This window comes from Thamnophis sirtalis, unplaced genomic scaffold (genome assembly GCF_051295495.1).
Source record: "Thamnophis sirtalis isolate CommonGarterSnake01/CBP01778 unplaced genomic scaffold, rThaSir2_p1.2 scaffold_3, whole genome shotgun sequence".
NCBI lineage: Eukaryota > Metazoa > Chordata > Lepidosauria > Squamata > Natricidae > Thamnophis > Thamnophis sirtalis.
Window position 1 is genome coordinate 134,969,689 of NW_028261383.1, and position 144,179 is coordinate 135,113,867.

A 144,179-nucleotide genomic window follows, 5' to 3' on the forward strand; every position below is an offset into this window, starting at 1 on the left:
TACCTTCCCTTCCATTTGGATCTTATTAAATAGTTCCTTAAGGGGTTCTACCATTTCTAATTTAAATTTTTTAATAAGCCACTGTCAAACCGTCTGTACCCGGTGCTTTCCCTACCTTTAGCTGTTTAATTACCTGGAGAATTTCCCCCGAAGTTACTGGTTGATTCAATCTCTCCCTCTGCTCATCTTTAACTATGGGTATTTTTTCTTTATCCATGTATCTATCTATATCTAAACCTTGTATTTTGTCATTCATGTACAATCCTGTGAAAAATTCATGAAAGACCTTTTGAATCTCATCCTGTTGGTACACTTCCTTCCCTTTATAATGTAATTTCGATATATTGCGAGATTTCTGTTTCTTCCTAATCAGATATGCTAACCATCTACCAGATTTGTTTGCATTACAAAAAGTATTATATTTTACATATAACAAATTAGTAGCCACCTGGTTTGACATCAGCATATTAAATTGCACTCTTAATAAAGTAATTGCTTCTTTAATCTTCTTATCTCCTGGGTTTAATATTAACTCCTGTTCCCTCTTCCTGATTTCTTCCTCTAGTTCAGTTCTTTTCTCCCCCTGTTTATAACTATGTAACCTATTTAAATTTATTAGGACTCCTTGCATGTACGCTTTACTTGCATCCCAGACCATTTCCATAGATGTGCCCTTATTCATATTAAAAACAAAATATTCTCTTAACAATTTACATTCATTAATATTTTTCTCATATCTAAATACATTTTCATTTAATCTCCAAGTCCTTCTTGCTTCCATCCCAAATTCCAGCTCCATCCAAACCGGATTAGGATCTGATGAAGCTCTGGAACATATCTTCATCTTCTTTACCCTAGAAAGCAAATCATTTGTTGTTAGTATAAAGTCAATCCTAGAAAAGGATTGATGTCTATCAGAGAAAAATGTAAAGTCATATTCGTCTGCATTCCTTTCTCGTCAAATGTCTCTCAGTTCAAAATCATCCATCATATCGAAAAAGGACTTGGGTAGTTTTGCTCGCGTTTGGATATTTTGCAGAAGACCCTTCTTATCTTTCTTGGTATCCATAACACCGTTCCAGTCACCCAATAATATGCAAGATCTATAGTCCCAATGTATTAACTTAGTATGAAGCGTTTTGTAAAATTTGTCTTGTTGTTGATTGGGAACATATATTCCCATTAGAAGTATCTTTTTCCCTTCTAATACCAGTTCTATTGCAATATATCTTTCTTGAGAATCTGCTTCAATTAATTCGGCTTTCATGTCCTTTCTTAAGTAAATAACTATACCATTTTTCTTCTCAGGAGCAGAAGCTACAAAGTGTTGTCCAAGTCTTGTATTGATCAAATATTTCTGGTCAGTTGATCTAATATGAATCTCTTGCAGGCAAATTATGTCATTCTTAAATTGTTTCAAATAATGATTGATTTATTTTATTCCTTTTCTGTGGGGAGTTTAAACCATTAACGTTCCAGGTTAAGAACTTAGTTGTCATCTTTAGCTCCCTGAAGCTTTTTAAGAGCCATCTGGAAATCCTGTAGTTTGGCTTTCGGCCTGGCTCCTCCCACTGCTTCTGAGCTAAAACCTGTGAATTCTTGGATGGTAACGTGTGTTTGTTGTAAAGCTTGTTGCTTTTTTAACTCTTGTTCCATTCACCTAGTAATCATGCGGGTTTGTCTTTGCTCCTTCGCTCCTTCTAGTTCTGAGAGAGGAAGTTGATCCAGCCTTGGTGATCCTTGGGTAGCTTTCTGTCTATCCTGTCCTTCTTGTTCTCTTTCTCTAGGTCCTGGAGGGGGGGGGGATGTCCAGCCTTCAATATATTATTGTAAAACTCTTGAGCCTTCCATACTGAGTTAAGATGAAATCTTTGCCCCTGGTAGGTAACTACTAACCGGGCTGGGGCCTCCCATCTGAACTGTAGCTGGTGATTTCTGAGCTCATAGACTAAGAAAGCATAGTCTTTCCTCGATCTCAACATTTTGGGTGGTATTTCCTTCAAAACAGTCACCTCCTGACCCCCAATTTGAAGCTTAGTTTTGTAAGACTCTTGCAATATCGAATTCCTCATATCTCTCATAGCAAAATACACCACAATGTCTCTTGGGAGTTGCTTTTGTCTAGCGAGCCAGGAATTAACATGATATATTTTATCAATCTGCCAATCAAAAATCCCTCCTGACCATCCCATCAATTGATCAAAAGCTTCTGAGAAAATCTGCTTCAAATTTTCTTGATTTTTCTCTTTGAGGCTTCTTATCCTTAAGGTAAATGCCATCTGCCTATACTGCAACATTATAATTTCATTTTCTGCATCACCAGCCTTTTGTTGAATCACATCCATTTTCGTTACCAGGTTAATATTGGATTCATTAAGATCTTCCAATTTATCTTTAATTCCAGATACATAACCAGATAGGCACTTAAAAGCCTCTAAAATATTGTCTCTAATTTGTTGGTTACGAATCTGGACTGAATTCATAACTTCTTCTGACAATTCCTTATGGGCAGCAGATATCTTTTCCTGTATTTTAATTTCCATCGCAGCTGCATGATTTTTTAAGGCCTCAGCTAAGGCCACACTTAGTTCTTTTTGCAGTATTTCTCGAGTCAAAGGCTCCCCTGCAGGGGTAGGAGGGGGTTGGGGGGGAGTAGTGACTGTAATTTAGTTCCCAGAGCAGGTGAATTACCAGCGGTCTTCGAGGTATTTATCTTTTGCTGCTTAGAGGCCATTTCACATTTAATCTTCTCTACCCAATTACTAAATCCAAGAAAGCTGCTTGTCCAGCAATTACTATTTAGCTTAGTAATAAATCACTACTGATTTAATGATCTTTAAATGTTCTGAGCTCCGTAAAAATCTGTAGTATCAGAGCCTGACCCCGCCTACAAAGCTGTTGGGCACCATTTTCTTTTTGTTTCTAGCAAGTAGTTTATCAGAAGGAATTCTTTAAAAAATGGAGTTAGTCTTGATACATACAATTAGACGTTCTCCAGTACTAGTCTGCCTGTGTTGGAATCAGTAATAAATCAATCCTTGAGCTGAGGGTGGACGTATGCCTTCGTTCTGCAAAAAGGCAGAAGTCCTTGACGCGGAGAATTCACTGGGTTACAGGGCTGCTCACACCTTCCACCCCCAAATTTATGTTCTGGGGGGGGGGTGTTAAATGGAGTGCTACCCAAACACAGCTTTCTCACCTCCTCTGCTATGCCCGGAGAAGAGATAATCAAACTGTCAAACAGTTGATAGATACTGTTTAGACAGCTTAATGCAGCCAAGGATCCGGAGCTGTTAAAAACAAGAACCCCTCTCAGACCACGCCCATCTGGAAGTCCCCGGTGACATGCCATTCTTGCTGACATGTGAGGCATCTGGATCCTCCAAACATTTTGCAAGTATTCTTAAGCAGTTTCAGGAGACTCCAGAGGTCTGGGCACTTTGCAAGTTGCACAAGAGGGCCCTGCTTTTGTCAGGCTTATGAGGCATCCAGATATTGCACAACCATTCTCATGCAGGAGCCTTTTGCACAATGTCCAGAGGAGAGTTTGGAGATGCCTCTTTTGCCAGAGTGTGGTGTGTGAGACCCACCAGCAGGGCACACCAGCAAAATCAAGGAAGGCATTTTTTGAATTTTTGACAAGCAAAAGGTTCACTATCACTTGTCTATGATGACTAGTCTCTATCTCTCTTTCCCTCCTTCCCTCCCTCCCTCCTTCCTTTTTTTCTGCACACAGACTATACAATTTGGCATGAACACCCTTTGAATGATGTGGGAGTAGGAATGGATTTCCGGAGGAAAATGGCAGACTACAGGAACCAGGAGCACTACTGAGGTGACCCTGAGGACACAGAAAAACCTCCAAGTGCTTCAACCACCCTCTAAAAGGATGCAAATGACAAGCCGTCTGCAAGGAAAATAAATCCTGCCATTCCTCACCATCCTGTCAGAGCTGAAGAAGCTACTTGGATCAGAGGCAAAACTTCTTCAAAGAAAAAACAAGAAAGTCCAGTTGCCTTTTGTCAAAACGAGGAAAAAATGACAGAGAGATAGATTAGGGAGAAGAGCAGAAAGAAAGATTTATAATATTGGTGTGCAGCTGGTCAATATTAAATTTAAGAGGAATTTGTTTTCCAAGGGGAGAATGGAATGCTTGGATTGATGAAATACCAACACTTCTAGAAGGATTAAGGTGGCAAATGAATTTCAATCCTAAAGATATTATGAGGTTCTGTATCATCAGAAAGATTTATGAATTATGCAGTAGATGAAACATGTGACCTGGACACCAAACTTCTGGAAAAGTTCGTCCTGATGTGTCACATGGATGCATTTAATTTACCCAATGAATCAAGTGATTTCCCTGAGAGTGGACATAAAGCTGTCACCATTCACAACTATTTCCCTCCCTAACACAACTATCCCAATCCTGCTGTCATTTGGCCTCCAAATCTTTCTAATGTGGCAAAATTAGCACTGAAACAAACAGCTCCATGAAATTCAAGATCTGACAAATTACATTTGCAATTGCCAGATTCAATGAATAAATGAATACACACACACACACACACACACACACACACACCACACTGTAGGTATGCTGGTCTTGTTGTATTCAGGTCTTTTCCCATGTAAGATTGAGATTGCAGGGCAGATTTTGCATGGTATTTCATAGACTCCTTGGTTTTCTAGCTGGATTTTGTCTTTGGGGTTTAAGATGTTGGCTATTTTTTGGTCAGTGTTGAAGGCTGTCTTGATATTGTGTTTGTGGAGAATTTTGCTGATTTTATCTGTAAAATGTAAGGGAGGAGGGTGGTGCTGTTGTCCTGTTCTGTGTCTCAGTTCTTGGGGGGAGTCTCCCTTTGGATTAGGTTGGTAATTGTTTTTCTTTGGAATCCATTGGAGATTAATATGTTTGTGAGAGTGTGTAATTCAGTTTTCAGGTTACAGATTTGATCTGTGCAGGGTGGTGATGGGATTGTGTGTTTAAGTAGTGGTTGGTGTGTGTTTTTTTCCGGTAGATGGTGTATCCTTGGGACACATTGTGTTTTTTGTAGATTAGGACATGAGCTCGGGTGCAAATTTTAGGAAAGAGCCAGACTAATGGACATTTAAACACAATGAGTTGTGTTTTTATGTGATTGTTTAAAAAGCAAGCAAATCAGCAGTTATCCTGAAGTTTGTGTGGGTGGAGGAAATTTAGCTGCAGCTGTAATGTCAGAATCATTTTTAAATATATTTCCTCTTATGAAATCTATAGATCAAAGCGAAAAGAAAAATAGGCACATTTTCAAGCTTTGATTCAATTTACCTAACTGTTAAAATATAAAATCTCCTTCAAGTTGAATTGACTCCTGGTGACTTGACGTACCACTTCTTGGCATCAATACTGCCTGGATTTTCTAGAAGTAAATGTAATATACAATGATGATCCATCCTAAAGCTACAGAATTACCATGCTATCATATATCTGTCTAGTGACAAGTTAATATCATACTGTTTAACAGGATTTACCTCTAGATAAAGTTTTTGGCCTTAAAATATATTACTAAATTGTTTCAATGTGTATTCTACCTCCCTCCCCACCTTTTATTCAGTCATAGCCAGTTTTCCGAGACTGCCAAGACTGGTTGGTCAAGTAAACTGCCATGCAGTTTGTTTTGGCAAGGTTTTTCAGAAGTGGGTTTGCCATTGCCTTCTTCCTTTTGTTGTTTTTAGTTGCAAAGTCATGTCCAACCCATCGTGATCCCATGGACAACATTGCTCCAGGCCTTCTTGTCTTCTACCATCCTCTGCAGTCCATTTAAGCTCATGTCTACTGCTTTGGTGACTCCATCCAGCCACCTCATTCTCTGTTGTCCCCTTCTTCTTTTGCCCTCCATCTTTCCCAGCATTAGGCTCTTCTCCAGTGAGTCCTTCCTTCTCATTAGGTGGCCAAAGTATTTGAGTTTCATCTTCAGGATCTGGCCTTCTAAAGAGCAATCAGGGTTGATCTCCTCTAAGGACTGACCGGTTTGATTGCTTTGCAGTCCAAAGGACTTGCAGGAGTCTTCTCCCGCACCATAGTTCAAAGGCCTCAATTCTTTGGCACTCACCCTTTCTTACGGTCCAACATTCACAGCCAAACACTGCAACTAGGAAAAGCATAGCCTTGACTATATGCACTTTTGTTGGCAGGATGATGTCTCTGAGAAGAAAGTAACTAGTCCAAAGTCACCCAGGACAAGAACTCAATATCTTGGTTTTTAGGCTAATGCTTAACCACTTGGCAAAATCTGCTACTTCTAGTCTGGGAAATTGGAATGTTCCACCAAACTAGAATTTAATAATATAATAATATAATATAAACCACAAAGAACCAGTTTAGTCTCAGTATTTTATCATTAGTATCTCATAGTATATAATATAATGGAATAGACTTAATATGTAGCTTTATACCATATACTTGTATGTATGCGTGTATGTGTGTGCATGTATGTCAGTGTGTATGTATGTATGTATATATATATATGTATGTATGTATTTATATGAGGAAAATATGATGGTGATTCTAGTCTATTTGAATATATGTGGGCTGTTGAAGAATATCAGAAAAGGGGTTCTAAGAAGACATAATGAGAGGAAGTTCTCAAATCATGAGATGGTTCTCATGTCAGCTAAATACGGTCATGATGCACAACTTGAAGAATATTTGGAATCATGAGAAGAGTTCCAAGCTGAATGAGTCTTGTTGGAAGTTATAAAAGTTGTAAAAGAGAACAATAGTACTTGGGAACTTTGACACAGAATGAGTATCATATATGGTAGCTATCCTACTTTGATTGTTCTGGAACTTAAAGCTAGCCTAGAATTGAGTAAGTATGCACATATATGCAAGTTTTTGAGCTTTTAGTTCAGAAAGTGAACAATGCATCCTAAATTATTGGATTTGTAGTACTGGGAGTGTCATAAAGACCCTCTATATAACTCCATGTGACAATGCTATTTAATGCTCCACATGCGCACACACATTTTCAGACTTTACTTTGACTTCAAATGCCAGAGTACACCAATATTCTTTTCAATTTATGTGAAGTTTAAATCAATCCTTCCATACTACCACTGCCATCAAAATAATTCTTAGAGAGTCTAGAAAGATTGATTTATGCTGTATAGTCTGCAATCTGTTCAAAGGCATCCACACCTTGCAGTGGCACTCAAAATTAAATAATTCCTTGACAGGAAACCATTTAGTCACTCACAAAATCTGTTCTAAGGTACAGCTGTCACTGAACTTTACTTTCAGTCAAAATTAAACCAAATATTCCCAGGCTTAGTTTTACTAGAATAGAATAGAATAGAATAGAATAGAATAGAATAGAATAGAATAGAATAGAATAGAATAGAATTATTTATTGGTCAAGTGTGATTGGACACACAAGGGATTTGTCTTTGGTGCATATGCTCTCAGTGTACATAAAAAGATAAGATCAATATAATGCAATATTAGGTGGCATGTAATAATTAGGCAATATGTAAAACTTCTGACTTCAGTAGAATGTCCTGTACTCTCAGCTATCTCTTTAGAATTGTAAATTTTAATCGTGTCACCTGCTATCACTTACAAAATGGTAGAATTAAACAAATACCATTTGGTTAAGACTTTTTTTCTAGCTCCACGTCTGTGTTCGAAAATCATTAGTTTTGGAAATAAAAAGAAAGAATTCTGTCATTTTTAGAAAATGCAATTTTGTATTACATTTGTATTTCAAAGGTAGTATAATGGCTAAGTAGCCAAGTTGCCTCCGTTCATCTTTGTCACTAACTCAAAGTGTGAGTGAGGAATTGAGTAGATCAGTACCTTCTAACCTAGTTTTCCCTGTCAGATGAGTCCACTTAAATATTTGTATATAAGTTCTAGAGTTCTCCCAAAGTTGCATCCAATTTTCAATTTTTAATGTAACAGAAAAGGGGAGGTGGGTATTTAATACATTCAGGAAAAACTGTGCTTAATAAATTTAATTTAACTTTAATTAGACTTAAATTCAATCAAATGGTGTAACAAACTCAATATAGTAATCCCATGGCTCTACATTTAAAACTGAAGTGTGAAACAGAAGCAGCAAAGAGAGCAGGAACCTTCAGTAGTCTATCCACCCTTCATGCCTGCCAGAATTATGTCATCCTGTAGCTCACATCCCCTCAGACAGCTGGGGCTTCTTTTTAAAGTCCCTGGAGATTTTGCTTGAGCCTTGGCAATCTGGTGATCTGTATAAAACACAACTTTACACAGGGACCTTTGAAGACCCTCCAAGGATATGAGCAGATGGGTACTCTTTAATTGAAAATGCTTCCATAGACCCACTCCCACTTCAGGGTGAGACAGGAAAAGCATCTTTGCCAGACTGTTTATTCTTCTTTCTTCTTTGTTGTTAGAGTACTATATCTGAGAATGGAGAAATGGCAAAAGAAGAGAATATATGTAGCTTAGGGATGAACTGTCCAATCCTTTGTGCTCTGAACTTGGCCAGTTTGCAGACATTTCATTTAAAAAAACGTCTGCAAGCAAACAGCCAACTTCAAAGAGTGTCAAGGACTTTATGCTCAGAGGTTTCAGGACCATGGACAGCCACCAAGACAGCCCTATCAGCAGGGCTATTTTCAACTTAGCCACTTGAGAAGCCATTGAACCTTGATAGAGCTCCAGAATTTCCCTCTGTTATGCATATGTATTGTTTTTCCTATACATTCTGAATAATGAATTTTTAGACAATTAGCATTAAATGACAAAATGTAGTTCAATATAAGCAATCAAACCCCAAATAAAGAACTATCAACTCAGACGAAGAAGCTAACTGTAAGCAACAGCCAATCAAGGACCTACCAAGACCTATCCCACTAACATTGACAGGGCAAGCCACTAGTAAATAAAATTAGAGCAAACCCTACTTCCTACTAGCACTGATGATGTTACCTAGTTTGATAATGAAATATCTGGGGAAAAAACCAAGCTCAGAGAGCAACAAGGATAAAAAAAAAACATTGAATGGAAAAAAAGGACCCCACAGTTCAACCCCGAGCTACAAATACTCTCTTCTATTGGTACAATAGAATAGTAAAATGTGGGATTTAGTGGCTGAGACACTGATCTTGTCAATCAGAAAGGTCAACAGTTCAGTGGTTTGAATCCCTAGCGCCGTGTAACAGAGTGAGTTCTCGTTACTTGTCCCAGCATCTGCCAACCTTGCAGTTCCAAAGCATTAAAAATGGAAGTAGAACAATAGGAGCCACCTTTGGTGGGAAGATAACAGCATTCCGTGCACCTTTGGCATTTAGTCATGCCGGCCACATACGTCTTCAGACAGTGCTGGCTCTTCGGCTTTGAAACAGAGATGAGCACCACCCCCTAGAGTCAGGAATGACTAGCACATATGTGCAAGGGGAACCTTTACCTTTTTATTGGTACAATATAAGCAAGATATGGAGGGAAAATTATATTTACTCTGTTAGAATCTGAGCTGGCCAGAAAAGAGAGTTGTGTTATATAATTCAAAATAAATATGTATCCAATCTGCAGTTGTTTAGAAGTAGTAACTTAGATGTTATGGTTTATTTAGAAAAAAATTGTTGAGAACATTTGCCTTTACTTAAAAACAGAAACAAAAGCAAATGATGATTTTGAGCAGGGTGACTCAGAAAACATACTACTGAGCTGGATATGTTTCATAAAAAGGCAATCAAATAATCAAGGAGAAATTTTCCATAAGAAAAAATAATGCTATGGACTCTTTTGCTCAGGGAATAAAATGAGTAAAGAGATATGACAGAGATAGATAACGCAATGCATGATGCATGAAAAAATTTCTGCCTCTCTTTGATAATGTTAGAATCCAATCATTACCCAATGAATGTATAGTAGGATACTCAGAGGGGAGGCAAAAAGAAGAATCCCCACATAGTTCATAGTAAAACCGGAAATCACTATAATTGGGATCCACCTATTTTAATGGCTTTTCAAAGAGATTAAATAAATTCATAGAAGACAAGGCAATTGCTTGTTATTAGTCATAATGACCTCTTGTTACTTCTGGAATACTAGTGAAGTAATAAGATACTACCTCCGTCTTTCCTATTGATTAAATTTCATGCCAAATTAACCAGATATCACATTAATACATTTAAAAAATATTTAATAAAAATATCACTGATTGTATGGGAAATGCCATTTTAGATTTGTGTCTTTTTCACGAACCCATCTTTTATCAGATGGTACCTGCTGTGACACATGCATGCATTAACTAAAACCAACAGAAAATATCATTAAAGCATTTGCTCTCTTCATATTCCTTTAATATAACATTCTTTGGGAGGTTCTTAGATTGACTGGCTAAAAAAGTCAGTTAATTGACATCTAAAGAAATCTAATTCCATCCTGTTTAACCGGCCAACCAGAAAGGTGGCAACTTAACTTGGCTAGTTGTCAATGAATCATGTCTTTCCAGACAAAGAGGACTCTTTGAAATTGCAGAATGCCAGCGGAGAAGCAACAGTCAACAGGGGCCAGTAGTCAAAGGTTTAGTGCTTGTTGCTCTTTTGTAGGTATAATCAAGAGAAGGAAATACATTGAAAATTCTGCCAACCTTGCCTAAGAGACACTTAGAAGCCGTCTTAAGCAGCAGGCACAAATGAGTCTGTCTCTTTGCTAACGAGGACATCAAATGCCCCATTAAGTTCCACAAGCAATGAGCTACAAGGGTAGACAAAGTGCTCATACCCAGAATTTTCAACTTCTATTGAGACCTCCTTGTTTTGGAGGACAGGACATTTCCCCCCCTCTAAAATCTAAATCTGACCCATATATGCCTATGCCTATAATCTCTACATATACATATACATATACATATACATATACATATACATATACATATACATATACATATACATATACATATACATATACATATACATATACATATACATATACATATACATATACATATACATACACATACACATACACATACACATACACATACACATACACATACACATACACATGCCTATGCCTATGTGCTCTCTCTCTCTCTCTCTCTCTCTCTCTCTCACACACACACACACACACACACACACACACACACACACAGAGTTTTTGTCAAGCTAAAGGATACCTCGGAATATCAAATAAATATTGCAAAGCTTTATTTGTCCCCCTTTGCATTAATATTCAGAAGCATTCTTTAATACCAGTTGAGTACCTGAGGAAAAGATACCAATTTTTATAAGCTACAATATCTGATTTGAACCCATTGTCCCAACTCCACAGGTTCAAAAGGTGGTTGGAAGAATCTTTGAATCACTTTCAACTGCATACTGAGATGTTTAGAATAATCCTGAAGAATGTGGGAATGTAGACACAGGTCCATGGGCACCGACAGATGAGAACATTTGAACTATGGGGACATTGAACTATGGGGATCTTGGTGTCTCTGAGCTTGGTGGAAACATCCTTGCTGATGTTTCATTACCAAATTAGATAACACCATCACTGCTCCTGACAATGTTATCTAATTTGGTAATGAAACATCGGCAAGAAAACCACCAAGTTCAGAGAGCTTCAAGCAACCTACAGGTGCATGAGTTTATTACAGGAGAGAGCTATAGCTTGATGACAGAACATGTGCTTTTTGATAGTAGAAAATCTTAAATTCAGTTCATTTACACCTTCCTTAAAGATCAGGGAGCAAATGATGGGAAATCTGTCTCTTGGAAACTGCCAGATGGAGAATGACTTGATTTGATAGAAACTAGCTCTGAGGGAGAGAGACAGTGCCATGCATGCACTTATGTGCCATGGCAAAATTATCTCCCTTGCATATATGACACCCTTGGATGAGGGATGAAATACTGTAGTACCCCTGTCATGCCTTGATCTTGCATACATGAAACAGTACAGCAGTCCTAGATTTCTATGAACTTTGTGTTATGTTAAAGAAAAATCAAGGTAACTATTTTAAAAAAAAGAATCAAAGAAAGACGGGTTTTATTTTTAAAAGGCACATTCTGTAGTAATACTTCCCCACCACTCATCATGCACTGTTTCCACCCACCCCTCTCCCAAGTGTGCACTTCTGCCCTGAAGTGTGTACAATGCAATTAGTGCGAGCTTTGAGTGAATATTTGAAATGGTCCTTATCATCCATTTGTAATGCACGGCACCACATTTCTGGCTCTCTTTTGGAAACAAACTCATAAAACCGCTTTTAAAGGCACAAGTGAAATTAGCTTTAATTTGAAGCTTAGCTTTAATAGAATAAGCATTCCATTGCTTTCTCCAAATAGCAAAGGTACAATTTCTTCCCACAGTTTGATCAGAAGAACTGGAACATGAGATGGCTCTCGGCATACAGAACTTGGCATGGAGTTGGCTTCACAACGGGAACATTGATAGCCTCATTACACCAGAGGCAACACGTTGTACGTAACTAGCTTCAGGCATGGAGCTTGCGACCAGCCAATTATATTATTATTGATTCAATCACTAGAATTCTTTCAAACATTGCCTTACAATGTTTCCACTCCATTACTTGGACTTCAGTTTGATGCAATGTGTATAGCAATAGCACTTAGACTTATAAGTCACTTCATTGTGCTTTACAGTGTTCTCTAAGCAGTTTACAGAGTCAGCACATTTCCCCTAATAATCTGGGTCCTCATTTTACTGCCCTCTCACCACTGCACCACCATTGTATCCCCTACCATGGCATGCTGTGCCATATGGTTTAAATAGGTATGCATCAGTAATAATAGACTGATAACATGGGATTTTTTTCAAACAACCGTTTATCAATATTGTTCAGTCAGGTTCTGTTGGACAAAACTAAGACATGGCCTTTAGAATAAGAAAATGGGAAGACCCTTACTAGAATCAGAGTAAAAGGTCATTTGTCACATCACCTGTATGCCACTTTGCCCAATAGGGGATTTCTAGGAAATTGACCACCTGGAGTTTGAAGCCAATAGCTGTCTCCCAATACTAATCTTCAATCAACACAATGTATCTGAGCAAACAAGCTTTGTTTTAGTCATTAGAGCTCATGGCCATTAGGCCTCTTCAGTGGTGTTTTCATTTTTAATGCTGTCTAACCCAGTATCCCCTTCACATGTAGTGGCAGCCAGTCTTCAGAACTTAGGAATGTGCAGTGTGCCATCTAGGGATGTCAGAATTTTTTTGATAAGTTCTATATTTTTAAATAGACTAATCATAGCATCCATGAATAACCCCACTGCCACCAAAATGACAAAATCTACGTCATGATGTCACAATGCAAGTATTACATGATTGAAGCTGAAATTACTCAGCTTCCAAAAACTCATGCTTTTTCACTTCCCCAACCTCCTGTTTTGCTTTTAAATATGAAAATTGGTCTTTTTTCATTCTTCCCAGACTTTGATAGTGATCAGAAGATAGTTTTCATTCAAATGTCATACTACTTGTGATGATGTGATATGCCTTTCAAAGCTTGCATAAAATGTGTAATAAGGAAAATTCTGGTCAAAAATCTAAAAATAAGATAAGAATGCATTCAGAAGTATGTGTGTGTACCCACACATGCACACACACCCAGTGGTAGTTTGGTATGCAACTGCTTTGAAACATATCAAATTTGATACTCAATGAATTTTGATGCGGAAATTTTGTCCCAGTACTCATCATTTGTCTGGTACTCGATGCACAAGTTGGAACGTGTTTGTATTGACTGTCTTGTGATTCACTGTATTAGATATGGATATGGATATGGATATGGATATGGAGATAGAGATAGAGATAGAGATAGAGATAGAGATAGAGATAGAGATAGAGATAGAGATAGAGATAGAGATAGAGATAGAGATAGAGATAGAGATAGAGATAGAGATAGAGATAGAGATAGAGATAGAGATAGAGATAGAGATAGAGATATGTTTGTATGAAGAGAGAGAGAGAGAAAGAGAGAGAGAGATATATGAAAGAGATAGATAGATAGACAGACAGACAGACAGATAGATATGGAGATGGAGACAGAGACAGAGATACAGACATTCTGTTTCCTTGAAAATAAGACCTCCCCAGATAATAAGTCCAATCGGGCTTTTGAGTGAATGTGCTAAAATAAGCTCTCCCCAAAAATAAGCCCTCTCTAAAAATATTGCAACATAGCAGCAGCCATGAGGTGACCATGCTTGCCTCCTCCTGCACTTCAAAAATAATAAGATGTCCCTGTAAATAAGGCCAAGTACTTATTCCAGAGGTAAAAAAATAAGACCCTGTCTTATTTTTGGGGAAACATGGTAGAGATAGAGATGAGATAGATAGAGATAGACATAGGCATAGGCATAGGCATAGAGATAGAAAGAGAGAAAGAGAGAGAGAGAGAGAGAGAGAGAGAGAGAGAGAGAGAGAGAGAGAGAGAGAGAGAGAGAGAGAGAGAGAGAGAGAGAGAGAGAGAGAGAGATGTAGTGGTATCGATGATATAGATATAAATAAATATAGATAGATAGAGTACTCTACAAAGCCACCATTGCTGAAATCCTAAGATCCACCAAAGGGAAACAAAGTGATACTGAAAGCTGAAACTCTTTGATGCCAACCAGTAGCCATCTGGTAGCCCTGGAAGACTAACAAAGACAGAGACATCAGGGTCCGTGCAGCCCTTTTGAGAGCATATAAAAGGATTTGGTTCTCACTGGACTTGCTACCCCCTCCAGCCAAGCTGTGATTTAGTTTTAAGACCTGCTGGGGGTGGGGAATGCTCTTTCTGGTGCCAAGTGCTGAACATTTCAGCCTTCTACATTGCCATTAGTTTAATTGCAGTAGTGTGAAGGGCTTGACAACTGCAGCTCCTGTTTGTCAGAGATCTGAGTGGGGAAAAGTTCTCTCAGAGGATTCTGCCTGATCAAACACTTCTGCTCTAATGCTATTGTTAGGAACTGGCTGAAATGTGAATGCATGACCCTTGGGGGCAGCTCTTCTTTCCTGGCTTCCATTCTTCCAGTTATCTCTGAATCACTTGGAAGGGGGGAAAAGGTAAATGGGGAACAAAAGAGGCGAGGAGAAATATGAAGTTAGAGGTGTAAGAATTTGTGAATGTTTCTCATTATGTGCAATGTTTAATAAGGGTGAATTGGCGAAGACACATATGCCACCTGGAAGACCAGCATATTTATGATGACATTAAAACTGTACAGTTCTTCACAATAAAATCTGATAGCCCCCGAGGTGTCACAAGACACTTTATTATATTTGCTGCTACAGATTAACACTCCTGAATGTTTTCATAAGTTGAGCTCATGTGGTACATGGAATCAAATTAATTAGGTCCCCTAGCTGATAATGTGCTCCAAGTGACAATTAAAGGAGCCCACTTACTTATCAGGTAATCCTCTAATAACAACTATTTGACAAAGCTTTCTTTAGGAAAAAAATTGCAAATTTTTTTGTGCAAAGTGACATTGCGATGGTATGAAGTTCACTGAAATATTCTAAGAGTACAGATTTTTATTCTGTTTCATACTATTTGTAAGAGTCTGCATTATAAGGTAAAGATAAAGGCTCCCCTCGCACATATGTGCTAGTCGTTCCTGACTCTAGAGGGTGGTGCTCATCTCCATTTCAAAGCTGAAGAGCAAGTGTTGTCCGAAGATGTCTCTGTGATCATGTGGCCGGCATGGTTAAACACCGAAGGTTTGAAAGAGGAATCTTTCAAACAGACTCTGTCAACCCTGAAGCCATTTTACAGCATCTTCAGGGCTGCCACAATAAGGTTGGTTGGAGCTGTGGGAATGGGAGGGGAGAGTAGTGATTGCTGGGGACTTGTAGCCAAAATAAAATCCTTTCTCCTGGGAATCAAGGACGTTCCCACCAAGTGCTGGGGATGCATGGACTGAAACCAACCAGAGTTGGGACTGTGACCACATGTGATGGACATGTGGACCGGGGGAAGAACTTTGATTTTTAATTTGGGTGGGGAAAACCTCAGGACCTTCAGAGTCAGGTTTTCACAGCTGTGCCAATATGGAATGCCTAATAAATTTGGACTTTAAGGAGCACCTTGGCCTTGGAGTTTTGATTACATTGGGTCTGTTACTTCCCTCACTATCACCACTACTTCTGTTTATTGCACTAATTCCTCTCTCAACAATACTAAACAAGTTGTGGTGGCTATCAAACCTCAAAAACATTCACCAGGCTATCCCACCTCCTTTATAAGGATGATCTGAAGCTGCATGAGAAGATACCATCTGAAATAGAATCGCTGCTCAACACTGTCCCTATATATACACATGATGGAATTACCATCCAGGCAATAAACACCTGGACAATTCCAGTTATTAGATACACAGTTGGAATAATGGATTGGTCTCAAGCAGAACTAAAAGCTCTGGATAGGAAGATTAGAAAAATAATGACAATGAATCTTGCCTTTCATCCATGCAACAATGTTCACAGACACTACTTAGTAAGGAAAAAGGACATTGGAAGAATATCTGAAGGACCGTGAAGCAGATACACTGAAGCTAGCATTTTGGGAAAGACTCAATAGATGGATAAAAATGGCAAATCCTGACTAAACATCTGGCTGACAGTGTGACCAATCATCATCATCATCTCATAATTTTGTCAATTCCAAAAGGCCACATTGCTTGGATACACACATATTCTACACTGATACATTATGATACCCTCAATTCATTGGAAGAATTCAATCCGTATGAAGGCCAATAACGAAGAATTGGCAACTGTGATTTCACATTGTTGCATATATAATAATATCTTTAGTTGCTAAATGAATTAACTTGCTGAATAAATACATTTGCATACATTTAAATAAATGAATTCATAAAGTCCACGTTATGCTCTTAAATTACTCATATGAACAACATTGTCTTTTTACTGCTCTTGGCTATATGCATTATACTTGCAGGTGAACAGAAATACCTCACTATAGGAAGACATATGCTCAATGGGATTCTAAGAAATGTGATGACAAAGACTTTTTCAAAACTGGTTTTCTCAGCACAAAAAACTACGACAAATAGATTAAATGGAAGGCATGTCTGGAGCAATGTAAGGGCTACTAAGTTCCCTGTAGCTGATTCTCTTGAGCAGGGCCTATAAAAAGATTCAGAAATCTGAATGTTTGTTCTAAGAAAGAACACGATCAAAAGAGGAGAATTGCTGGCTTTAAAGAAAAGGGAATGAGCTAGGTGGGGAGAAAGGAGCTTAGAATAACCCTAAAGCAATGAAATGAGTGAAATCTTGAGATATGTTTTCCAGAAATGGGCTGTAGGCAAAGAAGTCAAAACTAGCAGAAGGAAAATGAGAACTAGGAGTGTCTCAAAGACCATTCTGCTTCTGTTTCACCTGACAGCTAGAAAGGAAATATTTCCTTTTGTATGTTCAAGGGTAAGCAAGAATTATTGAGGATGAAAATAGCAACACCCACAGGTGGAATGGGACAACTCACCATGGCCAACTCACTGCAGCCAACTTATCATAGCCAACTTACCATCACCAACTTTCTGCAGCCAATTCACCCAGGCCAACTCACTCTGGCCAACTCGCTTCAGTCAACTCACCATGGCCAACTCACCATGGCCAACTCACTGCAGCCAACTTATCATAGCCAACTTACCATGGGCAACTTTCTGCAGCCAATTTACCAAGGCCAACTCACCCTGGCCAACTCCCCTGGCCAACTCACTATGGCCAACTCACCATGGCCAACTCGCTTCAGTCAACTCACCATGGCCAACTCACCATGGGACAACTTGCTACCAGGCAATTTAACAATTCAATTTAATTTTTTAAAACAAATTTTAAAATATTTTGATTTTTGTCATGGACATTTCATTTTTCCCTGTTTTTGTATCCCTTCTTTAATGATTCTATGCCACCATTTATTTGATAGTAAGTCTTGCCCTGCAGCGAGTTGTCCTGTGGCGAGTTGGCCATGGCAACTTGGGTGTGGTGAGCATATCACAGGAGCAGGTAGGGTCCGAAAAGTTGAGGACGCAGTTGCAGCAGCATGATTAAGTCCCACCTTAATCAAAATTGCGCATGCACCGAACCGGCGGTAATTTCGGCAGCAACCCACCCCGGGCCATACCATATGTTGCTGAATCATCCTCATTGCATCAGCTTTCAGATTACAACTTTACATCAGCTGGCAGCTGTTAAATCCTCAGGACCTGACAACTTGGAACCCTGACAGCAGTATTAAATTCTAACCACTCTGTGCCACCACAGCTCTAAAACCATTAGCATGCTAAAAACCATTAGGAAAAAAATGTTGTGCAAACACAAACATAATCATCAGCAGAGTAAAAATCATTTATTTCAACCATTGAACAGGCTTCACATCACAACTGGATCCCCTATCCTACCTTGATGGCAAACCCATGTCTTTAGAGGGCAAGTAGAGTTGGGGGTCAGCCTGATTTCTGGGTGGATAGTATGCCAAAGAATGGGTGCCACATCAGGAAAGACTCTCTTCCTGAGCCCCATCAGAGGGCACTCCTTAATGGATGTAATCCATAAGTGGGTCTCCTGCCTGATCTGATTGGATAGGTAGATGCAGTGGTGAAATTCATTTTTTTTTTACTACCGGTTCTATGGACGTGCTTGGTGGCAGGGGAAGGATACTGCAAAATCCCCATTCTCACCCTATTCCAGGGGAAGAATACTGCAAAATTCCCATTCTCACCCTGTTCCAGGGGAAGGATACTGCAAAATCCTCATTCTCTCTGCACTTCTGGGGGAAGGATATTGCAAAATCTCCATTTCCACCCCACTCTGGGGTCAGCCTGAGGTGGTATTTGCCGCTTCTCCAAACTACTCAAAATTTCCGCTACCGGTTCTCAAGAACCTGTCAGAACCTACTGAATTTCACCCCTGAGTAGATGTAACCATGGAGAAGTAATCCCTCAAATAACATTTTTAGAAAAAATTAAAGTGTCACAAAAACCTTCTCTACTTATCTCTGCTTGACAGTAGAGTTTATTTCAAAAGATATTGACTTGAGTAGCACTGACCCCAAAACACCTGAACGAATTTGCAAAATACTTTTCAAACATAAGAGATCAAAGATGTTTCACAAAACAATTTGTCTGAAATGTGTTTCAATATTAGTAGATTGGGTTGGTAGTTAGACATTTGATTTGAGTGCCAAGCTTGGCAATTTGGTTGCAAACAATTCTTCACCATTCGAAGAGACAACTCAAAACAAACTGACAATGTCTCCACAAATGGTGATAAAACATTTGTAACCAAATTGCCAAGCTCGGGCTCAAACCAACAGCCTAACAACTTTGTCTACTACAGGTAATCCTCAACTTACAACAATTTGTTTATTCACTTATAACGGCACTGAAAAAAGTGACTTAAGACCGTTTTTCACAGTTACGATCTTTGTAACCTCCTCATCATCATGTGATCAAAATTCAGATGCTTGTCAACTGATTCATATTTATGATCGTTGCTGTGTCCCAAAGTCATTGGATTGATCCCTTTTGTGACCTTCTCACAAGCAAAGTCAATGGGGAAGCCAGGTTCATTTAACAACCAGGTTACTAGCTTATCAACTGCAGTGATTCACTTAACAACTGTGGCAAGAAAAGTCCTAAAATAGGGCAAAACTCACTTCACAAGCTTCTCACTTAACAACAAAAATTGTGGGCTCAATTGTGTTCAAAAGCTGAGGTCTACCTGTATACAAAAGACAGACTTAGTCATAGTTTTTTTGCTCATAGGTAAATATAAAGGTTCCCCATGCACATATGTGCTAGTCATTCCCAATTCTAGGGGGCGGTGCTCATCTCTGTTTCAAAGCCGAAGAGCCAGTGCTGTCCAAAGATGTCTCTGTGGTCATGTGGCCGGCATGACTAAACAGCAAAGGCGCACGGAACGCTGTTACCTTCCCACCAAAAATGCTTCCTATTTTTCTACTTGCATTTTTATGTGCTTTTGAACTGCTAGGTTGGAAAAAGCTGGGACAAGTAACAGGAGCTCACTCCATTACATGACACTAGGGATTCGAACTGCCGACCTTTATGATCACCAAGCTCAGCGTCTTAGCCACTGAGCCACCATGTCCCTGTAATTCTATCATAGGACATCATAAAAGCAAGCACCCATAAACAGTAAGGACCAACATCTCTATCCCCCAAACTTCCTCTTTTTCCTTTCACGCTGTGTTCTTCCTTAAGCTACTGTGGTGCAATAGAAAAGCCACGCTGCTTCAGAGCCAAAGATCTATATAGCCCACTATTAGATGGCCAATTAAATGCCTCTGAAAAGCTGTTACTTGGTAATAAGCTCAATATTAGCCTCTTTTTATTTCAATTTTGAGAGATTCTGTTCCTAGAACCAGTGGAGAGGCATCATTACCCATGGTTGCCATTCTCTCCTGTTGTTTCGATCTACTTACCCCCTTCTCTCATCCCTCTGCTTTTGTTCCTATACTTTTATCCTTTTTTGGGGGAAAAAATGTCCTGGAATTTTACATTAAAAAGAAAGTATGTCACTTGAGAAATGAATTTAATTTTAACCCCCCCCCCCAAAAAAAAACCTCAACCAAAGAACTTTGCCCATTATCTGGAGGACTGCTGTGTTTTACAATTAACTTCCTCCTTTGGGAATGCTTTGAAGGAGTACTTCAAATCTATAGGTAGACAATGTGGAAGAAATAAAGGCAGTGACCTCTCTAATTTGCAAACTGTTTTCCCTCTCTCTCTCCCTCTGTCTCCAGCTTTGAGTGCTTTTAAAGTAACAAAGCAGGATAGATTTGTCATTTCCATTTACCTCATAAGCTAAGTTGTTATGCAAATACATCCTATCCAGGAGTTTTGAGAATCAACATGATTTTGAAGCTGGGGAGGAATCTTCTACAAGTAATAAGTTGAATCAGTGTCTTCAAGCTTTAATAACTGGGTGATGCAGAGGTGATATTCAGCAGGTTCCAAGCAGTTCTGGAGAACCAGTAGCGGAAATTTTGAGTAGTTTGGAGAACAGGTAAATACCACCTCTGACTGGCCCCGCCCCTATCTATTCTATGCCTCCCGAGTCCCAGCTGATCGGGAAGAAATGGAGATTTTGCAGTAACCTTTCCCTGTCACACCCACCAAGCCACACCATGTCCATCACGCCATGCCCACAGAACTAGTAGTAAAATTATACCATGTATGTATGTATGTATGTATGTATGTATGTGGTATGTATATACATACATACATACATACATACATACATACATACATACATACATACATACATACATAGATACCACTTCATATATACCACTTTATAATGCCTTGGTAAGGCCACACACAATGTAGAAAAGATGTGGAGACTCTAGAAAGAGTGCAGAGAACAGCAACAAAGATAATTAGGGGACTGGAGAGTAAAACATATGAAGAACAATTGCAGGAACTGGGTATGTCTAGTTTAATGAAACGAAGGACTAGGGGAGACATGATAGCAGTGTTCCAATATCTCAGGGGTTGCCACAAAGAAGAGGGACTCAAACTATTCTCCAAGGCACCTGAGTGCAGAACAAGAAACAATGAGTGGAAATCAAGGAGAGAAGCGACTTAGAACTGAGGAGAAATTTCCTGACAGTTAGAACAATTAATCAGTGGAACAACCTGCCTCCAGAAGTTGTGAATGCCCCAACACTGGAAGTCTTTAAGAAGATGTTGAATAGCCATTTGTCTGAAATGGTATAGGGTTTCCTGCCTAGGCAGGGGGTTGGACTAGAAGACCTCCAAGGTCCCTTATAACTCTGCTATTGTATTCTGTTGTAAAACTTTTTGAATCCCACCACTGGGGTGATGGTTAACTTTTCAGTCTCGAAGTGTCCAAAATTCAGAAAATGCCTACCTTGATTCTGCTGGCATATTACCACTCTCCCCCGGACAAATGAGAAACAACTTATAACCAAGAGTAATCAACTAAATGAAATTATTTAAATTTATTTTTTAATAAATCAATTAATTAATATTTAAGCATTGTAAATATATTTTTTAAATGTTTACCCAGGGCAGTTTCAGGTCACATGAGATCTGGAAACTTTGGAGAATGTTCTTCTGTGGTCTTGCAGCCTCTGAAAACAGCAGGAAAGCATGCCCAATTCTCACACAATTTTTCACACAGGTTTTGGAGGCCTCAGAGGCTGTATGACAACAGGCCCCTCCTATATGACATTCAGAGTGTCCAGAGGCCTGGTCTGTCACCAGAAATGGTGTGGTGCAGAGGTGGTGTTCAGCCAGTTCTGACATGTTCTGGAGAACCGGTAGCGGAAAATTTGAGTAGTTCAGAGAACCAGCAAATAGTCTGCCTCTGCTGCCTCCCAGCCTCCCAGCTGATCTTCTTTTGTTGCCCTGAACAGAAAAAAGAAGCTGGAAAGCAGGTTAGTGCGGTGGAAGGGAATGGGGATTTTGCAGTAAAACTTCCCCTGCCACACCCACAAAGCCATGCCCACAAAGCCACACCCACAGAACCAGTAGTAAAAAAAATTGAATCCCACAACTGGTGTGGTGTGTTACCTATGACATGTTTGTCATAGGTTCCCCATCACTGCCATAACATGTCTGACCAATGCAACCTTTTCCAACCAAGTGGTAGACAGGCAGAAGTCATATGCCATCTACCAATCTTTGCCATTGGCCACGTTAACTAGGACTGTTGGGAGTGAATATCCGCAATATTTCCAAGTTGTTTACCTCTCTGTTATAGGTCATAACAGATCATTAGATGATTACAGTAATACCGTTTAAGCTACTCGTATGAGGTGAGAATTAGAAGGTAACAAATACAGGATCAAAGCCCAGTTTTGCTCAAACTCAAGACTCAAATGTCACTTCAATTATAGTAAAAAATAAATGAAAATAAAAATCTCTTGTCTTTATTTTATTTATGGTGTTTATACAAGTAATTCAATTACTCTGTTCTTTGGAAGGCTCACAACATTAAATAATAAAAAACAAAATCATAAAATAATAACTGTAGCATAAAAAATTCCTGCGGAGACCAATACAATTATTTTTCAGCATATCTAAAAGCTATACACTGGTTTTTTTTTAAAAAAAGGACTCCAAAACATTATAAAGTCTGCTGTCAAAAAATAATATAAAGAAAATCCCAGGTGAACTACTCTGGGGAGGACACACTGTGCAGGCTACTCATCAAGATGGTCTTCTCTGTAATACTTACAAATAGTTCTCAAGTAACGATGGTATACGGGACTGGAATTTCCATCGCTAAGGTCGCAGTCATAAAGAATGATGTCATGTAACCACATCACTTTGTGCCACCAATCCCTACAGATCCTGTCATTAAGCAAGATCATAGATTGTTAAAGCAAGAACTTGATGGGCACAATACAGAATACAGAATAACAAAATTGGAAGGGACCTTAGAGGTCTTCTAGTCCAACCTCCTACTCAGGCAAGAAACTCTACACCATTTCAGACAAATGGTTGTCCAAACTCTTCCAGTGTTGGAGCATTCACAACTTCTGGAGGTAAGCTGTTCCACCCAGGGGTGGTATTCACTTAGGTTCGCTACCAATTCGCAAATGTGAGTGTGCATGCACTTTTGGCAAAAAAAAGGGCCTAAATGGGATGCCATATAGCCGGGGCGGGTGGGTAGAGCCATTACCTGTTTGGGTGAACTGGTCCGAACCAGTAGAATACTGCCTCTGGTAAACTTTAGCTGTTGGAAGATGGCAGTAAGCTGCAAAGAAGCTGCAAAAAGACTTTGCAGCTTAGTGCCAGCTTCCAACAGCTAAAGTCAGTGGGGAAGGCAGCCGGAAGTTGCAAGCCTTGGGTGGCCTACAAACTGGGAGGCAGGTAGGAAGATAACTGCTGCTGAATGAGAGAGGGAGCAAGGGGTGCATTAGTGGCCAAGGAGGGTTCCTTGGGTTAACTGTTGCTGAGTGGGAGAGTGTGTGCATGAGGGTGGTCAAGTGGCAAGAGAGGTGCAGTCTGAGTGGAGTGGGGCCAGCGGTGGCTGCTGTTGCATGTGCAAAGATGCTTAAGGGTGTTTTAGTGACTGGAGAAGTATGATGTCAACGCAATGAGGCTCAGGGAACGTACCCAGGTGGGAGAGACTTACCCAAGCAATTTGCCATCTTTCCCGCAGGCTTTGCTTGTGGGAAGCTGGCAGGGAAGATCTCAAATCACAATCACATGACTGTGGGATGCTGCCATCATCATAACTGCAAGCTGGTGGCCAAGTGCCTAGATCATAACCACATGGCCATGGGGATGCTGCAATGGCTGGAATTTCAGGGATTGGACATAACCACCATTCATTCAGTGCTGTCATGCTTTTGAACGGTCACTGATGCATTAATCATAAGTCATTAACCAAGGACTGACTACCTGTGCCTTTCTGATATACCCCATTAGGATTCTTGGGAATGAAGTCTCTAATCAGGATTTTAGTGCTCAGGTTTGTAAATCTGAAAGAAGCTGTTTAAGCTGGGTTTGGAAAGGATAAAAAAGCTGAAACAGTAAATAGGACATTGGCATATGTTTTTTTTTTAAATGGGACCTGGTGGCTCAGTGACTAAGACACTGAGCTTGTCGATCAGAAAGGTCGGCAGTTTGGCAGTTCGAATCCCTAGCGCCACATAATGGAGTGAGCTCCCTTTACTTGTATCAGCTTCTGCCAACCTGGGAGTTCGAAAGCATGTAAAAATGCGAGGAGAAAAATACGCACCACCTTTGGTGGGAAGATAACAGTATTCCGTGTATCTTTGGCATTTAGTCATGCTGGCCATATGACCACGGAAACATCTTCAGATAGCGCTGACTCTTTGGCTTTGAAACGGAGATGAACACCGCCCCCTAGAGTCAGGAACGACTAGCATATATGTGTGAGGGGAACCTTTACCTTTATCTTTATATGTTTTAATCATCCAGTGAACCATCTTGTACTTCTATATAAGACAAATAGCAGGTCCCCAAAGGGTTCATAAACTGAATGAGGAGTGATCAGAACTAGATACATCTGGCTAGACCTTTTTTACCCAGATATGGTCATCTATTTGTATCAGTAAAATCTCATGATAATTCATTTAGGGCAGGGCTGTCAAGCTCGCGGACCATGGGATCCATCACGGGCTGGCCGCACCTCTGCCCAGTTTAGCGAAGGCAGAAAACATCATGATAAGTCACATGATGTCACAGTGATGATGCAAGTTTGACACCCCTGATCTAGGGAAACCACTTGGTTGATTAGTTACAATCTGGTATAGCAGGTCCTTTGAAACTGCAGCCGTTTTTTTAGTGGAAGTATTCTATAGTGGGAAGTCAAGTGATGCAGTTTCCTGAGCAACTGAACAAGGTGAGGCTGATGGTAAACAAAACAGAGCTGGCAGCTGGCAAGGTGAGAGTGATGTTACGCTGAAACACCTGGCAAGGCAAAACACAAGGCAGCTGGTGGCAACCCTTGATATCAACTGATATTCTGTGATATATTCTTCTGGTCCTCTGCCCCCCATTTCCCAGGTTTTTTGTTTGGGTGGATGAAAATATGGACTTGGACTACTGAGATGCTCTTTGCCTGGGAGTGGGGAACTTGTAGAGAAGCCCTGAAAGAGAACAGAAGGGAGATAGCAATAGCAATAGCACTTAGACTTATATACCACTTCACAGTGCTTTACAGCCCTCTCTAAGTGGTTTACAAAGTTAGCATATTGGCCACAACAATCTGGGTCCTCATTTTACCCACCTCAGAAGGGTGGAAGGCTGTCAACCTTGAGCCTGGTGAGATTCAGACAGCCAAATTGCAGGCAGCCAGCAGTCAGCAGAAATAGCCTGCAGTACTGCACTCTAACCACTGCACCATCATGGCTCAGAATAGAATGATATCATAGTACTAAGTTGAGCTCTTTATTTAATTGGAGCACCATTTCTATATCTTGACAACTTTCAGATCTGTGGACTTCAACTCCCAGAATTCGCCAGCCAGCATGCTGTTCTAGAGGCCTCCACGAAGATTGGGAGGTTTTCAACACTCCTGGCTCTTTGTCTTCTGTGCATCCATTGGGACCTGTCTCCCAGATTTGGGGGTTGGCACCCTTGTTATCCACCCAACTATTTATGATGACAATATTTTGCTTACTTGGATGGATAGAAATATGTGTGGTTTGAGTGGGCTGTATAAAGCTAATCATGAGTCAGATGGCCTCTAAATTTAAATATTTCAAATGAAAGTAATATACAGGTAGTCTTTGACTTAGTTGCTTAACGACTATTCAGAGTTACTGTTCTGACCTAGGCTTCTAAAGAGCATGAAGCAAACTCCTGACAAAAAAACATTTTACTAATTGACTGTGAATTCTGGTCATTCACATACAGCAAGTCTTTCAAGGGAAGATTTACAGTCACAGACCTTATCTGGCTTGGAGAGCTGCCAGGCCAATATCTGCAAAACTTGGCAAGGAGTCTCGGAGAGTCACAAACTAATTAAGTAAACTAATTGTCTCCTGCAACTCCACTCCCTTTTTGCTCCCCTTTTATTTCCTCTGGGAGAGGTAATTCATTGTCCACCTGTGGCCTTACTCCCAAGTCGACCCCTGTTCTTTAGCTGCTCCCTTTGTCTGGAAACTCTGCATATGCACACACTGGGAACAGGCTCCAGCTATTCGTCTGCCTCACGCTGTCTGACTCTGAAAACATCTGATAACTGGCATATGGCTCTGGCCTCCTCTCTGCTTCCAACACAGAGCCCTCATCAGAGCCTTCCCCAGACTCCAGGAATGGCCCATGTTCCTCCTCAACCTCATCACTGTCTGAATCTGCTGCCAGCTCTGCTGGCCACTGTTGGACTACAACCCTTACAAGGGATCCTGAAAAAGGTACTTATAACTTGTATGTGATGTTCTGATGGGCATGCCCCCTTCCTCATAATCATGTGACTGCATTTTGGGTGGCTGGTAACCAATCCAGATTTATGTCTGTTTGCAAAATCCTGTGGTCAAATGTAAATCACATGATTTACATTTTTGCCAGAATCCAGTGTTCATTTCCAGTTTCTAGTAAAAGATGCCCCACAGTGAAACATGGATTTGCTTAATGACTGCGGTGTTCATTTTATGACCACGCAAAAAAGTTGATAAAATTGGTCATAATCACATGGTTACTTGCTCAGCAACTGTCATGACTTACGGTGTGGTATCAATTATGATAATACGTCAAGGACTATGCCTGTACTGTCCCAATTGACATAGACATTCTAGTGCCAAGTATAAGATGATATGCTTATAGTAAACATTCTTGAGTTTTTGAAGCCAAAATGAAAAATTGAAAGCGTCTTATATTTTCATCTTAAACCAAATTTTATTTTCATAATTGAAACTGAATGTTTTTATATCAGGAATACATGCCAATAAACTGTGAATAACATTATACGGTTTAACCTGGAGCTATTAACAACTGTTAGTGAAATGAAAACCTGCAGTTGGGGGGGAAAATCAGCATGCTCATCTTGCAGGCATTCAATTAGAATTGCTCCCGCAATTCCAAGTTAAAATCTATCTTTGTCAGTTAAATTTCTGCCTATCTGTCGATTGAATGCAAAACAGCATGGTGACCTATTTGGTAAATTGCCTAATCCATTCTATTCTTCCCCAGTAGTCCTTCTGTCTCTTACTCTAGGTTTGCTACCACACCACTAGGCAAACTCCTAGCCTTCTCCTTTGATCTAGATAGGAATTTATCTGTAAAACATGGCCAATTGAATTTTTGCCTGCTATGCTCTTTCCCTCATTGCTCAGCTCTTCTTGTTGTTTATGGCTCCTCCAGGATGAAGCTGGCTGCAGGTTTAAATGCACTCTGCCCATCAGTGGAGGGATGTAATTTTTTTTTAGTACCGGTTGTGTGGGCATGGCTTGGTGGGCATGGCATGGCTTGGTGGACATGGCATGGCTTGGTGGACATGGCATGGCTTGGTGGGAGTGGCAGGGGAAGGATACTATAAAATCTCCATTCCCTCCCCACTCCAGGAAAGGTTACTGCAAAATCCCCATTTCCTCCTGATCAGCTGGGACTCAGGAGGCAGAGAAAAAATGGGGCGGGGCCAATCAGAGGTGGTATTTACCAGTTCTCTGATACTGGTTTTCCATAACTGGTAATAAGGAGGAATTTTCTGACTGTGAGAGGATTAAGCAGTGGAACAGTTTGGCTCCTGAAGTAGTGAGTGATCCATTCTTGGAGATTTTCAAGCACAGATTAACAATTGTTGAGATGATATGAGGATCCCTGAATTGGGTAAGGGGTTGGATTGCTGGACTTCCAATACTTTGATTCTCTGATTCATTGAAAATAGTCATCACTCAAAATGGGATTCCCATTATACCATCTCCCTAATAACAGAACAACCTCTTCTCCTAATTTACCCCATACAATAAAGCAATTTTTTTTATTCCTTGTACATTGCATTCAACATCCTCAGAAATTGAATTAAAACACCCAAACTTTCAAAAGAGATTTACTCCAAGTGAGCCACCACGCTCATATCTTAGTTTATTTCAGAGCAAGCAAAGAAAGATTGATGGATGGATGGATTTGGAGACACAAAACTCTTGGCTTCCTGATATTATATTCATTTATTTTTATGGGCAGGCCACTAGGGATGAATTAAACATTTACATTTGAAAGGAAGGAGGGAGAGATAAGGAAGAAACTTGTATTTTATGGCTACTGTCCAATGCCAAAATATATGGAAGTAGGCCTTGCTGAAATTATAAAGAGGCTTGCTTGGCATATTTCATCCCATTCTATATCTCTGGGTTTTCTTTCCCTTACCCCTGCACTTTGATCAAAATTATAGTAAGAATTCAGACAGACAAGCATCTGCCACACAACATCCCAGACTTAACAACTATTGATGAAAACCTCTCTCTCTCTCTCTCTCTCACACACACACACAAAAGACGTATAGTAGGTGCTCTACAGAGATTCTCAGTCATCCAGGTCATGGTTGTCCCAAAGATGCCTTTTTTTTTCCAGGAGGTGACTGGACATTCTTGTTTTTTCTTTGAAGACGTTTTTCTTCTCATCCAAGAAGTTTTTTCAGCTCTGACTGGATGGTGGAGAATGGAAGGATATCTCTATAGGCTTTTAGCCATGCACTTCAGGTTGAAAACACTTCAAATGGTGTGGGAGGATGAATGGATTTTATAGTAAAATTGCAGATTACAGGAACCATTTGCACTTCAGTTTGAGATGCAGAGAACACAGGCTCATCCCCAACAGCCTGTGTTTGTCTTCAACAGGAAAGGGACACAGGGCAGAAAGCATCCTGCAGCCAAGAAGGCTCCACACCAGAGGTGAGTTCCTACCAGTTTGGACCAGTTCAGCCAAACCGCTAGTGGTGTGCTGGCCTGGGTCGCAGAACCGGCAGCAACCCAGGCTGAGCACACCTCTGAATCGGTTCCCTGGTTGCTGCCATCACCGCCTCCATCTCTTTTTTAGTTCTGTGTATGCGCAGAACAATTTTAATTGAACTGTTCATGTATGCAAAGCGTACGCACGAACCGGTCAGAACCTACCCCTGCTCCACACCCATTTGCAGTAGTCAGGTGATCCTGAAGACACAGATAAACCTCCAAGTGCTTCAATGGCCCTCTAAAAGGATGTAAATGGCCAGCTGTCTGCAAGAAGTATAAATCCTTCCATTTCTTACCATCCAATCAGAGCTGAAGAAGCTTCTTGGATGAGAAGCAAAACATCTTCTAAGAAAAAACAAACAAACTCCAGTTGCCTCCTAAAAAAGGACCTTTGGGATATATAATAGATATTACAATGGCTGGAGACAGCAGAAGAGAAAAAACTGGAAAAAAATAACAAAATTCTAAGATCTGCAAATAGAAATAGAACAACTGTGGCAAAAGATGGCAAATGGAATACCAATAATAATAGATCCCTTGGGTGCAATTTCAAAACATCTGGAGTCCCACTTGAACAACATTGACAAAATTACCACCAGTCAATTGCAAAAAGTAATTTTACTTTGAATGGCTTACATTCATGATGGCAAACCTATGGCACGTGTGCCACAGGTGGAACGCAGAGCCATATTTGCCGGCACACCAGCTCTCATCTCCAGCGTATATGTGTGTGCTGGCCAACTGATTTTCGGCCTTCCGGAAGGCCAGAGGAGGATGTTTTTGCCCTCCCCAGGCTTCAGGAAAGCCTCCGGAGCCTGGAGAGGGCGAAAAACAGACCCAACAGGCCAACTGGAAGTTCCTTCCTGAACTTCCAGTTGGGCTATTTTTCACCCTCCCCAGGCTCTGGAGGCTTTCCTAAAGCCTGGGGAGGGCGAAAAATGGGCCCAACATGCTAACCGGAAGTTCAGAAACAATCAGTTTCTGCCTTCTGGAAGGCCTCGGGGGGGGGGGGGAGGTCATTTTCCCCCTCCCCAGGCTTTCAGGAAAGCCTCTTGAGCCTGGGGAGGGTGAAAAGTCTCCCCCCACACACAGGGGGGTCACATGCACATGCACGGGGGGGGGGAGGAGTGTTCATGTACACATGCACAGGGGGTTGAGGTGCATTCCATTGTGGGTCTAGGTATGTGCACACAATTTTGACATGCTTTTACAAAAAGGTTAGCCATCACTGGCTTGCATCCTGCAATGGTATCTTGAGCACCATCAAATAACAACATTTGCCTATCCCAGATTTTGGGAAAGACTCAATAGGTGGATAAAAATGCCAGATCCAGTCTAAACATCTGGCTGACAATACAACCAACCATAATATAATCATTGCCTTCCTTTTCTGCCTTAACCTCATACTGTCTTCCTCCATCCAATAGAAGTCATACATGGAGATCTGAGTATAATATGGGGAATGCTGTTGTACTAAACAGTGTTTCAAGTGCAGATCTCTCTTGGAAAACAGCTGTCACTTATGCTAACAAGAACTGGTAACTTTCCAGCCATTTCCTTGTGCAATTATGTTTTGCCCTCACTTCACACTGTGAGAGGTCTTTGCTTTCCAAAGACTGGACATACCACAACATAGCAAATCTATACAATACAACAACAGGCTCTGGGACAACTCCACCTTTCTAGCCTTTGCAAAGTGAGGATGCCACACAAATATATATTTAATACCCAGTATTAATACATATTATTTTAATGCTCATTCCACTCACATTCAGCAAACAGTCTTTCAAAGGAATATTTATGACTACAGAGTACAGACCTTATCTATCTTGGAAAGCTGCCATGTAAATATTTTCCAAATGGGGTGCTGTGCAAGGAAAGACTTGGCACAGAGTTTCTGAGATTCATGGACATTCACTCTCCTGAAACGAACGAACAAATTGTTTCCTGCAAAAGCCCACTCCCCTTTCGCTCCTCTTTTATTTCCTATGGGAGGGGCCAATCACCTTCCACCTGTGACTTTACTGCCAAGTCTACCCTGATTTCTGAGTTGTTCTTTTCTTCTGACAGCTCTGCACATGCGCAACCTGGGAACAGGCTCTAGCTGTTCCTCTGCCCCACTGCTGTCTAGCTCCGAAGGCACCTGATCACTGCCAGACAGCCTCAGCCTGGTCTCTGCCTCCAACACAGAGCCCTCATCCGAGCCTTCCCCAGCCTCATGCTCCTCCCCAACCTCCTCACTGTCCAACTCTGCTGCCAACTCTGCTGGCCGCTGGCGGGCCACAACACTAAGGGGAAGGGTGGAAAGACATGTCTGCATGACTGCAGCTACTTTGGAAAAGAGCAAATAACTCCCCCAACTTCACTCCCTCACATCCCCCCATTAAAATGGAACTTTCCTACTCTTATTAGTTTAACAATGTATGATTATTTTTTATTTTTCTTAACTTACAAAAATGCAAGTTCCAGCAGCTATTCTGATTTTTTCTAATGAATTCATGAGCCAGATGGAATTCTGGGAATTGAAGTATACAGGTCATAAAGCGCTCATAGTTGCCATCCTCTCCCCCAAACCCTTAAGGAAATATTTTCCTAACCTTCAACATGAATGGTACAGTGCTGATATATGTTAAGAATTTTTTAATTACTCAATCTTAGCCAAATTTTATTCAGTTTCAACCACTTGAGGTTGGTGGCATAATGCACCTGTACTACATTTTAAATTGCTAGAAAACATGCATTAGCTTTTACAAATAACAGAATATGTGGAGGTAAAATGGCTTAATGTTACCAAAAAACATTCCTAACATGTTTTCCATTTTATGAAGGTAGGCTTGTGCCCTCATAATTATAAGTGGAGGCTAACTGCTGGTTTCCAAGGTAACTAAATATAAACAGCTAATCAACAGATGTGCACAATAGTGACACAGAGAGAGATGGTCACGCTGAACTTAAGCAAATGATGACTTTATGTTTACTTCTATCTTTTTCAGTAAGATTTGTCTGGTATACTTCTCCTTTTTTTTTTTTAATCGGCTGACAAAAAACAGATTAATATTTTGATGGTTGCCCTTTCCCTGAATGCAGGCTATCTATGCTAGAAGCTTGCAATGGGGCAAAGTAGTGAAGCTATAATATTCGGAGAGAAGCTATAATTTGCTGCTTCTTGGAGATTAATAGGTGAATTCTGCTGTCCAGGTAATCTCTCTTTTCAAAGTCCTTTTCCTTTGTTGCTCTATATAAGGAAGACTGAATTGCCACGCTGACTGGGGATGAAATTCAGCAGGTTCTGACCAGTTCTGGAGAACTGGTAGCAGAAATTTTGAGTAGTTCAGAGAACCGGCAAATACCATCTCTGACTGAGCCCAGAGTGAGATAGGAATGGAGATTTTGCAGTATCCTTCCCCTGCCACGCCCGCCAAGCCACACCCACAGAACCAGTAGTAAAAAAATGTAAATTTCACTACTGACACTGACCTTATCCTAAATGTAGCATCTCTGCTAACTGCACCTCAGCCTCCATATATACTCTGCATATATGCAAATGAGAGTCAGAAACTATACTGGGTTGAAAGTGGGAGTGGGAAAGCCAGGATCCCAGGGGAAATGAACTTGTCTCTTTTCAAATGACTGAAACTGTGCTATTTTGTCTCCAACTAACACCCTATCAGGAAGGCAAGGGTGTGCTTTCTGACATGTGGTCATTTCCCTCCTCCCCCCTCCTTGACAATGCTCCTTCTAATCCAGATACACAATTCTAAGCCTTTCTAAATGCATTTTAAAAATAGCTTCTGAAGGTTGAGGACCCAGCAATGTAACAGAAACAATCTGGCTGCATAAACGACAACAGCAAGGAATCGGTGTGACATTTAGGTAAATGCTACAGCCATTTGTAAGTGTTCATTTCAGCCATCGCCCCATCTATTACACGACAGCTATTTGTTTAACATCCCAGGGAGAATTCTTTCCACTTACAGACAAGCTATTTAAGGAGGCGCTAGTATCAAGATGTAAAGTGTTATAATGTGGACAATTTGTTACACACTACATCTAACTGTCTCATTAGGCCTATGGAGCGCAGGACATAGTTGACTGTTTCTTAAACCTCCAAGTTAATGGGGGATGAGATGATGGGGTGAAGCAGGGGAGTGGGCTGATGGAGAAAAACTAGTATGATGCATATTTGCAAAGAATAAATTCAACAAAGGTTGACTAGCCACTAGAACTGATGAAGAACTTCCTCCAATACTCATTAACCAGAGAAGGTGATTAGAGCAACAGAGGATAAAACCATCATGACTTATGAGACAAGACAGACAGGAGAAACATCTTAGGGAAGGCATTCATGAAGTGTCTGGTTGTCTGAATACTCTATGGGGGGAAAAAGTGGGATGACCCCATTATCGACATTGTAGAGTTTCACTGCTTAGCAACTGGTGCTTGCTACTATGAATGCAAGATCCAGGGTATCATAGGGAAATTTGAGCCTTTCATTGAGAGGGAGAAATAGTTTGTAGATTGAAATGTTAACTATTTACATCCAGGAAATAGAATGCTTTATAATATCTATGGAAATTCTCAGCCATCCAGGTCCCCAAAATACTTGGACTGAATTTGTTTTGCTTGAAGATGTTTCGCTTCTCATGCAAGAAGCTTCTTCAGCCCTGACTGAATGGTGGACAATGGAAGGATTTATATTCCTTGCAGTCATCTGATCATTAGCGCTCTTCTTGAGAGTCACTGAGGCCACAGGGAAGTTTATCTCTGCTGTCAGAGTCACTTGAATAGTGTGGAATCTTGTCCATAATATCGACTGGAGAGGACTATTGGTTTGAAAGAAGAGGGGACAAAGAGGCTATCTACAGTAAGACTGAATAGCCCTCTCTTGACAGAGGAGAATGTTTACAATACCACTTCTCTCCTGTTTACAACACAGTCTTTTCAGCAGTTCCAAGAAGGCTCCACAACCATTTGCAATATTCAGCTAACCCTGAGGGCACAGATAAACCTCCAAGTGGCCTTAACAACTCTCAGAAATGGTGCTAATGACCAGATGACTGCAAGGAATATAAATCTTTCCATTCTCCACCATTCAGTAAGAAGTGAAGAAGATTCTTGGATGAGAAGGAAAATGACTTCAAGCTAAACAAATGAAGTCCAGCTGCCTTTTAAAAAGCACTTTTGGGAATGCTTTATAATGGTATTTAGGAGAGGGAAGGATGCCAGGGCAGTACCTGGGCTGATGGTGCCCTCCCTTTAAGACCTCTCCAGGTTGCTTAGCAAAGAACATCTATAAAAGCCAACCAGAAAGGCAGCTGGGTGTGGTGGGTGTAGTTGTGGGGTGATATTTGTGTTGGAGTTGTTCTGGGAGTGAGCAGGGCAGTGGTTTCTGTTATCCTTTGGATAGAGCAACTGGAAGTAGTGTAGGGCTAAGAGATAGTAGTAGTTTACTAGTAGTAGTATGAGCAGTAGCAGAGTTGGCAAAGCATGTGGGAAAGAACTGTGAATACTGCATGTTTGTGTGTGGATTGCCTAAAAGCCAAGGGGGCTCATGTTTTGGGGACCCAATGAATTTGGATTCAACTAAAAGAACTCGTGAATTAATTTTTGAGATTAAACCAGATATTACTTTGTAGGGAGCATCTTTTATCCTGTAGTCTTTGTAAATGAAATTTCACATAACGGAAATAAAATGGTAAAATGATAGGTACAAAATGGGTTGGTCTTATAAAAACAACTTGTCAAGCCCAACCCAAGAACAACATAGAAAAGTGGTTCTCAATCTGTGGTCTGTGGACCTCTGGGCTGGGATCCACCATTTTGTCACAGGGGATCCACGAAAGCTTGAATCAATGTTATGATTTCAATCTTGAGTTAGCTGTTCATGGTCTTTGGCCACAAAAGGTATTTAAAAGGGTTCTGTGGTGAAGGAAAGGTTGAGAACCACAGACCTGTAACAATCCAGGCAAAGTTCAGTTCTTTATTTGCTCCCCACCAAATAGACAGAAGCTCACCAGACTAAACCTATGGAGCTCTCGCCCTAATAAATATATCCTGCAAGATTCAAGGCTATCATAAATCTCTTCCTCTTTCTCTGATTCAGCTCTGGACTGTGTTGACACTTGTGCTCCTTCCTTCCTGGGAAACTGCCACTTCACACCGTAGTCCATTATACAACACCAGTTATTCCACAACTCATGGTTATACAGCAGTGGTGAAATTCAATTTTTTTAAACTACCGGTTCTGTTGGTGTGGCTTGGTGGGTGTGGCAGGGGAAGGATATTGCAAAATCCCCATTCCCTCCCCACTCCTGGGGAAAGAATATTGTAAAATCTCCATTCCCACCCCACTCTGGGGCCAGCCAAAGGTGGTATTTGCTGGTTCTTCGAACTACTCAAAATTTCCACTACCGGTTCTCCAGAACCTGCTGAATTTCACCCCTGTTATACAGGTAATCCTTGGTTTATGACCAAAATTCTGTTGCTTAAGCAAGACAGTTGGGAAGTGAATTTTGCCTCTTGTGTGATCTTTTTGCCACAGTTGTTAAGAAAATCACTCGCAGTCATTCAGTGCATCTGGCTTCCTCCATTGGCTTTGGTTGTTGGGAAGATTACAAATGGTGATCACACGACCCCAGGACAGTGCAACTATCATACATGCACACCAATTGCTAAGCACCCAAATTTTAATCACATGACCATGGGGATGCTGCAACCATTATAAATATGAAAAACATTCATGTCACTTTTTTCAGTGCCATTATAAGTTTGAGCAGCCACCTAATGATTATGGGTTGAAGGCTATCTGTAGTGGCAAACTTTGGAGCACTGTGGCTCAACATATTATTGTCCAGTTTAGAAGTTCCCTCTGTTCTGATTTATAAACATTACTTAGACTCTGCTAGATTTCACCCCAATTCATAATGGAAGCTGCTACTATTGAGGATTTGGTTCATCATAATTCATAAAAGGTAGAGATATCGCTCTTTGCTTTATTTAGTATTCTATCTTTGCTACATAAGCTGTGTACTTCACAAGATTGACAAGATACAATAATTTACTAACCCAGTTGCTAATGGGCAGTGCATTAAAACATTTCCACTCAGTAAACAACTAAAATATTCACCATAATTAACATATTTTTTGTTAGCTGGTAATTTTGTTTATTAACTGAGACTCAAAAATAACTCAGTAATATCACTTATCTCTAGGCAATTGTGCAACCTGTTATGATTTTACTGACTTCATAACACTCTCCGTAATAGATGTTAATTTTTCAACAAATCCACCAAATGCTTTCAAAATTACCCTTTTCTTCACTACCTCCTCTATATTTAGTGTTCTCAAACTGTGCGTTTTAATCATTCCAATATTAAATAAAGTTGATGTTGGTAATGATTTTTTCTTAAAACGAATACAGGGAGATGTATCCACAGCAATTTATATAAAATTATTTTTGCATTTATCTTGTTGCAGTGGTTATCTCAGAAAAAAGATTCATTTTATTTTGCTCTTTCGTACTTTTGAAACACTGCCCATAGTGCATGAGTCTATGCCTCTGTGTGTGTGTGTGTTCGTTCATACACACCTCTTGTGTTTTGCTTTGGTGGGGTTTTTTTTTTTTTGCACAGACATTCAAATATAGTGCATATCATTCTCCATTACATACAGATCTTGATTCTTGACTGAAAGGAATAAAATCACAATGGCATTTCACCTTCATATCGTCATAGGTAGCTTGATATAAATCTTACTTGATTGCCTTTTATTACTTTTTGAAAAGTAAATATATCCACCCCCCTTTTCAATTTCTAGCCAATAATTCTTTTTCATTATAAAAAATAAATAAGAATCTAATTTTCTACCCTCTGTATATTTTCCTAAGTCTAAGCGGCACAAACTCCAAACAGACTCACATTTAAGTAGGCATCTTTAGGACTGTAGTGACCATTCTGTACACTTATATGGTCTTAGTGGCTGTACAGAAAGATGGATAAACAAATCCATCCAGATGCTCATCCAATAACAAAGACAGACAAAGCAAGGAAGCAGACAAATACTTTTCCCGTTCATGCCTATTACTTGGCTGTTAGAGGAGAGCTTCCCCTTCACTGAACAGAAGGCTTTGCATACAAAATTCAAAATGCAACAAATGTAGCTTGAATCTAGTAGGAAATTGGAAGCACCATGTCGTTTCTCTTAACAGATGTCTTCCTGGTAAATTTTAATAATAATAGGGTCAGCTTATAAATGGAATGATCCATCTACTACAGTAGGCAAGAAAAGGCTTGCAAATTTGATCAGACACATTGTCAGAAGGTAGCTCAGAGAAACCTTCATTCCAAATGGATCATTGACTTAGTTAGCTTAGCTGCTTCTGGCAGAGGAAAAAAAAACCCTTCACATTCTTTCAAGGGACTTAATTAATCCACAACTAGATCTGACAATAATTTGTCAAGTTAGCCCTTCAGAATGAAAAAACCCCAACACAATCCAAGTTGTTCAATATCAAGAGCACCGGAGAACTGCCAGAGGACTGGAAAAGAGCTGATGTGGTTTCCATCTTCAAAAAAGGGAAAAAATAGATCCAAGAAACAACAGACCTATCAGCCTAACCTCAATACTGGCAAAGATTCTGGAAAAGATAATCAAGCAACGAATTAGCAAACACCTAGAAGTAAACAAAGTAATAGCCAAAAGACAACATGGGTTTGCCCAAAACAGATCATGCCAGACTAATCTTATTGCATTCTTTGACAAAATGACAAAATTAGTGGACTAGAGGAACGTCGTCGATATAGTTTACAGTAAGGCATTTGATAAGGTAGACCATAACCTACTACTACATAAAATAGAAGAATGTGGGCTAGACAGCATCACTACCAGATGGATTCGTAACTGGCTGACCAACCGCATCAACATGTAGTCCTCAATGGAACTGCACCTACAGGGAGGGAAGTATGCAGTGGAGTACCCCAAGGCTCTGTTTTAGGCTCAGTACTCTTCAACATCTTCATCAATAATTTGGATGAGGGAATAAATGGGGAACTTATCAAATTTGCAGATGACACCAAGCTGGCAGGAACAGCCAACACTCCAGAATATAGGCTCAAGATACAGAAGGATCTTGACAAACTTGAGCATTGGGCACTATCTAATAAAATGAACTTCAATGGTGAAAAGAGTAAGGTTCTACATTTAGGCAAGAAAAACGAAATGCACAGGTACAGTATAGGTGGTACTTTCCTCAATAGTAGTAACTGTGAGAGGGATCTTGGAGTCCTAGTGGACAACCATTTAAATATGAACCAGCAGTGTGCAGCAGCTGCCAAAAAAGCCAACACAGTTCTAGGCTGCATAAACAGAGGGATAGAATCAAGATCACATGAAGTGTTAATACCACTTTATAATGCCTTGGTAAGGCCACGCTTGGAATACTGCATTTAGTTTTGGTTGCTACGATGTAAAAAAGATGTGGAGACTCTAGAAGAAGTGCAGAGAAGAGCAACAAAGATGATTAAGGGACTGGACACTAAAACATATGAAGAACGGTTGCAGGAACTGGATATGAATAATTTAATGAAAAGAAGGACTAGGGGAGACATGATAGCAGTGCTCCAATATCTCAGGGGCTGCCATAAAGAAGAGGGAGTCAAACTATTCTCCAAGGCACCTGAGGATAGAACAAGAAGCAATGGGTGGAAACTAATCAAGGAGAGAAGCAACTTAGAACTGAGGAGAAATTTCCTGACAGTTAGAACAATTAATCAGTGGAACAGCTTGCCTCCAGAAGTTCTGAATGCCCCAACACTGGAAGTCTTTAAGAAGATGTTGGATAGCCATTTGTCTGAAACGGTATAGGGTTTCCTGCCTAGGCAGGGGATTGGACTAGAAGACCTCCAAGGTCCCTTCCAACTCTGCTATTGTATTGTAAGATATACATTAAAAAGATCTATTATTGCAACAAAGGTTTAAAAACAGTGAGTTATAATCATGCCAATAAAACCAGGAAAACCAAAATTTGCAGGCCGTGACCTCCTAACATTTCAAATAAGTTGGATCTTCCTCATCAGTTCTGATATTATAAATTCTGAATCTATTCTAAATAATAAAATTTAACCAACTAAAGCTCTTGAGAAAAGTAGTGGTTATGGAATGCTTTTTGGGGGGTGAGGGAGCCACATAAAGAATTCCCTTTGAGCTGGATGAGATTATTTGATCATATAAATGAGCAGGTAATTTGACTTTACTCAGGAAATAGAAGAAATATGGAGAAGCAACTTTTATTCTTCATGAGTTGGATGTCAAAAATATGGGTATTTTTTCTCTTTCCAGTTAGTCCTCCCTTAACAACCACAATTGGGATAGGCAACTCTATTGCTGAGTGACACAGTCATTAAGACATCACATTACCAAAGCTTAAGATTTTATTTCGGACCTCCACTGACTCTGCTTCATGCCAACTGTGGAGCATGAAAATGATTGCATTGAGGAATAAGAGGGACAATGCAACAGTTGAAAGCATGAGGATAGGTCATAAAGCTACTTTTTCAGTATTATCAAAACTTTAAGTGGTTGCTAAATAGGGCAGCCATATACACTAATTCACTACTAAGTCCTGGCTGTTCCGGCAGGCTGGGGGCTGTTGAAGTATCCAGCCCCGCTACAATTGTGACTGTTGTGTATTTTAATATTGTTTGTACTGTCTTATTTATCCCCTCCCCTGTTTTATTGTGAGCCGCCCAGAGTCCTTCGGGAGTGGGCGGCATACAAAACCAATAAACGAAACGAAACGAAACCTCGTAAAAAATGCAAGTAGAAAAATAGGGACCACCTTTGGTCGGAAGGTAACAGCTTCCCATGTGCCTTTGGCATTTAGTCATGCCAGCCACATGACCACAGAGAAGACTTCGGACAGCACTGGCTTTTTGGCTTTGAAACAGGGATGAGCGCTGTCCACTAAAGCCAAAAACGACTAGCTTGCATGTGCAGGGGAACCTATACCTTTACCTTATAAAAAATGAAAATAAGTTTTCTCCGGACCACCAGATATTTTTTCGTGGACCACCTGTTGGTGACCACTGGTCTAAGGAATCGACATAGGAAAATAGAAGCAAAATAATAAGGCACTTAAAAAACAGTAAAGCAGATTCAGATAAAAGCCAGGAAGCCAAGAGGGAAAAAGAACAACAACAAAAAATAATGTTACAGCAAAGTGAAATTTTCTTATTTCAGTTTGCTCAGTATTTGCGTAAAATTCCCTGGAAAAGCCTTCCTCTTTCCCAAGAGTTCTTTCTTGGCTCATAACCATCATGTGTGCAGATGATAGTGACAGATGCAGAGGTATTTTCATCCTGTCCTCTATTAGCTCAGGTTCCAACACATAGCTAGGACACTCAGAAGCTTGATTTTCCTCAAACAAAAACACAAGAGGGCAAGAAAAGGTTGCAGTTCCAAATGGTGGCGATGGGAGAATGGAATGGGACAGCAAAAGAATTTGCACAATAAGTTGTAGAAATTAATTGAGGAGCATATTGTGGAGAAGTCATTCTACCCTCAAAACGATGCTATAGAGCACAACCAAAACAACTAGACACAAGGACAGCTTTTTCCTGAATGCCATCACTCTGCTAAACAACTAATTCCCCAAACACTGTCAAATTATTTACTAAGACTGTATTACTATTGTTGAATATTAGCGCGGGAAATACAAGCGCGCGAACAAGGACTCTTCCTGATTGGCTCCCGGACAGAGCCGGCTCAATCCGCGCCCGGATTGGCCGAGCCACAAAGGACTCTTCCTGATTGGTTCCCGAGCGGAGCTGGTTCAATCCCCACCCTGATTGGTCGAGCCACTCGACGGCCCATTGGCTCCTCGCTCAAACCTGGGGGTATAAATGTAGGGCGCGAAATACACCTCGTTGAATCGATCCACTATGAGCTGAATAAAAGTCACTTTCTCTTTACCTCCTGTCGCGTCCTTTCCTTCGCTCCAAGATACAAAACTGGCGACGAGGGTGGGATTCCGATTCCCGCGACCACGAAGAAGAACAGCCAGCTGCCACCGCGTCTGAACCAGCCAGCACGCTATCGTCAGACCGAGAACGCCGGCAGCGAACGCGAAATTTTTCTTCGCCCTTCCTCTCTCCATTCTCCGGCTCTACACCACGATGGCGTCATCGCTTCCTCCTTTCGCGCCATTCGGCGGAGCCACCGGAGAATCATGGGACGGGTTCATGGAGCGGTTCGAGTGTTATCTGATCGCCTCAAAAAACCAGGCTCAGACCGACGAGGAGAAATGCAGCTTCTTCCTGTCCTGCTGTGAGCCGTCCATGTTCGCCTCCGCGAGAGCCCTGGCCGCCCCGAGGCCAGCATACAAACTTGGGTGGGCCGAGCTGATGTCCAGGCTAAGGAACCACTACGCTCCCTCACCCTCCTTATTCGCACGCCGTTTCGCCTTCCGCCGCCGAGTACAAAGGGCTAACGAATCCATTAGCCAGTTTCTGGAGGCCTTGCGCACCGTGGCCGCCCAGTGCGATTTCGCAGACCTGGAGGAGAACCTTGCGGAACAGTTTGTGTGCGGGGTCCGCAACGCACATTTACGCGGCCGATTGCTCCGGAATCACAAGATTACTCTGATGCAAGCCGTGGAGATAGCGCGAGCATCCGAACTCTCCGAGCAATCCACGGCCGACATGGAGCGCCTCCAGTTAAACCCCCCCGCACAATCCGCCGCAGGACCGTCCACCCAAACGAACCTCGTCGACGATTTCTTCCCCACCGAAGACGAGGACGAGGAGGAGGAAATCGTCGGCCAGATGAGGATGCAGCCGAAGCGGAAGCCACCCCAACAACCGCCGACGCCCGTTCAGCCGGCCTCAAACACACCTTGCCGCGGCTGTGGCGGCCGCCACAGCCGCTCAGACTGCCCGTTCCGTTCTGCAACCTGCCGCCGCTGCCGAGGAGAGGGGCACCTCGCCAGGGTCTGCCGGGCTCCCCTGCCAGCCCCGTCGTTTATGCAGCCCAGCAACCCGCGCCCGGCGCCGCAACGCCGCCGGCAGCCGCGCCCCGCGGGGCGCACCGAGGACTGCCACTTAACCTACCAGCCCTCCAGCCCCGACTGCGTGGTCTACCAGGCATCCCACGTTCCCGCTGGCCACCGGAAGATAAGCACCGCCGTCCGACTCGAAGGTCAGCTTTGCCAAATGGAGGTGGACTCCGGTTCATCCCGCTCTCTCCTATCTTGGGCTTTGTTCTCCCGCCTTTGCCCCGGGGTTCCCCAGAGAAAGCTGCGCCCCGCCCGGGTCTCCCTCCTAGACTACCAGGGAAACGGGATTCCCACAGCCGGGATATACCGCATCCGGGTGGAATACGGGAATTTTAAGGGGAAACTCCCAGTCTTAGTCGTTAGGAACGACCTGCCCGCTCTCCTTGGGTTGGAATGGTTCCCCGCCTTGGGCCTCACCATAGAGGGGGTACACAGGGTAGTCTCCCTCCCCGCAGATAGCGTCCTAGATGAGTTCGCAGATGTTTTCGATGGGAAGTTGGGTTGTTACAAGGGCACCCCCATCTCCCTCTCCCTCGATCCCCAGGTCGCTCCCGTTAGGCTAAAAGCACGCAGGGTTCCCTTCGCGCTGAGGGCAAAAGTAGACGCAGAACTCGATAAACTTATTGAACAAGGGGTCCTCGAGCCCGTAGATCACGCCCGCTGGGAAACTCCCATAGTTCTCCCGGTCAAACCCGACGGATCGGTGAGAATATGTGCCGACTACAAGTCGACCATCAATTTGGCCCTGCAGGCAAACCCGTATCCGGTCCCCGTAGTGCAGCACCTACTCCACTCGTTAGGACAGGGCCGCATTTTTGCTAAGCTAGACATGGCACAGGCCTACCAGCAGCTCCCCGTAGACGACGATGCGGCTACAGCCCAGACCATCGTCACCCACCGCGGGGCTTTCCGTTGCCGCCGTCTGCAATTCGGCGTTTCGGTCGCCCCAGGGATTTTCCAGAGCCTCATGGAGCGGTTGCTCCACGGGCTCCCAGGCGTCGTGCCCTACTTCGACGACGTCCTGATCGCAGCCCCCAGCCACTCGGAACTCCTGAAAACGCTGCGGGAGGTCCTCACACGTTTCAGGGAGGCGGGACTGAAATTGAAACGCAGCAAATGCGAAATTGCAGTCCCCAGGGTAGAATTCTTGGGGTTCCTCATTGATGCCCAAGGCATCCACCCCACCCCTTCCAAAGTAGCCGCCATCAAGAACGCACCCGCACCCACCTCGAGGGCGGAATTACAGGCATTCCTGGGGCTCTTAAATTTCTACGCCCCTTTTATCCCCCACAAGGCGTCACTAGCTGAGCCACTACACCGTCTGCTTGACCGGTCAGCGGCCTGGAAATGGGGAAGCCGTGAAGCGCACGCGTTCGCGGCTATAAAGGACATCTTAACTTCATCGGCAGTCCTAATCCAGTACAGCGATAGGATGCCTCTAATCCTGACTTGCGACGCCTCCCCCTATGGCGTAGGGGCAGTACTGAGCCACGTTCTCCCGAACGGCTCAGAAGCCCCCATAGCTTTCTATTCCCGGACACTCTCCTCCACGGAGCGGAACTACAGCCAAATCGATAAAGAAGCCCTGGCTGCAGTGTCCGGCATTAAGCGGTTCCATGACTACCTCTATGGTAGGAATTTCACCCTAGTCACGGACCACAAGCCCCTCCTGGGGCTACTGGCGGGCGACAAGCCAACCCCCCCCATCTTGTCCCCCCGCATGACACGCTGGACGGAGTTCCTAACGGCGTACTCGTATACGCTGTTATACCGTCCGGGCAAACAGCTAGGGCACGCAGACGCCCTGAGCCGCTGCCCTCTGCCAGAGACGGACACAGCCCTCGTGCCCGCGCTCTCTGTTCTGTCCATTGCCGAATCCGACCTCCCCGTTTCTGCCACGGACGTGGCAGCCTGCACAAAGGCTGACCCCGTCCTATCCCAGGTCGCTTCATGGGTTTTGAGGGGGTGGCCCACTGAAAAGGTAGCGGAACAATTCCGCCCATTCAAAGTGCGACAGGCCGAACTCGCTCTTCACGGGGGTTGTCTTGTCTGGGGGGATAGGGTAGTGATTCCCACAGCCCTGCGAGCAAGAATCCTGCCCGCACTCCACAAAAACCACCCAGGGATAGCACGAATGAAAGCCCTAGCCCGTAGCTACGTGTGGTGGCCTTTGTTAGACACGGAAATTGCAGACTACGTAGGCCGATGCAGGATCTGCCAAAACTCTAGGCCGAATTCCCCCATAGCCGCCCCTCGAGAGTGGGAGATTCCTAGAGGCCCGTGGTCCCGTTTACACATCGACTTTGCCGGCCCCTTCCACGGCCGGAACTTCATGATAGTGGTCGATGCTTACTCTAAATGGGTGGAGCTAGTGATCATGACCTCCACCACAGCAGAGAGTACAGTAAGGGCTCTCCGCAAGATGTTCGCTACCCATGGGTTACCGGATGTGATAGTCTCCGATAACGGGCCCCAGTTTACCTCCACCACGTTCCAAGAATTCCTGGCCGGACAGGGAATCAGACACGCGGCCACAGCCCCCTATCACCCAGCTAGCAACGGCCGGGCGGAACGCGCAGTTCGCTCAGCAAAAGAAGCCTTGGGCCGCATGGACCAGGGCGACTGGCAAGAAAGAGTAGCGGCCTATCTCTTGAGCCAACACTCCATACCCTGTCCAACGACCAACAAAAGTCCCGCGGAGCTCTTGATGGGTAGGAGATTGCGAACCCCCCTAGACAGGCTCCATCCACTTTACGCAGGAGATCCGCCTAGCAACCTGGGGGCCCTTCCTTCCCACGCGTTTAAGTTAGGGGATCCTGTATGGGCCCGTTCCTTCTCCGGGGATCCACGGTGGGCTCCCGCTACCATCACAGCTCTGACCGGCCCCTGTTCCTTCAGGGTCGGCCTGGCCGACGGAACACAATGGAGGCGACACGTGGACCAGTTAAGGCGTCGCCTTCCTGCAGAAAGAGACGGCCCCCGCTCCCCAGACACCTGTTCTCAACCGGAGCCACCCCCGTTGACTTCTTTGCCCACGGACCGTTTCCACCCGGCGAACGGGGGTCAAGCCGTCGCGAACTTTCCAGGCAGGCGCACCCCAGCCGGCTACTCTTTCCCGCGTAGCCCTTATCAAGACTCTGAGCCTACACCCCAACCGGACTGCACGGGGCCTCTACCAATCACCCCGTTAGCCACAGAGACGCCACCCCAGACGGATGGACATCGGGCACGGGACCCGGAGCCGGTGCCCTCTCGCGGGGCCGCGACGCAGGCTCAGACCCCCACCACGGACACGCCTCCGCCAGCAGCTTTCCCCCCGTCGACGACCGCCGGGGAGCCACGGAGATCCGGACGAGAACGCCACCGTCCCGCCTATCTACAAGACTATGTTTGCCCGTCCCAAAGGAACTCTCCGACTGGGGGGGAGGGGTGTTGAATATTAGCGCGGGAAATACAAGCGCGCGAACAAGGACTCTTCCTGATTGGCTCCCGGACAGAGCCGGCTCAATCCGCGCCCGGATTGGCCGAGCCACAAAGGACTCTTCCTGATTGGTTCCCGAGCGGAGCTGGTTCAATCCCCACCCTGATTGGTCGAGCCACTCGACGGCCCATTGGCTCCTCGCTCAAACCTGGGGGTATAAATGTAGGGCGCGAAATACACCTCGTTGAATCGATCCACTATGAGCTGAATAAAAGTCACTTTCTCTTTACCTCCTGTCGCGTCCTTTCCTTCGCTCCAAGATACAAAAACTATTATTCTCTTCTTTCTTAGTACCTATCTCTTCCCACTTATGACTATAACCATGTTGCTTGTATCGTTACAATTTAAGAGCTGAGGTGGCACAGTGGTTAGAGTGCAGCACTATAGGCTACTTCAGCTGACTGCTAGATGCAGTTCAACAGTTCAAATCTCATGGGCTCAAGGTTAAGTCATCCTTCCATCCTTCCGAGGTGGGTAAAATGAGGACCCAGATTGTTGGGGGCAATAGGCTGACTCTGTAAACCGCTTAGAGAGGACTGCAAAAGCACTGTCAAGTGGTATATAAGTCTAAGTGCTATTGCTATTATATTGTTTTATTTATTCCCAGTACAATTTGATTGCTTATTAGTAACCTATAACTATCACTAAGTGTTGCATCTTATGATTCTTTATGAATGTATTTTGTTTTTCTTTATGTACACTGAGAGCATATGCACTAAAAACAAATTCCTTGTGTGTCCAACCACACTTGGCCAATAAAGAATTCTATTCTATTCTATTCTATTCTATTCTATTCTATTCTATTCTATTCTATTCTATTCTATTCTATTCTATTCTATTCTATTCTATTCTATTCTATTCTATTCTATTCTATCTAGAGATGTTTTTCCCTAAACTGCTGGGGTGGGGGAGAGGCAGGGCTCTGGCCACATTGTTTAGACAAATCAAGACATTTTTCATCCAAAGGAAAAGGTTAATGTTAATGAATTTCTGTTTGCAGGCCTGCAAAGCGGTTGCTGCTGGAATTCACATGGCTCACCACAATCAGTGGGAATTTAATTCGGAGAAAAAGGTGGAGGAGAAAAGCCCCCATTTGCAGAAAAGCAATTTTTCTTAAATAACTTGCTTTGAGTGCTTAGCTGACTTAAAAACTGACCTGTAAGAAACTGATTTCAAATAAGCATAAATAAGGCAGTGTTGAAGAAACAGCCTGTTTTGACAGCGGCATTATCATGTTGTCCCAGCAGGATTTGGAAAAGCCTTTGCTTCTTCTTTATCTTTGGTATTTGTGCAGTGCCAACCCTTCCACCAGTTAAAGGTGAGAAGCAACGGAGATGTCTTCGGTGGGTCTTCCTCATTCTCTAGAAGCCAATCCCTCTTTCACCCACATCCTCCATCAGAGGGTGGACTGCTACCTTTATCTCCTGATGTGGTGAAACCATTTCCATCACCACCAGCATAGTCCCTCCCTCTCCTTAAACAGAAGTTCTAAATCTACTCTCCAAATGGGTCTGCACATTTGGAATTGAAAACCAATTTTGTTCACATGGGATTAAGAAATATCCAATGTTTTCTGGAGACAAAACCCTAAAAGCTCTGGTGAAAAAGTGATTAGAATGCAATAGTGCAGGCAGGCTCTGCCCACAGCCTGGAGTTCGATTCTGATGCTCAAGGTTTTATTTTATTTTTAATGTAATTTATTTTTATTTTTAAAATCAATTTTTATTGCAATTTTTTTTGTCGTGTCCGCCCGTGCCCCCAACATACATATTTTATTAACCAAGTGTTGCCTGGATCTTTTCTTGAACATCCTTTCATATGCATAATCCATTTTACATCATATCTCTGATTCCAATTTCAGTCATATTATTCTCTTTCCATACTTTTTATGTCTTAAGCTTATTTTCTTAATACAAAAACAATATCACTAATTGCCCTTAATTTCTAATCTCTTACAATATGAATGTATTTTGTTTTTATTTATGTGCACTGAGAGCATACGCACCAAAGACATTGCTGAATATGTTGCTCAAATTCCCCATCCTACTGTTTAACATTTCATGTTTGTCTCTTAATTTAAATTGTCTTCAAAGTTAAACTAAATTGCCATTTCATATTTCATCTGCTAGTCTGTTTTACTGTAAGCAACATACATCATCAAATTCAATTCTTACATAAAAACATTTAACTTAATTAATTATCCACAATTAATAATATTCCCTTAAATTTACTAATATATACCTTATTTTCCTTCCCCCTTTCTACTAACCTTCCCCTCTTTAACCATTTTCTCTTGGTCTCTCAAAGATTCCACTTCTTGTTAATTTTCTCCTTTTATCCCATTCTCTTAACTTCTTTTTTTTCTTTTTACATGTATTGTAGCTTTTCTTCTGAATCATTTTTCTCACTTTTAATTTTATTATTCGAGTAGTTTTCCCCAGGACTTCTCTTAGTTTCTTCCCACTATCTCCCTCTTTACTATTTGATTGATTCCTTTTGGGGAAATGTCCCCCATGTCTTTTTGTGCCACTGTAAATCCCAGTGAAATCATCTAACTGCTTTTTATTTTGAGTTCCTTTTCCTTCAGTATTATTTCCTTGTTCTTTATTTATGCTCTCTTTTACCTCCTTCTCTCCTATTTCATGTTCTGTGTGCTCCAGCTGGATTTCTGTCTTTTTATTGCCTTTTAAAGTTTCACACATGTTTTTTCTCAAATAATTCATCATACATCCACAGCTCCTTATTGCCAATTTAACAAATTTAACAATTTTTTAAGACCTTTAAATTATATCACATTTAATTAGAACTTAAAGTCCATACAGTCTCTTTTTATTTTCAGATTCTAATGTCCAATTCTAATATTAGTCCAATCCAATCCAAGTCAAAAATTTATTATCTTCCACAGCTGTAGAAAATCAAAACCAAGCAATGTAAAAAAACCCACTCCTTAGAAGTTCTCACAGTTCCAAGTTATCTTTTCTGGTAGTCAAGACCAAGTTTCCCAACTGCACTTCCTCTTCCACAGAGTATTGCAATACTCTCTTCCCACAACAGATGGCTCTTTCAAATCCACAATACATTCAAACCAGCTGATTGTCAAAACTGTCAAAAACACTTTAAATCCACATTTTTTGAAAAAAGAAACCTTTCTCTGGGTTTTTTCCTTTCATTATTTTTAGTTTCTCCAAATCCAATTGTAAAATCAAGAATCTTCTTGGGCTTTGGTGTTTTAGCCTCCACTTTGTCCTTCTCCCTCCATGAAATTGCCCAATGCTAATTAGTCGCTAATTTTAGCTCTGGGATACCTTTTAATGTCCAAATTCAAAGTTTTCTTTTACTTGTGAATTGGCCAATCACTCACCCAGTTCCAAAACTCCGTCCCAACACTGCTTCTGCACAAAAACTTAGTCCAGTTGCCCCAGCTTCAGAGTGGTCATTTAGAAATGGCTGCATCCTCTGCCATTGGTCTGAAGAGCTGTCTCTGGCCTGACAAGGAACTTGCCTGTAGTTCCTCTTGGTAGTCTGAGATGCCGCTTCTTCTTCACTGTTCCCTACAGGACAGTTTTGGTCCAAAGACACCCCCCAACAGCTTTTTTTCCAGCTGGATTTTCATGGAGTTCATCGGCGGCTGCTATTTTTCCAGGCAGTCTTGTCGCGATGCTTCTGGTTTATCCCTGATGTGGCTCAAGATTGACTCAGACTTCCATCCTTCTGAGGTTGGTAAAATGAGGACTCGGATAGTTGGGGCAATAGGCTGATGTTGAAAACTGCCCAGAGAGTGCTTTAAAGCACTATGGAATGGTATAGAAGTCTAAGTGCTATTGCTATTTCTGGAGATAGAGATAAAATACAAGAGAAAGAGCAAAAAGAGAAAATTCATGTTTTTATATCAACTTGCCCAATTCACACCTTCTGTAACTATACATAAACTGGAATGCATTTACATACTGAAATCCATGTTTTGAAACACTTTACAATGTGATACATGTGATTCACAAATGCAAGTGAGAGACAGAGAAAGAGAGGGAGGGAGGAAAGAAGGAAGGAAGGTCATTCATTGCAGAATGAAGTCAGCTTCATTGATGGTCATGGTCCATAATCTACCAAATGTGCTAGGAGCTTGGAGGGGGTGAAAACAGCCTCCCCCGCCCCCCCCTGGAGGCCCTCTGGAGGCTTTAGGAGTCAGGGTTGCCTGCAGGGACATTTTTCACTCTCCAGAGCCTTCAGGGAAGCCTCCGGAGGGCGAAAAATGGCTGGAGAAAGAAGGCCGAAGTCAGCTGGCCAGCATGCACATGTGTGGTGGAGCTGTCAGGGCAATCCTGGCATGCCCTAACAAATGTCTCCACGTGCCACTTGTGGCACACATGCCATAAGTTTGCCATCATGGCTCTATACTACACTGGCATTTTGTAACAGGGGATAACTGTTTCCCAAAATGTGAAAGCAATAGAGACAGTGCAAAAAGTGCACATTAATTTTAATGGGACGTTATTTAATCCAGTATGCAATCAAGAAAATAAGAAATTCTGTCAAACAAAATTGACAGCCCTGCCCATGCATAGCACCTTTGGTGGACTACAAAAAAGAGGATCTTGTTTAAAACTTTCTTTCCCTTTTGTGTTGGCTTATCCTAAATAACCCAGCTATGAATTTGAAGACCCAAAAGTGCTTTGGATTACATGAGGCCAAGAAGGCAGCATCTGCCTGGAGCTTTTTAAGTCATCTGTATCTTTTATCAGGATTGTTCTGTTGCCCTTTTACGGTTGCAGTGACATCCCAAGAAAGGCACCTTTGACTTAAGAAGTTGCAAACAAGTGCTACCCATGTGCCTTTGACCACTCTGGAGCAACTTTTTTTCTCTTTCAATCTGAAAAGCTGACCAACCTTAATAAATAAGCTTCTGAATTTTGCGATCTATTGGACCTGAAATATTTTCAGCTCGGAAGCCTCATTCCTGACCTTGGCCAATGGCAAACACAACATTTACAGAAAAAGACAATATCTTGGCTGCTGAACATAACCTTTTCAAGAAGCAGTGAAGGTTAGGGTTAGACCTCTGCATCACTGCATGTCAGGGAACATATGTGTCTGTGGTTTGGAGATGGTTGCATAGCCGTTGCATTGAATCTTTCTTCCTAGTTTTCTTCCACAGGAAGTAGTAGCAATAATAGGCCAATAGACTAAATTTTAATAACCTTCAGCTCTCAGAACTTTTATTTGTAGCGCTGATGGTAACAACTGATAATAGACATTTAGTTCTGGTTGATAGATACATGCTAAAGTGCACAGTAATAGAGACACAGTGGCTAAGATGCTGAGCTTGTCAATCTAAAGGGCAGGCAGTTTGGCGGTTCGAATCCCTAGCGCCACATAACACAGCGAGCTCCTGTTACTTGTCCAAGCTTTGGCCAACCTAGCAATTCGAAAGCACATAAAAATGCAAGTAGTAAAAATAGGAACCACCTTTGGTGGGAAGGTAACAGTGTTCTGTGCACCTTTGCCGTTTAGTCATGCTGGCCACATGACCACAGAGACGTCTTTGGACAGTGCTGACTCTTCAGCTTTGAAACGGAGATGAGCACCCCCTTCTAGAATCAGGAACGACTAGCACATATGTGCGAGGGGAACCTTTACCTTTAAAATGCCCAATATGTTACTTTATCCTATTTTAGTATAATCTTCTCCCACTCAATCAGCCTTTTCTGTTCTGTTACTCCAGCAATGGTAAGAAAGAAGGGTTGCCAATATGGAATGAGTTATCTAATATATCATTTGATTGGGAACATTCTGTTATCCTCTGCAACCTTATGCCATGGTTATTCTTCCCTTAATCAGGAATAAGTACACTAAAATCAGCAGACAGAATCCAGATTTATGATGACACTTGAGTAGAAATTCTAATTTACCAAACACATCCCCAATAAACACCACTTTCTCATTTTCAGAGGTTTTTTTTTTCTTGACCTGGTGATGTGTGTTTATATTTTTGGCTATTTCCCAATGCACTGCAAAGCCATAAGTTCAAGGAAGGATTCTACTCTTTTGCCTCCGGGGTTGCTTCTCCGCCCCTCTGGCACTTGAATTATTGCCGGGTCAATGGTGATGATGGGAGGGAGGGGGAAACCCACAGGGAGTCCAGTAGGTGTAATTCATAAGCAGCTCTGACAGGCAAGACATTTGCAGAGGAGAAATTAATGGCCTGCCTAGTGAACTCTTGAGCTTCAGAAATCATTGCTTGGAGAACAAATATCTTTAGGGGAGGGGGTGTGAATGATGAGACTCGTATGAAACACACCTCGGCCTATCAAGAGATGCAGGCAAATGGCGTTAGTCATCCAACTCCAACAGGTTCAGCTTGGCCAAAAGGCAAGTATTATGGCTGCCATCTTCCTGCCCACATATGTTCCAATTTGATTTTACTTTAAGTAGCACTTTTCAATGTTTGAAAGGTGTTATCTTAAGGGGGAATAAAAAACATTCAGAAGAAGGAGGGAGAAGACTATAATTTTTTCCCCATATGGGCCCAGGAGAGTGTTACAAATCAAGGTCACATCCCCTCAAAGGAGCACTTCTGTCCATTTGGTCCCAAACCATGCAGAGTTGATGGCTGTCTAGACCAGTGTTTCTCAACCTTGGCCCACCTGAAGATGCGTGGACTTCAACTCCCAGAATCCCCCAGCCAGTTGAAGTCCACGCATCTTCAGGTGGGCCAAGGTTGAGAAACACTGGTTTAGAGCTCATATTTCAGTGCTTAAACGCACACAAACTGTTGTTTCTTTTGCCAATATTGCCATGTACTCAACCATTTTGTAGCATAATCCCAAATTAATGTTTATGTATGTGCAAATTCCACTGAGTATGGTGTCTCTTTATTCTTTATTAAATGCTATTCCATCAGACACACAGGAATTTTCATAGAGAGAAATGGAGAGAACAGAAGCAGATGAAAACAATTGTCCATAACCTACATTTTAATGCTAATTTCCTGAACTTTATTTCAGAAGAGGAATGAAACTAGAAATGGCAGGTTTTAAGAAGGGATTCAGAGGACCAGTTGTAACTATGCTTTGGACTGTGACTATGCAATCCAACTTTCAGCTCATTTATTTGGATAGACAGAAGTCTTCTAGGGTTAAATAAATAAACAAACAAATAGATGTTGCACCCAAGTACAGGTAGTCCTCAACTTACAACAGTTCATTTAGTGACAGTTCAAAGTTACCACGGCACTGAAAAAAAGTGAGTTATGACCATTTTAAAGACTTACGATGGTTGCAGCATCCCCATGGTCATGTGATTTACACTCAGATGGTTGACAATTGACTTACCGTTATGACGGTTGCTGTGTCCTGGGATCATGTGATCATCTATTGCCGCATTCTGATGAGCAAAGCAAGGGTGGGGTCTGGCAGACACTACTGCTGGTTCATTCAGGGACGCATTGCATGCTCGCACGCTTGATGCACACTGTGTGTGCATGCACAGTACAACTAAAATTGTTCTGCGCATGTACAGAAGCAAAAAATAAGGGAGAACCAGTTCGGGGCCATGGTAGGCCTGGGTCACTGCCGGTTCCAACGTCCCAGGCCACAAGCTACTACCGGTTTGGCTGAACCGGTTCGAACGGGTAGGAACCCATCACTGGAGCAAAGTCAATGGGGAAGCCGGATTCACTTAACAACCGGGCTACTAATTTAACCACTGCAGCAATTCACTTAACAAATGTGGCAACAAGAAAAGTCATGAAATGGGACAAAACTCACTTAATAAGTTTCCCACTTAGCAATATAAATTTTGGACTCAGTTGTGGTCATAAGTGGAAGACTACCTGTAATTCACACAGCATTTTAGTATTAATGTTCAGGTTTAGTATTAATGCAAATAGCTTAAGTAGTCCTCAACTTATGATCACAATTGAACCCAGAATTACATGAGCCGTGGCAGTCATTAAGTGAAGCGCCCAAATAATCACCTTGCTTAATGTCCACAATCCCTGCTCTTTCCATTGTGGCTTTGTGGAGCACAGAGTGGGGGCAGCCCGGCGAGGCCTGTAGCACCTCCCCAGCTCACAGGTAGCCTGGCCCAGCCTCCTGGAGTCTTCCCCATCCCCTGAGTAACCCTGTGCTTTGCTTCCCACCCTGATGACCCCCACACCCTCAGGCTCCCCCTCCCATCATAGTCCACCATAGTCCACTTCCCTTTCCTGAAGATCACCTTTGGAATCTTTAAGCAGAAAGTGAATTTAAGAAGGAATCATGGGCTTTCTGAGGTTACAAACGGAAACAGACATGTGGAAATCGGCTCTAAATGGGCATACCCATAATTCAATCCCTCCAATGGCCCCTGTGCATGCGTGCATGAAACACCCCCCCCCACTGCTCTGCCCGCTCTGCGCATGTATGCACGAACCCTCCCCCCGAGTCTCTTTTGGGCCTAGCAGGCCTCACTGAAGCCGCTGGAGGCTGGAAATGGCCTGTAGGTAGACTCAGTAGGCCTGTTTTCCGCCCTCCCCAGACTTTGGAGCCTGTCCTGAAGCCTGGGGAGGGTGAAAACAGCCTTCAGGGGCCCTTCGAAGGCCGAAAATCAGTTGGCCAGCAGGCACATTTACACTGTATCTGACCTAGGGCAATGGTTCTCGTGCCCTCAGAGATGGCTCCAGATGCCATCTGTTCACGAACACGGGTCTAGGAGATTCCAGTGGAATTTATGCTCAATGCAATCCCACATTGTCAATCAATGTTGGGGGAAGATTGGAGGCTCCAAATGCAGCGCAAGGGGATTGCCTCAAGCAAGATGGCCATGGCAATTTGCCTTCTGCTTCTCTTCAGAGACACATCCCATGACATTCTTCTTCTTTTCCCTTTTTTAATTTAGAGAAAGGCTTTCTTGGAAGAAACGCTCCAATTCGTGATACGAATATTAATTTTTTTTCTTTTAAAATAATAATAAATAAATAAGATACAGGTGCCATAGTTGGCACTTAGCTTAATCAAAGAGTGTCATCCTAGAGATAATTTATGACTCTCATCCATCACAGGTTGTTCACTGTCTCCATGGTACAATTTCTAATGGATTTTCTCTACACACCTACACACACGCACCACCTCTTTCTATCTCTCATGAATATAGCTTCTGTTTTGACTTAATCTCTGGGGTGGCTCCAGAAGCCACCTGGAAAAGCTTCGTGGATATTAGGATATGTGGGAGGGGGGTGGGGAGAACAGCCTCCAGTTCTGATTCACATTTTAAGAGCTGCTTAAAGTAAGGCTTACCGTTTATGTTTAAGATATTTCTCAAGTGACACCTTCAGAAAGAGTAGCATGATTTCTCCCTGCCTCATTCATAAAAAAGTAAAATAACACTATGGAAAAATTTGTGGGCAAGAGGTTTCATTGAGATCTTTCCTTTTGTCAATGTTGTAAGCACACATCAAAGCCTCCACTCACCTGAACTGCAATTCTGGAGGTGATACGTCTCCCCTTGCTCCTCAGCCTGAATTCTGCTCATCCCACCCAACATTATTCATTAAGGGTTGAAATACACACACACACAAACACAAACACACACACACACACACACACACACACACACACACACCACAAATACACCCAACCTATCCACTTTGAAACCAGCAATTAGATGCAAAACTGAAACAGCACTGGCATCGACACTGGGCATCTTTGGGAAATAATATTTCTGAAATAGTGTCATGCTGGGGCACCAAGAATAGCCACAAAATGGAGTTCACAAGCTATCTTTTCTGTACACTGTTTTCTAGAAAGAGTGCAGAGAAGAGCAACAAAGATGATTAGAGAACTGGAGACTAAAACATATGAAGAACGGTTGCAGGGACTGGGTATGTCTAGTTTAATGAAAAGAAGGACTAAGGGGTGATATAATAGCAGTGTTCCAATATCTCAGGGGCTGCCACAAAGAAGAGGAAGTCAAGCTACTCTCCAAAGCACCTGAGGCAGAGGTGGGATTCACTTACTGTTACTACCAGTTTGCCCAGCACTGGAAAGGTGAACGTGCGCATGTACATGCTTGCTTCGCTCATGCACGCACCATCCGTGCATGCATACGGCATCACAAAACACTAGGAGTCATAGCTAGAATGTGCACCATCCACATATGCATCACAAAACATGGCAATTTGCTTGCACATGCTGTCCAGACATGCATGCGGCATCAAAACCACAGCGATATAGGATGGGATTGCACCGGGGCGGGTGGACGGGCCCACCCACAGGTTGCCACTACCGGTTCACCTGAGCTGATCTGAACCAGCTGAATATCACCTCTGAACTGAGGGCAGGACAAGAAGCAATGGGTGGAAACTAATCAAGGAGAGAAGCAACTTAGAACTGAGGAGAAATTTCCTGACATTGAGAACAATTAATCAGTGGAACAATTTGCCTCCAGAAGTTGTGAATGCTCCAACACTGGACGTTTTAAAGGAGATGTTGGATATGCATTTTTCTGAAGTGGTGCAGGGTTTCCTTCCTAAGCAGGGGGTTGGACTAGAAGACCTCTAAGGTTCTTTCCAACTCCGTTATTCTATTCTATATCCAACCTCTCTCAGTCACCATATTTCCAGGAATTGTAGAAAGGAATGTGAGATTCTGCTGGAACGCTGTTCCTGTTTGGCCCTGTGGTATTTGCCATGTGGTTAAGTCCCTGAGGGGAACCCTCCTGTTTGCTTTTCTGAGTGGTGTCCCTCTCAATTCAATCTGGCTGAAGATACAAAGGCAATAAAAATCAGGCTGCCAAGAAAGAAGGCATTATACCTTACTGCCAGTGGTTTATGAGTTGTCCTGAGGATGTTAGTTTATACCTGAGAAAGTTCACACACCAATTTAATAGTTAATACTCCCTCTTTTAAAAACATGTTTCAAAATTCTAGCTATGACTCCTAGTGTGGTAGCATTGAACATATTGCTGCTCTCTTCAAAGATATGGTCAGATGGAGGGCCCAAATTGTACCTCTCAGCACCCCTGAAATATAGGGCCAACATCTTCAATAGTTGGTGCCCCAATTAGATATCATTTTCTGTGTTTGGTGTATGGCAGTTCAGTCCTGTAGTTATAATCTTAGAGGTACTCAGATGTGGTATTCTACCGTAGCTTCAGTGCTACCCCTTCATTTTGCCCATAGTGCCAGGGATGGGGAAACAGCCAATTTGTTCACGCAAACCTTTTTGCCATCTCTCAGAGCAGTTCCAACACCATCCTCTCCTCTAGCTTAGCCCTGATCCTTTAAGGCAAACCCAAAGATGATCTTTTAACAGACAGAACAGAATAATAGAGTTAGACCTTGGAGGTCTTCTAGTCTAACCCCCTACTCAAGCAGGACATCCTGTACAGGTAGTCCTCGACTTACAACCAGAATTGAATTCCAAATTTCTGTCGCTAAGTGAAATGTTGGTTAAGTGAGTTTTGTCCCATTTTCCGACCTTCCTTGTCACAGTTGTTAAGTAAATTACTGCAGTTGTTAAGTTAGTAATATGGTTGTTAAGTGAATCTGGCTTCTCCATTGACTTTGCTTGTCAGAAGGTCACAAAAGGTAATCACATGACCATGGGACACTGCAATCATCATAAATATGAACTAGGTGCCTAGCATCTGGATTTTGATCATATGACCATGGGGATGCTGCAATGGTTGTAAGTGAGAAAAATGGTCATAAGTGACTTTTTCCAGTGCAGTTGTAACTTTGAACGGTCCCTAAATGAACTGTTGTAAATTAAGGATTACCTGTACCCTTTCGGATAAATGGCTGTCCATTCTGTGTGCTATCCCCATGAATTGGGTTTGTGATATACCATTAGGGTCACGTCAACAAGATCCCTAAAACCATTTCACTCGGAAGCTGTCATAACATGAATGTCAGGGTTCCAAATAGAATCCAAAATTAAATCAGTCCAAGGCAAAGCATTCCTCAAAATTCCAATTTGTTAAGAGACCCATGTTGGCACATCTGGGAAAATGCGAATCTGAAAGCTTCCCAGTTTTCCCCACCTGGTTGAAAGTTCAAGATCTTACCCCCACAACCACAAGTCCATCGCATGGTCCAATCTCCCACTGCCATGCTGGCTGGCAGTTCCACCCATTCAGTTCCGGTCAGAGGTAAAAAGGCAAAGGATGACCTTGGCTTTCTAGAAAGAATTTTGTTATGGCTGCATATCATCTAACTCCATACAATCCCCCCTCCCATTTTCCCAAAATAGAAAATGCATAGTAGAATAATAGAAAGTGTGGCAGGCCAAAGATCCAAAAGAAAAGATGGCTGCAGGCCTGACAATGACCTTGTAGATATGACACTGTCTTGTTCTCCACAAAAACCCACCCTTACCTAAGCTGCCTTTTCCAGATACTTCCCAAACTCCATAAGCACCATTCAGAATATAAAACATTTTATGAAAAGGCAATTCATTGGGAAAAATCTGCACACACCCTCCCCCCCACCAAAAAAAAAATAGTCGCTGAATTTATGCCGACGATGAAAGAGAAATGCAGCTGAATGGAACTATAAAATCCAGGGAACTCAGGTCCTTCTATTACCACTGGGTGTCACCATCAGTGAATTATGGCAAAAAATGAGGTTGCAGACCAAATCGCTTTCACTTTGTACAAAACAAACTTGTCTGAAAATGGCCAAGATCTGTGGTTCCACAAAGCAAGCCCTCTCTGGGGTTGGATATGCTGCGCTTGGGCTGTAGCAATAAGAACGGTTTTGCTGGGTAGAACTGATTTTTACTGGGGGGAAATAGTGATTGCTATTTGGGGAGATAGTGGGAAGGAGGATATTCATCTGTAAAGCTAGCCACATGAAAATGCTCTGAAGATAGATGATGGAACGAGCAAGGATATACTTGCAAATGGAATGCAAGTACAGTTTACTCATGAGTAATCACCCTCTGTTGTAGGCATAGAGAGGGAAGAGCATGATCCTCAAGAGGCCCAGAACAGGGGCTGATAATCACTAACTATAAGCAGCTAATGCATGACATTGATTGCTATTATCATCCCCAGAGTGTGATGTTTTCTACTCAGGGCAGGTCTGGAAAAAAATCCTTTTGGATTTCTCCTGAATTCAAAATTCCTCATGAGTGAGGAGTTAGTGACATCGCTATTTCCTAATAAGCTGGAGGTACGGCAGAAGATTTTTGAAACGATAAAGAAAATTAATATAAACATCCCCAAATAGATTTTGAAACAAGGCCGATAGTTGTGCTGTAGAACTGAAGAGTAGTATCATATTTATTTCAAGAAGAAAAGAGAGAGGGCCTGATTCAATTTAGTATGTACTTATTTAATGTCCTATCTAAAAGTTGATGAGTGCAGACAATGAGGTTTTTTTTCCCAAGCCTACAAAAACAAATAACCTCTCTGTTGATCTCCCTGCACCATGGGGTGTCAAACTCAATTTCATTGAGGGCTGCATCAGCATTGTATTTTACCTTGGAGAAATGGGGTGGGGGTGGCCAGCTCTATGTCACTCATGTCAGGGATGCCTGTGGTGGCCCAAGAGATCTGGCAGCGAAAATGAGCTGTTTCCAGGATGGTCCTGTGGGTCAGATCTAAGCACCCCATGGGCCTTGAGTTTGACACCACTGATGTAGAGGTTTGGAGAGGACCCAGTTATAGAGCAAGGCCTATGTAAAAGGGAGCTCTAAAATGATAATCCTGGGGCCCACCAAACCTAGGAAACATCAAGCTCCATCTTCATTGTGATTTGGTATTTGGTATTTATTTGATTTGTAAGCCGCCCTATTCCCCGAAGGGACTCAGGGCGGCTGAACAAAAACCAGGGGAAGGGGAAAACAAATACAGAAAGTAAGACAAACAGGACAGTGATACAACAATTTAAAAAAACACAGCAAGCACAGCAAATTCGAGTAGGGGGGGAACTCAACCCCAGGCTTGCTGGGACAGCCAGGCCTTAACGGCTGTCCGGAAAACCTGAAAGGTGGCAAGGGTCCGAATCTCCACGGGGAGCTCGTTCCAAAGGGCCGGAGCAGCCACAGAGAAGGCCCTCCTCCGGGTGGTCGACAGCCAGCATTGGCCAGCAGATGGAATTCGGAGGAGGCCTAATCTGTGGGATCTAATGGGTCTATGGGAGGTAATTGGCAGGAGGCGGTCTCTCAAGTACCCAGGTCCAATACCATGAAGGGCTTTATAAGTAATAACTAGCATCTTGAAGCGTATCCGGAGACCAATAGGCAGCCAGTGCAGCTCGCGGAGGATAGATGTGACGTGGGTGTACCGTGGCGCACCCACAATCGCTTGACACCACAAACTGTGAGACCAGGACGATGATGTCAGTTTCATCTCCTCAGTCCCAGATCCTTCTTGGACAAGTGTCCCCTTCACTCTTGAGAGGTTCCCCATGCATATATTTCATGGGGAATCCTTCTGCTTTACACAATGTGCTTTGCATTTAAGAGCTGAGGAGCTGTAATCTTTCTCTGAGGCAAAACATGGATATGATAGGCAGAAGCTATAAGGACAATTTTATCTGGGGACTGAGAATTTTCCTATCTATAGAGCTATGATAGGATTTTGTGTAGCTGTTGTGACTGACTATGAAAAAGGCCAACCTGGACGAGTTCTATCCTTGCACCTGACCCAAAGGTGGTATTCAGTAGGTTCTGACCAGTTCTGGAGAACCAGTAGTGGAAATTTTGAGTAGTTTGGAGAACTGGTAAATACCACCTCTGACTGACCCCACCCTATCTATTCTCTGCCTCCCGAGTCCCAGCTGATGAGGAGGGAATGGGGATTTTGCAGTATCCTTCACCTGGAGTAAGATGGGAATGCAGATTTTACAATATCCCTCCCCTGTCACACCCACCATGCCATGCCCACAGAACCGGTAGTAAAAAAATTTGAATCCCACCACTGACCTGACCCTTATATAGATGGGGCTGCATAAATATATGTATACATCCTAGTCTACTCCATCCAATTCTCAAGGAGCTGAAAGCAGCTGATTTAGGATTTTATCTAGATAATTGACCTAAATAAATACATTTTTTTAAAAAAAAAGCTTGAAGATTTTTATGCATGAAGAATTTACTCATACATTGTCACATGGATGTCCGATGATATCAGAGACAAGTTAGGATGTTGAGTCAGCAAAAAGGAAAGTCTCTCTCTCTCTTTTTCTCTCTCTCTCTCTCCTTCTCTAATTCACTACATTGTTTTGTTTCGATCCAGAGATGAACATCAACTTGTCTGTCCCAGGATAAATGCAAGAAAAAGGAATATCAGAAGCTACTTTCAACTTCTCATATGAGAATGTTTGTTATCCATTCTACTACTAAAGTAAGAGAGTCAGTTTAATGTAGTGGTTAAGGCACCAGTCTAGAAACACAGAAACCATAAATTGTAGTCTAGCCTCAGGCACAAACCCAGCTGGACCAGTCATCCTGTCTCAGCCCTGGAAAGCCGGCAATTGCAAACCACGTTCAAGATCTTGCCAAGAAAACTTCAGGGACTAGTACAAGCAGTCTCCAGGAGTCAAAAGCTCACTTGAAGCCATGCATGCATGCAAGCACATACACACACTATTAAAGGAATAATACAAAAAGGCGAAGCAGGAGTAAAATGTCTACAGAATCTAGAGTTTATTTTGATTTTGCGTAGTTTCCCCATCTACTCTGTTTTCATACAGTAGTTAGGCCACATATCTTTGGGGAAAAAATCAGAGCCCTTGTATTGCCATACAAAATCAAGATTTTTTTAAGAGAAAGATTTATTTGGAATGGAAAAAGTGATACTGAAACAGGTGTGTAACATCCCCTCCACACACACATACAAAACATATTCAGTCACTCCCTTTTGCTAGAGATACATTTTAAAAATGTTTGGAGAACCCCACATTCTCCTTTGCATTATATAAATAGCACCAGTCTCATTTTATGATGATGGCAGCATAACCTGCTTTAATTCCTATATTTGGAGCCACCCAGAAATAGTCAAATAAATACATGAATGAATGAAAATAGACCCCCCCCACACACACAATTCTTTTTCTTTCTCTGATTCTCTCACTGCTAGCAATGTGAATGAAGTAAAATATTTAAATCAAGCTTGCCAATCAAACATTTCGATTCCTCTCTGATCTGTCTGGTTTACCCTTTTGTAACATAATTTGACAAATTAGCTCCCACAGAGAGAAGCTGCCATTGAGAGAACTCACCATTTTCCAGAGGGGGTGTTTGTGTATCTGTTCATGTGTGTGTGTCTGTGTGTGTCTTGGTGTCCTTGTGTCTGTGTGTAAGCTGGCTATTCCAGAATGTGATGCTGGGCATGCTGTATCAATTTCACATCTCTTCTTGATTGAATGTGTGATGCCATTCATTGCGTTGGCATCTATTGTCTCCAGCATCTTGATTGCATTGGCAGGGAGAGAATCAAACAACCACAGTGAGCAGGTCTCTATTGATCTCCTCTTCTTCCCCAGACAGCTCCTGAGAAATTTATGCCATTTATTTTTCAGCCTGCAAGTAGAGGAAGCAGGATTCTCAGTGGGGAGTGTGTCTGATTGGCAGGGGAAAATCCTGCCTTCTTGTGATTGGATGCTTAAGTAGAAATCCAGGGAACAAGGAAGCAAGGGCACTGGCAACCTGCTGCTCTTAAACACACACACCCTGTTATTTTTTCTTTTTTTTAGCAAGCCTGCTCTCTCTTCATTCTATATAAAAATTGCAGAACTATTTCCGGGTGCTATATTTAACAGACAGCAGAGCAATGGGACACGATTCCCTGGTGTTCCAGTAACCTCACCTATTTATTCTTGCAAGTTGTTCAAACATTTTTTAATATTGTGGTAAAAATAGAGCAAGTCACACACAAATGTGTGACCAGGTATGGCAAGAGTGTTACAGAGATATCACAAGTACAAGTGCTACTGTGCTTCATGGTTGTCTCCCTGATTGACATGACCCACCCTTTCCCTTTTGGCAAAGGGAAGTAGTTAAGGCAACAATAAGAACACTGGAAGTTGTTCACTGTTGATAGCCAAATCTGGTCCTAGATTCTGCCTCAGTTTATTTTCTTGGTTGTGTTAACTATCAAAAGGAATGTAAGATGGGTCTCGGGGTTTTCCCTTTCTATAGGGAGTTTATCTTCTTATCTCCTAAGCAACAGAGTCAGAAGAACATTTAAAAGCAATTTATTAGGGCACCCTGATAAAGTGGGATCTCCCTATAGAAAGGGAAAACCCCGAGACCCATCTTACATTCCTTTTGATAGTTAACACAACCAAGAAAATTCAAGAGGAAAGTTGATTGGACAGTATAAAAGTCACCTCCCCTTTGCATAAGAAATCAGGTACATGTTACATATTTGCATGCCATAATATCACATATGTTAATTAAAATGAGATCTGATGTCCGAAGGGGCATAACATTTAAGCAAAAAGGTTGTTTGGAGTTTACAAAAAGACAAAGCAGACTCTAATTAGCACTAACAAACTTTTTCTTAATTGGAAAAGAAAGCTAGTTTATCTTTTCAGTTTAGGAAGGCTAAAAGCAAGCAAGCAAGCAATCCATACAGCAATAGGATGAAATGTTTCCTACATTCCAGTATATAGTGGTTTGATAAATCCTTATAAAAGAGAGAAAAATGAGTAAATTAAAGTACAAATTAACTATGTTAGTTAACAAGTTAAAAAAAAATCATGTCATGTGCATCTCACTATTGAACAGTCAACCTGAAAAAACCCACCATGGTGGGGAGGGTGGTAACAGCATTTAGGGGAGGGTGGTAACAACAAATACAGCCAAGAGAAACTTCTATGTCTAAAAGCTGGGAGACCTGAAGGGAAGAGAACAAAACAGAAAGTGGAAGCGCAACAAGTGAAGGCAATGGAATGGCCTTAGTAGGCCCATGAGAGCTAAGGACTGGATGACCTGGTTATCTGCAGTCATAACGCAAGAAGAGGACAAACTAAACCAGTGATGGCAAACCTTTTTTCCCTCGGGTGCCAAAAGCTATCACGTGCGCATATAGTCCCACACCCAGAATTTAATCTTGCCCCACACTGTGGCCCCTGCGCATATGCATATGACCCCTGCCTCCACTGCCCTGCGCATGTGTGCACAGCTTTTTTGGAGCCTGCCTGGGGAGGGCAAAAACAGCCTCCACCCCCCCCCCCCGGAGGCCCTCCATAGGCCAGAAATGGCCCATTTCCTGACTCCTGGTGGGCCCAGTAGGACCATTTTTCACTCTCCCCAGGCTCCAAAGGCTTTTCGGAGCCTGGAGAGGGCGAAAACAGCCTCCCCCACCACTGGAGGCCCTCCGGAGGCTGAAAATGCCCTCCCAGACCCTCTGGACGAGCCCTATACTTACCTGGCATTGCACAGAGACCCCTGGGAAGGGAAGGCCAGCGTGGGCAGGCCAGCCAAAAATCAGCTGGTCAGAGCGCACATGCGCCCTGGAGACAAGCTAGGGCAATGGCTCGCATGCCAGCTGATATGGCTCCGCATGCCACCTGTGGGACACATGCTGTAGGTTCTCCATCACAGAACTAAACCTTCTTGAAAGAGCCAGTATTGAGGCAAAGAATAGATTGGTCTGATAGATGAAAGCCTAGGACCAGCAAGAGACTGCTTCTTAGTAATGTTCTCTAGTATTCAGAATATATTAATATGGCATTCCGTTCAAGAAAGCCTTGATGGAGAAGTGAGGAAAGGGATTTCTGGCCCCCATCAATGAAAGCAACCAGAACCACTTGTGAAGAGTCTCAACGGTAGTTTTACTGCTAGTCAAGAATGTTAGAAGAATCTTGCCAGACTGATTGCATTCCCTTGGGAATGGCAAGATTCCATGCCATTCAAGGATTCTGGAAGAGGTTCAGCCTGTGATGCTTACTGGAGTGCAAAGACTCTAAATTTGGGCATCTCTTGACCCTTCCCTCCGGTCTAGCTGGAGATTCTACCACATCCTCTCATCTTTTAGAGGAAATCATTGAGCTTATAGCTCCAAGGATGCTTTTCATGGGATTCACAAGTCAGTGTAGTTCTGCAAATTTTAAACTTAGCTTTCTTTTCTGAAAGTTTGTCCATTATCATGTACATAACATTGAGCATTACTGACATTATTGCAGTCAGGGGTCGGCTGCATAGTAAAGACTGACCTAAGAGTTCAGACTCCAGTTACCTCCATGGAAAATCATGCAGTGCAGACCTCAGTTAGAGAACCAGTGAACATGAACTAGATGTATCAGTTGGGGAAAAATCAGACTATCTTTTCTGGGGGAAAAGACCAGATTAACTTCTTTGTTTGCTCTATGGCAATCATAGAGGAAGATGAGCTTGATGTACTTCTTCTCAAGGACATATGTATACCCTATCTAGACATTTCCCTTTCCCTGTTATCTTTGTATGTAGATACATAAGTGTTTTGGCAGGCAATAAACGGAGCTGCATTGAGCAGCTGTTCAGAGATGAATTTATTCAGGTAAGTCAGGGATCAGCAACCTGCGACTCTGGAGCTGCATGTGGGTCTTTCATCCCTCTGCTGCAGCTCCCTGTCACTGGTTGGCTCCACAATTGATAGGGCTTTCAGTTAGGACAGGTAGAGGAAAAAAGATGCTGCGCCAGGAGGAGACTCTATGATGTGGGAACCGGACTTCCAGTTGTTTCAGAATTGAACAGGGGGCTTCTGGTTAGGACCTTTGTGGCACTTGGAGTGTTTAAGGTTGCCGACCCCTGGGGTAAGTCAACGAAGACCCATGTGATCTGAAACATACAGATCTCCAGAGTATATTGGTCTCTCCTATTCTCTGATCATGAAGATACAGTGGTTGCTTTAGGCAGGAAATCACATCAGGCTGGCTCTGGAGATTCTACCACATCCTGAACCAGGCGTTTCAGGACTCCAAAACGAGGTGGTTGAAAACTAGCAAACATGTGATGAATTTAACAAGTACCCTCACAAGACGGAAGATAGATGTACAGTAACAGGGTGTTGTTTTGTACAATTGTAGCAATTGATTCACTTATTTTTAAGACCATTCTCCTGAGTTTTGATGACATTTGCAAGAAGCCTTTTTTTTTTTTTTTTTTTTTTTTGAGAAAGAGCTATTGCAAATATAACTCTCATGCTTTGCTTTTTGTTTCTGGGACCACAAATCACACTTAGGGTTGCCTGAAACTGGCCTTTTGAGAATGGAGAATGCATGCATGGGTCTCTAATATACAATCCTGTAAATTAGACCAATGATTTATGGAGGTCAGCTTTGGAGGAGAGCTTTACTGACCCAGCATAATATGGACCAAGGTCTCTTTATTTCCAAAGCTGGGTAGCATATTTAGACAGAATACTTTAAATGGATCACATTTATATCATGACCAACATAGCATATAATAAACAGCATATTTAAAATCACACATGACAACTAGTTCAACATTCCCTCCTAGGGCTAAAATTTCAATATAAAAAAAATGAAGGATTTTATTAATATGGCCATGGTCTAATTAGGACCTTGCAACTTTAAACAGCTGGTGTAAAAAAAACAGTATCTCTATTGAGGAAAACAGCTTTGGATAACCTTGGTAACAAACTATGGAACACCCTCAAATAACATTGGCCTGCTATCAATGACCAGACATTAGCATACATGTGTGAGCCTTAACTCATTGCCTGCTCTGTTCTCTTGCTGAATGTTCCTTCTGTGATGGCACAGTGGTTAGAATGCAGATTGTTGGAAGACAATAGGCTGACTTTGTAAACCACTTAAGAGAGGGCTGTAAAGCATTAGGAGGTGGTATATAAGTCTAAGTGATATTGCTATTCAACTGTGATGAACCAAAATCTAAATTTTCTGCACATGAATAAGGAAACTATAGTTACCAAGACTAGAACAAATTCAGAATTTAACATTAAGATTTAAAGCTGGGTTTTAAACCATGAATGGCATGCTAAGAATGGAAAGGGGAAAAAAGGTGACCTAAGTTAAAATATAAGCTTGTTAAATATACATATACATATGCATATGCATATACATATACACATACACATACACATACACATATACATATACATATATAACCAGACCAGTGTTACCCTAACAATATTGATTAATTATCAAAAAGTGATAAACCAAAATGAATTGCTAATCAGCCCTATTGTAGGTGATGATATTTGTATAAAAACTGCAGTTATGCTTTCTCGATAGGAAATCTTTGAGATTATGGAAGAGCAGATGCAGGTAGCTTTCAAAAATAATTCATAGATAGGAAGGGGAAAAAAGAGCTTTGCATCTCCCACATTTACCCTGGTTGGTGAAATGCAGCCTATCTTTTAGCCAAAGGACTGTGCAACTGAAAGGGATATATTTAATAAGGAATAGAATCATAGGATTGGTTGGAACCTTAAGATCTTCTGCCCAGGGAATCCTCAAATCATCCCAGACAATTGGTTGTTCAATGTAAGTCACATGGCTGTTTTCTAAGTGATTACAAACCTACTACTTAATAGCAATAACACTTAGACTTATATAGTGCTTTACAGCCCTTTCTAAGTAGTTTACAGAGTCAGCCTATTGCCCCCAACAATCTGGGTCCTCATTTTACCCACCTTGGAAGGATGGAAGGATGAGTCAACCTTGACCCCAGTGAGATTTGTACTGCCAAATTGCAGGCAACTGGCAGTCAGCAGAAGTAGCCTGCAGTACTGCATTAATGATCTTCTCTATGTTTTCCCCAGCCATTCTAAGGACTGGAAGAAGAACATATTTAATCCAATGGACTCATTAAAAGATGCAATATGTCAGAGAGAGAGAGAGTGTGTAGATGAAGCAAAGATTCCAAACTGCGTCTGGAAATGCATAAAGACAACATAAGATTGTCTACAGGCTTGATTAATTTTTGTAATGGTAATGATGAAAGAATCCCAAACTAGGATGATTCTTAATGTAAAAGCTAAAGTTCTTCCCTCTAAAAAGCAGAACATTAAACTTTCTTCTCTGTAGGATTAGAGGGACAGTCAAGGGAAACCACAAGGGGTAAGGGCAGCAAGAGAAGGAAGAAAAGAACATAAAAGGGTTATGAAGAAGGACAACACTTGTTGGCAACAGCACAAACTGCGCAGGCTAAAGAATTGGGGGGAGAGAAGGGGGCATTGGGCAAGGAGGGGGCCATGGTAAGCCAGCAAGGCTGCAAGCTTGCTTTAGGAAGTCCCAGGGGCTAAGCCTCCAATTTCTGGCAGGGCTGACAGTTCGCTGTGTGTCAACATCAGTGGATGAGTCTTTGGTGCTTCATGATAAGAACAGTAAATCCAGGCCCAGGTCCTGGCCTGCAGATACTAGCTATATATATATTCTCAAGGGGGAAGGGCATGCAGGGAAAGGTTTAAGGGACCAGATATCAAAAAGCTACAAAAGGAATAGAAACAGGATTTATGTCTGCTGCTGGCAGAGGATCCGGAGCTAGCTGACTGCATTGCTCACAGGGCTTTGAAACAAAGCCCGAGTGATTTGCTGGTTCCCATTTTTTTTAAAATGCAGCCTGACTTAAGAATCAAAGGAAAAATGGAGGTCAAAGAAAGGAGGCAACATTTCTGACAAAGAGTCACAAGCAATAAATATCCAGAGGCATTTCCAGATGATCAGCTTTTAATGCAACATACAGACAGTTGTCACTCATTGGTGTGCAGGACTTCGACATCTGCCCTTAAGGAAGTGCTTCTGTTTTAGAGTCATTGCCTTGTTCCGGCTCTTGAACTGCAATCTAAGATTTCGGGCAAATATAGCTCCTTCCCCAAGTAGCAGGAATTTTTCAGTGTGAATAATGCCACGATACTGCAGATAATGGTGTTGTAGTCCTGGGCAGTACAGCTGTCCTTCCCTCTTGTGCTGGGTCAGAAATTTTGGCAATTTTGCAATGACTCTTCAGAATGTAAAGTGGAAGATTTTTGAAGTAGTATATTATCTAAACCTTTCCCAACCTGGCACCCTCTAGATTGTTGTTGTTAGTTGCAAAGTTGTGTACGATCCATCGCGACTCCATGAACAATGTTTCTCCAGGCCTTCCTGTCCTCTGCCATCCTCTGGAGTCCATTTAAACTCACACCAACTGCTTCAGTGACTTCATCCAGCCACCTCATTCTCTGCCGTCCCCTTCTTCTTTTGCCCTCAATCTTTCCCAGCATTAGGCTCTTCTCCAGTGAGTCCTTCCTTCTCATTAGGTGGCCAAAGTGTTTGAGTCTCATCTTCAGGATCTGGCCTTCTAAAGAGCAGTCAGGGTTGGTCTCCTCTAGGACTGACCGGTTTGATTGCTTTGCAGTCCAAGGGACATGCAGGAGTCTTCTCCAGCACCATAGTTCAAAGGCCTCCATTCTTCTTAAGCTTCTAGATTAGGGGTCCCCAACTCCCAGTCCATAGACCACTACTGGGCCATGGCATGCCAAAAACCAGGCCATGCAAACAAGCCAAACCCTATGTGTGAATGCAGGCAGAATGTGAAACCACATCTCCTCTGGTCTGGGGAAAAACCTCTCTCCATGGAACTGGTTCCTGACAAACCAGATGCCAATTAGCACTAATCAACTTTTTTCTTATCAGGAGATAGTTTCCATCCATCCCTTTTATAGATTAACTTTTCAGTTTAGGAATGTTAGAAGCTATCAATTAATCCATGCAGCAATCGTATTAAAACATTTTCCTACGTTCTAGTCTGTAGTAAGTCTTAACACGCTTTTAAAAGAGAGAAAAATAAGTTAAATTAAAATACAAAGCAACTATGTTAGTTAACAAGTTACAAAATCCATGTCACGTTCTCCTCAACCTCCCCGCCCCTGTCCTCCATTGTCTCCCAGAGTTACAGTAAGGTAATATACATTAAGTGCTGGGAACATGTAAAAATATATGAATTGTATTGAATGTATTGTATTGTATTGAAATACTGATTTGGTGGGGGAGGGGTATACTTTTCCTACAAACTGTGCCCCCCCCCCTCCAGTTTATGTAGGAACCTGCTGTGATCACCAGCATTCACTCACACATGCAAGAAACAGAACATAGAGTGGTTAGCACCAAAGTCGGGAATCTCCCCCTGCCTCCCTGTTGCATTTTACAAAGGCATAGCAGTCAGTTTTAGATTTTGCCTAAAGCTTCAGCAGAGGTGAAATTGTCCGTGGATTTATTCAGAGCTTAGGTCAGATTGTATAATACGTCTTACCCCTCCAGCCTGACAAGTCGGAGTATTTGATACATATAGTTCCTTCCTCTTCCCTCCCCTCTTCCCCAGCATGCTGATCTCCCCTCTAGCACTCCTATGCACATGTGCTTAGGTGGAGCTTCTGCAGCTTCTCAACCTGGCAGGCAGAGCTCTGTAGGAGGGATATGGATATATAGGCTTAAAGCTTTAATCCCAAAACCAAACCTGAAGATGGCGAGTGAGACCTCGCTGAAATGTTGCCAAGACAATCTCAATTTTACACGGGAAAAGACCCGAATACAACAAGACCAGCATACCTACACACGTGAAAATCTATGAAAACAAACAGACAGATAGATAGATAGATAGATAGATAGATAGATAGGTAGGTAGGTAGGTAGGTAGGTAGGTAGGTAGGTAGGTAGGTAGGTAGGTAGGTAGAGGGGGGTGGGTTACAAAGAAGGTCCAGTTATGTGACAGCATTGTGCCAGCCTTGGATCTCGGCAAGCTGTGTAGCGTTCATCCTGCTTAGGATTTCAGTGAGGCACCACCAGCCAATCCTCAGACAATAATTTAGACTTGGAAGTTGAAAAAATAAAAATAAAGCTACTCAGAAAGAAAGTACATACTGTTATCCAGACAACATTGATGCCCATATGTCATTGTCATCAGTTAGGATAAATTCAAAAAATAAAACTAATAGCATGTTCACAGAGCACCATGCCTATTTTTCAAGAAATGAATCAACAAGTTGATTCAATACCCCATTCAATTCCACCTCCTCTACACTCCCTTCCCCACTTCCCCTCCCTGCCCCTCTCCCCACTGGCTTATCTTCCTTTCTCAAGCACCCAATTGCTCCCAATGTTTCCTCCAATGAAATGTGAGCCGAGGGAGAGGGAGTTGTCTGAAAGGCAACAAGACAGATAGCCATTGAAGAGTATTTGATTTTCTGACATGCTCATCTATCAAATCATTTGCAAAGATATGAATTAAAGGATGGCTAAGACTCTTCTCCGTGTCCTCTAAATGCACCTCAGTCTAAATGATTTTAAATTCGACTTGCTTACTGAGGAACTCTGGAGCTTCTTATTAGTTTTTGCTCCCCAATGAGAAAACCGATCTGGGCTTTTCCTAAAAAACTGTTGTTCACCACTCCCACAACTGTTCACAAAAGTACTTTTGTTTTTAAGCATGTCATCGTCCTGGAGAAGAGTAACCATGATAGTGAAGGTTAATGAGCTTCGGTAGAATTGAAGATTGTAATCAAGATACTCCCCCAAATATCTCCAGTGCATAGAAGTCAAAGGCCAGGGATACACAAAGATTCTATCCTGACCAAATAAATACATGTACTAAAGGAATTTCCAAATGCAGTCTATATATATATATTCAAATGCAGTGTGTATGTGTGTGTGTATGTGTGTATGCGTGTATGTGTGTGTGTGTGTGTGTATGTGTGTGTATGTGTGTGTGTGTATGTGTGTGTGTGTATGTATGTATGTATGTATGTATGTATCTATGTATGTATATAATTTTGAGATTCTAGAAAGAGTGCAGAGAAGAGCAACAAAGATGATTAGGGGACTGGAGACTAAAACATATGAAGAACAGTTGCAGGAACTGGGTATGTCTAGTTTAATGTAAAGAAGACTAGGGGAGACATGATAGCAGATGTTCCAATATCTCAGAGGTTGCCACAAAGAAGAGGGAGTCAAGCTATTCTCCAAAGCACCTGAGAGTAGGACAAGAAGTAGTGGGTGGAAATTAATCAAGGAGAGAAGCAACTTAGAACTTAGGAGAAATTTCCCGACAGTTGGAACAATTAACCAGTGGAACAACTTGCCTCCAGAAGTTGTGAATGCTCCAACACTGGAAGTTTTTAAGAAGAGACTAGATAACCATTTCTGAAGTGGTGTAAGGTTTCCTGACTAAGCAGAGGGTTGGACTAGAAGGCCTCCAAGGTCCCTTCCAACTCTGTTATTCTATTCTATATCAAAACCAACCCTTGTCTTCATGATCTCATTCCATATTTTCCTCTGTTATTTTACTCCATTTGGAAATCTCCACTATTTCCTGGTCAGCCATCTTGCCATTCAGTCAGGTCACACTTGACTTAGCCTCCTTCTGTCCAGTGAGGCAAAGACTTTTAGATAGATAGGAGCCAGTGTCAGATTGTCTACACCCTGCCCATTGTCTTTTGCATGAACGGAAGTCTTCTTCTATTCCAATTGCTGCTGTTTGTTTCAATTCCTTATGCTTGCCACATCCTTTCCCAGGGAGCACCACATGGTGTCATTAATATATCTGTCACTGGCCACCTTCTGGGAAGATAACATTGATATAGCCATTACTACATGTGGAGAGTAAACCTTTTGCTGCAAGCGGCCTCTTTTCCTCTTGTTCATGATTCTTAGCTTCCTCATTGAAGGCCAAGTGCTATTGCAAACCATCAAATTATGGGAGATAATCACCATGTGGCGATAGACATCTTGCTCTCAAATTAATGACGATCCCTATTCTGACTTAACAGCTTGCGACATATATGCATGCATACATGCAGGTTGGAGAGAAAAAGAAGAATGGGGGGGGTAGCAGAGTATATAACACTGAGAATAATTCATGATCTAAAGAAGCTTTATAATGAACACGGAGAGCTGAAAAGGAAACATTTAAGAAAGTTAAGCATGATAGATTAACTAATTTATTTGACAGTATGGGTCATTGGATAAACCTGAGACTTTCCAGAGAAATAAACTACAATTGGAACAGGAGGCTTTACTCACTTCTCAACTGGATTATTGCAATGTGTTCTATGCAGGGCTGTATGCTGTATGCATGAAGAGCATTCAGAAGCTACAATTTGCTAGTAGAATTTGGTAGTATGAATAGTTATTTATTTAATTAATTTATGTGCTGCACATCTCCCCTAGTTATAACAGAATAACAGAGTTGGAAAGGACCTTGGATGTGTTCTAATTAAACCCCATGCTCAGGCAGAAGATTCTATACCATTTCAGACAAATAGTTGTCCAATTACTTCTTAAAAACCTCCAATGATGGAGTACCCACAACTTCTGGAAGCAAGTCGTTGCACTGATTAATTGTTCTCTGTCTCTGGAAATTTTTCCTTATTTTTAGCTTGATTTTCTCCTTGATTAATTTCCATCCATTGCGTCTTGTCCTGCCTTCAGGTGGTTTTCCCCCCATATATGTTTGGCTTGTCAGCGGCCAGTGGAGCTGGCAGCAGATTTGGACAGTGAGGAGGTTGGGGAGGAACATGGGCCGGTTCCACCACAAATCCGTGAAGCCCTTCTGCGCGGAGACATAAGCGTGAAGACTAATTCGCGCCATTCTAAGCGCTAGGGAAAAACGCGACCCTACCGCGATGTCATAATAGCGGAGGGCAAAATCGCGCATTCCCAAGCACTCAGTACCCTAACCCTAACGCTAAACCTAACGCTAAACCTAACCCTAACCCTAACCCTAAACCTAACCCTAAACCTAACCCTAAACCTAACCCTAAACCTAACCCTAAACCTAACCCTAAACCTAACCCTAAAACAAACCCCTAAACCTAATCCTAACGCTTACCTTAATTGAAGTCGGCTTTCTGCCACGGCGCCGTTTTAAAGCGCCCTTCTGTTGCCGCACTGTTGTCGCGGCGGTGATGACGCACGGTGATGACGTCGCAGCTTTAGCGCCGTGCTTTTATCGCCGTGCTTTTGACCAGCGCGGTTTTGTCGTGCCACGACATGGGCCAGTCCTGGAGTCTGGGGAAGGCTCTGATCAGGGCTCTGTGTCAGAGGCAGAGAGGGGGCCAGAGCCATATGCCAGTTATCAGCTGCCTTCAGTGTCAGACATCAGTGAGGCAGATGAACAGCTGGAGCCTGTTCCCAATGTGCGCATGTGCAGAGTTGCCAGATGAAGGGAACAGCTAAAGAACGGGTCGAACATGGAAGTAAGGCCACAAGTGGACAATGAATGACCCTTCCAGAGGAAATAAAAGAGGAGCGAAAGGGGAGTGGAGTTTGCAGGAGACAATTAGTTCGCTTTTAACCATGTTAAAAACCAGTCCTGGAATTTGGTAAAAGCTCTGATGTGGGCTCTGTGTCGGAGGCAGAGAGAGGGTCAGAGTTATATGTCATTTATCAGCTGCCTTCAGAGTCAGACATCAGTGAGATAGAGGTGGGTCGCTCCTGGTTTGGCCTGGATTGGGCAAACTGGTAGTAGTGGCAGTGGGAGACTCCACCAACTGCTTAGACACTTATGCCCATGCACAGAAGTTTCTGTGCATGCGAGAGTGCCCGAACCAGTAGTAAAGAAATTGGCAACCCACCACTGCAGTGAGGTAGATGAACAGCTGGAACCTATTCCCAATGTGTGCATGCACAGAATTGCCAGACGAAGGGAACAGCTAAAGAACAGGGGGTGACTTGGGAGTAAGGCCACAGGTGGATGATGAATGGCCCCTCCCAGAGGAAATAAAAGAGGAGTGAAAGGGGAATAGAGTTTGCAGGAGACAATTAGTTTGCTTAATTGGTTCGTGACTCTCTGAGACTCCTTGCCAAGTTTTGCAGATATGGGCCTGGCAGCTCTCCAAGCCAGATAAGGTATGTGAGTGTAAATCCTCCCTTGAAAGACTTTTCTGGATGTGAATGAGCACAATAAATTAATAAAAGGTTTTTTTGTCAGGACAAGGAGTTTGCTTCATGCTCTTGAGAAGTCTAGGCTAGAACAATATAACATTTCCATTTCGAAAACTGCATTGACTACCAGTAGGCTGCCCATACCATTTCAAGGGGCTGGTTCTCACTTTTAAAGCTCTTCATAGTTTAGGCCCTAAATTTCTGACGGATTGCTGTTTCCCACTAATATTTATCTGCCCAAGAAGACCAAGTATGGGGGGAGGGGCTCACTCTTGATCTTTTTTTCTCTTGGAATTGCCATTTGCGGGAATCTCAAGAGACTTGGCTTTTCATTTGCACCTCCCTCTCCTGAAAAAGCTATTCCAAGATATCACATCTTCCCTCTTGATATTCATGAGGTCCATTAAAACATAACTATCAGCTGTCAATTCCCGGCAGCTAGAATGCTATAATTGCTGCCTCTGGTGAGAAATAGTGTTTTCATTTCTGGTCCATTGAGTGTGGTATTCCTGTTTCTTTCATCTTTTTTAATATTTTAAAATCTTTTTTTCCCTATTGATTAGACCTATGATTATTGATTGTGGAATGTTTGACTTGGTTTTCATATGAATTACAAGGTTGGGGAATTGTATGCTTGTTCAGCACTGGCTTCAGTGGAAGAAGCTTATAACCCTTATCAATAAATAAACTCTCGGCATCCTTCACCATTGGCTATGCTGGCTTAAACATCTGAAGGCTGAAGTTTATATCATTTGGAGGCTCCCCCCTCTCCTTTAATAAACTGAATATTTTTAAATTCCTCAATTCAAGGTCTTTAAATGGGTAAAGACGTCAGCTGATCCTTTCTTCTTGGCTGCAATAGATAGAGGAAGGCAGATGTCCGGCAGTGTTTCCAAGTTCAGTTTTTCTCAGTTCAAACTATGTTAGGACCATCTAAATAGCTTTTAGGACTGTGTGTGGATCCTAGGGCAGCTTACTAACTTTCTGCAACAGACAGGCTTCCTAAAGAGCAGGGATGTCAAGTTCAATTTCATTGGGGACCGCATCAGGGTTTTGTTTGACCTTGGGGCAGAGGTGGGTTGCTGCAGGTTTGGCCCAGATCAGCCGAACCAGTAATAGTGGTGGCGACAGGCTCTGCTCAGCCACCCGGACGCTTCTGTGCATGTGCAGAAGCGTCATGTGCATGGGAGCGCACCCGAACAGATAATAAAAAGAATAGCAACTCATCTCTGCCTCGGGGGTGGGGTGGGGTGCGAGGATGGCCAGGGTCAGCTTGATGTCACTCAAGTCGGGGGTGCCTGTGGTGACCCGAGCATTCTGCCAGCGAAAATGGGCCCTTGCAGCCAATGTTCCCTCTAATTTTTTTTCAGTGTGAGCAGAAAAGTATAGTGTTTGAGCGGCATATTTTCATGCCTGAGCACCTGAATTTTTTTCACAGATGTCACCTAAGACAACAACAAAATCAGTATTATTTGAAACTCAAAGTTATGTTTATTCAAGGTACCTGCTTAATTAAAAGTGTTATATAATATCAGTATCACTTAACAACGCTCCTGCTTAGCAACCAAAATGTTGGCTCAGAAAGTCTGGCATTTGAAGCACGCAAGTCTTAAAGCTGTTGTTACAAGACCCTTGCACCCCTAACCCTTTAGGGAAAAAAATCCCAGGGGTCTTCAAACGTGACAGCTTTAAGACTTGTGGACTTCAACTCCCAGAATTCCTCCCTGAGGGGAATTATATATTTGGACTATTTCATAGTTACATTAGAGAACTACATTGTTAGAACTTAGCCCAAAAGATACCTTTTATCTGAAAATCCAAATAGAGTAAACCTGCTATTATCCCAGAGCACTAATGTCATTTGTCCCAATCTGTTTTACGAGTCTGTATTAAAATAGATAGAAATATTTTCACTAAATTTTATAGATCTATATTTCAGGAACCTATCAGAAGTTAGGGCAAGATAAGAGTGGAAGAATGAATTTTGTTGCAGGTCATGGGGTTTTTTTCAGCATCTTAAAAGTGGAGCGCATGTGCATTGAACTAGCAATACCCATTTAATAACAAAAGGAAATGGCTGAATTAAATTTGGTAAAGTTGCAAGCGAGCTGTAAAAAGCTTGTGGTTTTTAAAATCATAGAATCAGAAGGGATATTTGAGGTCTTCTAGTCCAGCCCCTTGTCCAAGGCAGGAGTCTTTATATCATCTGAGACAAATGGCTGTCCAGTTTTTTGAAAACCTGTAGCAAATGAATTAAGATTCCATTGATTTTAATTGTTCTTACTGTCAGATTTCTCCTTATTTCCAGCTTGAGTCTCCTTCTGACAAGTTTCCATTGCTTCTTGTCCTGTCCTCTGGTGCTATTGCTGCCTCCTCCTCCTCCTCCTCCAACAGCACCAACACATTTGCTGCCCAGCGCTGCGGCTGAGGTGAAGCCGGCAAAGCTCCCACTGGCGCCCCCGCAGCGTTGGGCGGAAATCCGGCAGTGCTGTTGGAGGAGGAGGAGGCGAACCAGCCTGCCACCGCGGGCCACCGCCAGCCCCGCCGCTCTTCCCGCCCCCTTCTCAGCCCCACAGTCCAGCGGTCGCAGCAGAAACAGCCCCGGGTCTCCGCTGCCGCTCCCCGCATTTTCTGGACGGGGTCTCGCAGGAAGGAATCCCCTCTCCAAGGGATCCCCATCCAGAAAATGCGGGGAGCAGCAGCGGAGACCCGGGGCTGTTTCTGCTGCGACCGCTGGACTGTGGGGCTGGGAAGGGGGCGGGAAGAGCGGTGGGGCTGGCGGTGGCCGGTGGTGGCAGGCTGGTTCACCTCCTTTTCCTCCAACAGGCAACAGCACTGCCGGATCCAGTTGTAGCCGCCTGCAAAACATTTCCTTTACAGAAATCTCTGCGCGGCAGATAGAAACTGCTGCGCGGGGGTTTTCTTGCAAGGTGCGCGGCAGCGCAGCCGCGCACCTTAGAGGGAACAGTGCTTGCAGCAGGGGTGGGTTCCTGCCAGTTCTAACCTCTTCTATAGAAGAGGTTCCACAAATCTACAGTGCTGTTTAGAACCAATTCCAGCTCCCTCCCCCTGCCCGTCTGCACATCATCAAGATGAAGAGAGAGAGGAGGAATTCTGGGAGTTGAAGTCTACAAGTCTTAAAGCTGTCAAGTTTGAACACCCCTGGGTTTTTTTTTCTAAAGGGTTAGGGGTGCAAGGGTCTTGTAACTTGACAGCTTTAAGACTTGCATGCTTCAAATATCAGAGTTTCTGAGCCAACATTTTGGTTGCTAAACAAGAGTGTTGTCAAGTGAGTTTCACCACATTTTACAAGTTAGCCACTCCCACCCGGTCACATGGCTGGCAAGCCACTCCCACAAAACACCTTAGAGCAGTGTTTCTCAACCTTGGTGACTTTAAGTCCTGTGGACTTCAACTCCCAGAATTCCCCAGCCAGCTATGCCATAGCTGGCTGGGGAATTCTGGGAGTTGAAGTCCACAGGACTTAAAGTCACTAAGGTTGAGAAACACTGCCTTAGAGATTCTAAAAAATGTTGAAACCCACCACTGCCTTGCAGGCTCCGTTTTCAGCTGCAAAAGCCTTCTGTAACCCACTGTTAGCGAAAACAGAGTTCTGTTTTCTCTGGAAGAAGCCTTGTGGGCCAGCCCTTCACTGTTTCCAGAGTGGCCCCATGGGTCAGATCTAAGCACCTTACGGGCCTGGAGTTTTTACACTCCTGCTTAAGAGGAATGTTGTGGAGGATCTTAGCCAATGAGAGGAACAAAGAAAACCCGCTCTTACACTCTGAAATGAGATCAAATATCCAGGGAAAAATAAGACACGGAAATTAAGAAACCAGGGAAAGAGTTCCATGAAGCTAACTATAGGGTGAAAGAGGCAAGAGGACACAGGTAATCTTCAACCTACAACCATTTGTTTAGTGATCATTTGAAGTTGCAACCGCACTGAAAAAAGTGACAATGGCATTTTTCACAAGGCTGTGCAGCTTCCCCGTGGTCACATGATCAAAATCCGTATGCTTGGCAACTACCTCATGTACATGACGGTTGCAGGGTCACGGAGTCATGTGATCCCCTTTTGTGACCTGATAAGCAAAGTCTACGGGGAAGCCAGATTCACTTAACAAACTTGTTACCAATTTAAGAACTGCAGTGATTTCACTTAACAATTGTAGCGAGAAAGGTCATAAAATGGGGCAAAACCAGGGGTGGGATTCAACCGGTTCGCACCACTTTGGCGGAACCAGTTGTTACGTTGATGGCTGGACCATCCCTTCCCACCCCGCCCCTTCCAGGAGCCCCCCCACACCCCATTTTTGCTCCCAGGAGGCTGCAGGGAGGCCCACAAGACCCAACATGGGATGCAGGATGGGGTGCAGCGTAGCCCCCTCCCACAGCCCATTTATGCTCCCAGGAGGCTGCAAGGAGCCTACTAGGCCCCAAAAGGGCACAAGGTGGTGGCACACACACACACACAAACATGGCTCATTTTTGCTCCCAGGGGAGGTGCAGGAGGCTGAGTACTGCCTATCACACTCCCTGGTCATGCACACCCAGTCGGTCATTAGGGCAGAGAACCGGTTGTTATATTATTTGAATCCCACCACTGGGAAAAACTCACTTAACAACTGTCCTGTTTAGCAACAGAAATGTTGGGCTCAATTGTGGTCGTATGCGCAAGACTGCCTGTAATGAAGAAGGGACAAAAGTGTATCCCCGATCAGGTCAATCCTGACTACTGGTGATTTTCTTGACATGCTGATCTGGTTTCCTTGGTAAGAACATGGAAAGGCTTGGCCATTGTCCTTTTCCAAGATGAGTTACTTTTCCAGTCTAACAGATTCCCTCTAGGAATCCCATTCAAGTATTTACCCAGAGTGATCGTACATCAGATAAAGTCAACCAGATGCTGCCCTCTGCTTTAATCTGACAAGAAATGGAGGCAAAGAAATGACCTAGGAGGCTTTAAAGGGCAAGGCAAAAACTCCGATTGTAAAGGTTCAGAAAATGCACTTCAGCATATAAACTTCGAGCTAAGCCTGTTGTTTTTGTCTTTGTGGCTTTAATCCTCTGTTCTTAGCAATCCCCTAAACACGAATTGCACATGTCACACATTTAGACCCTCCAAAGAATGCTTTGTCCAGCAGTGGTTTTACTTAATGTGGAATTAAGCAGAATTAGTTTAGTTATCAAGCGATGGATACCTAGATAGCAAAAGTGACAGGGACAGTTCTGGAAGGCACGACGATTGTTTTGTTGTAATCATTAAACTTAGAAAAGGTAATTAAAAATGTTAAAGCCCTTGAACTTGAGGAAACTTTTAATCCCAGGTATCATTACTAAAACATAGATTTCATGAGCTTCCCCTTTTTTAGTGGCGTAGACATTCTTGCCTGGATCCCTTTGAACTCAGGCCACATAGATTTATGGACAATGTGGGCTCTTCCTCATGGGTCCATTAACTTGCTATTCTCCAGTCCTTGAGCTGACAGAAAAGTATGCTGGCATAAATCGTGCTGCTCCGACAGCTCTGTTCGGCCTCAGGAACAAGGCTGGAGAATGGCGATTTCCTACAGTTTTCACGCAAACACAAGTTAAAGAAATCAGTTGGTATATATCCAGGGCTGCATTTTGCTTCCCAATAAGCATCACCAATGAGCATGTAAAACAACCCATTATTTCCTTCACTTTTGGGAATATATCAGGCAAAATAGGTGGGTGCCAGCGTGACCCGTCAAAAGCGCGGACGACAAAAGCGCGATCGACAAAATCGCGCCTTTGACGTCATCACAGCGCGACGAAAAAGATCGAAAAATTCAAATAAAAATTAATAAAAATTAAATTAAAGCAAGCCGATTCACATAAAGGTAAGGGTTAGGGTTAGGGTTAGGGTTAGGGTAAGGGTAAGGGTTAGGGTTAGCTTTAGAGCGTTAGCGTTAGCGTTAGGGTTAGGATAAGGGTTAGCGTTACGTTTTTCGTTACTTTAACGGTTAGGTTTAGGGTTAGGTTTAGGGTTAGGTTAAGAGTTAGGGTTAGGGTTAGGTTTAGGGTTAGGTTTGGGGGGGTTAGGGGAAGGTTTTAGCTTTATTTTTACATTTTTTCGATCTTTTTCGTCGCGCTGTGATGACGTCACAGCGCGCTTTTGTCGAGCGCGATTTTGTCCTACGCGCTTTTGTGGTGGAACCGGGTGCCAGATATGAAAAAGGTGCAAAATTCCAGTCAACTTCAGATTGTTTCTGAATTTCATTTCATCTGAGAAAGATTGTCCAAAGATGTTCTGACCTAGGCTTACCAAGAGCATAAAGTAAACTCCTTGTCCCGACAAAAACCTCTTTTATTAATTTACTGTGAATTCTGCTCATTCACATCCAGCAAAGTCTTTCAAGGGAGGATTTACAGTCACAGACCTTATGTGGCTTGGACAGCTGACAGGCCCATATCTGCAAAACTTGACAAGGAGTCTCGGAGAGTCACGAACCAATTAAGTGAACTAATTGTCTCCTGCAAACTTCACTCCCCTTTTGCTCCTCTTCTATTTTCTCTGGGAGGGGCCATTCATCATCCACCTGTGGCCTTACTCCCAAGTCAACCCTTATTCTTTAGCTGTTCCCTTCGTCTGGCAAGTCTGCAGCATGCACACACTGGGAATAGGCTCCAGATGTTTATCTACCTCAGGCAGTGGTGGGTTGCCAATTTTTTTACTACTGGTTTGGGCACTCTCGCATGCACACGATGCTTTTGCGCATGCACAGAAACTTCTGTGCATGTGCAGAAGTGTCCAGATGGGTGGGCAGAGCCTCCTGCCATCGCTACTACCGGTTTGCCCGATCCCGGCCGAACCATGAGCAACCCACCTCTACCTCACTGATGTCTGACTCTGAAGGCAGCTGATAACTGACATATGGCTCTGGCCCCCTATCTGCCTCCAACACAGAGCCCTCATTAGAGCCTTTCCCAAACTCCAGGACTAGTTTTTAACATGGTTAAAAACAGTTCAGAAGAGTTTATTTTCATGTTTATTAATTCGGTCTACTCCTAAGCCCTCCCTCTATCTCAAACATAACGCTTTTTAAAATTGTTGCTGTGACTTCTTTTAATCAGAGCTAAATCTAGAAGAGGGACCCTAGAGAGGGTGGTATTTATATGCTGAGATTTTCAAAGATATATTTCCATCCAGACGGCATACATCTATACGAGAAATCATGCCAAAATCAATAGAGTGAATGTAACAAGAACAAGAGGGATTTACATTATTTTATTTCCTGATTCCAGCAATCGGCTTCAATCCAGCCCCTTCAAATCTATGATCACTGTAGTCTGTAGCTCAATGACTCATATATTTCTATGGTGAAAAGGGTGTCATTGCTTCTATATTATTATTAGTATATGTTCTTGAAAATAAAGACTGGTTGGAAAAATATTCGGATTGAAAACCAATCAATATACATCCAGGCCTAAATGTTTTTTGTTGTTGATGATGTATTTTTTTATAGTTAGTGGTTACCAAGAAAGTTAAGCAGTAGCATGTCTCCCCCCCCCCCATTTTTCTTTGTTTCCAACATTTGTTTGTGTTCTCCTTTTCCTATTCAAGTATCTGGTAATCCCCAAATACAGACCCTATACACAAATTCATTCTATATGCCAGTTAGGGTTGTCTTTTGGAAAAAGGACCTTTGGGACATGTACAAGGGGTGTATACTTAATAAACCCAATAACTAATACTAGGGAAATTTATAAAGTCCTTTATTGTATCATGAAAGCCTCCACCAATGTGGTAAAGAATGACAGCAAGAATCTCTGTCTCTCTCTCTCTCCCTCCCTCCCTCCCTCCCTCTCTCTCTCTCCCTCGCTCCCTCCCTCTCCCCCCTTCCCCTCTCTGTGTATTGGCAACAAAAATCAGAGCACCAAATACAAGCTGGGAGGATATGACCTCGTAGATGACCCTCACTCTGTCAAGGACCTAAGAGTACTCATTTCAAAAGATCTAAGCTCCAGAGCTCACTGTAACAGCATTGCCAAAAGTCATTAAGAGTTGTTAACCTAATTTTGCTAAGCTTCTTCTCTGGTAACATTGCACTGCTAACCAGGCCATACAAAACCTTTGCCAGACCAATTCTCGAATACAGCTTTACTGCCTGGAATCCACATTGTATAACGGACATTAATACAATAGAGTGAGTCCAGAGGTATTTCACGAGAAGAGTCCTCCACTCCTCTGCTTGCAATAGAATCCTTATGCCACTAGGCTTGAAATTTTGGACCTGCACAACCTAGAACTACACTGATTAAAATCTGACCTAAGCGTAGCACCCAAAATTATTTGCTACAATGTCCTAGAATAAATAAACAAAAGTCTGAACATCCTTCCAAATCTGCATGTCACCATCCACAAGCTTCTTCAATCAATGAACAATTGCTCATGTAAAGCAAAAGAGCATCTTCACATTAATCATCAGGGATGGGGATAGTTGCCTTCCCCTTTTATGCAAATGATTCTACATCCTTTCACAAAAAGTGTGTAAAACCTAGCATTTCAACCAGCCATGATTTACCCTTTCCCATCATGCAGTATGAACATGCTTTGTTTGCTTCTCCTTGTTTATCATTAAATCTCAGAATTAATTATATGTCACAATGACCTTTCCACAGCAGTTTCTTCATCCCCAAGCCGCCACCCTGCCAGTGTGACAACAACAGGTTGATTTGGAAACAGGGAGGTTGGATGCAGCCAGCCTCAATTGCACAAACGCTGTGAGGTTGTTGGGTTTTTTTTTTCCCCTTTCCATAATGCATAGCTTGCCTTGCTTCCTTCCCAATCTCTATCTGTCCAAATATCTGTTTCAATCACTCGGAGCAATAGGGTTGAAGGTAAAATGAGTTTATGCATCACCTGGTGGATGGAACTGGGAGGGGGGAGGAAAAGATTGAGAGCTCTTAAAATAACACTCAACTGTTTAAGGATGCGTGTGCCATGTTAAATCTCCAGGAAAGGGGGCAATTATGCTGTCAGGAAGGGTGATATAATTTGGGAAAGTTTGTTCCAGAGCAGTAATTTCTTTCTCACTAGTGCTTCCCCAGTGGAATTCAGTAGCCAAGTATCTGTCAGGCAGCGAGTCTGAATAAGTGTCTGCATTTTAGCACAGGATGCTGTGAGAGCCTTTCCTCACCTACATATAGTTGTGGTAGAAAATACCCCAAATGTCTCTTTTTTGCCTGCTTGTTCTCATATTATCTTCATCCAACCCCTATCCCATACCCCAGGCTCTATAAATAGTCTTTACCTGGGGTGATCGCTGTTAATATTTTCTTTAATCCTAATGTAGGGCTGTAGATAAAACTCTACAGTGTTTCACAATCCATTCTGATGGTTGTGAAGCAGGGACATGCAGTCACTAGAGGCAAGGGAGGCGGGGCCTCACCAGTCTCCTCAGAGAAAGGAAAGAATTTTAAATAATTTTTAAAAAATAATTAAAGCCAGGGTAGTTGCTACCAGATTTCAAGTCACAGTGGCTTGGTGTCTGCTCTCAGTATTAACTAGGAGGAGGCCAGAGAACTCGGGGCCTCCTTTGCATAAGGAATTTTTCACCTTTTAAAAGTTAAGAAAGAGTTAAAAAGCAAAAAATTCCATATGCAAAGGAGGCACTGATTCTCCCGCCTCCTGATCGGGGAGCAGCGAATCATGCCTTATGAGCAGGCTTACATTGAGCACGCTTACGTTGGGCAGACAAGAGGAGAGTTGAGAGAGTTTCCACAGCTGTAAAAGGTATGTGGATTGGACAGAGGGAGGGGGGGATTCAAATTTATTGTAATTAAATATGTAATTTTTTTATTGTGGAGTGTATGTGTGTGTGTGTGTGTGTGTTTCTTTCTTCACAGTGGTCCAGTGGGGTCGGAGGAGGTGGGGGGGCGAGGCGGCCGAGCACGGAGGCGGCAGGGACGTTCTCACCGCTGTGTCCCAACAGGCCAGGCATCTCACGTTTATGTCCACCATAAACGCAAGACGCCTGGCCTGTTGGACACAGTGGTGGCGGGGGGAGGAATGGGCTGTGTGGGCTGGCTGGTTGGGGAGGGGGGAGCCCTTTAAAGGCCAGCACTGAGCGGGGAGAACGAGGAGGAGGAGGAGAAGAGCGGTGAGTCCAGGCAGGGAGCAGGTCGGGTGGGGGGTGAGTGGGCTGGCTGCAGGCCAGGGCAGCAGGATTGTTCATTGGAGGAGGCAGGGGGCAAAGCGGTGGAGCGCGACAGCGGCGAGAAGCAACACCCCCACCGCTGTGTCCGACAGGCGTCTCGCATTTATGTCCGCCATAAACGCGAGATGCCTGTCGGACACAGCGGTGGGGACATTGCTTCTCGCCGCTGCTGCGGTCTTGCCTCACCAACAGTAACCCTCACTGAACGTCACTGTTGTGAAGTTAAGTGACCAAAATATGTTTTGGGGTAAGTGTGTATCAGCCCAACTGCTAGTGACCTATTTTATGTGGGTGTAGCAGAGGTGGTATTCAGCAGGTTCTGACCAGTTCTAGAGAGCCGGTAGCGGAAATTTTGAGTAGTTCAGAGAACCAGTAAATACCACCTCTGATTGGTCCCACCCCATCTATTCTCTGCCTCCCAAGTCCCAGCTGATCAGGAGGGAATGCAGATTTTACAGTAACCTTCCCCTGGAGTGAGATGGGAATGGACATTTTACAGTATCCTTCCCTTGCCATGCCCACCAAACCACGCCATGCCCACTAAGCCATGCCCACAGAACTGGTAGCAGAGGTGGGTTCCTACCAGTTCGCACCTATTTGGTAGAACTGGTTCATTAAATCTACTGAACCGGTTAGAAGAGGTTCCACCAGTGGACCCGGAAAGCAGGCCACACCTACAGAAGAGGTTCCAAACATTTTTGAAACCCACCACTGCCACACAAATACACACACAGAGAGAGAGACAGACAGACAGACAGACTGACACAGAGAGAGAGAGAGAGAGAAAGAAAGGAAGAAATAAATGAATAAAAAAGAAAAAGAAAGAAAAAGAGTGAGAGAGAGATGAAAGAAAAAAAGAAAAAAGGGACAGAGAGACAAAAAGAAGGAAAGAGAGAGAGAGAGGGAGAGGGAGAGGGAGAGGGAGAGAGAGAGAGAGAGAGAGAGAGAGAGAGAGAAAGAGAGAGAACACATGGCCGGCAAGCCACTCCCACCAGGTCACATGGCCGGCAAGCCACTCCCACAAAGGAGGCCACACCCACAGAGTAGGTTCCAATTTTTTTTGAAACCTACCACTGACCGGTAGTAAAAAAAATTGAATCCCACCACTGGATGTAGGCATGGTCTCCTCCCCACTGGCCTCTTGGGACTTTCTTGAAATCTATTCTGCTTTGTAAAGTAGGAGAACCTGGTTCTTTTGAAAGGTAGTGTAGCTATGAGGCCTCTGAACTGACCTCCACCTTAGAGTCCTGCATCAACCAGAATAGCAGTTGACAAGGAGAGGCGACAAAAGGACTACATGATGGAGCAAAAGAGAGAAAGGGCTGGACCTCCCTCTGCAATTGTCCCTGTGCTTGGTAGTTATCCTGGAGGCTGCTGTTGAAGATGGGTTTCACACTATTCTGGAATAGTGTTAAGCTTGCTTCCCCTCCAATCCTCCATTGCTATCATCTAATATCAACTTATGACCAGGCTCTTCTTGAATGCAACCACACAAAAATGCCTGCGGAAGGAAGAGTGAGCTTTGACAGATGGCTAAACCTGCTTATCTAGTGCTCGCAACTCACCTTCTCCACCCAGCTTGAATTCCAGTACATGTTAAAGAGAGATACTGGGAAGGGGTGTGTGTGTGTTGTTTTCTCATCAGCCAGTGGGATGAGCAGAAGGAAACAAAGCCAGAAGAATCTCAGTTCCTGCCTTTAATATGCCCTCTGCACCATAAATAAGGACAACGTTATTTGCCATGTCTGAAGCGGGACAAGGTTCAGCAGTGGGGGCAGCCAGTTTTATGGCAGTATAATTTGTTTTTCAGCTGAAGGGCTGATGAATAGCACTGACTCAGATGTGAAAAAGATCCCTAAATCTTGAAAATCATGCCTAACCCATTTGTTCCAAGTCTTTCAGACTGATAATTCTAACAGATCTACATCATATGAGACTCAAATAACAAGGAGTGTGTCTAAACTAAGGCTACCGAAGATATTTTTATGTTGATTTAAACTGTACAGAAGCTTTTCTTCAGAAAAAGAAGTACCTTCTGATTTTATTTACAGCCGTTATAACCATACCTAGCTCTACAGTTACAAGATGTCTCTATTTTGTTCTCTGCCCTTTCTAACAGACCAAATCATGAATATTATGCTCATTTTTTTCCGTTTCACACAAAATATCTATGAGTTTTCTAATTATCAATAAATGTAGATATTATTTTTTCTCTAATGCAATCAATTTGGCCAATTAATTAAATTCCATAAGCTTTACCAACCATTCTTTCTTTGTAGGTAGTACCAAATCTTCCCATCTTTGCATGTATCTCACTGCAAAATACCAAGCTGCATATATAAAAACAAAGTTCCATGCTGATTTTTTCTAATTGCTTGTCTGTCATTCCCCAAAGAAAAGCCACTGATTTCAATTGTATATTAACCTTTAAAATTGTCTGAATGTAAAGCTGTCTGGTTTTTTTTTTCACATCCACCAAACATGATAACCTAACCCTTCTTGTTCTTCATGTTTCCAGCATAAATTTGAAGTACCTGTATACATTGTAGATAATTTATCTGGCCAAAATTCATATCTTCCAGGGCCTTAAATAGAAGATTCACGTTCATATTGCCAAAGCTTTCTTTGCATCTAAAATCAACACAGCTTTTTTAAAAATTATGTTGCTCCAAATATTCCAAAATGTCCAGCTTGGTTCTAATATTAATTAATTAATTAATATAAATTAATATCATTTAACTTATTTTAGGTTAAAAACCAAAATTGAAACTCATGAATAAAATTGTGCAAGTAATTTTCAGTCTGTTAGCTAGAATCATTGTGAACAACTTATAATCATTATTCAGTGATGATATTGGCCTATAATCTCTTGTTAAATTCAAATTTTGTCCCTCTTTAGATGTTAATGCTATATTAGCCTTTCTCCAACTCTCTGGCATCCATCCTCCCTGTAAAATAGAATTCATCATATTTTATAAAGTTGTAAAACTTTACCCACAAAGCATTTATAATAAACACCAGATAGTTCATCTGGCCCAGACCAGAAGTGGTATTCAGCAGGTTCTGATCAGTTCTGGAGAACAGGTAGCAGAAATTTCGAGTAGTTTGGAGAACTGGTAAATACTACCTCTGACTGGCCCTGCCCCCATCTATTCTCTGCCTCCGGAGTCCCAGATGATTGGGAGGAAATGGGGATTTTGCAGTAACCTTACCTTGGAGTGGGGAGGGAATGGAGATTTTGCAGTATCTTTCCCTTGCCACGCCCACCAAGCCACACCCACCAAGCCACACCACACCCACCAAGCCATGCCCACAGAACCAGTAGTAAAAAAGTTTGAATCCCACCACTGGTCCAGGCACCTTTTTTGGTTTAATCTTTTTTATGGCTTCAGAAACTACCCTCATTGTTATAGGTCTATTCATAATTGCTTTCTGTTTCTCTGTAATCCCTGGAATTCTTGTTTCTTTTTAAGTATTCATCTATTTTCTCTAAGGAGATGTCACTTCCTTTGTACAAGCTGGAATAATATTGATAAAATGCTTTTTGTATGGTCACATTATCCGCTAATAAAGAATCTCCCTCTTGTAATTTCAGCATCATTTTCTTTTTTCTTCCCATAATTTCTATGCCAACCACTTCCATGATTTGTTTATAAACTGAAAAGATTTTGTTTTACATGACTCATTTTTATTTCCATTTTTCTTATTGTTAGGATAGATGTCTGTGGTTGTAGTAGCTTAATTTGTTGAGAAACACTCGTCATGTGTTGATTTGTCTTTAATTCATCTCCTTCTTTTCTTTATCTCCTGCAAAATGACTAGTGCTTTCTCTTCACTCTTCTTTTTAACCTCTAAGGCAGGGGTGTCAACCTCAATTTCATTGAGAGTTGTGTCATGGTTGGGGGTGGCAGGTGGGGCGTGGCCAGTGTGAGTGTGGCCAGCTCGACTTCACTCATGTTGGGGGCGCTTGTGGAGGCCCGAGTGATATGCCAGCAAAAAAGGGCTCCCAAGCTCCATTTTTGGCTGCAACGGCCTCCTGCAACTCTCTGCCATGACTCTCTCAAACTCTGTTTTTGCTGACAGAGGCACTGCAGGCGGGTCATTTGCTTAGATTTGGCCCCACAGGCCAAATCTAAGCACCCCACGGGCCTTGAGTCTGACACGCCTGGTCTAAGGAAAAGCTTCACTTGCATCCTGAACCATTCTTGAATCACTGCCTTTATCTACATTAACTTCAAAAAGTTCTTTTAACTTCTTTTTACAATTGCCCAGGTGTGTTTCTGTGAAATATTGTGACAAATAAAGCTGTGGTATTCCAACTTTTCAATCTTTTAGGAGACCCGGGTGGCCACAGACCCGAAACTGGATATGGTTAGTCTACCTTTCAAAGCCATTAGTAAGGCCCAACTTAATTGGTTTCATGACTTTTGTGATATGATTTGTCACCAGGCAGAATGTCTCAAATTGAAAATCAGGTCTCCCTTGACTTGAGAGTTCAACTCTAGGTGACCACGTAAACATAGCCAGGATGTTGTTGTTGTTTTTTTGTTTCCTAACAACAATAGAAAAGCAATTTGAGAAAGACTGTACAGTATTTATAGGTTTGGTACCTGAGAATAACTGATTGGTCAACTAGATTTCTGTTTTGTTTTATTCCTTGCACCTACAATAGGAGGCAGATGTTATGGATCCAGGTTTGGGGTTTCATTTTATAAGGGTCAGCATTAATTTAGCAATTTAGATGAGGACAGTAACTCTCTGAGAGACTTTTTACGTGAAATCATTTGGTATTCTGCCCAGACAGTAGATTCACAGTACTTTCACAAAACACTGGCAGATTACAACCCTTGAAATTATCGAATATGACATCTTTTAACAGATAATATCCAAAGTAAAAATGGGTTATATTCACTGATTTTATTAAGGTACACTGCATGGTCCAACATATGTTATTGATGTATCCTAAAAGTGAAATATATATTTAAATATCTAGTTCTATGTATTTCTTTAATACAATCTAAGTCAGGCATATTGCCATTTTAAATGTATTCAAATCCAAGACTGAATTATTACACTCTAGCTGAAACAGCAGGAGTCTCACTAGCACCCATTATAAAACAAGTGACTCTATTATAGATGACAGGGGGGGAAATCCGATTTTTCTCCGCAAATTGGAAAAAAACTAGTTTTATCTACCTACCTATTTGTTTGCAACTATCCAACCTATTAACTATGCTTTTCAGTTCTGTCGTCCTCCAGATTCTGAGGGAGCATGTTCTGGAATGCTCTTGGGTATTTAGTTTAGATTTTTTTTATCCCAACTCTATTATTTTTTATAAGTAGCTCAAGGCTATGAACATACCTAATACTCCTTCTTCCTCCTATTTTCCCCACAACAACAACTCCATGAGGTGGGTTGGGCTGAGAGAGTGACTGGCTCAAAGTCACCCAAATGGCTTTCATGCTTAAGGCAGGACTAGACTGCAGAGTCTCTTGGTTTTCAGCCTGACACCTTAACCACTAGATCAGAGTTCTTGAAACTTGGCAACTTAAAGACTTGTGGATTTAAACTCCCAGAATTCTCCAGCAATCAGGAGTGGACTGCTGGGGGTTTGCAGGGGTTCAGGAGAAACTCTAGCTAAGATTCTGTGCAATTCGGAGACCCCCCCCCCCAAATCCCACTCCTGACTGGCCCCGCCCACCTAGCCACAACCCTCCCAGGAGTCCCCACATGGCCCGTTTTGGATGCAGGTAAGTGCAGGGATTGTGTGGAAGCTCAAGAAGGGTGAAAAATGGGTCTATCAGAAGTTCGGGAAGGCTGGAAATGGGCCTGTTTCTGGCCTCCGGGGTGCCTCCAGAGCCTTGGGAGGCTGTTTTTGCCCTCATGGAGGCTTGAAGAAATCCTCCAAAACCGGGGGAGAGAAAAAACACACACACCACGTATGGTGCAGGGTTAGGGTTAATGCCACCCATGGCCACTCCCATCCCGCAACCAGGCGGAGAACCCCTTGCTAAAATTTTTGAAGCCCACTCCTGCCAAGCATGGCTGACTGAGGAATTCTGTGATTAGAAGTCCACAAGCCTTAAAGTTGGAAACCCCTGGACTAGGCCAAATTTGTGAGTAGAGAATAAAAATATTATAAAATAAAATGAACAAACATACTTGGGAAGGTTGGTCACAAAAGATGCCATCTTTCCTTCTCGTGGATTTCCTCTGAAACCCTTTCACCTCCCTTCTGTTGCCTAGCCTGTTTAGAGAAGGTACGGCTCTTTAAGCCCTTGCATAAGAGAAAAACAAAGCCAGCCTGGCAAAGATTAAAATTTGCCACTACATAATATAATGAAGTGCTAACTTGTCATTTTTTTAATGAAGCTGTGGCACTGGAGATTTATAGTTGCTAATGAGCCAGAATAATAATTAGTCATTTTTTTAATGAGGCTGATGATCACTCAGACAGACAGCAAGAACAAGGCAGTCAAATGGGTTTTAGCCATGGTCTAATTTCCTATTGGTAACTAAGTGACGGGCGTGCCCAGCTGCCTGGAATCCACTCATGTAGCACCTTTTCTGCTTGGCATCTGTGCCAAGCCTGATGGTTTGCCCTTTCTCTGGCACTCACAGAGTGGGCAGGGTGTGAACTGAGGTTGTTTCTCTGTCAGATAGGCGAATTAAAATATGGAGTACAGTGAGACATATTCCTCACCAGGAATAGCACATGCAGAAGAGGTCTTTAGCAACAGAACCCTAAGTCACTGCTTCTCAATCTTGGCTATTTGAAGATTGAAGACTTCAACTCCCAGAATTCCCCAGTCAGCCTCACTGGCTGAGGAATTCTGGGAGTCCATATATCTTCAGATGGCCAAGGTTGGGAAACACTACCTTAAACAAAGGAAAAGGAAAGAACTAACATATCTAGGTTAGGAACAGAGGTGGTTCCGACCAGTTCTGGAGAACTGGTAGTGGAAATTTTGAGTAGTTCAGAGAACCGGTAAATACCACCTCTGACTGGTCCCACTCCCATCTATTCTTTGCCTCCCGAGTCCCAGTTGATTGGGAGGGAATGGGGATTTTGTAGTATCCTTCCCCTGGAGTGGGGAGGGAATGGAGATTTTACAGTATCCTTCCCCTGCCACGTCCACCAAGCCATGCTCACAGAACTGGTAGTAAAAAAATTTGAATCCCACCACTGGTTAGCAACCATCATATGATGCCTTATGGAGTTAAGAAGGCCAAACCTGAGCTAATGATCAGCACTGTGGTCTCAAAAACATCTATGTGGATCTGGGAATATTCATTGTTTCCATGTAGATTCCACAATTCCAGAGTCTCATTTTTTTCATCCTTTTGGATGTAGCAAAAGTAATTGATTGTTTCCATGTGGATGGAAACATTCATGAAAAAATCCCTTTCTCATCTCACCTTGCCTGTTCCAGACAATCTTCTTTTCTTTCTTTTGAAGAAACAACTAATGTAAGTGGAGAAGGATCATCTAGGCTGGTCTTTCCAACCCTTTCCCTCCCACCCTCTAAATTAACTGAATTTCTACTCCTATAGTTCCCTAGACATACTAGCTGTGCACCATAAATACAAGATGAACCTTAAATCTCTAGAAAAGGCCAAAGAAATATATTGTTTTAAAATAGCTGCTACTGTATGCACAATTGACTCCATGACAAATGCCACAACATCCTGGAAATTAGCTTAACAATTTATGGATCTTCCCGGGAACCAATCACTTATATTTATTTATATTTTTCATAGTTTTGCACATCTTTAAAAAAAGACATAGAAGCTGTCTTGTAGTAAATCAGACTATTAGTTCATGGAATCACAGACTGTTTGACCACTACATCCAATACCCTTCTCAGTGTTAGAGTCTAAATTAAGCAGGCCTGACAGACAATTGGCAAACCATCCAGTTAAGGGACATCCATCACCTCTTTGAGTAATTGGTTCCACTGTCAAAGTGCTGTGTTAGGAATTTTTCTAACAACCAAACTCTGCCTTCCTGTAACTTAAATCTATTATTCCATAAGCTGTCCTCAGAGGTGACAGAAAATGAGTCTTGGCCTTCTTCGTTATGATACCTTTGCAGATAAATTGAGAGGGGCCATTAAACATCCCCCCTTCTCAGCCTTCTCATCTGCTGGCAAGGTAGACTTTGAGTCAGTCATTCTCTCTCAGTCCGACACACCGCACCGGATAGTTGTTGTGTGGAAAATAGGAGGAGGGGAGAGTATTACAGTAGCAATAGCAACAGCACTTAGACGTATATACCGCTTTACAGTGCTTTACAGACCTCTCTAAGCGGTTTACAGAGTCAACACATTGCCCCCAACAATTTGGCTCCTCATTTTACCCACCACAAAAGGATGGAAGGCTGAGTCAACCTCAAGCCGGTGATATTCGATCTGGCAAACTGTTGGCAGCTGGGGATCAGCAGAAGTAGCCTGCAATGCTGCACTTTAACCATTGCGCCACCGCAACTCCTTTATAGTATATTCTTCCTGATTTTGTTTACATATTGCAGGGTCGCTCTCCCTCCCCAACCATCTCTCAGTCCAACCCACTTCACAGGGTTGTTGTGGTGGGAAAAATAGGAGGAGGGAAGGGTACTACAGTGGCAATAGGAATAGCACATAGACTTATATACCGCTTCACAGTGCCTTATAGCCCCCTCTAAGCAGTTTACAGAGTCAGGCTATTGCCCTCAACAGTCTGGGTCCTCATTTTACCCACCTCAAAAGGATGGAAGGCTGAATGTAGGTATGTTCACTACCTTAAGTTATGTATAAAATAGTAAAGGTGGGACATAAATAATAAAATAAAGTAATAAAATAAAATCTTAAGGTTAAAAATGTCTAGTTCCTCCAATTTCTCTTAGAACTTAATTTCTAGTCCATCATACTATTCTTCTCTGAGCATGTTCTGGATTATCAGAATACCTGACCACAGAAGGGAGTGAACAATGAATAATAAACTTCCAATGACTGGATTTTCCACTTCTGTTGATGTAACCTACTGTAATCTGTCTTTTTAAAAATGATGTACTGTATATTTTATTCATATTTAATTTGCAGTATTTAGCTATTCCCAGTTGTTTTCCACAAGTACTGCTACCTGCCATGTATCCCCCCCCATCTTATACCTGGGTATTTGATTTTGCTTTTTACTAAGGTATATCTGTCTGTAAAATTTCATTCTGTTATTTACAGCTGCTCATTTTTGCAAGCTAGAATATTCTAGAACAGTGATCCCCAACCCCCGGTCCGCGGACCGGTGCCGGGCCGTGGAGTACCTGGCACCGGGCCGCGCAGCGGCCGGGGGCCATGATCGCTGCAGTGGCCGGGGGCCATGATCGCTGCAGCGGCCGGGGGCCATGATCGCTGCAGCGGCCGGGGGCCATGATCGCTGCAGCGGCCGGGGGCCATGATCGCTGCAGCGGCCGGGGGCCATAGTTTCTTTCTGTATGCAAATTAGGGCTAACTGGCACAAGGGGTGTTACTGGACCGCTGGTGGCACTCTGACGTCACCAGCGGCCCACCGCCCCCCTGTGTCCAGCGCCGCCCTTCTCATTCCTTTTCAGCGCTTCAGCGCTGGCTGATTCCTGAAAAAAACCTAAGAGCGCCTGCGCAGCTACGTAGGGCTAGCGTAGACAGCGCTAGTAGCGTAGCCTTGCGTAGGCGCAGTTTGTGCTACGCTATCTACCCTAGCCATATTGAACTGCGCCTGCGCAAGGCTACGCTACTAGCACTGGTCATCGACGCGCTCAGCGGGCCACGGTAAAATTATCAAAGGCTGACTGGTCCGCGGCGATAAAAAGGTTGGGGACCACTGTTCTAGAATGTTAGCCCAGTCCAAACTTAACTAGAGTCCTAACCGGAATATGACACAGAACTTTCTCAAATGTTTTGCAGAATCAGTTATTTCATTCGAACAATCTGTTAAAGAAGTGGTCTAATAAAATAAAATTTTAAAAAATCTGGTTATCTTCTTTTTCTCTTTCCTTCCACTTTCCTATTAGAACTTCCTTCAGAAAGCTAACATAATCCTGAACACCGGACAGTGATTCCTTTCCCTCCCTCCCATATCTAAGAATATTAAAATGTGGCAATTTTAGATGTTTTTCTTATTCTTCCTTGTCTCCAGAAGTGGGCTCATATCTTGCTAATAGTTCGAGTCTGCCCACCACACCCTCAGAACTACTCAGAGTTTTGCTGACAGTCTCTACTTTATCCTCTCCAATGGTTATCTTTCTTCTACTCTACAATCTGTAATAGTTGGGAGGACACAAGAAGACCAAGTTAAAAAGAAGGAGAGAGGAGAGGGGAAACAAGAAAAGGTGAAATGATACAGGTGAGCTAAAGGAATCACAAGGATATATTTTATTTATTAGTAGTAAATAAGCTCTGTGAACAACAAATAGAAAAACCAGTAAAATATAAAATAAAGCACAAATGCTATACTAATAAGATAAATAAAATAAAAGTTCAAAACATGAAACTAGATAATAAAAGGGAATTGATCACAAAAATATCATCAGCATAAGGATAGAATAATGTTTTCTTTCTAACTGAGGTAGCAACCAATAAAAACTTAGCTGCTGTATTTGTAACAGTTGAATTGTGACCCTGCAAGGGAAGTTATACAGCATTTACCTCAAGCTGGGGCCACATTCTATTAATGAGGAGGTGTTAAAAGAAAGGACAATAAAAGAAAATTGTGGGCATATATTTTAGTATGGATCAAATCACAGGGGTAGACTCTTTCTACAAAAGGGAATTTTTGATAGGCAGCCCTCCAAAATGGCCGTGGGGTAGAAGCTGAAAAGCAAAACTCTTTGTGGTACATGGCTGATGTGAGATTAAATAGGTACTAACTGGGTACAAGTAGGTTCCAATCAAGAATGCCTCATTAATAATGAACAATAGTCCCCAATCTCAGCAGATTTCTACTCTGGCTTTTTCTAGACTAAGGACTACAGATACAGAGAGAGCTACAGAAATGCGGATCATCCAGAACTTTTCACTTCCATCATGATGGGGAATTGTCAGAAAGAATTAATGGGCCAGCAAACAGTTGGTGAAGAAAAGCTTTAACCAATAAGAAAGTCGTGAGTGAGATAGGGGCGAGGAGCAGCAAAGCCGCATGAGAGATGAGAGTTTGAAATGACAGCAAGGAGATAAATATGGAGAGGTGCAATATGACAGCAAAGAGAGAGACTCGGAGGCACAAAAGAAAAGTTACAACAGTAATGAAAAAGAGAGATGGAATAGCACAACATGCCCTGCAGCAGAAATGATGAAAGATACTATTAACCTGATTCTGAGCGGAAGCATCCATGGTGCCGCTTGTTTCTTAAGGCCAGTGATTCCTTAGGATAGGCAGGCTGAAGAACCTTGGAAGCAGAGGTAAGTTCCTACCAGTTGGTGGAACCGGTAGTAGAAATGGCGATTGGGTCTCTGAACCAATAGAGACGGCATGCTCGCTACCCCCCTGAACCAGTTCCCCAGTCACCACAACATGTTTTTTGACATTTTTAAATATTCTGTGGATGCACAGATCTATTTATTGGCAACTGCACACAAATGTGCACCGAACCGGGAGTAATACTGGCAGAAACCCACCCCTGCTTGGAAGTCAATAAAGCATTAGAAGGACTACATTAACATATTCATGTTGACTCTCTGTAATTGCAGTATTATTTTCAAGATGCTTACAGGGCAATTTCTTTCATAATTCTGTTGTAGAAAATTCCAGGGTATTGAGATCAGGGTTATTGGCTTGTAATGTCTTGGCTCCTCTAATTGCTCCCTCCCCCCCCCTTTTTTTTTTTTGAAGATAGAAACAATTTTTGGCATCATCTCCTCATTTGGCATTTTGCCCATGTTCCAGGATTTATCAAAGAATAATAGATAAATTGCAGCCAGACTATCAACAAGTAAGTTCCTTTGCTACCCCTAGGAGGCAATTCATCTGGTCTGGAGATTAAAATTCCTTCAAAGTAAACAGTTATTCCCTGATCATATTTTCTCCCAAGCTTTAATCCATCTTTAATAAGCTGCAAATAGGTGCTGCTTTCCTGCTCCCGTGTGTCGAAAAGTATCTCTTCTTAATCAAATCTGAAATACTGCACAGCTGTAGTGTGGACTATAAAGGCCATAAACTTTATTAGCCCATGTACGTTTTTTATTTTTCATTGAGTCAGTGGTTTAATAGGCTCCCATTATGCTATACCCTTACTTCCTTCTTCGGTGCTAAACTCTTTATGCGTATCTAAGGTTCTTACCTACCTGTATAGCAATCCCTCAAAATGTAGACTAAAGCCCTCCAATCCAGCTTCCTGTGTTTTGGCCTGCCAATTTTAGCAATATTACTATTCTATATACCAGCTGAAGAGAAGTGGTGGCTCAGAGGCTAAGACGCTGAGCTTGTTGATCAGAAAGGGTTAGGGTTCGGTGGTTCGAATCCCTAGTGCCATGTAATGGAGTGAGCTCACATTATTTGTCCCAGCTTCTGCCAACTTAGCAGTTTGAAAGCATATAAAAATGCAAATAGAAAATAGGGTTCACCTTTAATGGGAAGGTAACAGCATTCCATGTGCCTTCGGCATTTAGTCATGCGGGCCACATGATCACGGAGACGTCTTCGGACAACGCTGGCTCTTCGGTTTTGAAATGGAAATTAGCACCGCCCTCTAGAGTTGGGAATAACTAGCACATATGTGCAAGGGTTACCTTTACCTTTACCTTTCTTGCCACAGTTGTTAAGTGAATCGCTGCAGTTGATATGTTAGTAACCTGGTTTGTAAGTGAATCTGGCTTTCCAATTGACTTGTCAGAAAGTTACAATTTTGTTGAATTTTGTTGAGTTTTGATCACATGATTATGGGGATGCTGCAAAGATCATAACTCTGAAAAATGGTTGTCACTTTGTCCAGTGCCGTTGTAACTTTGAACAGTCGCTAAATGAACTGTTGTAAGTCAAGGACGACCTTTATTAAACTGAGCTTGATTATTTTTTCATTCATCTGCTTAGGCTGTTGGTAACAAAAGAGATACACACTTCATTGTACACAAGGACCCATTTTAGAGATTTTAAGCTGTGCTTCTACTGTCTGTTTAGCTAATAAAACATATGCACAAGTTTTGAAAAAGGTGCAGGAATAATTAAAGAAATCAGGTCTGAAGGAAAAAAATAAGACTAAGCAGAGTTCTCAAGTGGGAGCAACTTCCAAAACAGCTGGGGAAAACTAGAACAAGATGCAGCTGTTTTAAAGATTCAAAAAGAAGGGCTTTGGAATGCTCGCACACATTCCACAGTGCCTCTTTCAAAGGACTTGCACCAGAGTTCTATTACGATTTCCTCAAGGAATACTCTGTTTCCCTTTTCATCATTCTTTGAATGGGTTTGGGGGCTGTGAATTCCCTAGATTAATTAGTTGGAAAAAAAGTCTTTTTCGCTGATGCTTTAAAACATGCCGTTGTTGATTTCTTTAGGGGTCGTTCAAGTTTTGTCAACTAAAGGAAAGTTTTAACTTTCATACAGGATGATATACAGTATATTTATATTCCTATACATTCATTCATTCATTCATATATATATATATATATATATATATATATATATATATATATATATATATATATATATATATATATATATATATATATATATATATATATATATATATATATATATATATATATATATATATATATATATATATATATATATATATATATATATATATCTAACCCCCGGTATGCCCAAATATGGGAGGAAGATCACTACTTCCATTCTCTGTCCATCGGCTCGTCACAAGAGACCATCCAGACAGAAACCCAATATTTTTACTGTTGCCTTTGTTACATTTGTGTATTTGTGCTGATAAATAAATAAAGGGAGACTAGTATAGATCTATTTCAAGCTATTTAGCTCTCATCAGCTAGCCATATCCTTACTGGGATTCGAACCTGTGCTGTATTGCATCTTAGGCAGATGTGTTAACCACTAAGCCACAGAGTTCGACTCCTTATCAGCTGAGCCGGGGCAAATACACACACACACACACACAAACACACACACACAAACACACACATATATATATATATATATGCCCCCCTCCCCGCTCCCTCCCCCCCCCACTCTCACATATAAGTATATATATATATATATACTAGGGCTCCTTACAGTACTAAATGTTGGTACCTCACCAAAATGTCTATGCCTTCCATCTATGGAACTGCTTGTGGACTCAAGGCAGCAGGAGTGATATTCCCTTATATGTTTCAATCACCGACTACCACTGAGCCAACGAATTGTGAGCCAAATTTCTCCTGCATACCCTGATCACATAGTTTCATCATGAAGCACAGGTATCCAGCTAGTATGTAATATTTGTTAGGGATCTACCTATCTATATTTGTCTATCTTCTAGCAACTTAAAGACAGATGATGAGAGATGATGGATGGATGGATGATATAGTTAGCTAGCTAACTAGTTTAGAGACAGAGGGAGAGATGATAGAGGCAGACAGACAGACAAGCCTCTTCATTCCTTTGGTTTGCTCTTGTTCCTCATAAGGCCCTTTCTCTGATTGTTGCTGCTACCCTGTTTCTCTTAGATTTTGTTGCATTTCTCCCCACCTTTGTCCCACAATTCCCCCAGCGTATTTCCTATGCCTGAGATGTGAGTCCACCACATTCATTTCTATAGAAGTATTATGAAAGACTTGAACATTATTCTCTTGGCCTTTCCTAACGGTCTGTTTGCCTTTTTGATGGTTGCAGCCTGATGAATAACATTCAGTGAGCTTTCTACAATGATACTGAGATCTCTTTCAAATTTCTTTCATCCTTTACAAACTGATTACCTTTCCGCTTCTGAAAAAGCTGAAAGGAAAACTCTGCTGGTTGCTCCTCAAGCATGAATAGAAACAGACCTCTTTAGGTCAGTCGGCTCATCCTTTCCCCCTGCCTGCAGAGTGATATTCCCCACTGGGCATGTATTATGTATGTCGAGAACCCTCCCACTTCTGCTCTGTTTCTAAGACTTCCAAAGTTGCTCCTTTAGAAATCCTTCTTCAACATAAAGTAGTAGACTGAGCAGAGGGATCTTTTCTGCGTCATGCCTCCCTCCCTTCTCCATTGCAAATCTGCTATTCCACTCTCTCTCATTTTGTTGTTATACATGTTGCAGGTTTTCACAACTAGGACTGGAATGAAAATTCGAGGGCAATATGAAGTAAAGCTGCCCGGGAGATGATATGGGAACCCATTGCACAAAACAGGACAGGCAAAAGAAGAACTCAAAGTCCCTCCGTTTGCCATTCAGTAGTGGAATGTTTGGTTGATGAGATATCTTACAAATATAGTGGCATCTCTACCTACCAATATACATATACATATACATATACATATACATATACATATACATATACATATACATATACATATACATATACATATACATATACATATATACATATACACATATACACATATACACATATACACATATACACATATACACATATACACATATACACATATACACATATACACGTATACACGTATACACGTATACACGTATACACGTATACACGTATACACGTATACACGTATACACGTATACATGTATACATGTATACATGTATACATGTATACATGTATACATGTATACATGTATACATGTATACATATGTATACATGTATACATATGTATACATGTATACATGTATACATGTATACATGTATATATGTATACATGTATATATGTATATATGTATATATGTATATATGTATATATGTATATATGTATATATGTATATATGTATATATGTATATATGTATATATGTATATATGTATATATGTATATATGTATATATGTATATATGTATATATGTATATATGTATATATGTATATATGTATATATGTATATATGTATATATGTATATATGTATATATGTATATATATAAACTTGTAGCTTATGCATGTCCAATCTTTTGGCTTGCCTGGACCACATTAGGTGAATAAGAATTGTCTTGGGCTACTATAAAATATTCTCATACAATAATGTTATAATCTTGTGGGTCCATATTACTAGCTGTCCAGAGCCGCATGCGGACCATGGGCTGTGCATTGGACTTGCCTGCTCAAGATCATCATTGGTATCGTGAGCATATAGAAGGAACAAGCAATGTCTACTGTTAATCTTGTACATAATTCTAGGCAATCTGATCTATCTGATTTTGTTGGTCCCACTAAAAATGAAAAACAGTACAACATAAAATTTGGTAGAGATATTTATCTCCAGTTCCCTAGATCTTCAAATATGTCATTTGATTTTGCAAGATTCCAACCCCAAATCTTGTTAATATAAGTGGAGATGTAACAATTTTCCACATTAAAAGTTTAAGAAAGGCGCAGTTGGCATGAATATCCCGAGATCTGGAAATAAGTTGGTATTTGTGTTTTCTCCAGGCAGTTGCTGCAGAATTGCCAGCAGGTATTTAAAAAGGAAACAAGATTGCTAGCATAAACAGGTGTCTGTTAAAGACATATAACTTAATTTTTCCGATCTAAAGTATATACTATAACAAATGAACATGGGAGACCATCAAAATATCTTAATTCAACTTTATGGAGAATACTATTATGGGCAGTAAGAAGGTCCCTGATATTCATAATAAGGATGTAGTGATACTTGCAATTTTATTGGAAAATATGGAATTGAGTTAACATCTGCCCTAGTTGATGAGCACTGAGCACTCTAGAAATCAATTACAAATAGTTAGTACAAGGATTTGCTTGGGATTATGTCAAAGTGTTAATTAAATTTTGGGACAGAGACGATGCATTATCCAGTTTGTATCTGTTTTCATGTGAATTTTTTTAAAAAAGGAAATGTTGATTTGGTCCAAATTAGGGGCGACTGTCCCTTTTACACATTGTGATTTGAAATTAGAACAGCAATACCAAGGATGTCAAGGAGTAAATGTGCGCTTGTGTGATTTCTTTACAAAAAACCATTGCAATACATATTATTTTGAATATTTCATTTGGCTTGATACTTTGGGCAATTCACTGCATTTAACACCTGATATGAGACCAAAGTCAACAATTTCAAAACTCCAAAGTTTGTTAGTAGATCAGTTCTCTGGCAGAGCTTTCATAAATTAACGGATCCCCAGCATCACTATCCCTTATGACAAGCAAGCAAGCAAACAAGCAAGCAAAATAAGAAAAAAGAACAGAAAGTTCAATATAGTCAAGGAATGCCAGAAGAGCAAAATATGATTTAGCTATTAAAATTCCTAAATGCAAATAGACTTGGCTTAAAACAAGTCTTTATAATGCTTGGTGGATTTCACATGTGCTGGGAATTTTACAAGGCAAAATGTTGCAGAATAACACATCCACTCGCTAGAAGAAGCTAAATGCTGATAGCTTACCAAACAGTCTCATAACAACTACTCAATACAAGGGATATAAGAAGCTATACGCACTCTTGAGTAGAAACCATGGAAATCATCCACTTCAATAAATTCAGCTGAATGAATTGTGACAAGTCTTCTGAAAGAGTTGAAGAGCTTCATTGTTTACATGACATACTTTCAATCTTCAAAAAAAGAAGATTTGCCTGAGAAATGAGACACTTCATCAACGTCTATGTAGAATTCTCAAGGAAGCATGAGTCAGGAGAACATGGGAAACGGGTACAATTTGACTACCTCAAACGCATCATCCTGCTTTCACAAATTTTCCTGTGGCATAAAAACTACGTAACGTTATGTCTTTGAACATATTTGACATCTAGCTTATTCGTTATCTATCTAAAACCAAATTCACATGATGGCTTGTTTAGTCGCAAAACAATATTTTGGGATATAAAGGAGATTCCAGCATTACGAATGGCAGCCTCATTGATGTTTTTTCCCCATACTCAAATGGGAAAAGAATATTCAATACGGCTGTTGGGATTATATTGAAATAAACAGCTGATGCATGTTATCTACCAACCCAACTCATCATGATGGTTATTGTGGTGAAAATAGAAGGAGAAAGGTGTGTTGGATAGAGTTGTCGCCTTGAGTTATTTGTATAAATTATAAAGGTAGGATATAAACCAGGAGTATTAAACTGGCGTCCCATAGGCCAGATGAATTACATGTAGGTCACACCCACCCCAGCTCTGTGAAAGGAAAAAAACATTGCTATATATCATGTGATGTCAATGTAATGCCATAAGTTTGACACCCATGATCAGAGGTGGTATTCAGCCAGTTCTGACAGGTTCTGGAAAACTGGTAGCGGAAATTTTCAGAGAACCAGCGAATAGGCTGCCCCTGCCCCCGCTGCCTCCCAACTTCCCAGTTAATCTTGTTTTGTTGCCCTGAACAGGAGAACAGAGCTGGAAAGCAGGTAGTGGGGTGGGGAGGGAATGTGGGTTTTTCAATATCCTTCCCCTGCCACGCCCACAAAGCCATGCCCACAAAGCCACATTCATAGAACCGGTACTAAATATAAACAAGCAAACAAACAAATAAAAAATGTAAACATACATCAGTGTAATAAAAGCTGAAGACACCTTCGTAAGAATACGCATCCTGAGCAAAGCTCGCAAATAGTGGTTTTCCTTGAACAAGCAAGTATTGTTTGCTGAATTGCAATCTACCAGCATGAGAAATGATTGAAAAGAGTTGAAGTACATCTTTGTAAAAGAGGAAGTCGACCTAATCCATCTGATACAAACACTGAACCTTCATCACTGTTCAACAGTGAGAAATCTGCATTGGTCACAATTACTGACTTCCAGTTAAACATATTCCATAAAAGGAATGAGATTCATGACAATTTCATTAAACAGAATCCATTAATCTCATCCAACCAATTACAACTTGCAAAATACGTGCTTTCGTTTCCAGGAAGAAAGTGCCATGCTTGGAAAGGAGAGGGGGGAGAGAAAGATGGCAGATAAATAAATAACTACAAGAGAGCGGAAGATTTAGTGGAGTTCTTAACACTGTATATGAAATGGAAAGTAGAGAACATAGGATGCAAAGCCTGGGGTTTAAGGTTTACTGTCCCTTAGAAAAAAAATGTATACAAAGCATATGTCAAATATGGACTATTTCCCCATGCCGTGGTCTATTAAATTCTTGATAACACTAATTTTTACTTACTCAAGTAAATAGTAATAACTTATGTTTATCAAGCCTCCAGTGAATTGGCTTTAGCTTGGCAGACCAAAAGCTGTTATTGCTTTCCTTAAGAAGCATAGAATCTTGGGAGGGACCTTGGAGGTCTTTTAGCCACTTCCCTGCTCAAGGCATGAGACTTATGCCATCCCAGTTGTTGTGGTCTACCAGCAGCCTACGGAGGCAATGAGGCCAGTCAGGCAAGTGAGGAGTTGGGGAGGAACATGGGCCAATCCTGGAGTCTGGTGAAGGCTTGCATGAGGGCTCTGCGTCAGAGGCAGAGGGCCATCTGGGAGTTATGTGCTACCTCTAGAGCCTCCAGAGTCGGACATCAGTGAGGCAGAGGAACAGAGGGAGCCTGTTCCCAGTGTGCGCATGCACAGAGTTGCCAGAAAGCAAGAACAGTTAAGACAAAAAGGGCGACTCGGAAGTAAGGCTTGGAGATGATTGGCCCCTCCCGTAAGACATAAAGGGGGAGCAAAGGCACGTGAGCCTTTGCAGGAAGCAACTTTGTTCGTTCTGGTTTGTTTAAACTTTGAAGCTCCGTTTTGACTCTGCGTTCCGTTTGGCCTTGCAAAGCTAATTGGCAATTTTGGTCTTTGGCAGCATTTCAAAGGAAATAAAGGTGGGTGCTTATCAGCCTTATCCCGAAAGACTGTGGCAGACTTCTGTTGGACTATTCACAAACTGTTTGTAACTCATTACCGGCTGTGAATGAACATAATTCACAGCCATTGAAATAAAAAGAGGGTTTTGGGACTAAGAGTGTTATTTTGGCTCCCTCAGGAAGCCTAGGTCAGAACACCAGTCAAATGGTTGTTCAGTTTATTTTTGAAAACTTTTCAGATGGAGCAACCACAACTCAAGGAAGCAAACTATTCCATTGAGTAATTGTTCTCACTATTCAGAAAATTTCTCCTTGTTCCTAGGTTGGATTTCTCGTTAATCAGCTTTCACCCATTACTTTTTCTCCTGTCCTCTGTTGTCTTAAAGAATAAGTCAATCCCTTCTTTGTGGTAGCCTCTCAAGTACTGGAAGGCAGTTATCATGTCACCCCTAAGAGAAATTCAAAGCTTCTCTTCCCATATTAATTTTCAGTTGGGATGTAAGAGGACAAAGAAATATTGCTTTCCTGTGTAAATTTAAAAAAAAAAAACCTGCTTCTAGCTCAAAACATCTTTCTTGTCCCTTTTCCTGCTGTTTTCATTTTCAACTTGGCTGCCAACACCTCTAACTTAAATGGAAACTGTACCAATAGATTTAGAAGAGGTTATTCTGTTTAACCACCATGGCATGCATAAAAGCTTGAAAGTTGATAGCTGAACTTCCATTCTGCTCTGCCCTTATGAACCGGCTGCAGTGATTGATGACAGTAACGGCAGCAGCAAAAGGAGAGCCAGGACTGGAATATGCATGGGCTTGGAAGACCAGAGCCTAATCAAATGTTTGAGAATGATTACCACTGTACTGTGATGAGACTCAAGCAATGCTTTTATGGGGGTGATAGAACGTTCTGCACATCGGGGAGGAAAAAGTGTACTTGATACACACTTGTCGAAACACTTTTTCAACTGTGGTCAGTTGGAGGGGGAGCTGGGATCTTCCAGATGTTGGTGAACATTAGCAGCCAGAAGCTTTAGCCAATAAGGTCAATGGTGAGAGAGAGGGGTGAGAATTGTATTGTGATAATTTTTGAAAGACTACAAATTTCTGTTCTGCACACTATTCACAACTATGGCAGTGTTGATTTTGAAGGACAGATAGAAAAGCATCCATCTGCAGTGTTGCCTCTGTCTTTGTCTGGAAAGTACACTATTTAACAGAAATATTTTTTTTCAGAATTACCGAGTTGGAAGGGATCTTGGAGGTCTTCTAGTCCACCCCCTGCTCAAGCTGGAGACCCTATGCCATTCTGCATGAATGGCTGTCCAACCTCTTGAAAACCTCCAGTGATGGAGCACCCACAACTTCTGAAGGCAAGCTGTTCCACCGGTTAATTCTTCTCTGTTTGGAAATTTTCCCCAAATTACATGTTGGATCTCTCCTTGATTAGTTTCCATCTATTGCTCCTTATCCTGCCTTCTGGTGCTTTGGAAAATAGGCTGACCCCCCCCCCCTCTTCTTTGTGGCACCTCATTAAATATTGAGATACTAGGATCATATCATCCCAGTCCTTCTTTTCATTAGACTAGACATACCCAGTTCCTGCAACCATTCTTCATATGTTTTAGCCTCCATCCCTCTAATCATCTTTATTGCTCTTCTCTGCATTCTTTCCAGAATCTCACCATCTTTTTTATATTGTGGCAACCAATACTGTATGCAGTACAGTATTCCAAGTGTGGTCTTACCAGGGCATTATACTATGGTAATATTTTACGTGAACTTGAGTCTATCTCTCTGTTAATACAGCCTAGGGATGTATTGGCTCTTTTGGCAGCTGCAGCACACTGCTGGCTCCTATTTAAGTGGTTATTGACTAGGATTCCTATATCCAGGGGTGGGCTACTTCAGGTTCACACAGCTTCAGGCAATCCTCTAGCTAACAATCTGCCAAGTTCAGCAAACCCACAAATCTCACCCTTGGATGGCCCCTCCCACCCTACCCTTCCCAGGAGTCTCCATGTGGCATGTTTTGGAGGCCAGGAAAGTGCAGAGCCCACATGGAGACTTGGGGAGGGGAAAAAGTAGGTCTCCCAGAAGTTCTGGAAGGTGGGAATGGGCCTGTTTCTGGCCTCCAGAGAGCCCCCGGAGCCCAGGGGAGGATGTTTTCGCCTTCCTGGAGGCTCAAGGAAAGCCTCTTCAGCCTGCGGAGAGTGAAAAACAGACCTCCTGGAAATTCCATAAGGCTGGAAATGGGTCCATTTCTGGCCTCCTGAGCCTGGAGAGGCCGTTTTTGCCATCCCAGAGGCTTGAGAAAAGCCTCCAGAGCTTGGGGAGGGTAAAAACACTCCCCACACACCATGATGCAGGAGGCTAAATAGGAGGCCATACCCACCTAGCAACAGGGCAGAGAATCCTTTGCTAAAAATTTTGAAGCCCACCCCTGCCTAGATCCCTCTTGTAATTGCTGCTAAACACAGCTATTTGAAACCTGTGCATTTGGTTTTTCTTGCCTGTTAAAACCTTACTTTTTTCTACGTTGAATTTCTTTTTGTTAGATAAGGCCCAATGTTCAAGTATGTTGAGATCTTTCTGGATCTTGAGCCTTTCTTCTGGGGTGTTGGGTGTTCCTGCCAGCTTGGTTTCTTCTGCAAAGTTTAGTAGTTCCACACATTTTGTTGCCTTGTTTCATATTTTGGTCTTCTTGATCTCCTGCCTTAATGCTCCCTTTTAGTAGACTAACTGGCCGGTGAGGAAAAGTCAACCTCTCTCCTAGTGATTACTGCCCTGAAATATGTGTCAGGGTTGTTAAGTACTGTTGCAACTGCTGTAAGGAAGGCTTGGCTATAATGATGGAATTGTTAACCTGAGCTCATTTTAATTCATAGGTATTGTCATAGATGTTATTAACCAGATGATTTGTATTTGGCTATTTTATGTATGCTTATTTGCACCATATAATAGCTTCAGTCTTTGACTGTAAATAAATAAAATGAAACATCTTTGGCTTAGGTAATGAGAGGGGCAGATTAATAAAAGATGAGGGAATACAACAACATTAGACTCAGAATGGTTTGTTCATATAGGTGCAAAAGTTACCATAATTCTTGATACATGGTTCAGATGTATAGATGGCTCTCCATTGTGAATACCAGTCTTCCTATTGTAATAGCCTATTGATCTACTATAACTTGCATCATTTAGTTCTTGTCTGTTACAATCCATCATCTTGGCATGATACATTTAGGATTCCTCCACATAGAATATTTTGTTACTCTGTATGATTCCAATCATGTGTGATATTCCTAAGTCATATACTGCATGTAATGGCAATGCTCATTGCTTTGGTCTGTTATTAATAAACGTTTAGAAAAAAAGTCTTCGCTAGAAATAAAATTCTCTCCTGAGTAGCATTGTGTAGCTTTGTGTATCTTATGATGAAACTGTAGTCCAAAAGCCAGTACACAATATCTCCATGTGTTGGTGAAAAGATTTCTGTCTGAAACTTTTTGATCAGAAAATGTATATCAAGTTTCCCCAATCTCCTGCCATCTACCTGGGTTGGTCCTTAGTTCCCAAACCTTTTAGCCAGCACAATCCTCAAATGAACAGAATAACAGAACAATTGTGATCTAGATGGATTAATGTACTGATATCTTTAAAAAGCAGACTTTGTATCCTTTTGTTTTGATAATCCTATAATCACTTGGATATCTACCAAAAATATGTGGGAAAAACTGTCCAAATGAAACTGAACAAAACCCATAAATTGCTCAGCCACTTCTCAGAATGTTGCAATGTTTGTTCAGTTATACATACCAGTGGTGGGATTCAAAATATTTTACTACCGATTCTGTGGCTTTGTGGGTGTGGTGTTGCTTTGTGGGCATGGCAGAGGAAGGAAACTGCAAAACCCCATTCCCTCCCCACTCCTGGGAGAAAGTTACTGCAAAATCCCCATTCCCTCCCTACCCCACTAACCTGTTTCCAGATTCATTCTCTTGTTCAGGGCAACAAAAGAAGATCAGCTGGGAAGCTGGGAGGTAGTGGGCGTGGGGCCAGCTATTTGCCAGTTCACTGAACTTCTCAAAATTTCTGCTACCGGTTTTCCAGAACCTGTCAGAACTGGCCGAATACCACCTCTGGTACATACCAGTAGTAGTGGGTCAGAGGGTAGTATATTCCTTTCACCTTTTCTACAGACTTGGGTTAATCTAATATTTTGGGGGCATAAGAAGAGATGTAACACTAAAGTTACAGTAACAATAGATTTTTACACTTTTTGTTGTCTGCTTCTTTCTCCTTGTAGCCAAGTGAGTAGAGGCTTGGACAGCATCTTCTCTCTTCCATCCTGAGATTAATGGGGGCATCAGTCAATCTATATACTGTATGTATACATGTATTATGCCAAAATTATTTGTGTGTGATCGCTATCTTCTATAAATTGAAGAGATATTTCTCAAAGCAGTCTCGTGTGTTTGGATGCCCCACATTCCACAGAGAACTGCAGAGCAATTAGAATTTCTCAGGCACTAGAAATTTATGTGGTAGTGACAAATAGAATTAGACAGCCCCAGATAGAATTGTGAAAACATGAAGCAAAAGCTTCTGACAGAATCTATGGCAGGTTTCATTCCAAGTCTTGTGCATTCATTTATAATATTTTTATGGCATTTATTGATTTGTATCCCATCTCCCATCATGAAACCACTTGGTAGTTGACATGTTAGAAAGCAGAAAATGAACGCAATAGAGAAAGATAATGCTTTAAAACAAGCTTAGGAAATAAAGCCCTTTGAGACAACTTCTTCTGATCAGAATAGGTAAGGTGCTATTATATGAGACAGTGTTAGTGTAAATGCAGCACTGGAACATAAAAAGCTGTTTTATGACTCCACGTGGTTTCACTGAGTCTACAGCATTTTATAAGCAAAGCAGTGCAGTTTAACTAAGACTTCCCCAACCAATTATTAAGTATTAACTTCCCCAACAGCATTCTAGGATGGACATGATGGCTAGGGATTTCTGTAGTTTATCTCTAACACATTGAAAAGGTGAAGGGTAAGAATGGAAGAAGGAATGAAATAAGTGTGGCTCAAATCACAGGATTGTCCCATTGTAGTTCATGATAAACAATGATATTGCAGTATGTGACAGTGAACTAATGGGGGTGAAAAATTAAATACTTGCATAGCTAATTCATCTAGAATTGTAAAGCTGTGTTGGATCAGACTGATGATCCAACTTCTCCAACAACCTATTCCACCCGATGTATACAGGTGATAAGGAGGTCCTCCGTATACATAATAGCTGCACATTGAACCCATGCTGTCATCAAGCCAACTACTATGAGCCATGGTGGCACAGTGGTTAGGCTGCAGTACTGCAGGCTACTTCTGCTGACTGCCCTTACCTGCAATTTGGCAGTTCAAATCTTACCAGGCTCAAGGTTGACTCAAACTTCCATCCTTCCAAAGTGGGTAAAATGAGGACCCAAATTGTTGGGGGCAATAGGATGACTCTGTAGACTGCTCAGAAAGGGCTGTAAAAGTACTGTGAAGTGGTATGTAAGTCTAAGTGCAACTACATCTGCAAGAAACTTGTCCAGATATATCAGCTGAGGCCCCATCAGCATGTAATAGAAGTGTAACTGAAGCTTGGATTTCTTTTAATGCATTGATTTATCAGGCCTGTGCCATGTTTATATAATATATGTCATGATATTTCTCAATATTATTTCATGACACAAATGACATGTAGTATATAATTTGAATTATTGTCACTATTATTGATTAAATCAATTAAAATTACCAATCAGTGTGGCTTGTAAAGCAAGGCTTGTAGATAGGCAAACAAAGGCATGTCCTTCATGGTCTATGCTGTTGCATTCTAGACTAACTGAAGCTGTTCAGTGGTCTTTAAGGACAGCTTCGTGGAGAGCATAGTGCAGTAGTCAAGCTGCAAATGTGACCACAGCATTAGTGATTATCTGAAGGGCCTTCCTATAAGAAAGGACATCACTGGTACACCATATAACCTGCATTTGCTCTTTTGATCTTCAGATTCTCTTTCTTTTTCTTATCCTCTTCATCAGTGTTTGATCACAGGCAATTACTGGGATTTTTTGGGGCAAGATTTTTCAGAAATGTCCCAAAGGTGCTTTTTATTTTTTTCAAGAGGCAAGTGGACTTTCTGGTTTTTCTTTGAAGGCATTTCGCTTCTCATCCAAGAAGTTTCTTCAGCTCTGACTGGATAGTGGGGAAAAGCAAGAGTTGAAGAAACTTCTTGGATGAGAAATGAAACAACCTCAAAGAAAAACCAGAAAGTTTAGTTGCCTCTTGAAAAAAAAAGCACCTTTGGGACAACCATGACCTGGATGACTGAGAATCTCCATAGACATTTTTCAGAAATGGTTTGTCATTTCCTTCTTCCTAGGGTTGAGAGAGAGTGACTGGCCTAAGGTTACCCACCTTGCCTACGGTGGGACTAGAATTCACCATCACCCAGTTTCTAGCCCGGGGTCTTAACTGCTATACTACAAGCTGGGCAATTTGTGTTCTAACTACCCTAAATCAGCACAAATGATCATTACTTATTCTTACATTCCAAACCTTAGCATCTTAAAAAACATACCCCAATGCAGATTAGCAATAATTGCAAAAATCTAACACCTCAGAGGCCTGCAAAAGCTAAGATTGCATTGTTTTTGACAGCATATCTGGGGGAAAAAGAGCATTATTAATATAGTGCAGTTCCTTTGAATGTCATTTACATTTTAAGTACCTGGAGCTCTTCTGACTGATCCCAGATTAGCAATAAAAGACTTAAGTTAGAACATTAGTTAAAAAGGTGGGGGCAAGGGAAGGTTAGCAGAAAGTAGTCAGTTATTAATTTCACATAAGCTCTGGTTAAGTTGCAGTGAATTCCAACTCCAGTTAAGTTTAAGTACTGAAGATTTGCCTTTACTAAAATTTTCACAATAGCTTAAGGATCACAAACACTATCTGGAGTTATTATTTTAGTCCACTGTGGATGTCAGTTGAGCTATGACAAGATCACACCACCTATCGTAAATTTTTACAGTCATAAGACCGGGGGATTATCCACTCATTTTTCTTCCTCTTTTCATTTTAAGTAAATATCCTTTCAACTACTTTTATGGCTTAGTACAAAGAGAGTTATTGCTACTATTTTAAAACCCATCAACTCGCATTTAATGCAAATATGCCTTTTTGGAAAATACTAATGTCAGTATATAAAGATGGCTAGAACACCATACTGTTTTACTGATGTGTGTTTCTTTAAACTTTCTAACACGCAGCTGGATTTCAGTCTTCTCAAAGTAGCATTTCCATTGTGCTGTGATACACAAAGCTGCATCATCAAAGCAGAAGCCTTCTTTGCTAAGAACAAAAACGCATCTTTTTCTGGGACGAATGGAGGCATCGTGCAGTGAGAGCTGAATGGAATCTTAGGCAGACAGAGGCTGCGAACATCCTACTGCTGGTATCTGAAGTGGGAGTTGGAGGTCACAATTCATCCCCTTTCCCCAATTTTGCTACAGCAAAATGCAAATGTAGCTTTGAATCAAGAGCGGTTAATAGTGAGGTCAAGAGTTACATTGATAGGGCTCATTCACTTCCCGAACCAGGACCTAGAGTGGGGGGGGGAATCACCCGGCACAATGATACTTAGTAAAAAGTAAAAACTGTCTCTGATAGTGAATGACAGACGTGCCATCAAGGCTTGGCCCAGTCCTAGAATATCAATAGGAAATTTTTGAGTAAACGCTACAAGTCAACCTCCTTATCTCAGCTAAAGCACATCACAGAAACGTCCATCATATTTTGTGATGTAGGACATGAGCACAAAATGACATTAGGATAATCCTTCTGGGCAGTAGAAATGTAGTTGATGGATACTAGAGAGGGAAGGGGGGAGAATTGAATGGAATGGAAGGAGGGAAGGAAGGGAGGGAGGGAAGGGAGGAAAGAAGGGAGGGAATGGAAGGAAGGAAGGAAGGAAGGAAGGAAGGAAGGAAGGAAGGATGATTTCTCCAAACTCAAGTAGAAGTAGCCAACATATATTTCAATTGGCATATATTTCAATTGGAGGGAGGGAGGGAAGGAAGGAAGGAGGGAGAATGGAATGGAATGGAAGGAGGGAAGGAAGGGAGGGAGGGAAGAATGGAGGGAAAGGAAGGAAGGATGGATGGATGGTTTCCCCAAACTCAAGTAGAAGTAGCCAACATATATTTCAATTGGCAACATTTCAGTCATTAGCTGGGAGTTATTCAAGACATGGAGAAAACAGGAGACCAATCCTTCTTAAAACTTCAGCATCACCTTTCTATTACCTGAATGACTCACCCAGCAGCGGGTGGTTATGACTTCATTCATGAATTACCTGTGTGTTAGTCAGCCAGAATTAGGTCATTAGTAAAAAGTGGTTCCATTTAAGCCTTTTCTGCACATTTTGGTTGACCGAAGGACAGTCCTTGTTTGTTATCTGGGGCAAATTTGTCCTTGTTAAGCCTGATGAAGTAGAAAAGGTCCTTGTGTCTATGAGTTTGGTCACCTGTGTTTTAGATTTCTCGGCTGGTCAATGTCTCCCAGGTGGTCACATATAGTTATATCCATGGCATAGTGAATATTTATTCGAGAGAAGGTTAATAGTCCTGGCTTTTAAAATCTCTTCTCAAAAATGTTCACTGAGACAAAGAAAACTGAATACATTTCATTCTGTCATAATCAAAGTTATGGAGACATCATTCTTCTCTTATTTTTTCTTTAGAACTAGGATATGTTAAGTATATTGTTATGGAAGTATAAATACCATCAACATAGATTGGAGTTTGCTCAGAAGCAGAAATACACCAAGGACAGGAAGAGTGGGAAACAGAAGGGAGAAGAAAGATGGGAAGAGAGGGATAGGAGAGAGTAAAGGGGGAAGATGAGGAGGATAAGGAGGTGTGGAATGTAGAGAAAGGAGAAGGAGAAAGGAAGGGGAAGTAGGGTAGGAAAGGATGCTGGAGGGAAGAAAGGAAGTAGGAGAGAGGTAGAAGAAAGGTGTATGGAGAGCAGAAGAGCTAATAAGGGATCTTTATCTTTTTGGGTGTTTATTTATTTATTTATTTATTTCTCTTGTATGCCACCCACTCCCGGAGGACTCCGGGCGGCTCACAAAAGACAAGGGAAAGGGGGGAACGAGACAAAGACAACATATTAAAAACAAAACCAACATTCACAATTTCTGTGGAGGTAGATGCTTCTCAGCTCCCCCCAGCCTGCTGGAACAGCCAGGACTTGGTGGCTTTGCGGAAGGCTGGGAGGGTAGTAAGGATCTGGATCTCAACAGGGAGCTCGTTCCAGAGGGCCGGAGCTGCAACAGAGAAGGCTCTCCCCCGGGGAGTCGCCAGCCGACATTGGCTGGCAGATGGAATCCGGAGGAGACCCAACCTGTGCGATCTAATTGGTCTGAGAGAGGTAATCGGCAGGAGGCGGTCTCTCAGGTACCCAGGTCCAATGCCATGTAGGGCTTTATAGGTAGCGACCAGCACCTTGAAGCGGATTCGGAGACTAATAGGTAGCCAGTGCAGCTCGCGGAGGATAGGTGTAACGTGGTTGTACCTTGGTGCACCCACAATCGCTCGCGCGGCTGCATTCTGGACTAATTGGAGTCTTCGAACACTCTTCAAGGGCAGCCCCATGTAGAGCGCATTACAATAATCCAGTCTTGAGGTCACAAGGGCGTGAGTGACTGTCTGAAGGGCCTCCCGATCCAGGTAGGGTCGCAATTGGTGCACCAGGCGAACCTGGGCAAAGGTCCCCCTGGTCACAGCCAACAGATGGTGTTCTAGAGTCAGCTATGGGTCCAGGAGGACTCCCAAATTGCGAACCCTCTCTGAGGGGCGTATAATTTTGCCCCCCAGCCTGAGAGATGGAACAGTTGGACAATCTTTGGGAGGGAACATCAGAAGCCACTCGGTCTTGTCTGGATTGAGTGGCAACTTGTTTGCTCCCATCCAGACTCTAACAGCCTCCAGGCACTGGCACATCACTTCTACTGCTTCACTGAGTTGGCACGGGGCAGACAGATACAGCTGCTTATCGTCTGCATATTGGTGATACTTAATCCCGTGCCGGCGTATGATCTCACCCAGCGGCTTCATGTAGATGTTAAATAGGAGGAGGGACAGGACCGAACCCTGCAGCACCCCATACTTGAGGGGACTTGGGGTCGATCTCTGCCCTCCGACCAACACCGACTGCGACCTGTCCGAGAGGTAGGAGGAGAACCACCGCAAAACGGTGCCTCCCACCCCCACCTCTTGCAACCATTGCAGAAGGATACCATGGTCGATGGTATCAAAGGCCGCTGAGAGGTCAAGAAGCACAAGGATAGAGGGGTGACCCCTATCCCTGGCCCGCCAGAGATCATCGATCAGCGCGACCAAAGCAGTTTCCGTGCTGTAACCAGGCCTGAAACCCGACTGAAAAGAGTCTAGATAATCGGCTTCATCCAAGGACCGTCGGGGTTGCGAAGCCACCACTTTCTCAACAACCTTCCCTACAAAGGGAAGGTTGGAGACTGGATGATAGTTGCTCAAAATAGCTGGGTCCAAAGACGATTTCTTCTTGTTGATGACAAGAGGAATTGATGTAATTGCCACTTAATACAATAGGATACTGGCTATGTAATAATATACATGTGATTGTATGTATGTTATGAAAATGGAAAATAAAAAAGTATATTTGCAGGAGACATCATTCTTGAGTTCTAAAGGGCTTTGAGCAGGTCTTATGAGTCTAGAAAAACCCCTAGGTTGTGCACATGTTCTGTCTGAGGTAGTGCAACTCCATCCAGAACTAAGGATCTTAAACTATTGGATCTGGGTTTCCATTTACTCATAGCCACTTGATCCTACCAGGGTTCAACTGAAATCTATTGTTCCTCATCTGGGCCCACAACTCCAGGCAACATGAGAAGGCAGCAACAACAACACTTGTGTCACCCAAGATGGAGATACAAAGTTGAATATCATTAGCACATGCCTCCTTGATTGCAGCATCCTCTATAATAGCATTTTTGAGGGTGAAGGTTCATTCTCCAAGCTTGTGGGTTGGTATCCAAATGTTTAATTACCAGGCAAGATAACATCTTCAGCAGAGTTTAGGGGATGTCAGTGTCAATATTCTTTTGTTTATAAGGGTTTCATGTGGTCCAATATTTTTCCCAAATGGATCCCACCTTATTAATCTTTAAGAAGGCATTAAAAACCTAGCTGTTTCCCCTGAAGCTAGGATAATAGAGGAGCCCCAACAACATAGTTGAGTCTAAAAGGTTGGTTTTAGTAGGTATTGTATAGGGCATATTGTTTTAATGGTTTATTATAGTTCTTCCTAATTTTTACTTTGGATATCTATGTTGGGTTTAATGTTGAGTTAGCAACCTAGAGTTGTGAGAATGAGATGTCAGCTATAATAAATTGTTTAAACATAATATCCAAGAATTTTCATAAGAGGCTGTCATCACTTGTTGAATCAGGTAAAGAAGGATTATGACTTTATCTACAGATCTTCAGGTTGTTGTTAGCATGATACAACATTTTGATGGCCACACTCCAAAGATGATGGAAAACCTAAAGAAGGTGGATATTTTTTGATATCTAGGATTCCAACTCCAAGGCAATGGCAACACCAATGGTGAAGTGCGAGCAAGAGTAAATGCAGCCTGGATGCGATGGTGAGAACTCACTGGTGTGTTAAGTGATAGATGAATGCCAACCTGTCTTAAATCTAAGATGTACAAGACAACCATCCTCGCTGTTGCACTGTATGGCACTGAATGCTGGGCAGCAACAACAGGGACCGAAAGCTATCTCCATGCCATGGAAATACGAATGCTCTGTTGGATATCAGGCATCTCCCTTCTTGATCACATCATAAATGACACTATTCAACAGCATTTTGGTGTGGCACCAATTACAGAGAAGATGAGAGAAGGTCAGCTTTGCTGGTATGGACATGATGGACATGTCCTGAGAGCAGCACCTTCCACCATTGCCAAGACTGCCTACCAACTAGAAGTCAATAGCCAGCAACTTTGCCGGTGCCCAAGGCAGAAATGGCAAGACACCATCAACAAAGATATGCAAGCTGTGGGCCTGCACCCTGGAGATGCAGTTGACCATGCAAAGTGGCAAAAAATGATCTGAAAAGTGGACCCTGAACTTGCAGGAATACACAAGGAAGAAAAAGAATTACAAAGATGATGGATCTGAAACCAAAAGTGGTTGCTATTTAGGGCAGTTAAAGGATTAAATTGGTAGCTTAACCCAACACTTTAGGGAAGATATTGATGAAACTCTCACATATATCTACATTATCCACATTATCAAAAAGCCAAAAGAGTGTGCTGGATTTCCAGATAATATAGATGATGGCATCATAGAGTCAAGACTTGATTGAGATGCCACTATCAGAAGATCTTGAAATGAGAGTGTCATGTCCAACAACAAAATATATGTTTTGACTTCTCTTTCTTGGGGGGGGGGGTGTTCCCCCCCTTTTTTTTCTTTTTATTATTCTTTTCTTTTTTGTTCTTTATTTTTTTTATTATTATTATTTTGTAACTTCTAATCTATTTGGTTTCAATATACTCCAGACTTTGCTTGATAAAGAACGATGCCGGGAATGGGACCTGGGAAGTCGGAAGGGGGTCAGGGAGGGGGGTTCAGGGGGTGGGTGGGGGGGAGGGTGGAAATATAGACTCAATTTTCAGAACAATGAATGCACTTGGATACTGTTGCTTTTTTTTCTTTTTTTCTTTTCTTCTTTCTTTTCCTTTTATTTTCCTTTTGTTTTAGTACAAAACAAATAGACCAATGAATACTAGAAATACACCGAAGCGAGGTGTAGAGGGAAAGAAGAGGGGGGAATTAAGAGGGAGTGAGAAGGGAATGTAAGGAGGGTGAGATGGTGGGAAGGGGAGAAAGGAATGGCTGAGGGGGAGGGGAAGTAGAAGAGGGGATTGTTGGAAGGGAGAAATGAAAGTTGGAGGGGTAGAAGGAAGGGTGTATGTAGGATAGAAGTGTTATGAGTTGTTTATTGCTTCTTTTTTTTTAACTGCACAGTATTTAAGTGATTGTATAAAGGAAAATGAAAATGTAATAAAAGAATCTTTGATTAAAAAAAATTATAAAAAAAATATGTTCTCCTAAAGGACAGCTCCCTTAGGGCGCATAGGACCCCTGTATGTAAAAAGAAAAAGTGATAACATGGATGTCTATGGTTATGAGAATTAGAGGACTATGAGGGCTATATGCATGGGAGAGATTGGGAGCATCAAGATGGCAGTCACAGTACTGCAATCAAAATCCTTCTCCTTTGTACATTGGTGGGGGTCCTGTTTCAATATTCGATGCTCTCAGATAATGATAACCCATTGGCTGAGTCTTAGCAAAAGGATCTAGCCGATCCTTCCAGCCTTTTGCCACCTAAAAAGTTTCTACAATTAATCCACCTACAACCAAATTAATGGAATGGGTGTCATTTTAGCAAGTTCTAACATAACCCCATGAGTGCATCACTGAAAGCATTCTCAGTGTTATGAGTTTCCATCTTTGGATTAGCTTTTCACTCAGTGGTGGGACTTAATACATCCACTTTACACTTTCAGGCCAACATAGACTAAAAAAGAGGTACCTCCAATGTGACACATGCTTTAATCCCCTGGATAAAACTACAGTGTAACTAGAGATGCACACTTGGTTTCCAAGACCAAAATAACAAAGTAACCCTGGCCTTATCATTTCATTAAAAAATAATAATAATAACATAAGACACAAGCATCTGGCTACTATTCTGGTTTATTTAATGCAGCAGGTCTTGCAAGCAAAGCTTCAATATGCAACCTACTCTATTCAATCAAATAAAATTGATTTGGAGCAATATTTCCTGTTCTCTCCCTCCCTTTGTCCCAGATAAAACTGAGAGGGAAAAAAAACTCCTGTAAAGTTTATTTCATCAAGGTTTTTTTTTTCACTTGATCTGCTGTTAAGGGTTTCTTTTTTTTATTATCGTATTATTCTGAAAGGAAATAAGACAAAGAAAAAAATTAATGGACAACATAGAAAGAGAGAGAAAAAGAGTGATTCTTCAAAGGGATCTTCCCTGCTATCCTCCCGCACAAAGTTATGGCATTGTCTTCTTTATTTTAAAGATATTGTCAAACATATCTTTCAATCTGGCTCTAGCATTAACATAGCGGAACATTTATTGAAATTGATTACGCTACAAAATCCTCTTTGGAGATTGATTCACAATGATAATTTACTGACCTTGATGTCCAGACATGGAAACTGCTGAGCAGTTACAGATCAAACAAGAGCTAAGGCTTCTAAGAAGACAACGGAAGCTTGTAGAAAAGTTTATCTTTCAAGCTAAGTTTTTTTAAAAAAGCTTTATAATTTGCCAAGGAAGAAAACAGTCTTAGATTTTGCAGTTATCTTCAGCGAGTTAATCTCGGAGTCTACGCTTTCAAAAGCCTCAGAACTGGATGTTCGTTTGACATTAAATTGCTACCACTGAATAGGTGGAAAATTGCTAGTTTTCATGGCCTGCTTATAAGGGAATTGAGTCCACTTCTGGATTTTTGTGAAAAAGAAATTATGCATATTACACATATATTACAAGTCTTTAAATCCCACTAAAGGTCATTTTATACAAAATATGCAAGCACTGTGACAGGGTACTTTGAATATTATTACATAATACAATATTACATATGGCTTCTGTATTCCTTCTCTACCTTCTGTATCAAAGCCCTATAATGTCAATGTGATAAAACAGTTCTGTAAAGAGGAAAGGGCCAAAATACTTCCAAATTGGTGAACAGACAATAGTAAATATTTGATTGAAGTCATTGCATCCAAGGAGATAGTACAGGTGACCCTCGTTCAATAACCACATATTCAATGACTGTCTAAACTCACAACAGCAGTGAACAAGTGGTAGCTATGGCTGATCCTCATACTGTTGCAGCATCTCCAGAGTCACGGGATTGTGATTTGTGACCTTTCCTTCCAACAAGCAAAGTAAACATGGAAGTGGATAGGATGCCATAAGTCGCCATCACATGAGGTCCTCACTGAATGACTATACTTCAGAGGTGGTATTCAGCAGGTTCTGACCAGGTCTGGAGAACCGGTAGATGAAATTTTGAGTAGTTTGGAGAACCGGTAAATGCTACCTCTGGTTGGCCCCTCCCCATCTATTCTCTGCCTCCCGAGTCCCAGCTGATTGGATGGGAATGGGGATTTTGTAGTATCCTTCCTTTGGAGTGGGGTGGGAATGGAGATTTTACAATATCTTTCCCCTGCTATAGCCACCAAGCTACGCCCACAGAACTGGTAGAAAATTTTTTGAATCCCACCACTATTGTATTTACTTAACAATAGCAACCAGGACTCCTAGAATGGCTGTTGTTAAGTCACATGGTCACATGGTTTTTAAGAGTATTAAACAAGGACTATCTGTAGTTAGTTAATCTAAAGCATCTTATATGTTTTCCATCAGACAGTCAATGTTGGCTCGGTGTGATTCAATAAAGATGCAACATAATACACTGTTTTGTTTATTGAATCTCATTATCTATTAATAGGTCTTAGAGGAAGCTTTAATCATAGAACTTCAGGATACAAATAGCACTAGAAGTTCACAAACTTTCTCACATCAAATGTATATATTGCAGAGTCATTCCACAGTACCTCCTGCTTTTCTTCTTTAGAGGGCCCTTTATAAAATCTATACCCTACATAAGTCATGCAGGTGAAATATTCATGAACGGACTATAGGAAATACACTTTCCACCTAGGAAAAAAACCTGTTTGCAAAAGACCCACTGTTTGATGAATGTTAGTGTTACTATGTTTGGTAAGCAAAAATATGCGACAGCTGGAGGCCCTTACTTATTGGATCACTTTAAATAGGCTAATTTATCATGACTTGACCAAGGTCTGTGCAATAGTATTTATTTTCTAGGAGGAGAAGATCATCGTATTAAGACCCATATGCTCAAGTTCAATTCTATGAGCGGGGTCTCTCCGTGTCTTCCAATCTTGCACTGCTCCTTTGAGTTGTTCTATGCTCTGGCTGGTGTCAGTCACCATGTTCTTGGGTGACCTGGTTTCCTTTGCATATTGCATATGCAGTTTGCATATTGGCATCTAATCATGGCAAATAGGTGTCGTGCTTCTCCCTCTCCCTCGCCTCCTTTCTTGTTATAAGACACATCAGCCCCATTTTTCTTTGATAGTTATGGATAGCAGTACATCATGCTGCTCCAAAGTTAGCTCCATACCACAGTACACAATCCCTAGTTATATAACAAGAGTTGCATAATCTGGGATAACCATAGTTAGCAAAAGAAATGCATAAGCTTTGTTCAGCCTTGGCACATTCCAGGTTTTCATTTTCACAACTCCCCAGCCATCATGGCCATTATAGAGAATTCTGAAAATTGAAATCCACACATCTGAAAGACCCAAATTTGAGACAAACTAAAATTGCTAACAGACAATGAACATTGATGCTCTAGCACAGAATCCCCCAACGTTTCCTGTTTTTCTGACTGGCAGGAGGGGGGAGAGAGAGGGGATGGTTCTGTGCAAGTGGCCAATAAGCGTGTGCACATGTGTGCCCCTCCCTTTCTGTGACCATGGGGATGCTGCAATGGTTGTAAGTGTGAAAAATAGCCATAAGTCACTTTTTCCAGTGCTGTTATAACTTCAAACAGTCAATAATTGAACTGTTGTAAATCAAGGACTACCTGTAATGAAAAGAGATGAGAGCTCATAGGTACTTTTGATATTCTAAGCAAAATTAGAAATGTTGGCTGCTTTACATGTATAACAGCTATTTGTATAATAGGGGAAGCATGAGAATTGTAACTTATCTAATATAACATTATATTGAATTGTCCCATTAGTCACTGTTCATCTCCTTGAGAATGTAAACTCTAAGGAGAAAACATTGTTTGTTTTATGCATGGTAAAACTCTTAAAATAGCATTTAATTTTCCAATGGCACATCATGTAAGGCCAAACTGGCTTATAATGACTGGCTAAACTAGAATTAAACGGGCAGTAGCATGTTACCAATTTTGGACCATTTAAACTGTCTCATGACTGGACTGAGAGGTCTAAAATAGGTAAATCTAAAGCCCAGCCAATATATCTTGCTAGTTCCTGACATCAGCCTCTGGTTTATGATAATAAAAGAAGAAATAACTCGAAGCAACCACATTTCAGTCTTATGAAATATTCCCAACTGTGCTATTTGTCCTACTGCTGAGTTCAGCTAATAGCCTTGATAAAGGTGTGAACACTGTGCATTATCCATCTCATTTAGATGAAACTGCATGATGTTAAAAACTAGAACAGCCCTACATGAATCTATTTAAAAAAGGGACTTATTCTATTATCTCTCAATGGTGTTGTTAAATTTAATTGTCAATTACTGAACCAAAGCCAGGAATTGTGTGTGTTCTGGATCCTTGGTTTCTATTTCCAGAAACAGAAAGTTAGTTTTCCTAAGGGACCCTCACTTGCACTCCAAAGTCACAGAAATAGCAGCAACCAGGTATATGGGTACTTGAATCACAGGAATTTCCTATTTCCTCGGGCTGATTTTTATTATTTTGATTTGTAGCAATATGAATCTGAACGCCCCTGATTTTAGACCCAGGAATAAAGACTTCTTCCAATGTTCCCTGTTTTTTTTAATCTATAAAGTTCTTCAGTTTTCCTACAGTAAAGTAATAATTATAGGAAAATTCTTTTTTTTAATGAATTAACATCAAATGAAAACCAGCATGGCTCTCCTATGTAGGAAGTATTATATGCCTAAGCAACAAGAAAGGAAAACAATCCAAAATATCAAAAGTGTGTGTGTGTGTGTGTGTGTGTGTGTGTGTGTGTGTGTGTGTATACATACATACATACACACATACATGCACGCATGCATACATATGGCTGTCTCTGTTTGTGTGTATATGTTCCAGCATATCTCTGGAACACCTTGATACCTTAAACTTGGTACACAAATGACTTACTCTCTGGAGACAAATACTGTGAGGGTAAGACACCACTAACTCCCCTCAGGGGGGGTGTGATCTGTTAAGATACAACCTGTTGTGCCTTAAAATGGCTTCTACTGCAGTGGAGTTGCCATGGTAACAGCTTCACAGTACTCCACAAGAGGGTTCCCTCTAGTAAGGGGGACAATCCAACATTAGAAATTATGTTTGATCCAGCCATTTTCCCTCTATAAATAAATACATGGGCAACACTGAGTTATCGGCTACTGTTATATAAAGAATTTTTTTCTAATCAGTTTGCTTCTTGATCTATTTAATTGTTAATTGCTAATATTAAAATATCCCAGGTGCCTTTTATTCAGGTATAGTTGTTTCTTACTTATTCAATGTTAGGTTACAAAAGTTCTGGCTATCATAATTTTATCCTTGGTAATACTTTTCTTTCTTTTTTGCCATTTCAGTTTTAAGTATAACTTAATTAAACTAACAACCCTGGCAATCTCTTTGTTCTTAAAGTACAGTAAAGGGCCACATGTGGACTTCTCAAAATCTGTTCCATCTGAAATATCCAGGATTCTCTTAAATACTATTTCCATATATTCCCTATTTTGCCAATTCAGCTTCTCCCTAAAATGTTGTAAATGAGCATTGTTTCAGGGCAAATGTAATAGCTGAAAACTGAGAAGTGGATCTTAACTCTGGAATTCCTAATCCTTAAGGATTTCCCACCGTGCTTTTATTCATCTTTTTCTCAAAAACAAGTTCAATGGGTTTATTGTCAGACATGTGAATACAGACTCGTGAATGCAGTGCTTCATTCTTGCTGAGTAAATAACATTGGTTATGAACCTGTTTCACAATGTACTGTATAAATCAACAAATAATGCACTTTTATTTTATTTATTGTTTAATCCATCTCAACCACACACAATACTATAGTTACCTTCCTTACAGTTTGCCAAATATCTCTAAAAATTCCTGAATGGGGACAGAGAGACTAAATTAAGGTTTTTTTCACAAATGATCATTTGCATTAATCAATAAAAGCAATATTCTCAGTGAATTTACAGCATTTCTGTATGCCCTTCTAACGAATCTTAGCTTGCCAAACCCACGACCAACTCACTGCAGCCAACTCACTATGCAGCAACTCAATGCAAGATAACTCTAATATTATTAATATTAATAATAGTATTAGTAATAATATTAAGAGAGAAACAGGTTTAGAGTACAGTTATCTCACGTGAAGTTGTCCCTCAGCAATTTGACAGCGGTGAGTTGGCAGAGGTGAGTTGTCCTAGATCAGAGGTGTCAAACTCACGGCATCAGAGTGTCATCACGTGATGTATCGGGACTTTTTCCCATTCGCTAAACTGGGCGTAGCCAGTGCAAGACGCATCTGGCCCCATGGACTGGGAGTTTGACAGTACTGTCCTAGACCCTCTTCGGTAATTACACTACCGCTAATGTTGCATCCAGCTCTGTTTTTCTATCACACAATCAAACCTTTCCAGATTCCTAGTCCTGATCTCTTCTTACTTTCCTCTAATTTTTCCTTCAACACATTTTCCTAAACACATTTGCAATTTTCCTCTTCAAAGCAATGCAAATTTTTTAAAAAGAAAAAGATAGGTAAGAAAAAGCGATGAGCAAATACATAAGAAATAAAAGTGAAAAGACAGAAAGGAATGGAAAAGCAAAGAAAAAAAGATTAGAAAGAGACAGTTTCCAATCATCTTTACAGCAGTTACAGTTGCATTTACATTTTATCTTCTCTCTCTATACATTTTATCATGGCTCTCTCCTTCCCATATTCCATCCTTCCCAATCATCAAATTCATAAATCACAAGTTTGATGATTGCAAATTCATTTTTTGCTGTTTTCAGCAGAAAGTCCATAAAGGGTTTCCTTCTCTAACAACAAGCCCAAAGAAAAACTCTCTTTTTGCTGTAAAGCAGCCATTTTCATATACAGCTCTCAAAGATGGAAATGCCTCATCAAAAAAAAGAACAAAGAAATTCGTTTAAAATACACTCTGCTTGTCTGACCAGTCCGCCAAAGGTGGGATTGACCCTGGATATGTTATGATCAGTCTTCTGTCCCTCAATCTTATTGTGGCTATTAGCCAAGAAAAAAAATATTGATATTTGTTTAGAGACAGTATTTTGTTAATGGGAAAGATATAGATAGATGATAGATAGATAGATAGATAGATAGATAGATAGATAGATAGATAGATAGATAGATAGATAGACAGACAGACAGACAGACAGACAGACAGACAGACGATAGATTGATTGATAGATGATAGATAAATAGATAGATAAATTGATAGATGATAGATAGATAGATAGATAGATAGACAGACAGACAGACAGACAGACAGACAGACAGACAGATAGATAACACCCCAGATTAATAAATAAATAAATGCAGATTAACCCTGCATTTAACCACTGAGCCAAGGTGGCGCAGTGGTTAAATGCAGCACTGCAGGCTACTGCTAGATCAGCAGGTCAGCGGTTCAAATCTCACCGGCTCAGGGTTGACTCAGCCTTCCATCCTTCTGAGGTGGGTAAAATGAGGACCCAGATTGTTGGGGGCAATATGCTGACTCTCTGTAAACCGCTTAGAGAGGCCTGAAAGGCCTATGAAGCGGTATATAAGTCTACTGCTATTGCTATAACACCCACATGCCTGATTTCCTGTCAAAAATCATGGCAGCTTTAATTGCAGAAATGAGCACCTATTTATTTTCACATGGGTTTTTTTTTGTATTTCTCTCCACAATAAACACACGGGTGGGTTGATGGATGGATAGACAGGATAAACGTTCGTCAAGTGAAATGGAAATATTGCTTCCCTCTTGAAAGGAGACATAGGATATCACCCAGGGAGGCATGAAAGCCGCTTAACAAAGGTGGCTTCCCTGGCCTTTCTCTTGGAGTCTTTAAAGGATTCCCAGCTGCTCCAAGCTTCAATTCAAGCATGTTAATGAACAGACACGTGACGGGAATGAAACATCCCCATTGTTCTTGAGGAGGAAAATATTATAATCAATACAACACCAAGCTGACATGGAACAGGCTGCAGTATATCAATTCCCCCCCCCCTTTTTTTTTCTTCTTCACTTTCCTCATTCAAGATCTACGATGTTCGCTGGGTAAAGTTCTGGTGGCTGTGCCGCCTTCTCTTCACACCAACTGAGTTCTAATAATTGGGTGCCGTCTTCGGCATTCATCATCTCTCCAGCGCCTGAAAGAAGTGCTGCAATTAGCAGGCATCACCCTGTAATAAAGCCTTTAATATCCACTTTCATGGCTCATATTACAGTCATTCAGGCTTGTCCCCTTTCCAGGAGGCTTGACAAGTGCCTGGATGGCCAGGGTGAGCTAGAGAAAGGGACATAAAACAGAGCTGGCTGCTACGAGGCTAAAAATGGCCCCTTCCACCCCCTTCCTAAAGCAATCTTCAGGGTGGATCCTGGCCAGACATCTGCTGGAACATCTTCTTTCAAAGATGGGCTCTTGCCCTTGAAAACATCTTCAATTTGCATGGAACAAATGAATAAATTGGATATGTGCCCCAAAGCTGCAGATTGGAAGAGATCCAATAAGACTTGGTCCCTTGTTTTCAAGGACAATATTATTGCTTTTTGGTGACGAAGAGATGCTTTCATCTCATTCCAAACTGGGAGGGTTGAAAACAAGCATTTATACAACCATTTTATTTTGTTTTTTTAAAAAAAAATGAGAGATGGCTTAATCAAGCCAAATGGTAATTTGGTGCCACCAGAAAGAAGGCAAACAATTTGACCTGTAGTAAAGAACAGGGATGAGGCTGGAACAATGATAGCAGTGGTGGGATTTAGGCAATTTGCACTGATTCTGGAGAAGCGGTTGTTAACTTTCTAAGCCGTTTGGAAAACCGGTTGTTAGAAGAAATCTCCTTTTGTTTTTCCCCGCTTTACAGGGCTAATCCTTTAAGGAAGGCAGGAAGGAAACATTCTGGTGTTGTTTCTAGCCTAATCTTTATTGCCCTGCTTACAAAAACTGCCTCTCCAGTTAACCCTTATTACATTGTAACAGCTAAGGCAAAGTGCCCATCGACCTGAGTGACATTGAGTTGGCCATGCCCACCCAGTCACATGATCACCAAGCCACGCCCACCTAGCTGGTCATTAGGGGTAGAGAACCAGTTGCTAAATTATTTGAATCCCACCACGGAATGATACCTTGGCTTTCGTACCTTATGGGGTCCATTTCATAACTACCCATTAATATAAACCACTGGGAAACCGCTCCAGAGAAAACGCGAATGTAAAAGCATTATTCTAACATTCAAAGAAAATAATTGTCAGGTCTGCCCTATTTATCCAAGATGGCTAGAAGTTGACTGGCAGATCAAGCTGAACTCCGCATTAGAAAGAAAACAACAGATTTCCTTGTGGCGATAAGAAAATTAATTTACAACTGCAGATTTGGGGAAAGGGGCTGAAACACATTTATCTGGAGTTCATACAAGAACAAAGGAATAAAAGAAGGTGCCCTACATTTCTTTGTTAGCTGTAGGCTCCCTGTTCACATTCTCTTGATTCTAAAACCAGGAAATGATCATTCAAACAGAGAAACACAAGCAAACTGTTTCATGTAGCTCAGGACTTACACAGGCTGACATACACTCTCTTGTGGGATGGGTTCAGCCACTTTGGTACTGAAAATTTCTTAGTTCTCTGTCTTTCCCCTGGATTATCCTAGGAATCTGCTGACTCTTCTGGACCTTAGTATATCTTTAAACATGTGTATAGGGCAGTGGTGATTTCCCCTACCAGTTATCCAGAACCTGTCAGAACCTGCTGGATTAAGCAGCCTGTTAATTGTTTAAGAAAAAAATTAGAGTTTATAAAATTAAGCTGAAATCCCCGAGTACTCTCCATATTCCAACACATCTACTGAAAGTTATGTTCACCAATATGTAACTTGCCTAACTTCTCCAGATGAATAGGATCAAAGGTGCTTTTCCAAAAGGCACTGAATTGTCTTGGGTTTTTTTCTTTGAAAACCAGAACTTCAAAAATGAAAAAAGCTTCTTGCATGAGAAATGAAACATTTCCAAAGAAAAAAACCCCAAGAAACCTCTTTTAGAAAAGCACCATTAAGACAATCATGAGGTGGATTATTGAGAATCTCTATAGCAGGAATGAAATCCAGCAGGTTCTGACAGGTTCTGGAGAACTGGTAGGGGAAATTTTGAGTAATCCTTTTCTGTGTCTCGATTCTTGGGGGGAGTCTCCTTTTGGATTAGGTTGGTAATTGTGTTTCTTTGGAATCCGTTGGAAATTAATACGTTTGTGAGAGTATGTAATTCAGTTTTCAGGTGGTCTTTGTCGGCTAGGCATTTGGTTCTGGAGATGAGGGTCTTGGCTATGGAGTTGATCTGTGCAGGTTGGTGATGGGATTGTGCGTTTAAGTAGTGGTTGGTGTGTGTTTTTTCTGGTAGATAGTGTGTCCTAGGGAGCCATTGGGTCAAAAATAGAGAAACACCCCCACAATATGAATAAATGTGATGATACCTCCTACCTACCAGACATCTGGAAACCAGCCCAAGTCAACAAATGAGCTCCACCCACCACCCAGGTCGTTACAACACAAAGCAACAATGGACATGCAGCCTGCAACAATCAGCACCAATCTACCAATCATGATACAACTACACAGCCAATCAATCCACTTACTGAAACAAAGCCGAAAACATCAGCCTGAAGATGGCGAATGAGACCTCACTGAAACGTTGCCAAGGCAATCTCAATCTTACAGCAAGAGTACAACAAGACCAACATATATATATGGCTCACTCTTCAGGCTGGGTTTTGGGCTTAAAGCGTGGTTGGAGCTACCATCTTTCTATAAATCTTGGTGGAGGTGTGTGGAGTACTGGCTTTGTTTCAGTAAGTGGAATGATTGGTCGCGTAGTTGTATCATGATATATATACTCTGTGTGTGTGTGTGTGTGTGTGTGTGTGTGTGTACACGTGCGTACGTATATGTATACACACATACTTAACGGCTGTCTCTGTTTGTGTGTGTGTATTCCAGCATAACTCTGGAATGCCTTGAGCAATTTCAACCAAACTTGGTACAGATGACTTACTCTCTGGAAAAAATGTTGTGGGGGTAAGATACCTCTAACACCCCTCGGAGTGTTTTCTGTTAAGGTACAGCCTGTTGTGCCTTAAAATGGCTTCTATTGTACTGCTGTAAAATGGCTTCTACTATACAATGCAGTGGAGTTGCCATGGTAACGGCTTCACAGTAGTCCACAAGGAGGCTCCTTCAGTAAGGGGGAAAATTCAACATTAGAAATTACATTTGGTCCAGACATTTTCCCCCTATAAATAAATATCTGGGCAATGCCGGGTTATCAACTAATACATGATAGAATATTGTATAATGATGAGGAGAGGTACAAAAATGCAAAGGAGCAGGCAAAACAGCCACCTGGTGACCTTGGGAAAAAAAGGCAAATAACAGAAACCAGCCAGTTGTATTTTCTTTGATGTCAAGGAAGGCAGTATTTGGACACAATAAATGCCATTGTTAATGATACACAGTATTAGTATTATCTGTCATTAGGGCGGATTAGAGAAGAATGTACAAGTGCTGAGACAGCCATAGTAAGGTCATTCTATAGTATTATCAGATACTGCAGTCTGCTGTAAAGATCACAGCATGATTTACATAGCTTTATTTATCATTCTATGTAACATTTCTGTGAGTTTATAAGCCATAATCCTGTCTAGCTTTGGGAGAAGATTGGGGGGAGGGGGAATTGCTGTCTTTCGTTCAGAAGCCCAATGATCCCTGTAGTTGTGCATGCCAATAAAATATATTTTGTTGCTTCTATCTTCAATTGCTTTGATTCCTTGTGTAAGTGAGAGTTTTTCCCACTACATGGTTATGGGAATTATTGATGGCTGTCGCAATATGAGAAATGTATAGAGACAGGCCAGAAATATATCCCACCTCAAGGTTGGCATCGGATATAGGCAAGATATGCTCCTCCAGAGCTTGTCTGAGTTCAGCTCCCATCTTCCTTCGCTACTGCGGACAAACTGCAGAACTCCAGAAAAAACAATTGCTACCAACTTGACTCCCACTGAGGACCTGTACATGGCACGAATCAAAAAGAGGGCCATGAAAATATTTACAGACCCCCTCACATCCTGGACATAAATTGTTTCAACTTCTAACCTAAAAACGACACTATAGAGCACTGCACACCAAGACGACTAGACACAAAGACAGCTTTTTCCTGAAAACCATCATTCTGCTAAACAAATAATTCCTTCACAACTGTCAAACTATTCACTAAGGATGCATTGCTATTAATCTTCTCATTGTTCCTATCACCCATCTCCTCCCACTTATGACTGTATGACTGTAACTTGGTTGCTTGTATCCTTACGATTTCTATTGATTGTTTCCTAGTATGATTTGATTACATTTGTACCCTAGAACTATCATTAAATGTTGTACCTTATGATTCGTGACAAATGTATCTTGTCTTTTATGTACACTGAGAGCATATGCACCAAAGACAAATTCCTTGTGTGTCCAATCACACTTGGACAATAAAGAATTATATTCAATTTTATTGATTAAATCAGATGTTAGGTTTTTAATGTGAAAGGATAAGGATATAAGTTAAAAGCATGTTTCAAACAATAACCAGTAATCCCTCTTTTATGTACACTGAGAGCATATCAAAGGTGGGTTGCAAATCCCAGCCCTACTGGTTCACTTGTACTTGCACAGGTGCTTGCACATGCATGTGACACTTCTGCACATGCGCAGAAGCTTCTACGCATGCACAGAAGCAGCTGGGTGGGTGGGCGGAGCCTCTCGCTACTGCCACTACTGGTTTGCCTGATCTGGGCCAAACCAGGAGCAACCCACCTCTGAAATGTATGCATCAAAGACAAATTCCTTGTGTGTCCAGTCACATTAGGCCAATAAAGAATTCTATTCTATTCTGTTCTGTTCTGTTCTATTGGCCAGCATGGTTAGGACTGAGAGGTGTTTCAAAATATCTGAATTGTATCTCCAAACTTACAAGCAATGCAAAAACTCACACAAAATGGAGGGCTAAATACGACTTTTAAAGAAAAAGTTGATGGCATCCTAACCACTGGGCTGGAAAGAGTCACAGAGATGCCAGAGAGAGAAAAAGAGGGTAGAGAAGGGGCTGCTACTGCCATTATGCCAAGTGGGGGAGTGACAGGGCAGGTGGGGAGCATCCAATTAAATCCCTATCAGTGTAAACCATGCCAATAGCCACTACCGAAAAAGACATTGAAAACTGGGGAGAAACGATTTACAATAAGCAAGCATGCTAGGCAAAAGACATAAAAGTAAAGATTCCTTTAACTTGAGCTTGACTCCCAGTGACTTCACAGCTGTATTTTTAAAGTTTTCTTGGCAGCAGTACAGAAATGATTTCTTTTCCTGCTTTCTGTCAGGAAAGGATGTTTCCCTAGATTTTCTGGCTTAACTGCTAGGTCTGCCTCTGGTAGGTCCTCTGCTAAGGAGGATTTGGTCCTTTCACAATCACAAGGGGGGGGCAACCCAGCCAGCTGTGGCAGAAAGAGGCAATGAATCATGTGTATGAAAGAGGCCAGAGGCAATGGAAACCCCTAAAATGAAGAAAGGGAATGCCTAAAGTTGGTGGCATGGCCAGAGCATCTCTGACAGAGGAACCAGGCCACACCAGTGAGAAATGGTTTGCTCTGCAGTCTTCCCTTGATGTTGCTTGAAACTGATTAAAAGTGGTTAAAATGCAGCACTGCAGGCTACTGCTAGATCAGCAGGTCAGCGGTTCAAATCTCACCGGCTCAGGGTTGACTCAGCCTTCCATCCTTCCGAGGTGGGTAAAATGAGGACCCAGATTGTTGGGGGCAATATGCTGACTCTCTGTAAACCGCTTAGAGAGGCCTGAAAGGCCTATGAAGCGGTATATAAGTCTACTGCTGCTGCTATATTCTTCCTGAATGAATCATGATTTTTTCTTGTGTATTTTGAAACATGTGTCTGGACCCTTGGACTAACTTGTATTTACCTTCTCTTGGACTAGGCTGGTGCGACAGAACCCTGAAAATGACTTGGTAATGAACTATGGACTACTCCAGCAAACAGTGGCCACTAAAAGTATCGAGAAGCAGTACTTCTCTTGGCTTTCCTTTGACAAAAATCACAGCCGCGGTGCCATTAACCTACTTCTCTAGGGTGTCCTGGTTATCCTACGTCAGGGTATTCATCAGATCCTACCTTGCTTAACTTTCCAAGATCAACCAAGGTTAGTTGGATGTTGCCAAGTTCTAGTCTTAGGAGAAATGTGGGTAAAAATGTTTGTGCATTCATTTTGTCTGGTTTCTAAAGTGGTGCACAATGAAGCCAAAAGGAGTCAATTGAGTGAAATGAGAAACAGAGTGAAAGTGAAATTGACCAATTCATCAGTTCCTTTAATTAACAGGTTTGCAGTAACTGCAACTCTATTTGGATAGAGAGAGTGGTTTTACTCTACTAATCCATGCCTTAATAATCTCTCACCTTGGATTAGTCTGTTCATTATGAAGTGTGAATATAACATCACACATACTGAATTCAAAATATGATTGACGAAAAAAGAGAAAATATGAGGCTACATCGTGGCAACCATCCATCCTCCAGCACATTCAGCTTGGGTTACATCCTGAGCTGTATTTCCTACTTCTATTTTTTAAACAAGGTCTGCGTTGTGGTCTGCTGGCAATGAGGAGGTTGGGGAGGAATCTGGGTAAGGCTCGGACAAAGGCTCTGTGTCGAACGCAGAGATGGGATCAGGGCCATCTGGGAGTTATGTGCTGCCTCCAGAGCCTCCAGAGTTGGACATCAGTGAGGCAGAGGAATAGGGGGAGCCTGTTCCCAATGTGCGCATGCTCAGAGCTGCTGGAAGGCAAAAACAGTTAAGACAAAAGGGGCGACTCAGGAGTAAGGCTTGGAGGTGATTGGCCCCTCCCATAGGACTTAAAGCAGGAGCAAAGGCATGTGAGCCATTGCAGGAAGCAGCTTTGTTTAAATTCTGAAGCTCCGTTTTAACTCTTTGCTCCATGTGGCCTTGCAAGCTACTTGCCAATTAAGTCTTTGGCAGCATTTCAAGGAATATAAAGGTGGGTGCTTATCAGCCTTATCCTGAAGGACTGTGGCAGACTACTGTCAGACTCTTTACAAACTATTTGTGGCTCATTATGGGCTGTGAATGAATATAATTCATAGCCTTTGAAATAAAAAGAGGGTTTGGGGGACTAAGCGTGTGATTTTTACTGTATCAGGACGCCTAGGTCAGAACAGTCTGCAATAAGTAAATGCTTTTGGGATTATTGCTAATTGTAATCTCAGATCTGTACAATTGGGCTACCCTCACATTACAAATAGTTTAATTCTTCCCAAATGTCTAAACTCTTTTTAAGAATCTAAGGTTTTAATAACATGGAATACAGAATGAGGCTTGGGACTTACAGTCTTTTGCCAAAGTTTCCCATAAAATCTGTGGAAAGGAGAAACAACTGAAACTCTATTTATGCCCCAAAATATATGTTATTTTTGTTGACAGAGTCAGGATGCTGGCGGAACTATTGTTCTGACCTTGTAATTGGTTCTTTGTGCACTTTTGTTTGTTCTTTTCCAGTGCAAACATAAGCTAATGAGGTAACAAACAGTTTTCTCTAAAAATGTTCAGTGTTGGATGCTAAAGTCTGAAGGAAGACATGCTTACTTTGTTATCAAAGCTCAGTCTGGGAAATTATACGGTCTGCAGGTAACTTAGTGGAGCTGTTCCAATCTTTTTCTCCAACATGGAGATCCCATCTGCTGCATTCTCACATGGCGCAGTCTGGCATTTTTCTACTTTAGCTAAGCCCGTGCTCATATCCCTTGCCACAGTTTGAACTTTGCTCTTCACATATTCTGCCAAGGGCTTGATGGATTTAAGCCAGAAATATGTCTGGCCCGGGATTGTACAGAAGAGAAGAGAAGGGAAGGGAAGGGAAGAGAAGGAAGACGGAGGAAAACAAAGTTGTGAAGAACAGTACACTGTTAAGTTCTATTAAGACAAATGTTGATTGCCATTCTCAAGAGCCAAATAAATTTCTTAGTAGGAACATAAAGGCTAATAGAGCAGTGGTGGGTTCCGGATCCCATCGCAACCAGTATGCTGCGACGGAGCTGGTCATCCATCTCGGGCATGCATGCTGTGCACGCATGTGCACACCACCACCCTGCAATGCTCCAGCTGCTCGGCGGAGGTCGCACAGGCACCATACGCTGTGTGCATATGTGTGATTGGCCCATTTCCCTCAAAAAGCGGTAAGGAACACAGGCTCAATGAGCCACCATTCCGGTACAGTGGTTGCTGGTCCTAGCAGCCACTGGTACGCCCATACCAGGCCATACCACCCGGAACCCACCACTGTAAGAGAGGGACTAGCAGTGGTGAAATTCAAGATTTTTTACTACCGGTTCTGTGGGCGTGGTGGTGGTCCTGTGACTGGGTGGGTGTGGCCAACTTGATGTCACTCGTGGCCATGCCCACTCAGTCACATACCAGAACCATCACAAAGCCGGTAAGGAAAAAAATTGTGTACAAGTCCATTCACAGAAGAGCTGCTTCTCCCTTTATGGTCCCCACTGTCCCCCTCTATCCCAGGGCTCAAAGGACCTTAAAAGACAGGCTGCAGAAGCTCTGCTGTGAATGGAGGGAGAAACGTTTGGATTGTCTCTGCATTTAGCGCTGAATTCTGTGCAGAGACTATCCGAACGTTTCTCCCTCTGTTCACAGCAGAGCTACTGCTCCATTTATAGTTCTCTCCCTTCCTGGATCTACCTTAAAGTGACAGGTTGCAGAAGCTCTTCTGTAAATGGAGGGAGAAACGTTCGGATTGGGTGGGTGGGTCGAGCAGCCGGAAGAGGTGAGCGGTGACAGGGCAACCAGGTGGGTGTGAGCAGGGCGACCAGGGATTTTTGCCACCAGTTCGGAGAACTGATGCCAATCATCCCTGCTGGTTCGGCTGAACTGGACCAAACAGGGAAGATTCCATCCCTAGACTAGAGGTTCTGTGTGTGATGCAAACAGAGCCAACTCCAAATGAGGCCAACTTGTCATAAGCATTAAAAATGGGTGAATGAGAGATCAGGAGTGTATTGTCGAAAGCTACAATCTCTCAGCATCATACAACTTTTTCAAGAGACATTAATGAAATGTCATAAATCTAGAAAAATAGAGTATTTTGCAAGTATAGCTTTCTCTTCTCCAAAGAAATTCCAGGGTATTAGAGTAACTGATTACATTAGAAAGAAATGGCAGAGAAGCAGTGGTGGGTTTCAAAAATTGTTCGAACCTACTCTGTGGGTGTGGCCTCCTTTGTGGGAGTGGCTTGCTGCCCATGTGACCAGATGGGAGTGGATTGCTGCCCATGTGACCGGATGGGAGTGGCTTGCCACCCATGTGACCGGATGGGAGTGGCTTGCCACCCATGTGACCGGATGGGAGTGGCTTGCCGCCCACGTGACCAGATATGAAGATGCCGACGACACTTGTCAGAACCACCTTAAATTACCTCACACACAGCACTGGCATGCAGAAGAATATGGTGTAAACTTGTTTTTTAAAAGGCATCTTTGGTTTGCATTAAAACAACTTCAACACACGCAATGTTCTGATTGCACCACAAACACAGTAGTCATCCTTACCTTTCACAGAGGCACTGAGTTTTATAAATATGAGCATGATAGTGTAGAATAATCATATCCAAGGACCAGTGGTGGGTTTCAAAAAAATTTGGAACCTCTTTTGTAGGTGTGGCCTGCTTTCTGGGTCCACTGGTGGAACCTCTTCTAACCAGTTCGGTAGATTTGATGAACCGGTTCTACTGGATAGGTGTGAACTGGTAGGAACCCACCTCTGCAGAGAAGAATGTATTTCTAATAGCTGTTTGTTATTTGTTGCATATGTAGACTTTGGGGACAATGGTTTGGGCAAACACTATGATTGCTAATATACAATTTCTTCCCATGGAAAGCAGCTTCTCCTTGCAGCTTCTGCAACTCTCAAGATTGTCTTCTTTGCTGGCCATATATTTCAGTACCATGACAGTTCTTTCAGCTTTCATTCTTTTCAAGCAAATACATCATTCCTCAGTCATGTCCAACTATATTAATTGACAATGAATCCTCCAGCTACCAAAAGCATCTTCAAACTGTCTCTAGAAATGTCACCTGACTAATCAGTGCCAATTTAAATCTTTTCATTACTGGTCTTTGTGATGTTTTCTATTGCGCGTCCAATTAGCTTTCTGTCACCTATTTTCTATGCACTGAATCTGATGGCTGGGTTGCTGAATGACAAACGTGTGGGAATTGATACAGCCATGGAAACATGTTCATAGTCATGTTTGTTTAAACTGGGACTGGTGAGTTCATAATCTATCTATCTATCTAAAAGTGTGTGCCTGTGTGTGTGTGTGTGTGTGTGTGTGTGTGTGTGTGTGTGTGTGTGTTCAGCATAACTCTGGAACACCTCAAGCAATTTCAAACAAACTTGGTACATAGATGACGTACTCTCTGGAAACAAACACTGTGGAGGTAAGACACCCCTAACACCCCTCAGGGTGTGTGTTCTGTTACAATACAGTCTGTTGTGCCTTAAAATGGCTTCTACTGTACGGCCATAAAATGGTTTCTATTGTACAGTGCAGTGGAGTTGCCATGGCAATGGCTTCACAGTACTCCACAAGGGGGCTCCCTCTGGTCAGGGGGAAAATCCAACATTAGAAATTACGTTTGATCCAGACATTTTCCCCCTATAAATAAATACCTGGGAAATGCTGGGTTATCACCTAGTAGATCTATAAAAAACTATTTGGTCAAACTCTGATGGTCAATTGCTATAAGGACTGATCAGACCTTGTTAATCATTCATATGAAGCCTAGTTCTGCTGTGGCTGAAATAATCAGAATTGTATTTCGAGTCTAAAAGTTGGGAAGCTGTCTGAGATCAATAAATCAAGAACTGTAAGCATTAATAAAATGTAGGATTACCAATGTTGACCTGCAAATCCTTGCATAACCACTAGATAGCAGTGAAGAATGTGTTGTATCACTTTACTGCCACCTAGTATTTGTAGCTCAGATACAATAGCCCTAATAAAATCACAAGATTTAATGATTAAAAAAAAACCTTTAAGTATCAATAGTTTATGTGGACAAAAGCATTTTCTCCCTGTGTGCAAGCCCCAGCATAAGTGTTTATAAGCAGTGACTGTCTGACTTGCTCCCTTCGAATGAATCTCTGTGACCCAGTTGTCACATTTTGAATGTAAAAGAAAAGCTGAGAGATTTATAAGGTACGAACTGGACCCTTGCAAATATTACTGCTGCGGGTGGGGATTATTCACCACAGGGAGGTCACTTTCAAAGGCATCTTATGTTTGTGGGCAAGAAATATGCTGTAGCTACAAAAGCCATTATTTTGGCAGGGATGGAGTTGGCAGCTGAATCTTCTCCTGACCTAATAAGTGTGCTTTGGCCAAGGAGACTCTGGCACTTGCAGTGTGGAAAAAAAAGTAGCAATTTTTTCAATACTATCAGAAGGTCATATAGACTCTTCATCAGAAAGAGTCAGGAAAGAAAATAGACTATGTAAGGTCAAGTGGCCATATAGCTCATTCTAGTCTTGTTCGGTTCAGGAATTCACTAACCCAACTTGGACAGGTAGCCCTCCAACTACAGTGTGGAAACCTCCAGCAAAATAAAATCTACTACTTGTCCCACCTATCCCCATCCCCCACTTAAAAAAAAAAATCCATCCAGAAATTCATAGTAATATTCATCACGAAGCTTCTTTCTTTTAATTTAATTTCAGGCAATTGATTATTTTCTGTTCTGGATTGCAGTAAAGTCCTTCACAGTTTGTATGTGATAACCTTGTAGATAGCTCAGGACCTCTAACATATTTGATTTACATTTTAAGATTGGGTTTCCTGATCTTTTATCCTCCTAGAAGCTGTTCCAGGTTCTCTGTGTCCCTTCTAAAGTGCTATGGCCATAACTCAACCCAGTTCTCTACATAGGAACACACTCGAATGCAAAATATGTTGGAACTATTGAGCCCTGTGATATGGATACAATGCTTTAGTTAATGTGGTCTTCATCACATTGCTGGTTAAAGTCCGTCTGATGGTCTATATAGGGCTTCTACTTCTTTCCCATTTGCACTGCTGCCCGGCAAGACCTTTCTAGTTCTATATGTGTTTGACCTAGAAGACAGTATGGAAGGTTTTTGTTTTTTTGTTTTTTACCAAACTGATAAGTGATATCAAACTAAGAGGATTGGCTAACACCTTACATCAATGGCCCCCAACCTTTAGGGCACCAGGGACCGGTTCTGTGGAGAGAGATTTTTCAACAGATTGGAGGGGGGCGTAGTTTTGTGTGCTGCCTGCATCCCATGGATGGGGCTTCACTTGTTTGTGCAGACCGGTTTCTGGCATGTGATAGCCTGGTGCCAGTCCACGGACTGGGAGTTGGGGACCCATGCCTTAGAGGACAAATAATGATTTAAAATTACCTCCGAGGGCCTCAGCGTTGGGCTAACTCCAGCATGATGATTTTAAACAATGATAAATTGTTGTCTTCTCTGTTATGGCGTTTGCCCACCCCTTAAATCTGGACGGCTCCAATCCTGTTAGCCTTCAAAGGTCTTTAAGTACCTGCTTTCTCCTTAAGCATCCAGGGGCTGGAAGGTTAGGTGAGTACAGCTGTTGGTTTCCCCCCCTCTATTGTTAGTTTGTCTGCTGTTGGATTCACAAGGCTTTTTTTAAAGCTCAGGCACTTTGCTGTTTTAATTGTTTGTAATTATTTGAGGTTGTTGTTTTTGGCTGTTAACTTACTGCTAGCCTCCCACAGTTGCTGGGTGGCCGTATAAATTGTCTAAATAAATATCCGGATGTCTGGTCTGATTATAGGGACATCTGCTAGATCAATATCTGTCCTTTGTGCATTTGTTAATCCCATGAATTGCTCATTCTGGCTGGTTAGACAGCTTGTGCAGAAAGGGAAGTCTACAAGGATTTACATCTAACATTGGGAGGGAGTTGGCTATAAGGCCTCAATATTTATTTATCTTACATCACTGCTGTGTATGAAACTACTTGAGGAATAGTATTGATCAGGACTGTGCCACCTTCCATCCATCCATCATCAACAGCTTTAAGGATAGACAGACTGCTATTAAATCAGGGCTGAGGTAGGGCTTGGCTTTCAACCACCATAGAACATTGGATTACAGACAAGGATAGAATTTCAGAAAAATTGTCATAAATGAAGAGAACCCACAGAAGAGGAGTAGCAGGACTGATAAACAGCGATGAGCAGAAGACCGGGTAAATTCTGGGATCAAATACAGGTGTAGGAACTTTAATACGGAAATAAAAAAGCAAAAATGAGAGCTTTGAATCAAGAATAAGAAGCATTGCTTGAAGAACACTGCATGGGGACTAACCACTTACTTAAATGCTGAACTTCTCTCACAATTCTCAGAGCGAAACTCCCTACACTCTAGCCCTGTGTGGGTTTGAAATTCCTTAATATGTTTTACTGCAAATGCTTTGTAATAAGGTAATTATGGTGGAAAGAATAAATGTGTCATTTCTTCAAGAAATATTTTTACTTTGCACCTGGGAAAAGGAGCCCAAGCCATTGTTTTTCCAGTATGCGAGCATTATAATACATATTAATTAACTGAGTAAAAGGCTTGTGGCTCTCCATTATTTATAAATATCTTGAGTTAGCGATAACTTATGCACTCGCCTCTTCAATTCATTGCTGCTTTTTTTGTAAAAAAAAGGTTTTGCTTATTTTCTTTTTTCTTTTTTTCCTTCAGACGAGTTGCCATGCCATATTTGCAGTCCTGGCATTTAGAAGCTGCATTTCAGCCTCATCATGCGGGACTCCTTTAGTTTAGCATCAACAGAGGAAAAGAAGCAAGCTTTAGGTGTTGTTAGGGCTGGGCTGAAGCATGTCTGTTTCACTTCCATTATATGGCACTGACTTGACTGTCCAGTTGGATGCAGGGGTGGGTTATTGCCGGCGTTACTGTTGGCTCGCAACCCGCTTGCGCACATGTGTGCACTGTTCAATGTAAATTGTTCTTCACGCATGCACAGAACAATTTACAGTGAACTGCACATGCTCAGTCACTAAAATTCAGAACGGCAGCAGCCAAGGAACCAGCAAGGGAACCAGTTCAAGGGCGTGGCAGGCCTGGGTCACTGCCGGTTCTGCGACCCAGGCCTGAATTCCACTACCAGTTCGGCGAACTAGACCAAACCGGCATCAACCCACCTCTGGTTGGATGATTTTAACTTTCCTTCCCAGCAGCCTCAAAATTCTGGATCCCTGGAGGGAAAATAAATGTGTGGGTGGTGAGTTCACTCTTTCATATGGTATTTTGGCAAATGATTAAGTGGTTACTCCCTTCTCTTTGTCCCCACCCCCACCCCATGCCCAGCATTTATACACAAAAATGGACCAGTCTCCCAGCTTTCTTACTCCAATCGTGATAATAGAATAGGATCCTTCAATAAGAGGGTTGTTGTAGTACTACCCATAGTTCTGCCTCTAATAGCAATAGCACTTAGACTTATATACTGCTTCACAGTGCTTTTACAGCCCTCTCTAAGCAGTTTACAGAGTCAGCATATTGCCCCCAACAATCTAGATCCTCATTTTACCCACCTTGGAAGGATGGGAGGCTGAGTCAACCTTGAGCTTGGTGAGATTCAATCTGCCAAACTGCAGGCAGCCGGCAGGCAGCAGAAGTAGCCTGCAGTACTGCATTCTAGCCACTGCACCACCCTGGCTTTCATAGTTTGTGATCACTCCCCAACTAATTTTTATCTTCTGCCTGAGGAAATTACCCAGCCATATCCAACGATAGCCCTGGATATTCTTCCATTCCCTTCATATTCAAGCCAGAAAAAGGTCAGCTCTAAAAGGTAGACCACACTATGAAACCAGTGCCATATAGATCAGGACTACATTTATTGTAACAATTATAGTAAATGAATCTTGCAAATCTGAATATTCTTTCCTATCTCTCACTTTATCTTTGTGCAAACTAGGGATGAGACAAACCGATGCGTTTTTTCAAGTTACTTTATTGGAATGGGTTCAATCCCCTCTTATCTGATCCTTTCCTTGGTGGCACCTTTTCCTTGCATCCTTTATGGCCATTCCGGCTTCCCTCTACAAAAAAAACATCCTTTGGTTAGACATTTTAAGTTTGTTAAACCACGCTGAATACACATGCATACACATACCCACATCTCACTCTTCAAAGCTATTAACAACTATATTGTATTTTGTTCGTTTGTTTCTCCCTCAAGTCAAGGAGAAAATAACTAGATGGGGATCATGATTATCCTGAAGTAATAATTGTGCAATTTAGATGTAAGTCTAATTTTAATTTTAATTTTAAATAGCGCTTTGCTCTCAGCAGTTATTTCTTTGGTATGATGACCACCGCAGAATAATTTATGCTCTGTGGTTTTCTCTAGAATAAACACCCTCAATTCAAAGGTTTGGTTGCCATTTCTCCCCATTCTTTCTTTAAAGAAGCTAGGCCTAACAGAAAATAATTAAGCATATTGTGTTATTCTGTTCTTCCTTGGGTGTCATAACAGGCTAGCAGAGAAGATCTGACAACAAAACACAATTATTCCAAGCAATGCTTACAAAAAAAAAAAAAACCTCAACCACAGTCATAGTTACCACTCTTGAAAATCTCTTCTCTCCCAGGCAGCTAAGCAATTAGTTTTTCTCATTTTCCCAGTTTCCTTGAGAAGCTTTCTCTTTCCAGAGACCAAAGCTGGAAAATGCAGGGAGTGTAGCTTCTTATGCTGAGCAATCTCACCAAAAGTCGGAAGCTATTTTTGAGCGGCACCAAGTGTCCCATTTCTGATGACACTGAGCTGGTTTATAAAAGCCCAGACTATTCCACAGGGAACCCATTAAGAGATCCTTGACAGCAAGGTTTTGTTTCAAGAAGAACAAACCACCATGTCCCACTTAAAGATTTCTGAAGTCTTTTTCTCACTTTCAAGTAGCCCTGTATGTAACATGACCATCTAGAAACTTCCAAAAATTCTATGTCCAGAAAGTACTATAAATATAATAACAACCTAGCTATTGTTATGGTTATGAATGTTCTACAAAAATAATAACACATACATCAGGGGTGTCAAACTCATGGCCTCACGGCAGCATCACATGACGTATCAGGATTTTTTCCCTCTTTGCTAAACTGGGTGTGGCCAGCACATGACATATCGGGCACATGACATGTACAACCCTGATGTACATGTTATGAATGTACTGTATGAATGTACATGTTATCAAAGTACTTTAAATATAACAGCAAGCTAGTTGTTGTTTTTTGCTCAAAGTAATTTCAATTTTTCAGTGCCAGGTATGAGTCATGGAATTTTATAGGACTGCTATTTATGTTGGGTATCTGTTGGGCCCAGCAGGAGCCGTTGGAGCTGCCACCAGACTCCGACAGTGAGGGGGCCTATGAGTCGGCTCTGGAGGATGTGGAGGATCCTGGACAGGGTTCCGACTCCAAGCAGGGCGCAGAGAGGCTGGTTGGCCACCAGGAGGCGCCTGAGGCCTGGAGCAGCGGTGAGAGCCAAAGGGAGCATGCTCCCGAAGTCAAGCCTTAGAGCAGTGGGGAGGAGACAAGGGAGTGTGATCCTGACATCATGCATTGGAGCAGTGGGGAGGAGACAAGGGAGTTGGTCCTGGATGCCTGGCTAATAGGCGTAAAGAACAGTTACACAGTTACAGGAGATAATTGCACTCAGTTGGTGGTAATTAGGCTCCTCTCAAGACTATAAAAGGAATGGCTTTCCACAAGCTGGTCGCAGGAATCCACATATTTATTAGAGTTGGAGAAGCTATCACGGCTATTTTGGCAGGCTGGATTGCTGCCAAGGTCAATCTGTGCTGGATTGCTGCCAAGGTCTAGTCTCTGTGTTAATAAATCCTTGAAGTATCTTTGTCTCAGCATGCTTTGGTGTATGAAGAGAGGGGTCAGAACAGGTATCTCTTGTAATCCTCTATGTTTTCCTATCCACTTTTATTCTTTTTTTAAAAATCCCATCTTGATAATTTTTATAAATAACACAAGGAGTCGGCATGCCTAATATTCTCCCTCCTCTGATTTTCCTGACAACAACAATCCTGCATTACTATTACTATTGGTCTTCTTATTGTTCCTATCACCCAGGGGTGAAATCCAGCAGGTTCTGACAGGTTCTGGAGAACCGGTAGCAGAAATTTTGAGTAGTTTGGAGAACAGGTAAATGCCACTTCTGGCTGGCCCTAGAGTGGGGAGGGAATGGAGATTTTGCAGTATCCTTCCCCTGCCACACCCACCAAGCCACGCCCACAGAGCCGGTAGTAAAAAAAATTGAATTGCAGCACTGCTATCACCCATCTTCTCCCACTTACAACTGCAGGTCTGTAACTTGTTGCTTATATCCTTATGGTTTATATTGATATTGATTGTTTCCTGATTGCTGATTTGTATCCTATGACTATCATTAAGTGTTGTACCTTATGATCCTTGACTAATGTATCTTGTCTTTTTATGTACCCTGAGAGCATATGCACCAAAAAAATGCCTTGTGTGTCCAATCACACTTCGCCAATAAAGAATTCAATTCAATTCAATTCTATTCTATTCTATTCTATTCTGTCATGTGGGTTGTGTTGACAGAGAGTGATTGGTCCAAAATCATCCAGCAGGCTTTCATGCCTAAAATGGAACTACAACTCACAATCTCCTGGTTTCTAGCCTGGTGCCTTAAAAGACAATATGTAATATGTACAGGGACTAGGCACTTGGTTTATTTATCCATCAGCAGGAAATCTGTCCAAAACCAGCACAAAGTAAAATCAATTGTGCATGGACAGAAAAGCCAACAAAGATTGAGTTTGAAAAAGTGTCCAGTCTGGCTTAGGACTTCAGAGAAAAACAGGCTTGAGAAAAATCTCTCCCAGCAGTGGTGAACAGCTCAGAAAGCTTCCAATTCCATCATTTTATCCTGGTTCCCTGGTTAGGTTTCCTTCTGATTAGAAAAGGACACACATATTCCTTCTGTCCGTTCCGAGTGTATACATGCATAAAAACACAACATGAGGGGAAAGCAATATAGATCCTGGTTCATCATGT